A 143,228-nucleotide genomic window follows, 5' to 3' on the forward strand; every position below is an offset into this window, starting at 1 on the left:
CCCCACCTTCCAACTCTGAAATAAAAACTCCTGCTGCACTGACAGCCAGCTCCCTCCAGTCACATGTTGCCAGTGCCAGCTCCACCTACAGGCTGCCCTTGAGCTCCATCAGAGAAGGGAGACCCCTCCTCAGGAACACACGACCCTCTTGTCAATGATCCTTGTGTCTCATCCATATGCCTCCTCCTCATCCACACCTACTCTCCTATCCCCCATCCCAGTGCCCAGAGGGCAACAGAAGAGAATTCAGATTTGGAAGGACGGCCACCTGAGAAGCTCTGGGGTTCAGGGTGGCACTTGTCCATCCTAACAGAAATGGAGGAGGTTTACAAAGGTATGGCTCACTGAATGCAGTTCCTCCCCGAATCAGAACAGACAGAGGTGAGAAGCCTGAGAAAGTTTCAGGAGGGCTTCAGTATTCCCAGGCCCAGCTCGAGTTCCTGTCACAGCCCTGAGCACTAGGGCCCTGTGAAGCCTCTGGTGTCTTGACAGTACATCCTCCTTCAGCTCCAAGTGACCTTGAGGGAGCTCTTCCATCTTGGGCTGAGCCAGCCTCTCCCCACCTCCATTATTGCCATGTAGGTGTGTATATAAATATATTTATCTCGAAAGGAAAGTCATTGCAATAAAAAGTTTTGGATTCAGGGGTATTCTAATGTTTCAAAGGTTTCTTATAACCTATAGTTTATTGACTCAATTTTTCCTCCTATTTGTCAATAATCTCTGAATTTTATATCTGCGGATGTATTTGGGAAAGTTGCTAATTTTTAAAATATGCAGCTTAGGGAAGACTAGGCTGAAGGGGCGTGGTTTGCTGAACATTTGCGTGGTGAGTGAGTTTTGACTGTGGCAAAATGCATTTTGGATGGAAAAGCAACAGACATCATAGTTAAATACAGAACATACAAATAAGAGGGTTAACAGAGGTGCAGAATTCCATCATCCTCAGATCATCCTTAATGCTTAGGCATATTTCCTTTTGCTCGTTTTCTATTGGTTCATAAGATGTTGTTCTTTCAGTTCACTTGGGATGGTTGTACAGAACTCCTCATGCCGTCCTTTCCATTCCTCTTCTGTCCTCATACTGGTGAGAGGGTTGGGGTCATCTGCACATGTCTAGGATGGCCTGGCCCAGGGTTATCTGAGGCATGGTTCTCTGGACACTGGACAGAGAATACTTTGTGGGGAGTAATTATTAGGATGAGTAGCATCCGTATCTCTTTCGCTGCTCACCAGTCACCAGCATGTTTGGAGAGGAAGCCCCCCTTCCCACTCATGAGCACTCTGATTTGGGTGGAAGAGCCCCCATCTCAGCTTGAGGGACGCTCAGTGCCAATGGTCCCAGGGACGGTTTGTTTTGGCCCAGTGAGTATCGAGTCCAGGACTTTTGTTCAGAACTGTGGGATAAGAAAAGCTCCCTATGTTGTGAAATATTTACGTTTAAAGAGGCGATTCTAAACACTCCAAAAATGTGAGGCTAGAATGGTAACAAGATAGGCAATGGGATTGCTGTTTGGGGCACTTGGGTGTGTCCAGGGTACCTGCTCATAAGGCAAGTCCAGTCTCTGCCTTCCCACGTTGGCACCAAGCAGACCCCCTTTTCTTGGTCCTCACCATCTTTCTCTCTACCTGCAGATTCTAAGTCTACCTCTGCCTACTGTCAGCTTCTCAAGGGCAGGAACTGTCTCTCATATCCCTGGACCTTGCTATTGAGTAATTATTCACGATCATAAAAGAACCAACAGTGGGGAAATGGAGATGTTCTTGATTCAGTCACTGAGGTGCTCCTGGAGTCCAGCCCGTCCGCTGCTATATTATGGAAGAATCCTCGCAGTCTGTTAGATTAGTTACTAATGGGGTGTTGAGTACAAATTTAAATTATACATGATGGCCCATCAGTGGAATCCTGCCTCCCAAGTAATGAGTATTAAGCTAAAATGCCTTTGTTTACGATACAGGAAACATCCTGGCCAGGCCCACCAATGAAAGACTGCAGGACAGAAGAAACTGACACAGCCTCTCAGGAGGCTGACTGGAACCAAGGAATGTTTGATGCCACTCCCTCCTCTTTTATCATAGTATAACAGAAGCCTGAATTCGAACTCAAGGAAGACGGTTCCTTGGGACACAGGTCCACCATCTTCTCGGTCTGCTGGCTTTCCAAATAAAGTCACTATTCCTTGCCCAAACAACTCATCTCTGTGTTTATTGTCTTACTGTACAGCAATGAGCTTGGACTTGGTAACACTGACTGCGCCACAGCCTTCACTTTGTTGTTGTTCTTGCTCTGTGTCTCTGCAGTGGGAGTGCAAGTGTGGTGACTGTCGTTCTCACCTATCCCACAGCAGAGAACATGGACACACGTGGCATGCTGACACCTGGCAGAGGGGGTGCACAGCTCTGGGAGGTCTGTGGGGGCACTGAACCTCCCCTCCTTCCTTCCTCTATGCTTTGTGTCTGGAAGGAAGAAACCCCAGCACCTGTGACGTGGGCAGACCTTCTGGAAGATGCAGCCACTCCTGCTCTTGATGGCCTTTCCTTTGCTTCTTGGGCTGGAACAGGTGAGTGACTGCCCCCATTCCTGAGGGCAGAACACATCTCACTAAACCTCCTGCAGTCCTGACCCTCTGCTCAGCTCCAATTTCTGAACCAGTTGCCATTCCAACCAAGAATACAAGTTTGATGCCACATAGACACTCAGCAAGGAGTGATGGTGGGCTGGAAGAAAGGTTTTCACTAAGATCTTTCATGGGTCTCAGACTCTCTCTCACCACCAGGAAAGTGGGTTGTGCATTTGGTGGAGGATGTGAAGCTCCAAAACACGAGTAAGTCAAATCCCTCAGTCCAGCCAGGATAGGACAACTCAGACAAACCATCCACAGTACGGGAGTTTTGGTGACCCAGCTTAAGAACCAGAGAAAACTTCTCAGTGCTTCTCACCCTTCACTCTTGCTAGGAGAGAAGTCCAGGGTGTGATTGATCAGAAGTGGCTAGGTGACATTATCCAAAGCTCTCTAGGTGCCTTGACTCTTTCTCAGACCTGAAGAAGTCCATTTTCTGCCCCACCTCCCCGCCTCTCAGGCGCTCAGCTGTCCCAGGATCTTTAGCAGTGCCCACCCCCATTCCTGTAGTCTTGAATCCCACCAGTACTATCCCTATTAATCTTGGCCAAAAGCTAGCCATTCACTTGTACAGCCAAAAAAAAGAAGAAAAAAAAATTTACTGAGATCCTGGGATGCATTAGGCTCAAGGACATGAGGATTTTTACAAAATTCACCTCTATAAGCTCCTAGTGCAAGCTCACATTAATTTCACAATATTCCTGAGAAATCTCCCAGAAGCCCTGCACTCGTGTCATTGAAAAGCAGAAGACACAGTGTTACTCCCCCAGGGCTGTCTGTCACCTCAATTTCCCCTCAGCTGCAGCCCTTCCCTGAAGTCGCCGGCCTGTCACAGCTCCTGGGCTGTATCTCCTGGGACTCCACGCTCCTCATACCTCTACTCTGTTCTCTGCGCAGCTCAGTCAGCGTCACGCTGGGGGCCCAGAGCATCGAGAAGCAGGAGAGGGTGCAGCCGGGTCAAGTGCTTTTTCTTTCCAAGGAGAACGACGTGCCTTGTAAGACAGCAGAGTGACATTTATTGTCCTAGCACCACTTATTGAGGAGGGGAAAAAAGTAGTCTTTTCCTCATTCTCTGCCATGAAACCTCCATGATAAACCATGTTTGATATATACGTCGTTCTTTAATCACTAAGTCATGTCTGACCTTTGAGACCCCATGGGCTGTAGCCCACTGGGCTCCTCTCTTCACGGAATTTCCCAGGCAAGAATACTGAAGTGGGTGCCATTTCCTTCTCCGTGGGATCTTCCCAACCCAGGGACTGAACCTGGGTCTTCTGCATTATTTGGTGGATTCCTTACTGTTGAGGCACCTGGGTAGCCCTTGATGTGTGTGTATCATTGTGCCAACATGTGTGGGGCCTCTTTTTCTTGTCCATTAGTCCATATCCCTGTGCTCCATCAGTGCCACACCATCCTCAGTACTATGACTTCATTTGCTAAAGCAAGACCTGCCATCTCGTTCTCATTCTTTAGGACGACTTGGCTATTTTTGGTCATGGGTTTTTCCACATCTATTTTCCATGTCTATTTAGAACCAAGTAAGTTCTATGAAATACCTCTTGGGTGCAGTGAATCTATAGACCACTTTTTGGAGAAATGACATTTAAAAAATATTTTCTCTTCCAAACATGAACATGGAATATCTTTCTGTTTAAATCTTCTAAGTGTCTCTTAATAAAGTTTTATAATTTTCACCATATCTTTTCTTTAGGTTTATATTTACTTATCTGACAATTTTCATGCTTTAAAACTTTTTTTCAAATTTCAGTTTCTGACAGTACTATTGTGTATATAGAGTATGACTAATATTTAAATTAATTCTGTGCCTAGAAAATTTGTCAAACTCTCTTATTAATCATAGTAATTGATCAGCAGATTCTTGGGTATTCTTAATGTATACTATATCTCAAATATTCAGTTTTATTTCCTCTTTTCCTGTCCATATTTCTATAAATAGAAGCTTTCCTTCTATTTCCTGCTTAACTGTACTGGCTAAAATCTCTAGTATAATGTTGAAGAGAAATGATGTTAATGGCTATCTGTGTGAACTTGTTTTGCTCTCAAATGGAAAAACATTCAACACTTCATCATTAAGTATAATGATTGGTATGGGATTTTTGTAGAGACCTTTTATCAGAATAAAGAGTCTCTTTAGTGTTCTTATTTTGCTAAGAATCTTTTAAAATAACTAATGATGAATTTTAGCACATGCCTTTTCCCCCTTCAGTTGAATTATCATATGGTGTTTCTTCTTTCATCAATCAACATGTTGTTATAGCAATTGTGTGTGTGTGTGTGTTTAAAGACTTCATCTACAACTTTATTAATCAGACACACACCAAGATGATAATCAAGAAACAGCAACAGGTGTGGGAAGGGAGGAAACATATACAGTAATTGTGTATTGAATGAAAAGCAACTCATCCTCAGTTCAGTCAGTCAGTTCAGTCGCTCAGTCGTGTCCGACTCTTTGCAACCCCTGAATCGCAGCACCCCAGGCCTCCCTGTTCATCACCAGTTCCCAGAGTTCACTTAAACTCATGTCCATCGAGTTGGTGATGCCGTCCAGCGATCTCATCCTCTGCCGTCCCCTTTTCCTCCTGCCCCCAATCCCTCCCAGCATCAGTCTTTTCCAATGAGTCAGCTCTTTGCATGAGGTGGCCTAAGTATTGGAGTTTCAGCTTTAGCATTAGTCCTTCCAATGAACACCCAGGACTGCTCTCCTTTAGGATGGACTGGTTGGATCTCCTTGCAGTCCAAGGGACTCTCAAGAGTCTTCTCCAACACCACAGTTCAAAAGCATCAGTTCTTTGATGCTCAGCTTTCTTTACAGTCCAACTCTCGCATCCATACATGACCACTGGAAAAACCATAGCCTGAACTAGGCCAACATTTGTTGGCAAAGTAATGTCTCTGCTTTTGAATATAGTATCTAGGTTGGTCATAATTTTTCTTCCAAGGAGTAAGCGTCTTTTAATTTCATGGCTGCAATCACTCATCCTCAGAAACACCCAAATTAGAAATGATCTAATATTTTTGCTTATTGATCAATTTGACTTACATCAATACTGGAATAACATTAGCCCATAATGTTCCTCTCCTATATTGTCATCACTGGGTTTGGCATCTAGGTTTTGCTAGTCTCATAAAGGAGATGTTTAGTATCTCCTTGCCAGCAGAAATTGCTTATCATCCTTGGAACTTTTTTTTCACAGATTTCCAGTGAATCCCTGTGAGCCTGGGGCTGTCCTTGATGGACTATTTTTGAAAACTGAAGCAAATTTTTTAACATTTATGGGAAAATTCAAACTTCTTGAGTATGTTTCATGAAGTTACTAAGGATTTGTCAGTTTCATGTGTTGCTGTTCAGTTGATCAGCCGTGTCTGACTGGTAATCCTATGGACTGCCACCCACCAGGCTCCTCTGTCTATGGAATTTTCCATACAAGAATACTGGAGTGGTTTGCCATTTCTTTCTCCAGGGGATCTTCTTTACCCAGGGATTGAACCCATGTCTCTCTCTTTTTTATTTGAACCTATGTCTCTTGTGTTTCCTGCATTGGAAGGCAGATACTTTACCATTTATTTACAAAATTACTGGCTTCCCAGTGACCTAGAAGTTAATATATATATATATATATCTCCCAGATAAAAATTCTTTCTTAGTTCTCCCACCATGTGGCTGTACTTTTCACTATCTCAATAGTGTCTTTGGTAATCAGAATTTCATCTTTATTCATGTACACCCCCAAAATTTTTAATGTAGATCAACTCATCCATTATTTTTGATGGTTCAGTTCAGTTCAGTTCAGTCGCTCAGTCGTGTCCGACTCTTTGTGAGTTAGTGCTTCTTATATCTGTATAAAATTGTTTTTACAGTGATGAGTATATAAAGAAATTCTCCTATATTCAAAGGTTTAATTTTTTACCTTGCAATTAATTAATTTGAGGCATAGTCTTGAATGGTCAAGTTTCATCTTTATTCTGTATACCTAACAAATTTTACTATAAATTAATTTCATCATTATTAATCATTTTGATATTTTTTGTTTTCATTATGATTTTACTCATGGTTTCCAGTTGACCCTCAAACAGCATAGGAGATCAGGGGCACTGATGCTTCACCTGGTAGAAAATCCAGGTATAACTAACCTATAGTTGGCCCTCATGTTCTGTGGTTTTGCAACCAATCATGGATAGCTCAGTAGTCTATTATGTACTATTGAAAAAAATCAGTGTATAAGTAGACCTGTTCAGTTCAAACCCCTATTGTTCAAGGAACCACTGTATTTAGCAGTCTATTCCCTTACATTTTAAGATATAAGGATTTCCTGCTCATATTCCTGTTATGAAATTCTAGTTTAAACTCATTGTGGCATATTAAATATGATATATCATTTAAATCCTTTAAACACTTTTGAGACTTAATCTATGGCTTAATCTATGGTCAACATCTGTATGTACTTTTCAAGTGTGTAATCTGCTTTTGTTGGGTAAGATGTTTACTATGTATTCATTTTTTCATTAGCTATTCATAACTTCTATATCATTGAAGTGAAATGAAAGTGACAGTTGCTCAGTCGTGTCTGACTCTTTGTGACACCATGGACTATATAGTCCATGGAATTCTCCAGGCCAGAATACTGAAGTGGATAGCCTTTCCCTCCTCAAGGGGCTCCCAACCCAGAGAGTCAACCCAGCTCTCCCTCACTGCAAGCAGATCTTTTCCAGCTGAACCACAAGGGAAGCCCATTACTAACCTATATCATTACTAATCAAATTATAGGATAAGTTTTAAAATCTTTGCAAATGATATGAAGATGTTTCTTCCTGGGGAGCATCCACTCACTGCTGCTGTTGAAAATTCAGCCTTTGACCTGCCATTCATTTGAAAGTGTTTAATCTGTTTATCTTAATCTGCTGCTGCTGCTAAGTCACTTCAGCCGGGTCCAACTCTGTGCGACCCCATAGACGGCAGCCCACCAGGCTCCCCTATCCCTGGGATTCTCTAGGCAAGAATACTGGAGTGGGTTGTCATTTCCTTCTCCAATGCATGAAAGTGAAAAGTGAAAGTGAAGTTGCTCAGTCATGTCCGACTATTTGCGACCCCATGGACTGCAGCCTACCAGGCTCTTCTGTCCATGGGATTTTCCAGGCAAGAGTACTGGAGAGGGGTGCCATTGCCTTCTCCCTATCTTAATCTGCTGCTGCTGCTGTGTCACTTCCGTCATGCCCGACTCTGTGCGACCCCATAGACGGCAGCCCACCAGGCTCCTCCGTCCCTGGAATTCTCCAGCAAGAACACTGGAGTGGGTTGCCATTTCCTTCTCCAATGCATGAAAGTGAAAAGTGAAAGTGAAGTCGTTCAGTCCTGTCAGACTCTTCACGACCCCATGGACTGCAGCCTACCAGGCTCCTCCGTCCATGGCATTTTCCAGGCAAGGGTACTGGAGTGGGGTGCCATTTTCGTCTCCGTATCTTAATCTACTTGCCCTTAAATTTTCTGCCAATTCTTTATAATATTGATTTCTAAGTATCAATTTCTTTTTTTGTATTCTGGTTAAGATTTATTTATCTTTTTCTAACCTCTAACTGCATTTTTGTCATCAGCTTAAAAAATAATCTCAGCTAATATGTCATTATATATTATTTTTTTCCCTTTGCTTTCTTGATTTTCTCCTAATTCAACATATGTTCAACCTCCTAATTCTATTTTCTATATTTTTATCTTTATGCCTGTCTGTGCTCCATTCTGGACAATTCTTTCTGAGCTCTTTCAGGTTATTCTCTTCCCATCTTTGTCTAATATGTCATTAACTTTATTCACTGTGACTTTGACTTTGTCTTTTTCATATTTTTTGCTTTTAGAAGTTGTATTTAGCTCTTTTTCAGATGTTGTGTAATTTTTTAAGATTGATGTTCACTGGAGTGTGTTTAAAGCTAGCTTTTATTTCAGCCAATTGTTTTGCAATCTGTATTTTATTTTGCTAATAACATTATCCCAATAATTAAAGTTTTTTTCTCTATTATTCTCTATTGTTTCCTAGTCATGGTATCCTGTATTTGTTTGCTTGTTCATCTTTTCATATTTGACTATATACTTATTACATTTGAAAAACAATATTTAGGTGTAATTCAAACACTGAAATTAAGTGAATTTCCTCTACATTTGTATTTGATTTTGCCAGGTACTTTGGGAAACAGTCTGTAACCACATTAATGGAAGGAAGTTCAAGGTAGCAGAGGCTGTGAAAATCTAGATAATACCATCTTTCATGCTATTACATGCAAGGAATAGCCCATTAACTCTTTTTTTGTTACTTTGAGTGTGTAGACTTTTAATTCCCAGCTTATCATGGTGGGGGTCCTGATTAGACTGCTTGTGAGGGTCTTGGTCTTTAATTCTACATCCCTCACATTGTATGCTCATCAACACAGAAGTTTGAAAAACAAAAACAGAAGTTCAAATTTTGTGGGTTCAGAAAATTTACACAGAATGATAATAATTATCTAACTGGACGCTTGTTATTCCTTCAGTTGTGGCCTGAGTCACATCTGCATTGGCAGTTCTTCAAGGCTTTTCAGGTTTTTAGACATTTTAAACAGGTTTGTTTTGGTAGTTTTTGAAGGAAAGATTGGCATAAAACGCTAGTCATTGTGAATGAAATCCCCTATGTACATCCTCATTCAGATGCTTATATATATTTGACTCCCATTTCTTTTCATGCTATTCTTTATCTTTCCTTTTTAAAAAAAAAAAAAACAATTACATTAAAGTTTCTAAAATAAAATGAAGTGCTGAAAAAAATGTAAGTAACAATGATTTTCAATTACCCAAATGCTAAGGCACTAATAAAGCTGTTATTCTAACTTTTACTTTTTCCCTCCTGTTTTCTGCATATTCCTTTTTAGATGCATAAAGAAATTTCAAGAGGTTGCAAGCATAAACTAAGCATTAGAGAAAGGATTAAATTCTTTGCAGCTTTGAGAATAAGTGATAACCTACAGGTATTTATATATGCAGAGAAGAACTTTAACTTTCATAAGATTTTCAAGTGGTCTTAAAACAACCCACAAAAGGTTGAGAATTGTATTAGAATTCAATTCTGACATTTTTGCAAAACTTAACCATTCTGTAGTGCTTTCTGAGGCAATACAGTCTCCCAAGTATTTTAAGGGTGTCTGGCAGCCCCTGTTACTCTACAGAACTCGCCCATCCTTTTCTCTCAGTGATGAATGTCCACTTCTTCATGTGTCACAGGGAGCATAGCAGTGAGCTGCCTCCTTCTTAGGCGCCAGCACCCGTGGAGCAGAGATGGGTTTAGGTTGGTGGGTCTATCATGGATGAATAGGATCTGAGGTGCTTCTCCACAGGGTCTGATGGCTGTCAACAAAATCAAGTCACTGGGCTTTTTCTGCAGGCAGAGAAGCTTCTGGGACACAAAAACATTCACCTCAGTAGGAAGCAGGAAAACAGAAGCCGTCCCCAGTGTCGTGATGCGCTGAGAGTTTGTTGGGGGCTCAAGAGACCTGAGAGGGAAATGGTCAGTGCAGAGCCTCATTCTTCCCTTTCCTTTCCCTGGCAGGGCCCTCCACCCATCCAGAAACAGAGCTACTCAGTGTGCCTGACAACTTCTAGAAAGATGTGGGAGCAGCCAGGGTCTGGGTGGGGCTCAGGACCAGGGGGTGAAGACATGCAGGTTCCATTCCCTGAGGGAGAAGGAGGAAGTAGACAGGTCCCAGCCTTGATGCTTGTGAGGACATTATTGAATTTGGTGGGTTCGGGGTTCTGGCACACCCAGCCCCCACCCCTGGCGCCCTGGGTTCCCATTTCTGTGGCCGGCACTGACTCAGCAGCTGTGTGGGCTATTTCACTGAAGGCTTCGGTTACTGCCTTCCCCCAGGTCCCTGGCAGTTGGTGGGCAAGCCTCTTGGGCAGCTCTGAGTGATGAAACTTATCACGGCAGCAGGAGAATGGGACTGTGAATTCTCGAGCCCCCACCTCCCACCTTCACCTTTCCTTCCTCTCCCAGGGGCTCAAAGTCTGGCAGGAGGAAGTAGGGGCAGCAACTGACTGGGCATCCTCGCCTGAAAGATGTGGCTGCTCCTGCTCCTCATGGCCTTTCTCCTGTCCCCAAGGGCTCGGGCAGGTAAGTGACCATTCCCACCCTCAGGGGCCCAACTCCACCCGATAGACTCTGAAGGAAGACCGCCCAGACACTTGCTAGCCCTGTATCACTGGGCAGCTTGCATGAGTCCACAGTTTCCAGCTTCAGATTCTGAGGGCAGAAATTATATCAGGCCTACCTGGAGAGTCGTCATGAGAGTTAAGTGATGTGGTGTACATAAAGCTCTCAGAACCACCCTGGTTATATCACCTGCTATATAAATGTGCTCTCTGAACTCAGTTGCAGCCCCTGTGTCAGAGCCTAGGGGATCAAGATACAGCGATAACGGGCCCATCAGTTCATCTCTAGATCCTTAAATTCATGAGCCAGACTTCGTAGGGATCTGGAAAGTTCCCCGAGGAAGAAAGTGCCACAGAACTTCAGGGAGAGGTGGCACCAAAGGGCTCTGGGTGCGCCATCCCCACAGTAGAGAAACCCTCCTGTGAGAGAGGCCACAGCTGGCTCCACCTTCTGGGCAGGAGGGAGGGTGCTGAGGCTGGATAGAGAGCCAGCGGCACTTTCTGCAGGGTCCTGGCACCTTCCCCAGTTCTGTGCCCTGCAGACCCCATTCTCACCAACCACCAGCTCACCCTGCCCCTGCTCATCTCTCCTGCTCCCCAACTTCCAGTCTTTCTGGAGCCACCAAGCTGATGTCCACACACCTGCCAGTGCAGAGATAATCCTAGTGCCTCCTTCCAGGGCAGATCATCGGAGGCCGAGAGGCCAGGCCCCATTCCCGCCCCTACATGGCATTTCTTCAGATCCAAACTCCAGTAGGTCGGAAAGCTTGTGGGGGGTTCCTGGTGCGTGAAGACTTCGTGATGACAGCAGCTCACTGCTTGGGAAGGTGAGGACTTAAGGGACTTCTGGGCACCAGCAAAGCAGGTCCAGAAGAGTTCATGAGAGAAGTCACTGAAAGCAGGGTTCTAGATTGAACGGGTGAAAAAAAAAAGACCATGTAGAGCCTGGGGGACAAGAAGCAGGCCAGTGTGAATGGGGGAGGACCTGATCAAAAAGAATAAGACGGGGTGATGAAATGTATGCACTGGGGCTCAAATAATGACTTCAAGGTATCTTTGCAACCTCTTGTTGGGGAGGCAAAATTCAAAATCACTATGTCCTCCACCACCTCCAGCTCAAGGCTGGGGTGACCTAGGGCACAAAGTTCGGTCCCAGAGCCCTCCTGTATCTCAGTTCCCTTGATTGAGGTCTGGCAACCTTGGGTAGTCACTTGACTTGTATTGTGGACCACAGTTCCTATGGTTCAAACCTTACCTCTAGGCTCTCTTTCCTTTGCAGCCAAATAAATGTCATCCTGGGGGCTCATAACATCAGGACTTTGGAAAGCACCCAGCAGCACATCCCTGTGCTCAGATCCATCCCCCACCCCGGACACACTCAGCAGAACAAGAGGAATGACATCATGTTACTGCAGGTACCCACCCTCTGGTTCTTCAGCTGGGCAGCTTGTTCCCAGCCTGGGGGGCTTCCTGTGTCCTGGAATCAGGGAGGCGGGGAAGCTGGGCATACTCCCAGGGCAGTGGGGGGCACGGGGTGAGCATAGAATAGACAGTCCCTGAGTGCCTGCACACTTCTTGTCAGCTGGCGAACAGAGTCCAGCGTAATCGATTTGTGAGGCCGGTGCCTCTGCCTCAGACTCAAAACAGGCTGAGACCTGGGACCCAGTGCACCGTGGCCGGCTGGGGCCTGACTGGCCTGAACACGAGAACAGACACACTCCAGTATGTGCAGCTGAGGCTGCAGAGGGATAGGGTGTGCAGCAGACGCTTCATGTTATACGATGGCCGGACACAGATTTGTGTGGGGGACCCGAGACAGAGGAAGTCTGCCTTTCAGGTAAGATCACGGCATCTGCCAACACTGACGGGGGACCCTGGGCAGACTGGGCAGTGGGACGGACCCCATTCCCATGGCTACCGTCTGGGGCCTAGATCAGAGGGATGTGAGGGGGTGCTTTTCCCCATCCATCCAGTCTCTGGGGCACTAGGAGAAGTACCAGACACACAGAATGTTTACGTGCAGTGTTTTCCTGGGGCCGGTGAGGTACCGTGACCTGGGTTGGGCTGGAGAAGTAACCACAGTCAGGGCTGAAGCCCAGCAATGGGAAAATTCAGAAGCTTTTCTTCTGCACCCCACCACCCTCCCATCTCACACACAGCCAGCCCTGGAAGGAGCTCCCCTCAACCCCCGTCTTCTCTGAGGGTTGGGAGAGGGCAACAGGGGTGGGGAGGCCTGGAAAACAGTGTCCCTTCCCTCCTCTGCCTGTAGGGGGACTCCGGTGGCCCCCTCGTGTGTAGCAATGTGGCCCAGGGCGTTGTCTCCTACGGAGACAGGGTGGGGACCCCTCCAGCAGTCTTCACCAGAATTTCCAGCTTCCTGCCCTGGATAAGGAGAACAATGAGACGCTTCCAAGAGCGGAGACCAGAGTGACATCCCACGAGACTGACTCTCCTGCTCTGGGGCAGAGCCCAGCCCCAGGGCAGTTCCCAGAGCCTTAATAAACACCCTCGTCTAGAGTGGCAATAACTGATTTCTAATGTGTTCATTAAACATTATTTGTGTACAACAAAGTGTGCCAGGAGTGAGGGTGAGCTTTGTCGAGGAAGATGGGGTCTCTTTCCCAGGACAAGTGAATCCCTATTCCCACTGTCCTGGGGTCAGCAGGAGCCTCTTCCCTCCTCCAAGCCATCCATTTCTCTGTGTTCCCTCTACCCACAGCCGGGAGAGGGATGGAGGGACCTACCTCTTCCCAGCGTAAGGTTCCTTGCTCTCCACCCTACCAGAGATGGCCCCTTAGGTACCTGAGAACCACGTGCCATTGGCCTGGGTAGGACATAAAAAACAAAGGAACAACTGAAATTCCATAAGAGGCTCAATTTAAGAATAAATGTGGCAGTGTAAATCACTGGAAAATAATGAATTTTTAATAGATTGCAATGAAACAAATAGATAATCATTTGGGGAAAAAAGATAAAATCAGGTCCGCATCTCATCATAAACATAAATAACACTCAAATGGGATCAAAGATCTAAATGAAAATATCAACCATAGGAAAAATAGAAGAAAAAAAAATTGCTTTCTTAAAAATATCTAACAAGCACCCATATCAAAGCTGTGCTATTCACAATGGCCAAGAGATGGGAGCAACCCAAGTGTCTATGGACAGTCTTTCTCTGAAACCCTTTTCCACACCAACCCACTGTGCTGTGGGCTAATGTTCTCATTTTCCATGTGATGAGGGTCTCCTTCTGGGTTTTTACTCCACAATTATACAAAACTCTACATAATATGTTGGCTAAAATAACATGACTTTTACTGTAAAGATTAGCCTGTGATTAATACATCAATCATGGCATCCGGTCCCATCACTTCATGGAAAATAGATGGGGAAACAGTGGAAACAGTGTTAGACTTTATTTTTTGGGCTCCAAAATCTCTGCGGATGGTGACTGCAGCCATGAAATTAAAAGATGCTTACTCCTTGGAAGAAAAGTTATGCCCAACCTAGATAGCATATTCAAAAGCAGAGACATTACTTTGCCAACTAAGGTCCGTCTAGTCAAGGCTATGGTTTTTCCAGTAGTCGGGTATGGATGTGAGAGTTGGACTGTGAAGAAGGCTGAGCACCAAAGAATTGATGCTTTTGAACTGTGGTGTTGGAGAAGACTCTTGAGAGTCCCTGGGACTGCAAGGAGATCCAACCAGTCCATTCTGAAGGAGATCAGCCCTGGGATTTCTTTGGCAGGAATGATGCTAAAGCTGAAACTCCAGTACTTTGGCCACCTGATGCGGAGAGTTGACTCATTGGAAAAGACTCTGATGCTGGGAGGGATTGGGGGCAGGAGGAGAAGGGGATGACAGAGGATGAGATGCCTGGATGGCATCACTGACTGAATGGACGTGAGTCTGAGTGACCTCTGGGAGTTGGTGATGGACAGGGAGGCCTCGCGTGCTGTGATTAATGGGGTTGCAAAGAGTCGGACACGACTGAGCAACTGAACTGAACTGAATACATCAAAATTATATTCAAATAATAGATTTCTGAAGTCACATAGTTTAAAATCATGTTTTAACACTTTAGGGTAACTATAAAGAATCAGCTGGAGGTTCTTCTATATTCATCAAAATGTTAACTGGGTTTCCCTGATGCTCTAGTGGTTAAGAGTCTGCCTGCCAATGCAGGGAACAATGGTTCGATCCCTGGTCTGGGAAGATCCCACATGGTGCGGAGCAACTAAGTCTGTGCACCTCAGCTGCTGAAGCCGACATACTTAGAATCCATGCTCTACAAGAGAGGCCACCACAATGAGATGCCTGTGCACTGCAGCAAAGAGTAGCCCCCACTCGCCACAACTAGAGGAAGCCCGCGCATGACAACAGAGAGCCAGTGCAGCCAAAAATAAACAAATAAATCTTTAAAAAATGTTAATTACTCCTTACCATGTGACATTTCCCACCTTATTTTTGCACTTTCCATAATCTTGAGTAATCACTGAACACACATCAAATCCAGCTGATATATACAAAAATGCTTTGGTAAATTCGATCATCTTTTTATAGATATATCTTACCAGAAGGTCATTTGCCTAATATTCAGTGTGAGTCATTCATCAACAAAGTTTTAATCAGTGATACATCTTTGAAAGTAATCAGTCATTTTTTCCCTTTATTTGCTACCACCCACCCATAGGAATTATGTCTTGCTTGTATGTTCTAGAGGAAAACAATCTCATTATTAAATATTTGCATTGCCAGGTGGAAAGAATACTTGATGGCGGAAGTGGGAGGAGAGAGCGGTGGAAGAACCCCTATACGCCCTTCCTAAGCTCTGTGACATTTATTTTGAGCCCCAGAGCACCACCCAAGTCAAGACTCAGTTCCCAGGAAACTTCTAGTGCAGACTCATCTCCCTACCTAAGAATCTTCCAGCTATTGAGCCCCTTCAAGGCAGCTGCCTGCCTTTAGCAGCCCTGCTGGAAAGGTTTCTACAGACCTCACCATGCTCACCTCCAGAGGACAGTTCTCTTCCTGACCATCCCAAAAGTCAAATCCACTACCTCTCACAGCTTAGCACCCTCCTCCATTAAGTAAATCTCAGCAGCAGAGGTTTGGCAGGGGTCCAAAGTTTACTTCAGGAAAATATTCCTTGTTGCGTTCTCCACAGGCACTGGACTCTGATCTCCCAAGTACTAGCCAGCCCTCTCTCAATCAGAAGGTATTGTTCTTCTATTTTCTCCTGGTCCCGCTGGCCACAGGACCATTCAGCCTGCTGCTCTCAGACCTATCTGGATCCCGTGGCTTGGTCTAGGTCATCCCATCATTTTCTCTGAAATGAAGTCTCTCCCTGGGGCTTTCTAGTCCTCCATACATCTCAGTGATATATGTCAGTGTTTGATATAAGTCAGTGTTTGACTAACTTGAGTTTAGTTGGAATCTCTGTGTTACAGTGACTTATCAAGTTATTTAAACCCTGTGAGAGTTCCTTTTTCATCTCTGGATTAAGGGATTCCCAAAGAATTCTGAGGATAAAATGACACAGTATGTTACAAATTCCTTCCAAAGTACCTGGTGTGTAAAAAGATTTCAATAAATATTAAGCATCACTTCTCTCTCTCTCTTTTTTTTTTTTTTTTAATTTCTTATGTCCCAGCTCTGGAGCCACAGGAAGAACTTCACCTCAGGCAGCCTGGCAGTCCTTAATCTAGGGGAGCTGTCCTGTCTAGAGTCCTGTCAACGTAACTTTCTTCTCCTGAAAAAAATAACACCTCCAGCTCGTCATCTATTCTCCTAAAGATATTCTGGAGTCCATTAACCTCTGAGGATCCTCTCTTGTGGAAGTTCTTCTCCAGCTCCAAGACTGGTACCTCCTAGACCAAGTCAAAAATTGAGTTTTCTCAAACCTCAGGATCAGGACTAGGGCTGTGGTTTCTGGAAGCAATTCCACAAATATTTCCACTGTGCTGGCGATGGAATGAAACACCAACACTGCAGAGTGGTTTAAATCTTTATATTTTAACACTTGCTTCTTACAGCTACTTTATTTTATATCCCTCGCACAACAACCTACAGGGCAAGCTGCCAAGCACTGATTCAGAGACTCTACAGTGCGCAGGCGCAGGGCGGGATAACCTTTACCTTGACTTATTTACTGCAGCTAAGACTTTGTTTTGGGGAACTTCCTTATCAACCTAGAATCCGTTTTGTCCCAGGGTCTGTTCCTTTTGAGGAATCAGAGAAACATCCTTGTGTGCAAGAAATGTTCTTTTCCCACGGGAACAAACAGGATTCTTAGCTGAACATCTCGTTTGCAAGAACGTTCAGCTCAGGTTGAGAGTCTCGTTCGCAAGCACTTCTCAACCTTCCTTAAACCTAGTTCCCTACACTGGGCAGAACATCTCGTTTGCAAGAACGTTCAGCCCTGGTTGAGAGTCTCGTTTGCAAGCACTTCTCAACCTTCTTTATACCTTGTTCCCTACACCACTGCATCCCCCATTCTTCTCAATACGTGCTGCTGCTGCTAAGTCACTTCAGTCGTGTCTGACTCTGTGCGATCCCATAGATGGCAGCCCACCAGGCTCCTCCGTCTCTGGGATTCTCCAGGCAAGAACACTGGAGTGGGTTGCCATTTCCTTCTCCAATGCATGAAAGTGAAAAGTGAAAGTGAAGTCGCTCAGTAGTGTCCAACTCCTAGTGACCCCATGGACTGCAGCCTACCAGGCTCCTCTGTCCATGGGATTTGCCAGGCAAGAGTACTGGAGTGGGGTGCCATTGCCTTCTCCATCTCAATACGTGAAGTTTGTAGAAAGACTAGAGAAGGGGAATGCCCAGGTGGGAGCAGTCACTTTGAACTGGGGCTATTCGCTTGAAAACAAGAACAGATGCCCTCATCAGGCTTTGGGTATCTTTCAGTTGTCCCAGATGACCGAGGATATTTGCTTCTCACCTCTTTCTTTAGCTTACAAAATGGCCCAGAGTTTGGAGAGCGAGGCCTCTCTAGCCTACCTGTACACATGCAGGGAAAGACAGGAGGAACCTTGGCTTCAACCTGGCTGTCAGGGGCAGGATGGCGTCAGGCAGGCTTGTTTGTGATGACTTGTTCCCTCCCCAGCTCGCTCTTCCTCCCTTTTCTCTTACAGTCTGTTGGCCCAGGTTTTGCCTGCTACCTATTAAGGTACATGCCTGACAATGTGATCATGCTCAAGGCTCTTGCATTTATCTAACAATCTCTTGCAGATTCATGAGATACAAAGTAGAATGGTGATCCCCAGGGGCTGGGGGGAAGGGGTAATGGGGGATTACTACTTAATGGGTTAAGAGTTTCAATTTGGGAAGGTGAGAATTCTTTTAAGATGGATAATAGTGGAGGTTGCACAATGATGTTCATGTACTTAATGCCACTGAACTGCACACTTAAAACTGGTTAATAGGTGAATTTTCTATTATGTATATTTTACTACAATTTAAAAAGTAATTTAAAGAAATAATTTCTTGCAACTCTTCTTAAAAAGCTCTAATAGTAGAAGACGTTATTTGGAGAAAGTGGGCAGCTACCACTTCTGCACACAGATAGCATTGTTGGAGTTACTTTTCCCTTAAGAGAACTCTGGTTTCTAGATCAAGGAGAAGAGGCTGCGTGTCTGAATAATGTCATAGACCCCAGAAGTAGCTCCACCCCAGCATTTTTCATGTGTGAACAGAACACAGAAGGAGAAACTGTAGGAGAGAATGAGCCAGAGGTGCTATCTGAAGAGAGGGCTGGGCTGGAAATAAAATGATAAGATCTAGGATAGAAAGAAAGGAGGAGTGGGGGAAATCTCGCCCATTCTTCTATGATATTGATACTCTCTCCTACTTGAAGTTCACTGAGTTTCTTGGTTTTGAACGTTGATACTTCACAGTTTTTCATCAATATTGTGAGATTTTCAACCATTATTCAAAAATTTTCAACTTTTTCTTTTCTATTGAAGTGTGCATGCATGGGCACGCTTAGTTGTGTCTCTTTCGCAACCCCATGGACCCAGCTTGCCAGGCTCCTCTGTCCAGTTTTAAGGCAAGAATACTGGAATGGGTTGCATTTCCTCCTCCAGGGGATATTCCTAACCCAGGGATCGAACCTGCATCTCCTTCATTGGCAGGCAAGGACTCTTTACCACTGAGCCACCAGGGAAACCCTATATTGAGGTATAGCCAATTAATAATGTGATTTTTTCAGGTGCACAGCAGAGTGACTCAGCCATACCTATACATGTTTCCATTCTCTCTCAAACTCCCTCTTTAATTTTTTTTTTTCTGCTCCTTTCTCTGTCTTTTCTCCTTCTGGGACTCCCTACTTGTAAGTTGCATGAGGTGTTCCACACATCTGATATCCTATTCATTTTTATTCTTTTTTTTTTTTTTTTACTTCTGTTCACTGAAAAGTCCTAAAGCAATTCCAGATTTGTTAGTGAGAGACTTCACAGGGGCAGCCAGCTACTCTCCTGGAATAATAGCCAAGCTCGACACAGGTGCCTTCTGCCCTTGGTCCAAGCAGCAGAGCTAGATGTGGGTCAGGTGAGACAGGAGGAGGCAGGGAGAAGGAGAACAGAGAGACAATTGCTGATCAACATTATGTGGATCCACAGGGAGCCCTGGAGAAGGGAGGCTTGAGCCACATGTAGGGTACAAGTGTAGTCCAAGGTGGAGTCCAAATAGCTCAGAGGAAAGCTGTCTGTCAGAAAAATGTGATAGCGCTGCCAAATGCACAGGAAACCAGCTACAGAAATTGTGAAAATGCTCATGGTTCTATGTGACAAGATGCATTAAAATGATAAACACCTGCTTTGGCCTAATATTATAGTTTATCCTCTTTGATTTTCTATACTTCCCCAAACATCATAAATAATATTTTATAGGTACATTAAAGCCCAATGTGTCAACACAGTGGTTTAATAAATTACTATAACATTGCTGAGCATACTTGTGGTTTGCAAATTGGTGGTGGGGAGGAGCGGTAAACCGTCAAAGCTAAGAAGCCATGTATCCCCTTTAACAGCCACGTCTGGGGCAGAGAGTGAAAATGAGAAGATATATGTTCCTCCTTGTGGGTAAGGCCTGAGCCAATACATGCAAAGTATCTTAAACATTATGTCCAGTTTGAGATAAGAGTCCAGAAGTCTTCTCATATCTATATTAAATTATAAAAGAACAAATAAAAGTAATTTAAACTGTTTGTCTGACTGCATGTATTCTAAGTAGAATCATAGCTTGGAACTTGCCCTTAAGGCTGACAACGCTTAAATACCCATGTGCAGAGAATGGCATGAGCAAATATGCCTGGTTCCTCACCAGGAGCAAGGAGCCTCGGTGGGCAGAATCTTTGCCCACATCATGGTCTTTCCTGGAACCCACATTACCTGGGCCAGGAGGGACAGGAGTGACCCAGAAAACTTAGAATGAATGACAAAACTTTGTTTATCCTCTTGCTGTTACTACCTGCATGCTTCCCAACTACTTTAATATTGGGATCTTTTAAATCTTTGAAATATCAACAAGTTGAGAACAATACTGGCTTTAGATGGGCTACCTGGGACTGGACCATAAAATAAATTCAGGTGCATTTGTCTGTCAAACCCATCTTCTCAGACTCTTCTATCCTCTCACTACCTTATCTTCCTGGCACTCTCATTGACACCCCCACCTCCACTTCATCTGCAGTCACTGGTCCTCACCCCCATCCCCAACAGTTTGCAGTTACCTAAAACTACCAAGAAGCTGATGGACAGCTAGGCTCTTTCCTAATGTGTTCTAGGAAAGACTTTTGCTTGGTGATTTTGCATTTATAAAGATAACAACAATAAACATCTTCAGCTATCCAAAAAAAGTGAAGTTCTACAGAGTATAATTGGATAGTTGTATGCTTTTTGATACCTAATGACAAATTCAAGGCATGGTGGGGTCAGAGTTATGGTCTTAGAGGATCAAAATTAGAGGAAGGGGACACCATTTCTGATTAATGCCACCAGCCCCCCCCCCACCCCTTTCTCTGTTCAGAAAGTCCATCCAGGACTTTCTCTAGATGAATTTGGTTGTGCTATCAAGGGCCTAAGAATGCAGCTTCTGAAACACCCTTACCACACAGACTTTTCTGATGAAAGCTCATGTCTTGAGAATCAATAGAACCAGGAGTAAATTGGTGGTGCCTGAGCCTGCCCTTTCAAACTCAGGATTGAAAACACCTGGAAGGAGAACTTGCATGCTGCTTCAGACCTGCTTAGCTTTTCAGAGAAGACGCCGTTGCTCTTGTTCTTACTGGCTGAACCCCTGGGACTAAAGGAAGTGACTGTGCCTGTCTTCAGTGAAAGTCATGCAGTCATGTCCGACTCTTTGCAACCCCATGGATTATACAGCCCATGGAATTCTCCAGGCCAGAATACTGGAGTAGGTAGCTTTTCCCTTCTAAAGGGGACCTTCCCAACCCAGGGATCGAACCCAGGTCTCCCGAATTGTAGGCAGATTCTTTACCAGCCAAGCCACAAGGGAAGGCCCTCTGTCCTCAGAGGCCTGGCTTATTCCAGCAGCACCACTTCCCCAGTGCCTGCGACACTATCATTATGATGTTCCTCACCTTAGTCCATTCCAGAAATTTGCTAGATTCCAGATCAGCCACTGGACATGCAGATTACAGAAAACTACTCCCATGGAGACCTGGTCGGTCTTCTCCCTTTCATAGGTCACACCCTGGCATGTGGAAAGTTATTTATAATTAGGGTGGCACAGGATCCTGGTGGGGAGGGAAAGCTGAGAATGCGTGTTGTAACTTCCCATTCTCCAAAGCTAAGGGTGAGTTGCTTTGTCCCAGGAGCTATCGTCTAGAACAAGAATGAAGGAGCCATCTCACAGTTTCCTAGATGTCACCCTCTCGTTGACCCCGCTCTCCTGAGCCACTCTGCTCCACCAGAGTAGGTATCTAGAACCCAGGCGAGCCTCACAGTGTCAACTCACCACCGATTCCATGGCTCTCATGGGGGCTGGCTTCCACCCAGGCCCCCTCCTCCCATTTCCCCGCCTCACTCTGGTTTCTAATCCTTGCACATGTTCCTCTTTGGCTTGAAAGTTAAATTGCTTAAAAAGATAAATATGTGCTGAAATTCAGATCACATTAGGACCCAAAGCAGTTTTGGAGACTGTTCATTCACATATCCAACAGCATTTATGGGACATTTACAATGTGCCTGGCTCATGATGGGGGAGAAAGAAGCCAGGGTATTCTGCTCCACGAGCTCAAAAGTTTTGAGTTTTTGAAACCAGCCTCATCTGGAAGTAAGCAGGACACAGAGAGTCTGAGAAGCTCAGGGACAAAGAAAGAGCCAGAGTAGGTCAGAGAGAGCAGCTTCCAGGTGGTTTATCTGGAAGACAGATCCCCACCCCCTCACATGTATTTGAAGTGCTCCAGAACAAGGGCTGAGCCTCTCCTCTCTATGGGGAGATAAGAACTAACCAGGGAAACAGGTCATATTGCAAGCCTGCTGTGCTGTGCAGGGGAGCCTGGGCCCCCCCATCTCATTGAGCTGGGTCCCTAAAGACCATTGAGGACTATCATCCTCTGAACGTCTCATGGTTTTAGGCCACCTGGCAGTTCCTGTCCTGTTTCCTATGAAGACGGAACTCCAGGAAAATTTTCTCTTTCAGGGGAGATCAAATGGGGCAGAAAGTTCAGATGGTGCTCCCCACCATACATGGTACCTGTAGATTTTTATGACAACAAACAAGGCTGGAGCAGATGTTGGGGGTTCCTGGCATGAGAAAACTTCACATTAACTGTGGCTCGCTGGGACAGAAGGTAAGGAGCACAAAAGAGTCTTGTCTTTCTGGGAACCCCTAGTACCATCCTAGGCTTCGTAACTCAGGAAAGCCCCAGAGCATGCAGAGCTGATGCTAATCAATGGAACCACCTGATTCTCTTGGGCCAGGGCAAACCAAATGTGGGGTACTGGGGGGAAGTGTTTGGAGAGAGGCCTGTTAAATTTCTGGATGTGAAAATGGTTTCGTAATTTTTTGCACAACAAAACAGTGAATCATAATGTAGCCTGTGAAAATTATACTTCTGGAAATTCAGTGGAAACTTGAAAAAGCAACCTTTTCTTAAAATTGAAGTATAGTTGATTTACAATGCTGCGTTAGTTCCTTTCATACAGCAAAATGACTCAGTGACACATACATATATAATTCTTTTTTGAAACATTCTTTTCCATTATGATTAACTCTGAATATAGTTATCTGCACCACACAGCAGGACCTTATTGTTGATCCATTCTATACGTAATAGCTTACATCTGCAAACTCCAAGCTTCCCCTCACCCGCTCCCCAGGGGCAACCGTAAGTCTCTTCTCTATGTCCATGAGTCTGTTTCTATTTTGAATATAGGTTCACTTGTGCCGTATTTTAGATTTCACACTAAGTGATTTCATGTGGTATTTGTCTTTTACTTTCTGACTTCACTTAGTATGATCATCTCCAGTTGCATGTATGTTGTTGCAATGGCGCTATTTCATTATTTTTTATGGCTGAATGGTACTCCACTGTATGTGTGCACCACATCTTCTCTATGTATTCATCTGTTAATGAACATTTAGGTTGCTTCCATGTCTTAGCTATTGTGAATAGCGCTGCTATGAACATAGTTTGCATATATTTTTTTGGATTAGAGTTTTGTCTGTATATGTGTCCAGGAGTGGATTGCTGGTGATAAAGCAGTCTCGATAGGTATCAGTCTAGTGAAGTTTGTAGTTGTTCTGGGGGTCATGCCACCTAAAATCTTGAAATGATTCATGATGTATTAGGCAGATTTTGTATACTGTGAGTTTTTCTTTTTCTTGTTAACATTTCCACAAGAAATGAGCTATTGGGACTGGTCCGGGGCTGCCGTCTTATCTCCAACTCAAGGTTGATGGATGAGTTGGAGAAAGGTGGCTTGCTCCTGGGGTCCCCACTTTTCCTAGGCAAACTCAGACAACCATGATCAAGGTCACCAGCCCTCACTTCTGTGATGCTGCTAGTTCTGATGTATCACCAGTGTCTGGCTTCTCCTGACTCTGATGCCCTGCCCCAGGGCACAGGCACCAGGTTTCTATGGACCGGAAGTCTGCCTGAGCCGTCAGGTCAGGAGTGAAGTTCCTGGTGGGGTTTCCATCCTAGAGCTTGTCATGGTTTTGTGACTTTCCAGACATGTCAGTAGGTCTTCCAAAGCACAGAGGTTGAAAGCAGAGAAAGAGCGAGAGGAACAGTGTTCTTTTGCACTAGTTTTTGGTGTGCCAAATGTTTTCTTGCTGAAGCTCTGCTGCTGAGGTTTGCTTAATAAGGAAGTGTGCTGAGCTGTGAGGAGTGGTGGAACTGGCTTCTGAAATGGTCATGAAGGGAATTGTCCTATGGACATGGGCATGGTGAGGTCTGTAGAAATCGTTCCAGCAGGGCGGCTGGAGGCAGACAGCTGCCTTGGAGAGCTGACTGGCAGGGAGAGGCTTGGAGGAGAGACGGGTCTGTCCTGGGAGTTTCCTGGGCTTTCCTGACCTGGGTGGTGCTCTGGTTGTTGTTGTTTACTTGCTCAGTTGTGTCCAACTCTTTGTGATCCCATGGACTGTAGCACGCCACGCTTCCCTGTCCTTCACCACCTCCTGGAGCTTGCTCAAACTCATGTCCATTGAGTCGGTGATGCCATCCAACCTTCTCATCCTCTTTTGTTCCCTTCTCCCCAAGCCTTCTATCTTTCCCAGCATCAGGGTGTTTTCCAATGAGTCAACTCTCGCATCAGATGGCCAAAGTATTAGAGCTTCAGCTCTGGGGCTCAAAGTAAATGTCACAGAGAGGAAGGGCTTCACGAGGGCTCTTCCACTGCTCTCTCCTCTCCTCCTGCCCCTCACCATCAAGTATTCTTTCCATCTGGCAATGCAGACATTTAATAATGAGACTGTTATCCCTGAGAACATATAAGTAAGAGATAATTCCTATGGGTAGGTGATATCAAATTTAGAGGAAATGACTGAATGTTGTCAAAGATGTATTGTTAACATTTTGTGGAAAATTTTTGACAAGAAGTACCCATAAACATGGGTATCAAGATTGCGGGGGGAAATATCAATAACCTCAGATATGCAGATGACACACCCTTATGGCAGAAAGTGAAGAGGAACTAAAAAGCCTCTTGATGAAAGTGAAAGAGGAGAGTGAAAAAGTTGGCTTAAAGCTCAACATTCAGAAAACTAAGATCATGGCATCTGGTCCCATCACTTCATGGCAAATAGATGGGGAAACAGTGGAAATAGTGTCAGACTTTATTTTGGGGGGCTCCAAAATCACTGCAGATGATGATTGCAGCCATGAAATTAAAAGACGCTTACTCCTTGGAAGAAAAGTTATGACCAACCTAGATAGCATGTTCAAAAGCAGAGACATTATTGTGCCAACAAAGGTCGACCTAGTCAAGGCTATGGTTTTTCCAGTAGTCATGTATGGATGTGAGAGTTGGACTGTGAAGAAAGCTGAGAGCCAAAGAACTGATGCTTTTGAACTGTGGTGTTGGAGAAGACTCTTGAGAGTCCCTTGGACTGCAAGGAGATCCAACCAGTCCATCCTAAAGCAGATCAGTCCTGGGTGTTCATTGGAAGGACTGATGCTAAAGCTAAAACTCCAGTACTTTGGCCACCTCATGTGAAGAGTTGACTCATTGGAAAGGACTCTGATGCTGGGAGGGATTGAGGGCAGGAGGAGAAGGGGACGACAGAGGATGAGATGACTGGATGGCATCACCGACTCGATGGACAGGAGTTTGAGTAAACTCCGGGAGTTGGTGATGGACAGGGAGGCCTGGCGTGCTGTGATTCATGTGGTTGCAAAGAGTCGGACACCACTGGGTGACTGAACTGACCTGAACCCATAAACATAATGGACAAGTTTGCCAGGGCATATCTGTGTAGAGCCAGCTGGATTTGATATGTGCCTATGGATCATTCCATTTCAGATTATGGAAGCTGCAAGAATTCAGGTGGGAAATGTAACGCTGCAAGGAGTAGTTAACATTTTGATGGATGCAGAGCCTCCGAGCTGATTCTCTACAGTTACCTTAAGGTGCTAACAGCTTGGGTTTAAATTATGTCACTTCAGAAATCCTTTATTTCAATATAATATTGATGTATTAGTCATGGGTTAATCTTCAGGGTGAAAGGCATTTTATTTTAGTCAACATATTGTGTGGAGGTTTGTTTAATTTTAGAGTAACAAACCCAGAAGGAGATTCTCATCACAGTGAAAATGAGAACACCAGTCTAGACCACAGTGAGGGTTGGTGTGGGAAAGGGTTTAGGAGAAAGACTCTGGCTGTCCATAGACACGGGGGTTGCTCCCATCTCTTGGCCATCGTGTAAAGCGCAACTTTGATATGGGTGTTTGTTAGATATTTTAAAGAGAGTAAATCTTTTTTCCTTTCTTCTAGTACTTGCATGGCTTGATTTCTAAACATTTAGATCTTTGATCCCATTTGAGTCTTATCTTGGATTATGATAGGAAGTATGGACCCAACTGTATCTTTTTTTATCCAGTGATTCTGTTTTGTTTCAATGACACCTATTAAAAGTTTGTTTCCCAGTGGTTTGAGAATTGTTCACCATATATTAAATTGGGCCTCGTTTAGAATTACAGTTGTCCCTTTGGTTTGCCTGTCCAACTCATCTTTCTCACACCAATGGTACGTGGTTTGGGGGTACACTTTAATACCTAGTGTGGAGTCCTTTTTAATACTCTAGTGGGTAGAGAATAGAAAGCCGTACTCTGGGGAGAGGTAGGCCCCTCCATGCCTCCCCAGGCTGTGGGTAGAGGGGACACGGAAGAATGGGTGGCTTGGAGGAGGGAAGAAGCTCCTGCTGACCCCAGGATGGTAGGAATAGGGATTCACTTTTCCTGGGAAAGAGACCCCATCTTCCTCGACAAAGCTCACCCTCACTCCTGGCACACTTTGTTGTGCACAAATAATGTTTAATGAACACATTAGAAATCAGTTATTGCCACTCTAGACGAGGGTGTTTATTAAGGCTCTGGGAACTGCCCTGGAGCTGGGCTCTGCCCCAGAGCAGGAGAGTCAGTCTCATGGGATGTCACTCTGGTCTCCACTCTTGGAAGCGTCTCATTGTTCTCCTTATCCAGGGCAGGAAGCTGGAAGTTCTGGTGAAGACTGCTGGAGGGGTCCCCACCCTGTCTCCATAGGAGACAATGCCCTGGGCCACATTGCTACACACGAGGGGGCCACCGGAGTCCCCCTACAGGCAGAGGAGGGAAGGGACACTGTTTTCCAGGCCTCCCCACCCCTGTTGCCCTCTCCCAACCCTCAGAGAAGACGGGGGTTGAGGGGAGCTCCTTCCAGGGCTGGCTGTGTGTGAGATGGGAGGGTGGTGGGGTGCAGAAGAAAAGCTTCTGAATTTTCCCATTGCTGGGCTTCAGCCCTGACTGTGGTTACCTCTCCAGCCCAACCCAGGTCAAGATATCTCACCGGCCCCAGGAAAATACTGCATATGAACATCCTGCGTGTCTGGTACTTCTCCTATTCCCCCAGACACCAGATGGATGGGGAAAAGCACCCCCATGTCACGTTGGTGTGGACCCCAGGCTGCAGCCACGGAGATGGAATCTGTCCCCTCTGCCCATTGTGCCCAGGGCCTCCTGTCTTGGGCACTGTCAGCAGACCCTACATTGTCTTACCAGGAAAGTGGACTTCCTCTCTCTTGGGTCCCCTACACAGATCTGCTTTTGGCCAGTGTAGAAATCGAAGCGACTGTGACACTCTCCATCCCTCTGAATTGTCAGCTGCACCTCCTGGAGTGTGATTGCTCTCCTGTTCTGTCCGGTGAGGCCCCAGCCGGCCACGGTGCACTGGGTCCCAGGGCTCAGCATTCCCTCTGTCTGAGGCAGAGCTACCAGCCTCACGGCTTCATTCTGTCTGACTCTGTATGCCAGCTGGCAGGAAGTGTGCAGGCCCTCAGGGACTGTATGCTCACCCCATGCCCACCACCACCCTGGGAGTCAGCCCTGATTCCCCCTCCATGGTCCCAGGACACATGAAGCCCCCCAAGCTGGGAGAGAGCCACCCAGTTGAAGAACCAGAGGGTCAGTACCTGCAGTAACATGATGTCGTTCCGGTTGTTCCGCTGATTGTATCTGGGGTGGGGGATGGGCCTGAGACCAGGGATGCGCTGCTGCGTCCATTCAGAAGCGGTGACACTGTGGATCCCTAAGATGACATTTATTTGGCTGCAAAGGAAAGGGAGCCTAGAGGTAGGTTTGAGCTGCAGGAACTGCGGTCCCCGATACAGGTCAAGTGACTGCCCAGGGTTAGCGAGACCTCAGCCAAGGGAACCAAGAGACAGGAGGGCTCTGGGGCTGAACTCTGTGCCTTAGGCCTCCCCTTGAGATGGGGGAGACCGCTCAGCCTTGAGATTGGGGGTGGGGGGAAATTCAATGACCTTAAATTTTGCCTCCCCTACAAGAAGTTGAAAAAGAGCTTGAATTCACAATTTGAGTCCCATGGTGTGCCTTCCATCTCCCCCTCTTATTCTTTCTGACCAGACCCTCCTTTCTATCCATTCACACAGGCCTTCTCCTGGTCTCTTGGTCCCCTATTCATTGCTAGAAACCTGCCTTCGATGGCTCCTCTCATGAACTCTTCTGGACCTGCTTTGCAGGTGCCTAGAGGCTCTTTAATTTCTCACCTTCCCAAGCAGTGAGCTGCTGTCATCATGAAGTCTTCTCGCACCAGGAACCCCCCACATATGGTCAGACCCACTGGTGTCAGGGTCTGAATATATGCCATGTAGGGGCGGGAATGGGGCCTGGCCTCTCAGCCCCCGATGATCTGCCCTGGAAGGAAGCACTAGGATTATCTCTGCACTGGCAGGTGTGTGGACATCAGCTTGGTGGCTCCAGAAAGACTGGAAGTTGGGGAGCAGGAGAGATGAGCAGGGGCAGGGTGAGCTGGTGGTTGGTGAGAATGGGGTCTGCAGGGCACAGAACTGGGGGAGGTGCCAGGATCCTGAAGAAAGTGCTGCTGGCTCTCCATCTAGCCTCAGCACCCTCCCACCTGCCCGGAAGGTGGAGCCAGCTGTGGCCTCCCTCACAGGAGGGTTTCCCTACTGTGGGGATGGCGCACCCAGAGCCCTTTGGTGCCACCTCTCCCTGAAGTTCTGTGGCACTTTCTTCCTCGGGGAACTTTCCAGATCCCTATGAAGTCCAGCTCATGAATTTAAGGATCTAGAGATGAACTGATGGGCCCGTTATCGCTGTATCTTGATCCCCTAGGCTCTGACACAGGGGCTGCAACTGAGTTCAGAGAGCACATTTATATAGCAGGTGATATAACCAGGGTGGTTCTGAGAGCTTTATGTACACCACATCACTTAACTCTCATGACGACTCTCCAGGTAGGCCTGATATAATTTCTGCCCTCAGAATCTGAAGCTGGAAACTGTGGACTCATGCAAGCTGCCCAGTGATACAGGGCTAGCAAGTGTCTGGGCGGTCTTCCTTCAGAGTCTATCGGGTGGAGTTGGGCCCCTGAGGGTGGGAATGGTCACTTACCTGCCCGAGCCCTTGGGGACAGGAGAAAGGCCACGAGGAGCAGGAGTGGCCGCATCTATCCAGCAAGGCTGCCCAGTCAGTTGTTGCCCCTACTTCCTCCTGCCAGACTTTGAGCCCCTGGGAGAGGAAGGAAAGGTGAAGGTGGGAGGTGGGGGATGGAGGTGGGGGCTCAAGAATTCACAGTCCCATTCTCCTGCTGCCGTGATAAGTTTCATCACCCAGAGCTTCCCAAGAGGCTTGCCCACCAACTGCCAGGATCCTGGGGTAAGGTAGTAACTGAAGCCTTCAGTGAAATAGCCCACACAGCTGCTGAGTCAGTGCCGGCCGCAGAAATGGGAACCTAGGGCACCAGGTGGGGGCTGGGTGTCCCAGAACCCCAAACCCACCAAATTCAATAATGTCCTCACAAGCATCAAGGCTGGGACCTGTCTACTTCCTCCTTCTCCCTCAGGGAATGGAACCTGCATGTCTTCACCCCCTGGTCCTGAGCCCCACCCAGACCCTGGCTGCTCCCACATCTTTCTAGAAGTTGTCAGGCACATTGAGTAGCTCTGTTTCTGGGTGGGTGGAGGGCCCTGCCAGGGAAAGGAAAGGGAAGAATGAGGCTCTGCACTGACCATTTCTCTCTCAGGTCACTTGAGTCCCGAACAAACTCTCAGCGCATCACGACACTGGGGACGGCTTCTGTTTTTCTGCTTCCTACTGAGGTGAATGTTTTTGTGTCCCAGAAGCTTCTCTGCCTGCAGAAAAAGCCCAGTGACTTGATTTTGTTGACAGCCATCAGATCCTATTTATCCGTGATAGACCCATCAACCTAAACCCATCACTGCTCTGTGTCTGCTAGCTCCTAAGAAGGAGGCAGCTCACTGCTGTGCTACCTGTGACACATGAAGAAGTAGGCATTCATCACTGAGAGCAAAGGATGGGAGAGTTCTGTCGAGTAACACAGGGGGCTGCTGCTGCTAAGTTGCTTCAGTCGTGTCCAACTCTGTGCGACCCCATAGACAGCAGCCCACCAGGATCTGCCGTCCTTGGGATTCTCCAGGCAAGAACACTGGAGTGGGTTGCCATTTCCTTCTCCACAGGAGGCTGCTAGACACTCTTAAAAATACTTGGGAGACTCTGTGTTGGCACAGAAAGCCCTACAATACAGTAAACGTTTGCAAAAATGTCAGAATTGAAAACCAATACAATTCTCAACCTGTTATGGATTGTGATAAGGCCACTTGAAAAATCTTATGAAACTTAAGGATCCTTTCCCCATATACAAATATACACAGCTTGGTGCTTTTTCGTAAAGCTGCAAAGAACTTAATTCCTTCCCTATTACAATGTAAGTGATTGCAACCTCATGAAATTTCCTTATGCATCTTAAAAAGATATAGGCAGAAAACAGGAAAAAAAGCAAAATAGTATAACCACTTTACTTAGTGCCTTTGGGTAATTTTAATTTATTGTTATGTAAGCTTTTTAACTTTATTTTGTCTTTAAAATGTTACTCTAATTTAAACTAAGGAGAAAGCATAAAGAACAGAGAGTCCATGTGCAAAAAGGGAAGTAAAATATATGCTCCTAATGATCTGGGTAGAGAGATGTTTAGGGGATTTCATTAGCAGTGACTAGGGTTTCATGCCAATCTTCCCACCAAAACCAACCCCAAACACACTTGTTTAAAATGTATGGAAACCTTAAAAGCCTTGAAGAACTCCCAATGCAAGAGTTATTATTAGGTTAAAACAGAAGGAATAATGGGAATCAAGACAGGTAGCTCTATTTCTCTGAGAGAATTTGCTAAATCCACAGAATTTGAGCTTCTCTTTGAAGAGCACCTAAAATGATGGTGTAGAAATCAAAGATCATGAGGTCTAGTCTAGACAGACAAGTCTAGTCAAACCCTCCCCACAATAAGCTGTGAACTTAAAAGTCTACATGCTCAAATTAACAAAAAAGAGGTATTGAGTTAGTAACTGCAAATAATTTCTTGAAAGTTTATAATTACCTGGACTTCTTAATGGACTTTCAAGCCTTGAATTTGTTATTGTACTTATGGATTGTGTTCCAAAGTACCTGGCAGAATCTATGGCAAATCTAGAAGAAATTCACTTATCTTCAAAACTCAAATTACACCTAAAAAGTTATTTTTCAAGTATAGTGACAAGCATATAGCCAAATACAAACAGCTCAGCAAACACATAAGGATACAAGACATCATGACTAAGAAATAGTAAACAACAAAAGAGGAAAAAACCCTTTAGTTTTTAAGATAATACTATCAGTATAATAAAATATAGATGTCTCCTTTTACAGCTATTAGCATTTCCCTCATATATTGAGGTCCTCCTATGTTGGGTGGATATATATTTACAATTGTTATATTTTCTTCTTAGATTGATCTCTTGATCATTATGCAGTGTCCTTCTTTGTCTCTTGTAACAGTCTTTATTTTAAAGTTATTTTGTTTGATATGAGTATTGCTACTCCACCTTTCTTTTGATCTCCATTTGCATGAAACACCTTTTTCTATCCCCTCACTTTCAGTCTTTATGCGTGCCCATAGCTGATGTGGGTCTTCTGCAGCCAGCGTATATATGGGCCTTATTTTCGTATCCATTCAGCAAGTCTGTGTCTTTGTTGGAGCATTTAAAGCTTTTGTAGTTAAGGTAATTATTGATATGTACGTTATTGCCATCTTGTTAATTGTTTTGGATTTGTTTTGGTAGATCTTTTTCCTTCCCTCCCTCTCCGGCTCTCTCTTCCTGCGATTTGATGATTGTGTTTAGTATCATGTTTGGATTTGTGTGTGGATTTGGGTGTGTGTGTGGGTATCTACTGCAGGTTTGGTTCCCATGAGGTTTTGATGTACAATATTGTTTTAAGTTGCTGATCTCTTAATTTCAAATGCATTTCCAATACCCTGCATCTGTGTACTCTCCTCTTTCCGTCATTGCTGGTTTGGACGTCATATTGTTGTGTGGACGATTTCCTGTCTTTGCTGTATGTTTGTCTTAACCGGTGAGCTTTCCCATTCATAATTCTCTTGTCTCTAGTTGTGGCCTTTTATTCCACCGAGAGAAGTTCCTTTAGCATTTGTTGTAAAGAGGGTTAGGTGGCGTTGGATTCTCGCAGCTTTTCCTTGTCTGTAAAGCGTTTGATTTCTCCATCAAATCTGAATGAGAGCCTTGCTGAGTAGAGTATTCTTGGTTACAGGTTTCCCCCTTTCATCACTTTAAATATACTGCGCCACTCCCTTCTGGCCTGCAGAGTTTCTACTGAAAAATCAGCTGATCATGGTATGGGGTTTCTTTGTGTGTTATTTGTTGCTTTTAATATTTTCTCTTTGTCTTTAATTGTTGTCAATTTGATCAATATGTGTCTCTCTGTTCCTCCTTTGGCTTATCTTGCATGGAACTCTCTGTGCTTCCTGTAGTTGAGTGAGTGTTTCCCTTCCCATATTAGGGAATTTTTCAGCTCTTACCTCTTCAAATATTTTCTTAGGTCCTTCTCTCTCTCTCCTCCTCATAATGTGAATTTTGGTCTCTTAGGCTGTCCTCATCTCTTTTCATCCTTCTTTCTTTCTTCTGTTCTGCAACAGTGATTCCACCAATCTGTCTTTCAGTTCATGTATTCACTCTCCTGCCTCATTTATTCTATTGATTTCTTCTAGTGTGTTTTTCATTTCAGTCACTGTATTGTATTGTTCCATAATTATATTGCACTGTATTGTTCATCTCTGTTCTTTAAATCTTCTAGATCTTTGTTAAACGTTTCTTGTATCCTCTCAGTCTGTGCCTCCATTCATTTTCTGAGATTGTGGATCATCTTTACCATCATTGCCTTGAATTCTCTTCAAGGCTGATTACCTATATTTACTTTGCTTAGTTGTTCTTCTGGGGTTTTATCTTGTTCCTTCATCTGGAGCATATTTTCCTGCTGTCTCATTTTGTCTAACTTTCTATGTCCGTGGTCTCTGTTTCTCAGGTTGCAGAATTGTAATTTTTCTTGTTTCTGGTGTCTGTCCCCTGGTGGGTAAACTTGGTTCAGGGGCTTGTGCAGGCTTCCTGATGGGAAGGACTAGTACTTGCTACTAGTGGGTGGGGCTGTGTTTTGTCCTGCTGGTTGGCAGGGCCATGTCAAGGGATGTGTTTATAGGCAGTTGTTGACTCAGGATGACTTTAGGCAACATGTTTGCTGATGAGTGGGACTTTTTCCAATTATTTTCCAGTTTGTTTGTTGCTCACCTTGTGGGTATGGGGTTATTTGATTTTATTGTGAAACAGACATTCTAGTACTGGAGCCTACAGGCTGTTGAGTAAGACCAGGTCTTGGTGCCCAAATGGCAACCTCCAGGAGATCTCACACTGATGAGTATTCCCTGGGGTGTCTGCCACCGGTGTCCTTGCCCTCACAGTGAGCCACACCTTCCTAGGATAGGATATCCCACCTGCCTAGTAGACCCTCCAGGCCCCCCAGGTAGGTCTGGCCCAGGCTCTTATGGAGTCATTGCTTTGCTCTGTGTCCCAGTGCACATGAAGCTTTGAATATGCACCCTGAGAGTGGAGTCTCCATTTTCCCCAGTCCTGTGGAGCTCCTGCATTCAAGTCCTGCTGGCCTTCAAAAGAAAATGCTCCTGGGGCTCTTTCCCCCAGTGCCAGATGTCCAGGCTGGGAAGCCTGATGTGGGGCTAGGGAGTCTCACTCTTGTGAGAGAATTTCTGAGAAATAATTATTTTCCAGGCTGTTGGTTGCTCACTTGGTGGTATGGGGTTTGATTTTATTGTGAAAGAGCCTCTCTTGACATCTCATTGTAGCTTCTTTGTCTTTGTGTGTAAAATATCTTTTCTAGTATGTCAAAGTCTTTTTTCATAAATGGTTGTTTAGCAGTTAGTTGTAATTTTGGTGTTTTCATTAGTGGAGGTATGCTCAAGTCCTTCTACTCCACCATCTCATTTTTCATTCTATACACATTTTTTTTTCAGTTGTAAATGCTACCATACTACATTATCCATGGTTGATGATATAAGTGAATGTGAAACTGCATAATGGGAGGGCCAACTATAAGTTTTACTTAGATATTCCACTGGGTGGAGGGTCAATGCCCTTAACCCCTGCACTGTTCAAAGATCCACTGTAAATAAACAGTCAAAATTTTAGAAGAATGGAGACAAAAACTGAGTTTAAAATGATAAATAATGGCAAAAATAATATATAGTAAAATTTATTGAGTATGAATAAATATAAAACTTGATTATTTAAAATAAAGGAAACACTTTTAAAAGAACTTCTTTATAAACTTAACAAGGGGAAATTTTTTAAGATATAAAAAGTCCTAACCAATAATAATTACAAAGTAAAAATGGATAAATGATCTACATAAAAATTTATTGGGTATATATGAATAGAGGTGGGGCTCCCCTGATAGCTCAGCTGGTAAACAATCTACCTGTATTCCTGGGTCAGGAAGATCCCCTGGAGAAGGGATAGGCTACCCACTCCAGTATTCTTGGGCTTCCCTGGTGGCTCAGATGGTAAAGAATCCTCCTGCAATGTGGGAGACCTCGGTTCAATCCCTGGGTTAGGAAGATCCCCTGGAGAAAGGCATGGCAACCCACTCCAGTATTCTTGCCTGGGGAATCCCTATGGACAGAGGAGTCTGGCAGGCTACAGTCTATGGGGTCACAAAGAGTTGGGCATGAGTGAGTGACTAAGCACAGCATGAATAAAAGTGAAATTCTGATTATCCAAAATATGATTAAGACAGTGAAAAGTAAAGCCACAGGGTGGGAGAAGATACTTGCATTAACTGAGAAAGGGTTTGTATGTGGGAGGTGTGTGTGTTTGTGTGTGTATGTCATGTCTATGTTATCTTAAATGTCATTGGGAAGCCAATGATTTTGAAAATCTACATGAAATTGACAAATCATTTTCCTCTAAACATTAAATAAATTGATTCTGTTTTCAAAAACATTCTATCAAGGACATCCCCATGCTCATAAAGCTTCACTGAACATCTCAACAAAATATTCAAAGAACACTACATGATATCTTCTGGAGAGGAGATGCTACCTATCTCCTTTATGAGACTAGCAAAGCCTCAAAGCCAAACCCAATAAAGACAATATGGGAAAGGAATATTACAAGCTAATATCACTTGAATATTAAGGTATGTCGAATAATTCAACAAGGAAAAGTAATATATCAGGATGAATTTGGGTTTATCCTAGGAGTGGGTGACTTTTTATTCAAACCCAATTGCTGTAAAACAACACATTGATTGATAAAAGGAGAAATGCCATTTGATTATTCAGTTGAAATAAACAAATAAGCATTTGCTGAAGTTCATTAATTAAAATTCTAGCAAAGTATAAATAAAAAATAATGTTTTTAACCTGATAAAATGTCTCCATAAAAACCTCCAGCAATCATTATACTAATGTTGAAACACACAGTGTTTTTGCTTGAGAGCAAAACAATATAAGGACATGTGGATAGCCATAATCACCATTTCTCTTTAGTATTATACTAGAGATTTTACATAGTGCACGTAAGCAGGAAATAGAAGTGAAAGGCATAAGGTCATGAAAAGCAGAAATAAAACTGAATATTTGAAATGCTATTATGTATGTAGAAAATGCCCAAGAACTTGCAGCTTAACTATTACAGTTAATAAGGCAGTTTGACAAATTTGCTGGGCCATAAAACCAACTTAAACATTAATTATATTTTGATATATACTATAATACTGTTGGAAATTTTGAGGAAGTTAACATTTAAATCATGAAAATTATCAAATAACTAAATATAAATCTAAAAGAAGTTGTGCGAGACCTCTTTGGTGAATATATGTATAAAATTATAAGAAGAGACAATAGGACCTAAGCATAGGGATATTCCACAGTGGTGTTTGAAAGAGAAAAAAAAAATTTTTTTAAAGTCAATTCTCCAGAAAGTGTTCTATACAATTCATTGCACCTGAGAGGTATTTCATAGAACTTAATTGATTCTAAACAGATATGGAGACACCAATGGCCAACATTAGCCAAGACAGTCTTGAAGAATGAGAATAAGATGGGAGGTCTTATTCTAGCAAATGAAGTCACAGTAATGAAGGTAGTGTGGTACTGATAGCGGCATAGACACATAGACTAATGGACAAGAAATAGAGATTCCACACACATTTAGACACTGATACACACATATTGGGAGAAGGAAATGGCAACCCACTCCAGTACTCTTGCCTGGAAAATCCCATGGGCGGAGGAGCTTGGTAGGCTGCAGTCCATGGGGTTGCTAAGAGTCGGACACGACTGGTTGACTTCACTTTCACTTTTGGCTTCCATGCATTGGAGGAGGAAATGGCAACCCACTCCAGTGTTCTTGCCTGGAGAATCCCAGGGATGGGGGGAGCCTGGTGGGCTGCCGTCTATGGGGTTGTACAGAGTTGGACACGACTGAAGCAACTTAGCAGCAGCACACACACATTGAATACTTGGTTTATGATGGAGGATTTATGGCAGAGAGTGGGGAAAAGATTTTTTTTCTTTTTACTGCTCAGTAAGTGGTTCTAGGACAATAAATGCCTCCATGATGTCCTATAAGAACACATATTTCACACCATGTCCAATAATCTGTTTTATGTGGATTATGGATCCAATTGTGAATATGTATTTGGAAATCTAATAATAACTTTATGATAGGTGAATATTTTCAATGCTGTATACAGAAGTATTAATCATTAATAAATGGAATGATGACTTAGACATCAAAGTAGAGAGAAACAAAAGCCAGAGTTTAGGGATTAGAGAGACCATTTGGGTAAAGAGGGGATATATGATGGTAGAGAGAATTATGTATGCTTTTATTTTGTATTTTAATGAAATGTGACTGAACTGTACTGAAAGTGATATTTGAACAAATAGGATGGTGATATGTTTCACAATATCCATAGTTAGTTACATCTACTTCGGGCTGTTTTATTACATTTCCGTCAGTTACAATGTATTTTTCTTCTCTGGGATGTTGGGACACTAGCAGGGTGTTTCCCATCTCCTTCCTGGCTCCAAACGCCACCAACAGTCCAAGTCTTCGGGCAGGCAGTTGTCAGGTGGTGCTGGGTCACTTCCCCTTCCCTCTTTTTGCTGCTACTTTGGTCAGAAACCAACATAGTTAGTCTTGACTTTGTAGGAGACCAGTGTATTCCTGAAGCATTCTGGAAATCCTCAGGGCTGCCTTAAAATCAGTCTTGGAAAGATGTTTTGGAAGCTCCTTGGGGATACTTTTACTGATCAGCTTGTGTTGCCCCCATGACTGTCTTTCCACCACATGTGAAATGAAAGACAAATGAAATAGACACGCAACACTCCAAAAGCTATGAGATGCAGCAAAAGCAACTCTAAGAGGGGATTTTAGTGCAGCACAGGCTTTCCTCCAGAGACAAGAGACATCTCGAATAAGTAAAGCTACTTATCGTCAAAAGGCATTTGTAAAAGACGAGCAAAGTCCAAAGTCAGGAGAAGGAAGGAAGTAATAAAGACCGGAGAGGAAGTAAAGCAAACAATGGAAATAAAATCAATATAACCAAAAGCTGATTTTTTTGAAGGGACAATTAATAAACTTTCAGCCAGACTCACGAAGAATAAAAGAGAGAGGACCCAAGTAAACAAAATAAGAAATGAAAGAGGAGAAATAACAACTGACATCATGGAGATACAAAAAATCATAAGCAAATACTACAGACAGCTATATGCCAGCAAATTGGTCAACCTAGAAGAAACAGACAAATTTCTAGAAAGATACAACTTGCCAAGACTGAATCAAGAAGAGATGGATAATTGGAACTGACTGATTACTAGTAGTAACATCAAATTTCTAAATAAAAGCACTCCTAGCAATCAAAAGTCCAACACCAGACAATGTCACAAGAGTATTATACCAAACATATAAGAGTTAATACCTATCCTTCTCAAACTATACCAAAAGTTTAAAGAGGAAGATACACTCTTAAATTCACTGCATGAGGGCATCACTGAAAGTGAGGTGAAAGTGTTAGTTGCTCAGTCATGTCCAACTCTTTGTGACCACATAGACTGTAGCTCGCCAGGCTCCTTTGTCCATGGAATTCTCCAGGTAAGAATACTGGAGTGGGTTGCCCTTCCCTTTTCCAGAGGATCTTCCATACCCAGGGATCGAACCTGGGTCTGCTGCATTGCAGGCAGATTCTTTACTGTATGAGCCACAAGGGAAGCCTGAGAGCACTATTACTGTATTACCAAAACCAGACAAAGGTGCTACCAAAAAAAAAAAAAAATTATAGGCAGTAGCTTTGATGAAGGAGAAGGCAATGGCGACCCCAGTACTCTTGCCTGGAAAATACCATGGGCAGAGGAGCCTGGTAGGCTGCAGTCCATGGGGTTGCTAAGAGTCGGACACAACTGAGCGACTTCACTTTCACTTTCACTTTCATGCATTGGAGAAGGACATGGCAACCCACTCCAGTGTTCTTGCCTGGAGAATCCCAGGGACGAAGGAGCCTGGTGGGCTGCCGTCTATGGGGTCACAGAGAGTTGGACACGACTGAAGCGACTTAGCAGCAGCTTTGATGAATATAGATTTGAAAATCCTTAACAAAATATTAACAAGCCATATCCAACAACATATAAGAAGGATCATATAATGTGATCAAGTTGTTTTATTCCAGGGACAGAAGGACAATTCATCATTCACAAACCAATGGATGTGATACACTGTGTTATCAAAGTACATAAAAATCACATGATCATCTCAATAGATGAGGAAGAATCACTTGACAAAATTCAACATCCACTGATTAAAAACTCTTAGCAAAGTGGGTATACAGGGAAATATCTCAGCACAATAAAGGTCATTTATGACAAACTCAGTTGAGAATGTCCATTTCTATTTCACATAGTATTAGAAGTATCAGCCACAGCATAAGACAAGGGGAAAAAAAAGCATGTAAATTGGAAGTGAAGAAGTAAAACTGCAGATGACAAGATACTTCATATGGAAACCCTAAAGTCTCCATCCCTAAACTATCAGAATTAATAAACGAATTTGGCATAGTTGCATGATTCAAGATTAATACACAGAAATCTGTTGCTTTTCTACACACCAGCAATTAACCATCATAAAGAGAAAATAAAACAATCCTATTTAAAATAGGAAGCAATTTAAATCTATTTAGAATAGATGCAATTCTATTGCATCAAAAAGAATAAAATTAAGGAATAAACTTATCCAAGGAAGTAAAGAAAACTATAAAACATTGATGAAGGAAATTGGAGATGATAAAAAGAAATGGAAAAATATCTGGTGTCCTTAGAGCAGAAGAATTAATATTGTTAAAATAACCTTACTACCCAAAGCAATCTACAGACTTAATGCAATCCTTATCAAAACACTCATGAGATTTTCCACAGCACCAGAAAAAATAACCTTAAAATTTACATGGAACCACAAAAGACCCCAAATTGCCAAGGCAATCTTGAGGAAAAAATAGCAGAGTTTGGAGTTACCATCCTCCCTGACTTCAGAATGCTTTACAAAACTATAGTAATCCAAATAGCACGGTGTTGCGTGCTTAGTCACTCAGTCATGTCTGATTCTTTGTGACTCTATGGATGGTGGGCCACCAGGCTCCTCTGTCCATGGGATTTCCCAGGCAAGAATACTGGAGTGGGTTGCCATTTCCTTCTCCAATGCATGAAAGTGAAGAGTGAAAGTGAAGTTGCTCAGTCGTGTCCGACTCTTAGCGACCCCATGGACTGCGGCCCACCAGGCTCCTCTGTCCATGGGATTTTCCAGGCAAGAGTGCTGGAGTGGGGTGCCATTGCCTTCTCCGGGGAAGCATGCTACTGGCATAAAAACAGACATATATATCAATGAAACAGGACATAGAGCCCACACAACTATGGTCTGTTAAACTATGACAAGAGAGGCAAGACTCTATAATGGAGAAAGACAAACCTTTTCAACAAGTATTTCTGGGAAAACTAGACAGCTCCATGTAAAAAGGCGAGATGAGATACTTCCTCACATCATATGTAGAAATAAACCCCAAATGGTTTGCAGATCCAAATGCAAGAACTGAAACCATAAAACTTGTAGAAGAGAACATAGGCAAAACACTGCCTATTGTAACAGTATTTTTTTGGATTTATCTTCTAAAGCAAAAGAAATATAAGCAAAAATAAACAAATGGGACCTAATTAAACATGAAAACTTCTGCATAGCAAACAAAACAAACTAAACAAAAGAAAAGGCAACCTATGAAATGGGAAAAAATATTTGCCAATGATATAATTGACATGAGATTAATATCCAAAATATACCAACAACTCATATAGAAAAAACAACTAACCAAATCAAGAAATGGGCAGAAGATCTGAATAGACATTTTTTTCCCCCAAAGACGACATACAAATGAATAGTTATCACATGAAAAGATATACAACATGCAAATCAAAACAGCAATCAGTTCAGTTCAGTTCAGTCGCTCAATTGTGTCCGACTCTTTGCGACCCCATGAATCACAGCACGCCAAGCCTCCCTGTCCATCACCAACTCCCGGAGTTCACGCAAACTCACCTCCATTGAGTCAGTGATGCCATCCAAACATCTCATCCTCTGTTATCCCCTTCTCCTCCTGTCCCCAATCCCTCCCAGCATCAGTCTTTTCCAATGAGTCAACTCTTCGCATCAGGTGGCCAGAGTATTGGAGTTTCAGCTTCAGCATCATTCCTTCCAAAGAACATCCAGGACTGATCTTCAGAATGGACTGGTTGGATCTCCTTGCAGTCCAAGGGACTCTCAAGAGTCTTCTCCAACACCACAGTTCAAAAGCAACGAATTATTACAGAAATGAAAATTAAAACAGCAATTACATCACCTTAAACCTGCAAAAATGGCTATCATAGAAAAGTACACAAATAACAAATGTTGGAGAGGACATGGAGAAAAGGGAACCCTCTTACACTGTAAGTGGGGTGTAAGCTGGTACAACCACTATGGAAAGCAATATGAGAGTTCCTCAAAAAGATAAAAACAGAACTTCCATATGATCCAACAATTCTAATCTTGGGTATATATCCAGAAAAAACACTAATTGAAAAGGGACATGTACCCCTGCATAACTTACAATAGCCGATATTTGGAAGAACCCCAAGTGCTGATTAACAAATGAATGGATAAAGAAAATGTGGTATACCTATACAATGGAATATTACTTGGCCATAAAAAGAATGAAATTCCACCATTTGCAGCAAGGTGGATGAATCTAGAGAATATTAAGATTAGTGAAATAATTTAGAAGAAAAATTCTATATATCACTTATATGAGGAATCTAAAAAATATTACAAGTGCATGTATATGCAATGTTGAAACAGACTCACAGATATGAAAACCAAACTAGTGGTTACTGAAGGAGAGAGGGAAGGGGAGAGGCATTTAGGGGTATATGACAAAGAGCCACAAACCACTATGTACAAAATAGATATGCAACGAGGATATATTGTACAGCACAGGAAATTATAGCCATTATCTTATAATAACTTTAAATGGAGTATAATCTGCAAAATACTGAATCATTATGCTATACACCCAAAACAAATAATATAAATCAACTGTACTTCAATAAAAAGACATAAAAATCTAAAGGCAAAAACAAATAAATGAAAATTCATCTACTTAAATCTGATTTTTCTATAAAAATAAGCAGAAAAAAATTGAGGGCCATGATCCTTCTAAACAGCACACAGTATTAAGTGCTGTGGTAGAGAAGATCTGGCAGTTTAGCAGAACCAGATCGTATGTCCCTATGATCTGGGGAACATAGTGAACTGTACTGTCCGTCCCCCTTGAGCACAGGCGTGCCTCTGCACGGTCACAGTGAATGAAATGCCATGAGCCCCGTGCCGAGCTGAAGCAACTCCCACGCTTGACCACCCAGCTTCTTCCCTTCCCAGGGTCTGGCACAGATGAACATGGGGAACTTGAAAGCATCTTTAGGGGACTGAGTCTGGATCCCTTAGCTTCGGGCTGACCATGTAATTTATTGCCCAGACCAGGACACTTGAGAGTGAAAGTGAGTACTGCTCACCAGGAATATTCACTTGGGACTGTCCCTGAGCAAGAGAGAGAATTCTATTGTGCCAGCCATGAAATGCTAACATTGATCTGTTGGAATAGTCAGTTATCTTTAGTAACACATCTGCCAGCTTACTTAACCCTGCCTTTTTCTAACATGGAATTTTAAAAAATACAGTTATTTTATGAATGATACATTTTAAAATAGTGAATAAGTTAAAAGCAGAAAAAATGTCAGCCTTAATTGCACCATTTAACTGACTACTGTTAACACATCTATTCCCATCCAGGTTTTTTACATGTTTGTTTTTTATAGGTGTGGTTACAATACATTCAGTTTTGAATCCTATAGTTCATTCAACAAACATTTTCCTCATTTTATTAAAGAAATTGTTAGTGAAGATCATTTTAGAATCTCATTCATATTTTTAAAAAGACACTTAAGTTATCTAAGGACTTCCCTGGTGGCCCAGAGGTTAAAGCGTCTGTCTACAATGTGGGAGACCTGGGTTCGATTCCTGGGTTGGGAAGATCCCCTGGAGAAGGAAATGGCAATCCACTCCAGTACTATTGCCTGGAAAATCGCATGGACCGAGGAGCCTGGTAGGCTACAGTCCATGGGGTCGCAAAGAGTTAGACACGACTGAGCAACTTCACTTCACTTATCTAAGTCATACATAACTGTTGCAGAAAAATTAGGTAAATGGTTGTGTAGGAAAGAAAAAAGCCTAAATGGAAAATGTCTGTATAAGCAAAAATTGACTGTAGTATGTACAGCTTTTAATCTGCTTTTGACTTAAATCTAGTAACCATTCTTTCATGTAGCAATTGTAATTCTGTATCATGACTTTAAAATTTCCACTGTGTTCAAAGCGATGAAAAAATTTAAAAAGCAAATCCCCATTTAATTCTGGGTTAAGATTTGACTTGTGTAACTTTTGGGGGCATTACCTTCTGTACTTTTCCTGGTATAGTTGATGGCTACATCAGATTCTTCTTTTCTGTTCTTTTTCTTTAAGGATATTTGTGTACAAGGTGTTAACCTGCATTTTCTCAGTGTCTATTCTAATCTCACTAGTATTGTTTATGTCGATCTTTTCCAATCATAGAAGTAAAGATTATTAATATTTCAATTTGCATTAATTAGTGAGCTTTCACTTCCCCCAAATGTCTATTCAGTTTTAAAAAATGAATTTCCTATTAATATTCCTAGCCTAGTTTACTTTCTTTTGTTTTCTCTACGTAGTTTTTGTTCTTTTGTTTTCTTAGCCTGGTTTTCTAGATTAGTGGATAAAGCAGATAATAATGACACCATAATTTATAATGCAAGCGTGCCGTATTTTACCATCTTCCTATTTTGGACATTAATACTGATTCTAATTTGAGGTCTATTATTAAATAATGGTGTGATGAACATTTAGGTGAGTAACCCCCCTATACACACACACATTTTAGATCTTATGTAGGTTAAAGTTCTAGAAATAAAAATCACTAGATCAAAGAAAGAAATAATGTAAAAATATTCGGAAATCATTTTTAGGAAATATATAGCCTCAAGCAGTTCCGTGATCATGATGCTATAGCATCGTAAGGTAATAGTTTTTCTTCCTAATATATCTCATACTATGTTAAATGATTCCGTCAGGTGTAAGGGGGAAGACTAACTCATCAGGCACTGTCTCTTGAGGGCACACATCCTTTCCTGGGGTGGTGGATGTCCTTGACCACTCTGCCTTACTCCCTGGGCTTCTGTGGAGCTCTTCATGACTGGCTTTCTGGGCTCTCTACATTCCTTTTGTGTGAAGACATCTCCTAAGAGTGTCATCATGTACTGCGGGGACCCAAAGTTGTCCCCTGGCTTATGCACACCTTACCCCTTTCTTGTTCACCTTCATGCATACGTTCAGCTCTTTGCTCACCTGTGCCCTTGCTGGTACTGTGAGCTCCAGGATTAGACGTGGCAGATGGATGTAAGGATGGTCTTGTGCGAAAAATAAGTGTTCATTTGCTTTTCACCTTAGTTTTCAATATGCTGGATTTTACTTTTCATATTCATGTGATTTATTATTCTTTTTAGTGAAGTTCTTTCTGTTTGTTTCTTTTTGTTGTTGTGAAGTTTCTTCTCTTCCCAATGTTGATCTCACTCGATTCACTGTTTGCCCAGTTACCATGAATTTGATGTGTTCTATCATCCTCAATTCACTGGTGGTGCTGTTTAAAGGATTCAAGACGTCTGGGTCACAATGAACTGTCTTACCAATTAAATGTGGCATCTCGTAGATTTGCAAACTGAGGTTCATGCTTCCACATGTAAGATAACAAAAGAGGCTATTCCAGGAGTCTCTTCCCTCCCTCCGCTCCAGACGTGGACTGCATGGAGCACAGACTGGAAAACCCAGGACCTGTGGGTCTCCAAGCCTCTTCCAATTTCACATTGCCCTTCTGGAATCAAACAAGATTATGCATGTGAAACTCTAATGTACAATCCAGCTAAAATACAGAGAAAGTAATTATTTTCAAGACAAGATTTCTTCCAGATTCCAAATACAGGTCTATCTGTGCCAAACTGAACTTCCTTGTGGAAGGAGAGGAACCACGGAAATTTAAAGGAAATTTCTCACCACTAAACGTTTCCTGATGGCAGAGACAGAGCTTGTTATGTTCTGGCACAAAGAGAAAGATCAATATTTGATCTACTGATGGATGGCAATATCATACTTTCCCACCCAGCAGCCCTGGATCCCTGTGGCTCACAAAGCTGCCATAACCCGGTTGCCAGCAGGGGGAGTCAGAGGCCCAATGCCAGGTCAGGCTGAAAGGGCTGAGGCCTCTCAGTACCTCTCCAGGCCTTGGTGGTGGTTGAGCCCCTGGGGGATGTTGGGCTGGACCCAGGGCCTGAGGTGGCCCTTCCCAGGTGGGAGGTGGGTCCTGGCTCCTCTGATAAGCAGAAGGTACTGGATGGCAGGTTAGGTATGGAAGGGACAGTGGCTCAAAACCAGGTGAGCTGGAAGGGAAAGGAGCTGGTGGCTAGGGCACTCAGGTGGAAAACAGGGGCTGGTGTGGGACGGTACACAGGGAGCAAGGTTGACTGAGTCCTGTGTTGGGCCTGGGGCAGGGTGTGGAGATGGGACCTGGGTGAGACTGAGGACCATCATGGGAACATCTCAGCTTCCTAAGCTCTAGACAGTTCCAGTATGGGAGCAGCCGGCCCTCATAGGAGAGAGAGAGGCTCTGGAAACAGGAATCTGAGTGCCCATGGCATGGCCCCCTGACCTGCTCGGTCCCTGGAGTTATTCTCCGTCCTCTGACCTGTTCTTTGCTAAATTGTTGAGGGGTTGGTGACAGTGTTTGGCTTAGAAAGGTAAGAAATTTCTAACTTGAAGAGAGGACCATTCTGGGGAGAATTTGTCCTTTTTAAGGAATTGCCCTTTAGATTCATCCCTGGCGGAAGGCTAAGCACCAAAGAGATTTTCTTGCTTTGGCTAAGCACCAAAGAGATTTTCTTGCTTTGGCTAAGCACCAGATCATTTTCTCAATGATTTCTCATTGAGGAATCAATGAGATTCTATACAGACGGCATGGGATTTAGGGAGGAGTGAGGCCTAGGGTGGCTTAGTGGTAAAGAATTTGCCTGCCAAGCAGGAGATGCAAGAGACGCGGATTCGACCCCTGGGTCGGGAAGATCCCCTGGAGAAGGAAATGGCAACCCACTCCAGTGTTTGTGCCTGGAAAATCCCATGGACAGAGGAGCCTGGCAGGCCACAGTCCATGGGGTCGCAAAGAATGGGACACGACTTAGCGACTTAGCAAGCAGCAGAGGGCTAGGGAGGAAGGAGGAAGTAAAACCCAGAACTGACAGCAGAGGGCGCCCTGGAGCAGCGTGGTTATGTATTGAGGTGGTTCCACGAATAAAAAGGAATTCAGTCACCATTGCTTTAGAGATCCCTTTATTATGGCCCTGTGATCCCACTGCCAATCCCAATGGGATTCTTGCTGCTGCCCCAGGACAGTGGTCAGTGCAGAGAAAGGTCAGTCTCAAGCTGCTGTTAGAGCTGCTTCATTGTTCTCTTTATCCAGGGCAGGAAGTGTGAGACCTGGGTGAAGACTCCTGGAGGTATCCCATTCGCCTTTCCATAGGAGAAAATACCATGGACCACTTTTTTACACACGAGGGGTCCACCGGAGTCACCCTGTGGGCAGAGAGATAAGGGCTGAGCAGGCCTCCTTGCTCTGTCTTCTCTGCCGCCGGGGTTGGGTGGTCTCAGCCAGGGGCTGTGGGGAAGACCCAGGCCCAGGGAGGCCTGGTCACGTCCTGGTCCTGGGGCTCCAGCCTGACTCTGACTGTTCTTAGCAGCTGGACTCACATCTACCTTTCTGTCAATTTTCTCCTGGATACTCTGGTGATAAGAAAGCTGTGGGATGACTGATGCTTCCTGACCCACTCAAGAAAAAAAAGGCAAAACGCTGGATTCAAGGAGCAGGTTGCAAAACCTCTCAGCTGAGGACGAAGATACGGCCTCTGCCCTACCCATACCTCCCTGGTCTGTGTGCTTAGATGCAGGAAAACTGACCTTGAAGCCGGTCTTCACCTTCCTTGGGTCCCCGACACAAATCTGGGTGGCCTGGCTGTAGTGCCTGGGGTCGAGGGATTCGCACACGCGATCCTCCTGCACCGTCAGCTCTGCCTCCTGCAGGGTGGTGGCTGGAGTGCCCGGGGCCACCTGCCCCCAGCCGGCCAGACTGCACACCTGTCCTGGCTTCACCCGGGCCTTGGCCTTGGGCAGACTAAGGGGCTTCACAGCTGACGTCTGCTTGGCCTTTCTTTCCAGCTGATGGGAAGAGACAAGAGTCTGGCTCAGCTGGTGGTCCTCTGGCCTGGATGCCATGATGAGGCTGCATGGACCCCATCTCTCACCTCTCCCCCTGAGACTGGTCAGGCTGCCAGAATGGGAAGGAAGAAAGAGGCAGGAGATCCTGGGAGATCTATGATCTGATCCCAGGAGGGCAGGGCCAGTGGGGAGTTTTCCTTGCCTGCAGTAACATGATGTCGTTGGAGAAGTTCTTAGGATTATAGTCTGGGTGGTGGATGGCCCTCTTCACCCTGATGACCTGCTGGGTCCTCTCCTGCTGTTTGATGCTGTGGGCCCCCAGGGTGACGTTGACTGAGCTGCATGGAGAGCAGAGCAGAGGTGTGGGGATCATGGGGTCACCGGAGATACAGCCCAGGAGCTGTGACAGGCAGCTGACTCCAGGGCAGGGCAGCAGCTGAGGGGGAATTGTGGTGACAGACTGTCCTGGGCTGAGTGACTCTGGGCCCTGTGCTTCTCGGGGACATGAGGGCAGGGCTCCGGGAGCTTTCTCAGTGATATTGTGAAGTGACTCTGAGTCTGGGTTTTGGCTCTTACTGCACACTCTCATCCTTCTCTGATGCTTTATTTGGCCATTGTGGATCGACCCTTCTCAACCCTGCCTCTTGTTTTCACCTCCGACCCACTGGCCTCAAAACTTTACTTGTCCTGTTTCTCAGCTTTCCATCACCCTAGTCCTCCTCGTAAGATGGCTTATTTGATGAGCTCTTGTGGTCCTGATTTCCAGGATCCTGGGGTGAGGGAGGAGTACCCCTGGGCTCAGCTCCTGGGGAGAGGACAGGTCCCTGTCCAGGGCTCAGGTAGGGTAGGCTGGCTACTGCCCCTCACCTTCCTCTGCAGTGAGCAGCCGTCAGAACAAAGTCCTTTTGTATGAGAACACCGCCACACCTCTTCCAACCGTTCTCACCCAGATACTGAACAAAAGCCATGTAGGGGCGGGAGTGGGGCTTGGCCTCATGGCCCCCAATGATCTCCTCTGAAAGAAAAGGCTGAAAGATGGGGAGATAGGAGAGGCTATGGTTAGAAGGGAGATTTGGGAAGGTGGCAGTCAAGGTGGGTCGACAGTGCTCAACAGACACTAGGGGAGAGTCCTCCGGGTTCTCACTGCAGTGGGATAACATTTTCTGAACCCCAAACCTCAGTATTATTCTCCACGTCCTGATTCACACATACATATGGAGGGGCCAGAGATTGCCTTCCAGAGGGTGGAGCCCAGAAGATCATGGATGGGATCCCTGATGAGCCCTCATTCTCATGGAGTCTCCTGGACCCCTCTGAGCCTCTGCTAATGTCCGGATGGTACCATTTTCTAATAATCCACCTATGGGTTTATGGAGTTGGATTTTCTAAAATCCTCATGTCCTAGGGCATAATGCATTCCAGGATCTCAGTAAATATCTGTTGACTGGACACGTGAATGGCTTCCAATTAGCTTTTGGCTGGGATTTGGTGGGGATAGTACTGGTGGGATTTAAGACCACAGGGATAGGGGAGGACACTGCCCAAGACAGTGGGGGGCAGAAAATGAACAGCTTGGGGCCCGGGGAAGAGTAACGACACCCAGAGAGCTTTGGGTGCTGCCGTCTAGCCATTTCTGACCAGTCACACCCTGGGCTCCTCTCCTGGGCAGGAGTGAAGGGCGGGGAAACTGACAAGTTTCTCTGGTTCTTAAGCTGGGTCCACTGATACCTCCCACGCCTTGGATGGTTTGTCTGAGGTGCCCTTTCCTGGCTGGATGGAAGAAGTTTCTTACTTGTGTGTTGTAGCTTCACATCCTCCACCAAATGCACAGCCCGCTTTCCCGGTGCTGAGAGAGGCTAAGAGCTACAGAAGCTTTCAGTGAAGGCTTGCTTCCTACCATCCATCCTTGCTGAATGTCTATGCAGCATAGAACTTGTAGTCTCAGTTGGGATGGGAGCTGGTTCAGAATTTGGAGCTGAGCAGAAGGGCCAGGACTGCAGAGGTTTAGTGAGATGGGCTACCCTGTCGGGAATGGGGACGGTCACTCACGTGTCCCAGCCCGGGAGGCAGAAGAAAGGCCATCAGGAGCAGGGGGAACTGCATCTTCCAGAAGATTTGCCCAGGTCAGAGCTGCTGGGGTTTCTTCCTTCCAGACACAAAGCACAGGGGAAGGAAGCAGGGGAGGCTCAGTGCCCCCACAGACCCCCCAGAGCTGTGCTTCCCCCAGCCAGGTGTGAGCATGCCACGTGTGCTCATGTTCTCTGCTGTGGGATAGGTGAGAACGACACTGTCACCACACTTGCCCTCCCACTGCAGAGTCACAGAGCAAGAAGAACAACAAGAAAGTGGAGGCTGTGTTGCAGCCAGGGGAGGAGCTGTGTCCCCAGAGGCCCTCAGTGACTGAATCACGAGGGTCTGCATTTCTCCCCTCTCGGGTCTTCTTTGATCCTGGGGAAAGCATGAAAAACTACCCAATAGGCGCGGGTCAGGGATACAGCGACATGGCTCCTGTACTTGGGAAGCTCAGGGGCTGGAGGAGACCTAGAATCTGTTGGCAGAGGACACGTGCATGAGGACCACGGTGCGGGGCTCTGCTTGGGGCCAAGGGTGAGGCAGAGACCACACTTGCTCGAGGAGCAGCGAGACCTGGACTCACCCAGTGGCCCAAACAGCAGCCCCACTTCCTGTCTTGCAGGGTTCCAGCCTCACATTTTTGGAGCATTTAGAATCTCTTGTTTAAATATAAGGGTTCTGTAACAAAGAGAGCCTTTCTTATCTGAAAATTTTGAACGAAAGTCCTGAACTTGATATTCACTGAAACAGAACAAACCATCACTGGGTCCTTCGGCAATGAGGGACAGGATTGGGTTGTGCTGAGGTATCCAGCGCCCCTGAAGCTCACCTGGCGGCTGTCCCACTCGAATCAGGGTGTTTGTGAGTCAGGAGGGGCTTCCTCTCCAGCAATGCTGGTGACTGGTGAGTGGGAAGGGGAAACAGATGCCGGTCATCTAATCCTTACTCCCCACTAAGTATTCTCTGTCCAGAGTCCAGAGAGCCACGTCTCAGATGTCTCTGGGCCAGGCCATCCTAAACATGTGCAGATGACCCAACACTCTCACCAGTACGAGGACAGAAGAAAGAGGAATGGAAAGGACGGCATGAGGAGCTCTAAACAACCCAACCCCAAGGGAGTTGAAGCAAGAGCATCTTATGAATGAATAGAAAAACAGTGGAAGGAAATATGCTTCAGCATTACTGATGGTGATCTGGGGGTGGAGGGACTGCACTTCGTTTACTTTTCTTATCCATATGTGCTGTATTTAGTTGTCTTTCTGTGATGAATGGGCAGAGGAGCCTGGAGGGCGACAGTCCATAGGGTCACAAAGAATCTGATACAATTGCAGTATCTTCGCACACTTGCACGCACCATGTTGAGTATGTTCCATTTATGAGGAATATATTTTGATGAATATGTGTTACTTTCTGCCAGAACATGTTTTGCAATAGTTGGAGCTCACTCTCCATTCAAATGTTCAGCAAACCACTTCTCTTAAGCCCTCTCTAAGCTGCATGTCTTAAAACTGAGGTTGCTCTTCTGAACCTTGCATCAAAACTTCAGCAATTGATTAAAAAAGAAAATACAGGAAGAAATGAACCCAATAACTATAGGCTATAGATACTCTTTGAAACTTTAGGATACCTTGAAACCAATGATTTTCTTTAGAGTGAGTTTCCTTTGGAGATAAATATATTCATACATAAACACACGTGGGAATGATGAAGGTGGGGAGCGGCTGGCTCAGCCCAAGGTGGAAGAGCTCCCTCTAGGTCCCTTGGGGCTGAAGGAGGATGTGCCCTCAGGACACCAGAGGCTGCACAGGGCCCTGGGCCCAGGACTCCAAGACAGGGCTGTGACAGGTACTGAAGCTGGGCCTAGGAATACTGAAGGCCTCCTGAAACTTTCTCAGGCTTCTGAGCTCTGCCTGCTCTGATGCAGGGAGGGAACACTGCATGGGGTGAGCTATACCTTTGTAAACCTCCCCCATTTCTGTGAGGGTGGACAAGTGCCCCCCACCTCAACCCTCAGCCTCATGTGGCCCTCCTTCCAAATCTGGTTTCTCTTGTTTTCCCGCAGGGCACTGGGATGGTGGAGAGGGGAGTAGGTGTGGACGAGGGAGAAGACATATGGATGAGACACAAGGGTTGTCAAGAAGGGGGTTGTGTATTCCTGACAGGGGTCTCCCTTCTCTGATGGAGCTCATGGGCAGCCTGGAGGGGGAGCTGGCACTGGGGACGTGTGACTGGAGGGAGCTGGCTGTCAGTGCAGCAGTGAACAGATGTTTCCCTGACATAGCAGGTACCTAACGAATATGTGAATAAAGGAGGAATCAGTGATTTCTGCTCAAGAGATGAAAGTTTATTAAGTTCCAGACAGCCCTCCTCCACCCACTTTGACCAAGGTTTCCAATCCCAGGGAAGATGGAGGGGTCCATCCTGGGGCACCTCAGTCTGATCCCTGCCATTTGTCCTCTGTCATTGTTGTCTGGATCCAGGACAGAAAGCTGGAGATTCTGGTGTAGACATGTGGAGTCGTACCATCCTTTTTTCCAAAGGACACAATGCCCTGGGCCACACCATTACACACGAGTGGGCCGCCAGAGTCACCCTGTGGGCAGAGAGGGCAAGGGCTGGGCTCACCTTCTTCAGGTCTGATCTCCCTGCCACCCTGGGATGGGTGGTCCCTATTAGGGGCCCTGGCTGATAAAAGGGTTTTGTTGGTCCTGAGGTTTCAATCTGGCCCTGACAATCCGCCTCCTCCCACAGGAAACCTCTGCCCATATGTGACTTTGAGGCAATATCCATCCCCCAGGGACCTCAGACAGACACCAGATCGGAGGACAGGCTGGGGACACAGGACAGAACTCGCTCCCACTGCCCCAGATCCAGAGACCAAGGCTTTGCATGGATGACACTGGGGAGCTCACCTTAAAGGAACTCTTGCTCTCTCTCGGGTCCCCTGCACATATCTGGGTGGTGGTGCTGTAATATGGGTGGCGAGCGGTTCATTTCTCTGCCCTTTGGACCTCAAGCTCTACCTCCTGTAGTTTATCTGGGTGGGGCATATCCACACCAAGACGCCCCCAGCCAACTACACTGCATAGCATCCCTGGATTCACCGTATCCCAGTCCCTGGGCAGACTGATGGGGCTCACAGCAGTGGTCACATTTGCCTTCCTCATCAGCTGAAAGCAGAAGAAAGGCATTGTTACCTACTGATGGCCCACAGAGACTGAAGGACAGTTGAGGGGTTGCCCTCTTCACAGCCCTGGGACAGAAGGCAACCCCACGACTGTCCTGCAGTCTCCAGACCTGCAGGGTCTGGAATGAGGTCATGGGGGATGCAGAACCCCAGGAAGGAAGTGTCCCGGAGTCGGTGCAGCCACGTGTCCTACCTGCAGTAACATGATGTCGTTGGCCCCAGTCTCATCATTATACTCAGAGTGGGGGATGGCTCTTCTCACTTGGATGACCTGCTGGGTCCTCTCTCGGTCCATGATGTTATGTGCTCCTAGGGTGACGTTTATTGACCTGCAAAGACTGCAGAGAGGGAAAGGGAGTCACAGGAGACACAGGCCAGGATCCTGAAGGAATGCTTGGGATAGGGCAGGACTTAGGGAGGGGAGAATTCTAGGGGGTGGGCCTTGGAGCTGAGCATCTCTATGCTGTCTGCTTCCATGCAGCCTGGGCAGGGTAGTAGTTCCTGGAGTCCACGGAAGGTGTTCAATCCTGCACAAGTTTGACTATGTCTAGGAAAATGTGAATTTTTCATATGTGCACTCTGGGCTCCAGGGTGCAACATTGGTTTCCTTCCATATTATGTTAGATCAGACCCTCTCTCCATGCATCAGTGGCATTGACCTGTCCCTCTCTGGCCAAAGCTCACCTGTCCTCCGAAGAACGTCTTACCTTACCTGGTGGCCTAGGTCTGCAGCCCCTGAGAAGATTGTTCCCTGGGAGGAGTCAACAGAGGGATGGGGACCTGGGTACTGCTCCTCACCTTCCCTGGCAGCAAGCTGCGGTTAGTACAAAGTCCTCACACATGAGGAAATCCCCACAGATCAAAGTTTTATCTGCAGTCTGTATTTGAAGATACGCCATGTAGGGACTGGAGTGAGGCTTGGCCTCATGGCCCCCGATAATCTTCGCTGAAAGAAAGACACCAGCCTACCCACTGTGCTCATGCAGCCAAGGGTAGAGAGGGGAGATGGGTCCATATTTGCTTGTCTTTGACCTGAGTTAGAAAAGTTCCTGAAGATGGGCCAGAGCGAGGCTGTGTATGAGTGTAGCATCTGAGCAGGTCTGTGTATGTGGGGAGGGACTGGGCCTCTGAGGGTGGGACCGTTACTCACCTGCCTCCCCGGTGGGGGACAGAAGAAGGGCCAGCAGGAGCAGGACCAGGACCAGGACCATCTCTGCAGGAAAGCTGCCCAGATCTGAGCAGCTGCTACTTCCGTCTTTTAACCAGTGTCTCCTCCCATGTTGTGGCTTTTATCCCTTGAGATTTCTCTGAAGCCTCACACTTCTGTCTGATCAGGTCCTGGGGTCTGAGTGGAGAGTGTACTTAGTGATCACCACAGAAGCACCCATAAGCTCTTGGCTTAGTGGCATCACTCAGCAGAAAGCAAGAAAATCACTACAAGTAGAAGTAGTGAGACGCTGCATCAACAAATACCAGATGTTTGAGCCCCAGCATTCTGGGTCCCATGATGAGAGATTCATGACTTAGAATGTCTTCATTTCTGTTGTTCTTTGATCACCAGGGTGATTGTGTATTGAGGCCTCTTTGTATGAGAAATTTGGAGATCAGATCTCTCACTTCTGGTGGAGGAGACAAAACCCGCAGGGTCAAACAGGATGGTGAGAACCATGGTGTGATAAAAGAAGTGAGTGTTGTTTTTTTTTTTTTCTTCAAAACAGCAACATTGTTTTACCCATGAATCTGCATTTTGGTCAGGATACAGTGTGGATAGCACTCCTCTGCTCCTCTTGGTATCAGGGAGGTTTGAAGCCTGGATGCTGAATTACTGATGTCTCGCTCACTCATGCCCAGTGGATGGTGCTGGCTGTTCACTGGGCATGTTGGTTTCTCTCCATCAGGCACCTCAAGTCACCTCTGTCTCTGGGATTGTCAGTCTCCCTCGCACATGACATGTTGTTGGCTTTCTCCCGAATAAGCATCTGCTAAGAAACAAGCCAGGCACAAGCTGGGCTCTTCTAATTACCTCACTTTTGATGTCCTATGGCATCTGTTCTACCATGTCCCTCTGTTTGAGGCAATCAAGAGCTCCCAGCAGATTAAACAGGAAGGGCCCGAGATTTCATCTCCCAGCAGGAGTGTTGCAGTCAAGGAAGAAGAGCCTGTGGGATGGGAGTTCCCTGTGAAGTGAGAATGGGTGCCAGGGAGGCTAAGCAGAATTCCCCCACCACTACCCAGAGAATGGCATTCTGATGTCCCAGTACAATTTGCTAACCAAATTGTCCTGGTCGTGTCCCAATAATGGAAAAGGTGGAGAGAGTCATGGAACTGAAAACATCATGGGGCCTAAACACCTTGATCTCAAGTCTCTTCTAAAGCAATGAAACCTTTGATTAAGAAACAAAGCCCACTGTCAATACGGATTCTGGCAGGGGAGCCACAGTTAACCAGGGCGTGGTGTCCAAGCCAAGCCCATGTGGGGTGAGCATGTGTCCACGCCTGGCCTCTCTCCTGTGTGGACACACTTCTCACCCTGCACCCTGCATTGGGCATCCCGGATCAGGTAACAGAATACACGTGAGGCAGAGATTCAATGCCCACGTGGGATAAGGAGGGTGTTCACACAAGGGATGGGTGGTTTCTGAGCAAGGGTGTTTAGGGGCCTTCTTGAGGGTGGGGGCAACCAGGTGGGATTTATCAGAGCAGGACAAATAGGGTGAGGTGGGCATTGGTGGTAGGGGGCTCCCTAATGTGCATCACCAGATTCTGGGGCATGGGAATCAGGGGATGCCCTTGGGGATGATGGGTGAGAGATGGGTTATATACATCTCTGCAGATGCTGATCAGATTAAGTCAACTTATTAAGGCTGCTGAGCTAGGTTTTTCATTGAGGATTAGATGATGATTGTGGCATCAGTGTTAACTTCCTGGGTCTGAAGGTTGGATGGTGGCTACGTATGTCCTTGTTTGTAGGAATTACATTCTATAGTATTTGAGAAGCAATAGAATGCCGTTTCAGTAACTGATACTAGCAAACGGTTCTGGAAAGGAAAACTTTTTGCATCGTGATTGCAACATGCCTATGAGCTTGAGATTGTTTCCAATTTAAAAGGAAATCTGTACCTTTCACATATAGAATAATAACCTGTTTTCAGATATAATTTACAAGAAAATCTGTTACAGTAGTACCAAATATAGGTATGAGGCTAAGGAAAAACTTAAGCAGAATTGTGAAAAACCAATTCATGCAAAATGTTAACCTGCTTCTGAAAAACACAAGAAAAGTCTTTAGACACAGCAAGATATTCTTACTTCTCGAATACAAAGAGTGAAAGTGCAAGTGAAGTTGCTCAGTCGTGTCCGACTCTTTGCCGCCCCGTGGACTGTAGCCTACCAGGCTCCTCCATTCATGGGATTCTCCAGGCAAGAATACTGGAGTGGGTTGCCATTTCCTCCTCCAGAGGGTCTTCCCAACCCAGGGATAGAACCCGGGTCTCCCGCATTGTAGGCAGACGCTTTACTATGTGAGCCACCGGGGAAGTTGCATACAATAGATCTACACCAAAAATGTACTGATTCTTCCAAGTTAATATGTGAATATGGTTATACAAATAATATATATAATGGGATTGTTAAAAGAAACCTATTGAATTTTTTCTCCTAGTGCTCCACAAGTTCTAGACAATTTCTAACATTTATGTGGAAAATAAACATGGAAGAATCACTAGGGAAATTTTGTCCAAATGAAAAATGTATAATAAGGGAGAAGGTTAGCCTATCAGACTAAAAGCTATGGAAGGTCTTTCTGAACTCAGTGTGATTTATTCTCTATTCTTTTGCCCTGCTTTTCTGCTCTATTTTGTTATGTCTCACTTTGGCTTCTTTATTGGCTCTCCACTATATATCTATATATTATTTTAGTTGTTACACTGAAGGATATGCGTTCAGCTTCCCCTGTGGGTCAGATGGTAAAAAATCTGCCTGTAATGCCGGAGATCTGGGTTTGACCCCTGGCTTGGGAAGATCCTCTGGAGAAGGGAACGGCTACCCACTCCAGTATTCTTGCCTGGGAAATCCCATGGATGGAGGAGCCTGGCAGCTATAGTCTCAGTTCAGTTCAGTTCAGTCACTCAGTCGTGTCCAACTCTTTGCAACCCCATGAATCACAGCACGCCAGGCCTCCCTGTCCATCACCAACTCCCAGAGTTCACTCAGACTCATGTCCATTGAGTCAGTGATGCCATCCAGCCATCTCATCCTCTGTCGTCCCCTTCTCCTCCTGCCCCCAATCCCTCCCAGCATCAGAGTCTTTTCCAATGAGTCAACTCTTAGCATGAGGTGGCCAAAGTACTGGAGCTTCAGCTTTAACATCATTCCTTCCGAAGAAATTCCAGGGCTGATCTCCTTCAGAATGGACTGGTTGAATCTCCTTGCAGTCCAAGGGACTCTCAAGAGTCTTCTCCAACACCACAGTTCAAAAGCATCAATTCTTTGACACTCAGCCTTCACAGTCCAACTCTCACGTCCATATATGACCACAGGAAAAACCATAGCCTTGACTAGACGGAGCTTAGTTGGCAAAGTAATGTCTCTGCTTTGAATATGCTATCTAGGTTGGTCATAACTTTTCTTCCAAGGAGTAAGCGTCTTTTAATTTCATGGCTGCAGTCACCATTTGCAGTGATTTTGGAGCCCCCAAAAATAAAGTCTACCACTGTTTCCACTGTTTCCCCATCTATTGGGACTGGATGCCATGATCTTCATTTTCTGAATGTTGAGCTTTAAGCCAACTTTTTCACTCTCCTCCTTCACTTTCATCAAGAGGCTTTTTAGTTCCTCTTCACTTTCTGCCTTAAGGGTGGTGTCATCTGCATATCTGAGGTTATTGATATTTCTCCCGGCAATCTTGATTCCAGCTTGTGTTTCTTCCAGTCCAGCGTTTCTCATGATGTACTCTGCATAGAAGTTAAATAAGCAGGGTGACAATATACAGCCTTGACGTACTCCTTTTCCTATTTGGAACCAGTCTGTTGTTCCATGTCCAGTTCTAACTGTTGCTTCCTGACCTGCATATAGGTTTCTCAAGAGGCAGGTCAGGTGGTCTATGAGGCTGCAAAGAATCAGACAGGGCTGAGCAACTAATACTTTCACTTTTTTTTCCCCACTCATATGTGAACCTCGTAATGGTATATTTCACTTGTCTTCCTTCTCACCCTTTGAGTTATCTTTGTCATACATTTCTCCACTATATTCCTTAAATACTATTTTGCCTTAAATAGTCAATAATCGATGTAAGAAACTGATATAAATTCTCTTCCATTTAGTCACTTTTTAAAAATTAAAGTATAGTCATTCACAGTATTAGTTTCTGGTGTACAATGTAGTATCCCATATATTTATAGTTTACACTCCATATAAAGTTATTATATAGTATTGACTACATTCCCAGTGCTGTCCATTATATCCATGCATCTTAGTTATTTGATACCTACTGGTTTGTACCTCTTAATCCCCTTTGACTATCTTGTCTCTGTCACCACCCACTCCCCTGTGGTAACTACTAATTTGTTCTCTGTGTCTATGAGTCTGTTTCTATTTTGTTAAATTGGTTCAACTGTTTTATACTTTAGATTCCACATATAAGTGAAAATGTGTAGTAGTTATCCTTCTCTGTCTGAGTTCAGTAAACTTAATACTTTCCAGGTCCATGCATGTTGTTGCAAATGGAGAAATTTCACTGTTTCACGGCTGAGTATACACTGTTGTGTGTATATATATGCCACCCCTTCTCCATCCATTCCTCTGTTAATGGATGCTGAGCTTGATTTCATAGATTGGCTTTTATAAATAACGCTTCTTTGAACATTGGGGTGCATATATTAATGACATATTGAATTAGTGCTTTTCTTTACTTTGGATATATACCCAGGTGTGGAATTGCTGAATCCTATGGTAATTCTATTTGTAAGTTCTTGAGGAACTTTGATACTGTTTTCTCTAGAGGCTGGACTAATTTATATTCCTAACAACAGTATACTGGCTTTGTCTTTTCAACGCATCCTGTTAACACTTATCATTTGTTGTCTTTTTGACAGTAGTCATTCTAAGATGTGTGTGGTAATATTGTGATTTTGATGTGCATGTATTAGGTTAGTGCAAGAGGAATTGCAGTTTTTGCATTTTGCTGTTTGATATTGGAATACATTCTTAAATATGGTTATGTCATATGTCATTTTAATGCACATTTCTTGCTTTATGTTTTTTTGCTAATGACTTGTTACCTGCTATTTATTTATTTTTATTTCAGACTAGGAAAATGATGTTACACAAAAAGCACCTTGCTCGGTTTTCTTATTCCGGTTCAAAATGGATCGTAAAGCAGCAAAGACAACTTGCAATATGAACCACGCATTTGGCCCAGGGCTGCTAATGAACATACAGTGCAGTAGTGGTTCAAGAAGCTTTGCAAAGGAGATGAGAGCCTTGAAGATGAGGGGCACAGTGGATGGCCATTGGAAGTTGACAAGTACCAAGTGAGAGCATCATCAAAGCTGATCCTCTTACAACTGCACGAGAAGCTGCTGAAGAACTCAATGTCAACCATTCTTTGGTTGTTTGGCATTTGGAGCAAATCGGAAAGGTAAAGAAGCTCGATGAGTGGGTGCCTCATGAGCTGATCGCAAATCAAAAAAATCATCATTTTGAAGTGTCATCTTCTCTTAGTCTATGCAACAACAACGAACCATTTCTAGATAGGATTGTGACATGGGATGAAACGTGGGTTTTATATGACACTGGTGACCACCAGCTCAGTGGTGGAACCGAGAAGAAGCTCTAGAGCATGTCCCAAAGCCAAACGTGCACCAAAAGAGGGCTCAAAGTCACTGCTTGGTAGTCTGCTGCCCATCTAACCCACTATAGCTTTCTGAATCCAAGTGAAACCGTTATGTCTGAGAAGTATGCTCAGCAAATAGATGAGCTGCACCAAAAACTGATGCCTACAGCCAGCAGTGGTCAACAGAATGTGCTCAGTTCGTCTCCACAACAATGCCTGATCACACATCGTACAACCGACTGTTCAAAAGTTGTATGACTGGGGCTACAAAGTTTGGCCTCATCCAGTATTTTCACCTGACCTCTTGCTAACTGACTACCACTTCTTCAAGCATCTCGACAACTTTTTTCAGGGAAAGCACTTCCACAACCAGCAGGAGGTAGAAAATACTTTCTGAGAGTTGGTCAAATCCAGAATCATGGATTTTTACTTTACAGAAATAAATAAACTTATTTCTTGGTGGCAGAAATGTATTGATAGTAATGGTTCCTATTATGATTAATAAAGAAGTGTTTGAGCCTAATTATAATGATTTAAAATTCAGTTTGAAGTTGCAGTTATTTTTTTGCCAACCTAATACCTCATAATTAGTGATGTTGAAAATCTTTCCAAAGAATAGCAAGGAGAGATAAGAAAGCCTTCCTCAGTGATCAATGCAAAGAAACAGAGGAAAACAATAGAATGGGAAAGACTAGAGATCTCTTCCAGAAAATTAGAGATACCAAGGGAACATTTCATGCAAAGATGTGCTCAATAAAGGACAGAAATGGTAGGGATCTAACAGAAGCAGAAGATATTAAGAAGAGGTGGCAAGAATACACAGAAGAACTGTTCAGAAAATATCTTCATGAGCCAGATAATCACCATAGTGTGATCACTCACCTTAGAGCCAGATCCTGGAATGTGAAGTCAAGTGGGCCTTAGGAATCATCACTTCGAACAAAGCTAGTGGAGGTGATGGAATTCCAGTGGAGTTATTTCAAATCGTGAAAGATGATGCTGTGAACGTGCTGCAGTCAATATGCCAGCAAATTTGGAAAATTCGGCAGTGGCCACAGGACTGGAAAAGGTCAGTTCTATTCCAATCCCAAAGAAAGGCAATGCAAAGAATGCTCAAACTACCACACAATTGTACTCATCTCACACACTTGTAAAGTAATGCTCAAAATTCTCCAAGCCAGGCTTCAGCAATATGTGAACCGTGAACTTCCTGATGTTCAAGCTGGTTTTAGAAAAGGCAGAGGAACCAGAGGTCAAATTGCCAACATCCGCTGGATTATGGAAAATGCAAGAGAGTTCCAGAAAAACATCTATTTCTGCTTTATTGACTATGCCAAAGCCTTTGACTGTGTGGATCACAATCAACTGCGAAAAATTCTTCAAGAGATGGGAATACCAGATCATGGCATCCGGTCCCATCACTTCATGGGAAATAGGTGGGGAAACAGTGGAAACAGTGGTAGACTTTATTTTGGGGGGCTCCAAAATCACTGCAGATGGTGACTGCAGCCATGAAATTAAGAGACGCTTACTCCTTGGAAGAAAAGTTATGACCAACCTAGATAGCACATTCAAAAGCAGAGACATCACTTTGATGACTAAGGTCCGTCTAGTCAAGGCTATGGTTTTTCCTGTGTTCATATATGGATGTGAGAGTTGGACTGTGAAGAAAGCTGAGCGCTGAAGAATTGATGCTTTTGAACTGTAGCATTGGAGAAGACTCTTGAGAGTCCCTGGGACTGCTAGGAAATCCAACCTGTCAATTCTGAAGGAGATCAGCCCTGGGATTTCCTTGGAAGGAATGATGCTAAAGCTGAAACTCCAGTACTTTGGCCACCTCATGTGAAGAGTTGACTCACTGGAAAAAACTCTGATGCTGGGAGGGATTGGGGTCAGGAGGCGAAGGGGACGACAGAGGATGAGATGGCTGGATGGCATCACTGACTCGATGGAAGTGAGTCTGAGTGACCTCTGGGAGTTGGTGAGGGACAGGGAGGCCTGGCGTGCTGCGATTCATGGGGTCGCAAAGAGTTGGACAAGATTGAGCCACTGAACTGAACTGAACTGATCATCCTCAAGTCACTGGTGGTGCTTTTTAAAGAATTCAAGACATCTGGGTCACAATGAACTGTCTTTCAGATTAAATATGGGATCTCGTCGGTTTGCAAACTGAGGTTCATGCTTCCACATGTAAGATAACAAAAGAGGCGGTTCCAGGGGTCTCTTCCCTCCTTCCCTTCCAGACATGGACTCCATGGAGCACAGACTAGAAACCCCAGGACCTGTGGGTCTCCAAGCCTCTTCCAATTTCACATTGCCCTTCTGGAATCAAACAAGATAATGCATGTGAAACTATAATGTACAATCCAGCTAAAATACAGAGAAAGTAATTATTTTCAAGACAAGATTTCCTCCAGATAGACAAGATTTCTTCCAGATTCCAAATACAGGTCTATCTGTGCCAAAGTGAACTTCCCTGTGGAAAGGGAGGCACCACGGAAATTTAAAGGAACTTTCTCATCGCTAAGACCATGCAGATCTCCTGCACGGCTGAGACGGTAAAGCGTCTGTCTGCTTGTAAGGTGGGAGACCCAGATTTGATCCGTGGGTCAGGAAGATCTCTTGGAGAAGGAAATGGCAAACCACTCCAATATTCTTGCCTGGAAAACTCCATGGATGGAGGAGCCTGGAAGGCTGTACTGTCCATGGGGTTGCAAAGGGTCGGACACGACTGAGCTACTTCACTTCACTTCTCACCACTAAACTTTTCCTGATGGCAGAGACAGAGCTTGTTATGTTCTGGCACAAAGAGAAAGATCAATATTTGATCTACTGATGGATGGCAATATCATACTTTGGCGCCCAGTGGCCCTGGATCCTTGTGGCTCACAAGGCTGCCATAACCCGGTTGCCAGCAGGGGGAGTCAGAGGCCCAATGCCAGGCCAGGCTGAAAGGGCTGAGGCCTCTCAGTACCTCTACAGGCCTTGGTGGTGGTTGAGCCCCTGGGGATGTTGGGCTGGACCCAGGGCCTGAGGTGGCCCTTCCCAGGTGGGAGGTGGGTCCTGGCTCCTCTGATAAGCAGAAGGTACTGGATGGGAGGTTAGGTATGGCAGGGAGAGTGGCTCAAAACCAGGTGAGCTGGAAGGGAAAGGAGCTGGTGGCTAGGGCACTCAGGTGGAAAACAGGGGCTGGTGTGGGACGGTACACAGGGAGCAAGGTTGACTGAGTCCTGTGTTGGGCCTGGGGCAGGGTGTGGAGATGGGACCTGAGTGAGGCTGAGGACCATCATGGGAACATCTCTGCCGCCTAAGCTCCAGACAGTTCCAGTATGGGAGCAGCCTGCCCTCACAGGAGAGAGAGAGGCTCTGGAAACAGGAATCTGAGTGCCCATGGCATGGCCCCCTGACCTGCTCGGTCCCTGGAGTTATTCTCCGTCCTCTGACCTGTTCTTTGCTAAATTGTTGAGGGGTTGGTGACAGTGTTTGGCTTAGAAAGGTAAGAAATTTCTAACTTGAAGAGAGGACCATTCTGGGGAGAATTTGTCCTTTTTAAGGAATTGCCCTTTAGATTCATCCCTGGCGGAAGGCTAAGCACCAAAGAGATTTTCTTGCTTTGGCTAAGCACCAGATCATTTTCTCAATGATTTCTCATTGAGGAATCAATGAGATTCTATACAGACAGCAGGGATTTAGGGAGGAGTGAGGCCTAGGGTGGCTTAGTGGTAAAGAATTTGCCTGCCAAGCAGGAGATGCAAGAGATGCGGATTCGACCCCTGGGTCGGGAAGATCCCCTGGAGAAGGAAATGGCAACCCACTCCAGTGTTTGTGCCTGGAAAATCCCATGGACAGAGGAGCCTGGCAGGCCACAGTCCATGGGGTCGCAAAGAATGGGACACGACTTAGCGACTTAGCAAGCAGCAGAGGGCTAGGGAGGAAGGAGAAGTAAAACCCAGAACTGACAGCAGAGGGCGCCCTGGAGCAGCGTGGTTATGTATTGAGGTGGTTCCACGAATAAATAGGAATTCAGTCACCATTGCTTTAGAGATCCCATTTATTGTGGCCCTGTGATCCCACTGCCAATCCCTATGGGATTCTTGCTGCTGCCCCAGGACAGTGGTCAGTGCAGAGAAAGGTCAGTCTCAAGCTGCTGTTAGAGCTGCTTCATTGTTCTCTTTATCCAGGGCAGGAAGTGTGAGACCTGGGTGAAGACTCCTGGAGGTATCCCATTCACCTTTCCATAGGAGAAAGTACCATGGACCACTTTTTTACACACGAGGGGTCCACCGGAGTCACCCTGTGGGCAGAGAGATAAGGGCTGAGCAGGCCTCCTTGCTCTGTCTTCTCTGCCGCCGGGGTTGGGTGGTCTCAGCCAGGGGCTGTGGGGAAGACCCAGGCCCAGGGAGGCCTGGTCACGTCCTGGTCCTGGGGCTCCAGCCTGACTCTGACTGTTCTTAGCAGCTGGACTCACGTCTACCTTTCTGTCAATTTTCTCCTGGATACTCTGGTGATAAGAAAGCTGTGGGATGACTGATGCTTCCTGACCAACTCAGGAAAAAAAGGCAAAATATTGGATTCAAGGAGCAGGCTGCCAAAGCTCTCAGCTGAGGATGAAGATACGGCCTCTGCCCTACCCATACCTCCTGGGTCTGTGTGCTCAGATGCAGGAAAACTGACCTTGAAGCCGGTCTTCACCTTCCTTGGGTCCCCGACACAAATCTGGGTGGCCCGGCTGTAGTGCCTGGGGTCGAGGGATTCGCACACGCGATCCTCCTGCACCGTCAGCTCTGCCTCCTGCAGGGTGGTGGCTGGAGTGCCTGGGGCCACCTGCCCCTAGCCGGCCAGACTGCACACCTGTCCTGGCTTCACCCGGGCCTTGGCCTTGGGCAGACTAAGGGGCTTCACAGCTGATGTCTGCTTGGCCTTTCTTTCCAGCTGATGGGAAGAGACAAGAGTCTGGCTCAGCTGGTGGTCCTCTGGCCTGGATGCCATGATGAGGCTGCATGGACCCCATCTCTCACCTCTCCCCCTGAGACTGGTCAGGCTGCCAGAATGGGAAGGAAGAAAGAGGCAGGAGATCCTGGGAGATCTATGATCTGATCCCAGGAGGGCAGGGCCAGTGGGGAATTTCCCTTGCCTGCAGTAACATGATGTCGTTGGAGAAGTTCTTAGGATTATAGTCTGGGTGGCAGATGGCTCTTCTCACCCTGATGACCTGCTGGGTCCTCTCCTGCTGTTTGATGCTGTGGCCCCCAGGGTGACGTTGACTGAGCTGCATGGAGTGCAGAGCAGGGGTGTGGGGATCATGGGGTCACCGGAGATACAGCCCAGGAGCTGTGACAGGCAGCTGACACCAGGGCAGGGCAGCAGCTGAGGGGGAATTGAGGTGACAGACGGTCCTGGGCTGAGTGACTCTGGGCCCTGTGCTTCTCGGGGACATGAGGGCAGGGCTCCGGGAGCTTTCTCAGCGATATTGTGAAGTGACTCTGAGTCTGGGTTTTGGCTCTCACTGCACACTCTCATCCTTCTCTGATGCTTTATTTGGCCATTGTGGATCGACCCTTCTCAACCCTGCCTCTTGTTTTCACCTCCGACCCACTGACCTCAAAACTTTACTTGTCCTGTTTCTCAGCTTTTCATCACCCTAGTCCTGCTCGTAAGATGGCTTATTTGATGAGCTCTTGTGGTCCTGATTTCCAGGATCCTGGGGTGAAGGCGGGGTACCCCTGGGCTCAGCTCTTGGGGAGAGGACGGGTCCCTGTCCAGGCCTCAGGTAGGGTAGGCTGGCTACTGCCCCTCACCTTCCTCTGCAGTGAGCAGCCGTCAGAACAAAGTCCTTTTGTATGAGAACACCGCCACACCTCTTCCAACCGTTCTCACCCAGATACTGAACAAAAGCCATGTAGGGGCGGGAGTGGGGCTTGGCCTCATGGCCCCAAGTAATTTTCTCTGAAAGAAAAGGCTGAAAGATGGTGAGATGGGAGAGGCTATGGTTAGAAGGGAGATTTGGGAAGGTTGCAGTCGAGGTGGGTCGACAGTGCCCAACAGACACTAGGGGAGAGTCCCCCGGGTTCTCACTGCAGTGGGATAAACTTTTCTGAACCCCAAATGTCAGTATTGTTCCCCATGTCCTGATTCACACACGCATATGGAGGGCCCCGAGACTGCCTTCCAGAGGGTGGAGCCCAGAAGGTCATGGATGGGACCCCCAGCCCTCATTCTCATGGAGTCTCCTGGACCCCTCTGAGCCTCTGCTAACGTCCTGATGGTGCCATATTCTAATAATCCACCTATGGGTTTATGGAGTTGGATTTTCTAAAATCCTCATGTCCTAGGGCATAATGCATCCCAGGATCTCAGTAAACATCTGTTGACGCGTGAATGGCCTCCAATTAGCTTTTGGCTGAGCTTTGGTGGGGATAGTACTGGTGGGATTTAAGACCACAGGGATAGGGGAGGACACTGCCCAAGACAGTGGGGCAGAAAATGAACCGCTTGGGGCCTGGGGAAGAGTAACGACACCCAGAGAGCTTTGGGTGCTGCCATCTAGCCATTTCTGACCAGTCATACCCTGGGCTCCTCTCCTGGGCAGGAGTGAAGGGCGGGGAAACTGGCAAGTTTCTCTGGTTCTTAAGCTGGGTCCACTGTCAACTCCTGTGTTGTGGATGGTTTGTCTGAGGTGTCCTTTCCTGGCTGGAGTGAGGAATTTTCCTCATTTGTGTGTTATAGCTTCACATCCTCCACCAAATGCACAGCCCACTTTACCAGTGGTGAGAGAGAGGCTAAGAGCTACAAAAGCTTTTAGTGAGGCTTGCTTCCTACCATCCATCCTTGCTGAATGTCTATGCAGCATAGAACTTGTAGTCTCAGTTGGGATGGGAGCTGGTTCAGAATTTGGAGCTGAGCAGAAGGGCCAGGACTGCAGAGGTTTAGTGAGATGGGCTACCCTGTCGGGAATGGGGATGGTCACTCATGTGTCCCAGCCCGGGAGGCAGAAGAAAGGCCATCAGGAGCAGGGGTAGCTGCATCTTCCAGAAGATTTGCCCAGGTCAGAGCTGCTGGGGTGTCTTCCTTCCAGACACAAAGCACAGGGGAAGGAAGCAGAGGGGGCTCAGTGCCCCCACAGACCCCCCAGAGCTGTGCTTCCCCCAGCCGGGCGTGAGCATGCCACGTGTGACCATGTTCTCTGCCGTGGGATAGGTGAGAACGACACTGTCACCACACTTGCCCTCCCACTGCAGAGTCACAGAGCAAGAAGAACAACAAGAAAGTGGAGGCTGTGTTGCAGCCAGGGGAGGAGCTGTGTCCCCAGAGGCCCTCAGTGACTGAATCACGAGGGTCTGCATTTCTCCCCTCTCGGGTCTTCTTTGATCCTGGGGAAAGCATGAAAAACTAGCCAATAGGCGCGGTTCAGGGATACAGCGACATGGCTCCTGTACTTGGGAAGCTCAGGGGCTGGACGAGACCTAGAGTCTGCGGGCAGAGGACACGAGTGCGAGGACCACGGTGCGGGGCTCTGCTTGGGGCCAAGGTTGAGGCAGAGACCACACTTGCTCGAGGAGCAGCGAGACCTGGACTCACCCAGTGGCCCAAACAGCAGCCCCACTTCCTGTCTTGCAGGGTTCCAGCCTCACGTTTTTGGAGGATTTAGAATCTCTTGTTTAAATATAAGGGTTTTGTAACAAAGAGAGCCTTTCTTACCTGAAAATTTTGAACGAAAGTCCTGGACTTGATATTCATTGAAACAGAGCAAACCATCACTGGGTCCTTCGGCAATGAGGGACAGGATTGGGTTGTGCTGAGGTATCCACCACCCCTCAAGCTCACCTGGGGGCTGTCCCACCCGAATCAGGGTGTTTGTGAGTCAGGAGGGGCTTCCTCTCCAGCAATGCTGGTGACTGGTGAGTGGGAAGGGGAAACAGATGCCGGTCATCTAATCCTTACTCCCCACTAAGTATTCTCTGTCCAGAGTCCAGGGAGCCACGTCTCAGATGTTCTGGGCCAGGCCATCCTAAACATGTGCAGATGACCCAACACTCTCACCAGTACGAGGACAGAAGAAAGAGGAATGGAAAGGACGGCATGAGGAGCTCTAAACAACCCAACCCCAAGGGAGTTGAAGCAAGAGCATCTTACGAATAAATAGAAAAACAGTGGAAGGAAATATGCTTCAGCATTACTGATGGTGATCTGGGGGTGGAGGGACTGCACTTCGTTTACTTTTCTTATCCATATGTGCTGTATTTAGTTGTCTTTCTATGATGAATGGGCAGAGGAGCCTGGAGGGCAACAGTCCATAGGGTCACAAAGAATCTGACACAACTGCAGTAACTTCGCACCCTTGCATGCACCATGTTGAATATATTCCATTTATGAGGAATATATTTTGATGAATATGTGTTACTTTCTGCCAGAACACGTTTTGCAATAGTTGGAGCTCACTCTCCATTCAGATGTTCAGCAAACCACTCCTCTTAAGCCCTCTCTAAGCTGCATGTCTTAAAACTGAGGTTGCTCTTCTGAACCTTGCATCAAAACTTCAGCAATTGATTAAAAAAAAAAAAATACAGGAAGAAATGTACCCAATAACTATAGGCTATAGATACTCTTTGAAACTTTAGGATACCTTGAAACCAATGATTTTCTTTAGAGTGAGTTTCCTTTGGAGATAAATATATTCATACACAAACACACGTGGGAATGATGAAGGTGGGGAGTGGTTGGCTCAGCCCAAGGTGGAAGAGCTCCTTCAAGGTCCCTTGGGGCTGAAGGAGGATGTACCCTCAGGACACCAGAGGCTGCACAGCGCCCTGGGCCCAGGACTCCAAGAGGTTGTGACAGGCACTCAAGCTGGGCCTAGGAATACTGAAGTCCTCCTGAAACTTTCTCAGGCTTCTGAGCTCTGCCTGCACTGACGCAGGGAAGGAACAGTCATGGGGTGAGTCACACCTTTGTAAACCTCCCCCATATCTGTTAGGGTGGGAAAGTGCCCCCCTCAACCCCAGTTTCTCAGGTGGTCCCCGTTCCAAATCTGGATTCTCTTCTGCTGCCCCCTGGACACTGGGATGTGGGGGAGGGGAGTAGGTGTGGATAAGGCGGAGGGTATATAGATAACACATGCAGGTGGGAATCAAGTGGGACCTATACTCCTGAGGAGGGGGTCTCCCTTCTCTGATGGAGCTCACGGGCAGCCTGCAGGGGGAGCTGGCACTGGGGACCTGTGACTGGAGGGAGCTGGCTACTGGTACAGTAGAAGTTTTATTCCAGAGATGGAAGGTGGGGATGAGAGGGGCGGTGTATGTGCTGGAGGCGGAAGCTGGTGACAGATCAGAAATGTGAACAGATGTTCCCCTGGCAGAGTAGGTGCCTAACAAGTATGTGAATAAAGGAGGAATCAGTGATTTCTGCTCAAAAGATAAAACTTTATTAAGTTCCAGGCAGCCCTCCTCCACCCACTTTGCCCAACACCTCTACCCCGGGGACGATGGACAGACCAATCCTGGGGGACCTCAGTCTGGTCCCTGCAGTTTGTACATTTTCATTGTTTCTTTGATCCATTGCTGAAACCTTGAGATTCTGGTGTAGACATCTGGAGGTGTATCTTTTCCATAGGACACAATGCCCTGGGCCACACCATTACACACGAGGGGGCCCCCGGAGTCACCCTGTGGGCAGAGAGAGCAAGGGCTGAGCTCACCTTCTTCAGGTCTGGTTTCCCTGCTACCCTGGGGTGGGTAGGCTCAGTTAGGGGTCCTGGCTGATATCAGGGCCTTGTTGGTCCTGAGGTTTCAGACTGGCCCTGACAATCCCCCTCCTCCTGCAGGAAGCCTCCACCCATATGTGACTGTGGGGCAGTGTTCACCCCCCAGGGACATGGGACAGAGACCAGATAGGAGGACAGGCCGGGGACACAGGGACAGGGCTCATTCCCACTGCTCCCTGTCCCCACAGCTTGGCTGTGCCCAGGGCTTTGCATGCATAAAGGTGTGTCACTCACCCTCATAGCATTATTCTTCATCCTTGGGTTCCCCACACACATCTGGGTGCTGGTGTTGTAAACTGCATAGCGAGATTTGCATTCCTCATCCCTTTGGACTTCAAGCTCTACCTCTTGCAGTTTCTTTGCGGTGGAGCCTTTCACATGAAGGCGTCCCCAGCCGGCCACACTGCACAGCATCCCTGGGTTCACCGTATCTGAGCTGCTGGGCAGGCCGATGGTGCTCACAGCAGCGGTCATTTTGGCCTTTCTCTCCAGCTGAAGGCAGAGGAAAGGCATTCTCACCTACTGATGGCCCACAGAAACTGCAGGACATTTGTGGAGTTGCCTTCCAGCGGCCCTGGGACCATGGAAGGGGACGTACAGGAGGAGCGTCGGGAATGAGTCATGGGGGATGCAGAACCCTGGGAGGAAAGTGTTCCAGAACCGGTGCAGCCGCGTGTCCCACCTGCAGTAACATGAGGTCGTTGGCACACGTCTCACTATTATAGCCTGGGTGGGGGATGGCACGTCTTGACAGGATGACCTGCTGGGTCCTCTCCTTCTTCTTGATGTTGTGGGCCCCCAGTGTGACTTTCATTGATCTGCACACATAGCAGAAGGGAGGGGGAGTCACAGGAGATACGGACCAGGAGCCTGAAAGACAGAGCACTGCCGGGAACAGGGCAGGACTGGGGAGCGAATTCTAGATGATTGGCCCTGGGTCTGGGCTTCTCTGTGCTGCCTGCCTCTGGCAGCCTGGGCAGGGTGGTAGTTCCTGGAGTCCACAGAGGGTGTTCAGTCCTGCAGAGGCTTGGCTGTCTCTGAGGAAAACGTGAACTTCTCACATTTGCACTCTGGACTCCAGGGTACAACCTTGGCTTCCTTCCGTCTCAGGTTTGATCAGTCCCTTCTCTCCATGCATCACTGGCATTGACCTGTCCATCTCTCCCCAAGGCTCACCTTTCCTCTGAAGAACTTCCTGTGTTGCTGGTAGCCCAGATTGGCAGGCCCTGAGAAGAGGGTTCCCTGGGAGGGCTCAGCAGAGGGATGGGGGCCCGGGCACTGCTCCTCACCTTCCCCGGCAGTGAGCTGCTGTCAGCACGAAGTCCTCACGCACGAGGAAACCCCCACATACGTAAGGTTCCCCTGAAATCTTGAACTGAAGAAACGCCATGTAGGGACGGGAGTGAGGCTTAGCCTCTTGGCCTGCGATGATTTTCCCTGAAAGAAAGATTCCAGCCTGCCAGCTGTGCTCATGGAGCCAAGGCTGGAGAGGGGAGATGGGCCCAGATTTGTTGGTCTTTAAGGGAATTTGACCTGAATTCAGAAATTTCCTTACATGGACCAGGCCCAGGCTGTGCATGAGTGTAGCATCTGAGCAGGTCTGTCCATGTGGGGTGGGTCTGGGCCTCTGAGGGTGGGACCATCACTCACCTGCCTCCCCAGTGGGGAACAGAGGAAGGGCCGCCAGGAGCAGGAACAGGACCATCTCTCCAGGAAGGCTGATCAGATTCTGAATAGCTGCTGCTTCTGTCTGGTCTTTTAACCCTAAGTGTCTGCTCTGGTGTGGTTTTTACCATCTGAGACTTTTCTGAAAGCCTCACACCTCTGTCTGATCAGGTCTTGGGGTCTGAGTGGAGTATGTACTTAGTGGTCACCACAGAGGCACCCATAAGCTCTTGGCTTGGTGCCATTACTCAGCAGAAAACAAGAAAATCGCTACAGATAGGAGTAGTGAGAAGCTGTATTGGCAAATACCAGATCTCTGAGCCCCAGCATCCTGGGGCTCATGATGAGAGATTCAAGAATGTCTTCATTTCTGTAGTTCTCTTTAGATCACTGGGGTCATTATTTATTTATTTAACAATTTTGTTTCATTTTTAAGTGGAGGGAAATTACTTTACAATATTGTGATGGCTTCTGCCATACATCATAATGAATCAGCCATAGGTATAAATGTCCCCTCCCCCTTAAACTGCCTTCCCACCTCCCTCTCCATCCCACCTCCATAGGTTGTCATACAGCACTGGCTTTGGGTTACCTGCATCGTGCAGTGAATTCCCACTGGCTATCTATCTTATCTTTACATAAGGTAATGTATATGTTTCAACACTACACCTTCAAGTCATCCCGCATTCTCCCTCCCTCACTGTGACCATAAGTCTGCTCTTTATGTCTGTATCTCCTTTGCTGCCCTGCAAATAGGATCATCAGCACCATCTTTCTATTACATAGAAAGAGTCTATACATATGCATTAATATACTATATTTGTCTTTCTCTTTCTGACTTACTTCACTCCGTACAATAGGTTCTAGGTTCATCCACCTCATTTGAATGGATTCAAATGCATTCCTTTTTACAGCTGCATAACATTCCATTGTGTATATGTACCACAATTTCTTTATCCATTTATCTGTTGATGGACATCTAGGTTGCTTCCAAGTCCCATCAATTGCAAGTAGTGCTGCACTGAACACTGGGGTATATATACCTTTTCCAATTATGGTTTTCTTAGGATATATGCCCAGTACTGAGGCGCTGCGTCATATGATAATTTTGTTCCTAGTTCCTTAAGGAGTCTGCATCCTGTTCTCCATAGTGACTGTATCAATTTGCATTCCTACCCACAGTTCAGGAGGGTTCTCTCTTCTCCACAGCCTCTCCAGCATTTATTGTTTGTGGACTTTTTGATGATGGCCGTTCTGACTGGGATGAGATGGTACCTCATTGCAGTTTTGATTTGCATTTCTCTAATAATGAGCAGTGCTGAGCATCTTTTCATGTGTTTAATAGCCATCTGTATGTCTTCTTTGGGGAAACGTCTGTTTAGTTCTTCTACCCTCTTTTTGATTGGATTGTTTATTTTTCTGATATTGAGCTGCATGAGCTGCTTGTATATATTGGAGATTAATCCTCTGTCAGTTGTTTCATTTGCTATTATTTTCTTCCATTCTGAGGGCTATCTTTTCACCTTGCTTGTAGTTTCCTTCATTGTGCAAAAGAATTTACACCAAGGTCATTGTAGATTGAGGTCCCTTTCGGTGTGAGACTGTGGGAAGCATTGGAAATAAGATTTCTTGCTTATGGCTAAGGAGACAAACCATCACGATCAGACAAGGATGGTGAGATTCATGGTGTGGGATGGACAGAATGGTGTGAGAGTGATGCTGAAGAGGGCTTATTCCCATTACTAAAGAACTGAGTAGTTTAAAAAAGAACAGCAATGTTACTTTTACCCAGGAATCTGCATTTGGTCAGGGTGCAGTGTGGATAGCACCCCTCTGCTCCCTTGGTATCAGGGAGGCTTGAAGCCTGGAGGCTGAATCTCTTGAAGGCTCTCTCACGTATGCTGAGTGGATGGTGCTGGCTGCTCACTGGGCATGCTGGCTTCTCTCCATGAAGGTCCCTCAAGCAGTCTTCATTTGTGGGATTGTTAGTCTCCCTCACAACATGGGGTTGCTTTGCCCCCAGATGAGGATCTGCTAAGAAATGAGCCAGACACAAGCTGGGTTCTTTTCATTACCTATACTTTGATGTCATAAGGCATCTGTTCTACCATATTCCACTCCTTGAAGCAATCAAGAGCTCCTACCAGTTAAAAATAGAAGGGCCCTAGACCTCACCCAATCCCAAAGAAAGGCAATGCCAAAGAATGCTCAAACTACTGCACAATTGCACTCATCTCACACGCTAGTAAAGTAATGCTCATAATTCTCCAAGCCAGGCTTCAGCAATACATGAACCGTGAAATTCCTGATGTTCAAGCTGGTTTTAGAAAAGGCAGAGGAACCAGAGATCAAATTGCCAACATCCACCGGATCATGGAAAAAACAAGAGAGTTCCAGAAAAACATCTATTTCTGCTTTATTGACTATGCCAAAGCCTTTGACTGCGAGGATCACAAGAAACTGCGGAAAATTCTGAAAGAGATGGGAATACCAGACCACCTGACCTGCCTCTTGAGAAATCTGTATGCAGGTCAGGAAGCAACAGTTAGAACTGGACATGGAACAACAGACTGGTTCCAAATAGGAAAAGGAGTATGTCAAGGCTATATATTGTCACCCTGATTAGGTAACTTCTATGCAGAGTACATCATGAGAAATGCTGGACTGGAAGAAGCACAAGCTGGAATCAAGATTGCTGGGAGAAATATCAATAACCTCAGATATGCAGATGACACCACCCTTAAGGCAGAAAGTGAAGAGGAACTAAAAAGCCTCTTGATGAAAGTGAAAGAGGAGAGTGAAAAAGTTGGCTTAAAGCTCAACATTCAGAAAACGAAGATCATGGCATCTGGTCCCATCACTTCATGGGAAATAGATGGGGAAACAGTGGAAACAGTGTCAGACTTTATTTTTGGGGGGCTCCAAAATCACTGCAGATGGTGACTGCAGCCATGAAATTAAGAGACGCTTACTCCTTGGAAGAAAAGTTATGATCAACCTAGATAGCATATTCAAAAGCAGAGACATTACTTTGCCGACTAAGGTCCATCTAGTCAAGGCTATGGTTTTTCCTGTGGTCATGTATGGATGTGAGAGTTGGACTGTGAAGAAGGCTGAGCGCCAAAGAATTGATGCTTTTGAACTGTGGTGTTGGAGAAGGCTCTTGAGAGTCCCTTGGACTGCAAGGAGATCCAACCAGTCCATTCTGAAGGAGATCAGCCCTAGGATTTCTTTGGAAGGAATGATGCTAAAGCTGAAACTCCAGTACTTTGGCCACCTCACATGAAGAGTTGACTCACTGGGAGAGACTCTGATGCTGGGAGGGATTGGGGGCAGGAGGAGAAGGGGACGACCGAGGATGAGATGGCTGGATGGCATCACTGACTCGATGGATGTGAGTCTGAGTGAACTCCAGGAGTTGGTGATGGACAGGGAGGCCTGGCATGCTGCGATTTTTGGGGTCGCAAAGGGTCAGACACGACTGCGCGACTGAACTGAGCTGAAGACCTTACCCCTGTCAGGAATGTTGCAGTCAGGGAAGAAGAGCCTGTGGGAAGGGAATCCCACATGAAGGGAGAAAGGAGGCCAGGGAGGCAAAGCAGAATTCCCCCACCGCTACCCTGAGAATGGCTTTCTGATGTTCCTGTACCATTTGCAAACCAAATCATCCTGGTCATGTCTTCATAACAGAAAAGGTGAAGAGAGTCATGGAGTTGAAAATATTGTAGGTCCTAAACATCTTGATTCACACCCCCTGCGCCCCCTCAAAAGCAACAACATGTTAAAGAAACAAAGCCCACTGCCAACAGGGATTCTGGCAGGAGAGCCCCAGCAAACCAGGGTAGGGTGTCCATGCCAAGCCTGTGCAGGGTGAGAATGTGCTCATGCCAGGCCTCTCTCCTGAGTGGACACACCTCTCACCCTACTTTGCAGTGGGCAGCCTGGATCAGGTAACCAGAATACATGTATGGTGCAGAGTGAATGCCCCAGTGAGGAGAAGAGAGTGTTCACACAAGCGACGGGCTACAAGCTGGTTTCTGATCAAGGGGAATTTATAGGCCTTCATGGGTTTGGGGGCAGTCTGGTAGGATATGTCAGAGCAGGACAAATATGGTGAAATGGCTGTTGGTACCAAGCGGCTGGCTGGTGTGGATCACCAGAGCCTAGGTGGGGGCAGCAGGGTCTTGTACTTGTGGAAGAGGGGTGAGAGATATGTTATATGAATCTCTTTGTAGACTAATCAGATAAGTCAACATATTAAAGGTGATGAGCCAGATTTCTCTGTGTCTGAGGATTAGATGATGACATCGATGTTAATTTCCTGGGTTTGATGGTTTGAATGTGGTTCCGTAAGAGTGTCCTTGTTTTAGGAATTACACTCTAAAGTATTTGAAAAGCAATGAAGCACCATGCCTGTAACTTTACTTGCAAATGGTTCTGGAAAACAAAAGGTTTTGTATCGCAATTGTAGCTTTTCTATAAGCTTGAGAGTGGTTCAGAGCTGAAATCTGTACAGAGACTACCCTGGTGGTCCAATGGATAAGAATCCACCTGCCAGTCTCCCTGGTCCAGGAAGAGTCTGCATGCTGCAGAGCCGCCTAAGCTGCGCACCCTGTGCTCTGCAGGGAGAAGCCACCTCAGTGGGAAGGCCACGCACCAGCTAGAGTAGCGCCCCCTCTCGGCAAGTCGCGGGAGCCCATACGCAGAGACAAAACCCATCACAGCCAAAAATCAAAAAATCGAAAAACTGGAAACGTGTACCTTTCGCCTAAACAAATGATAACCAGCTTGGAGATCACTGAAAAGAAACTCCGTACAGTAGCAACAGAGGAAGACACGACGCTTAGGAAAAATTTAACCAGAATTGTAAAAAACATATTTGTGCAAGATGTTAAAGCACTTCTGAAAAACAAAACAAAAGTTAAAGTACTTCTGAAAAAAACAGACTTAGAAACATTAAGGTGTTCTTAGTTCTTGGATTGGATGAAACTACACCAAAAAAGGTACTGATTCTCCCAAAGATAATACATAAGCATGATATAAAATAACATAATGTGGTTTAAAAAATCAATCCATTTTTTACTCTTGATGTTATACAAGTCCTAGACAATCTGTGAAATTTCTGAGAAAAATCAGTATGAAGGAATCACGAGGGAAATTATGCCACAAAGAAAAAGGAACAGTATGGGAGACAGCCTATTGGAGTTTAAAAACTACTAAAGTTCTTTCTGGAAGACAGTGTGGAGCTGAGCGATGAACAGACAGAGAGACTAGTGAAACAGAACGGAAGAACGCAGAAACATGCACAAGTATATATGGAAAGGTAGTTTCTAATAAGGTAGCATTTCGAATCATGAGGGAAAAAATGGACTTTTAACAAAGATTTTTGAACAAGTCATTTGTTAAGAGATTAAGTTAGAGAAACACTTCATAGAAACCACCAGAATAAAGTTTGAATAGATATTTGTATATTCAAATGTACAGCATAAAACCAAACATGCACTGGAAATAAGCCCAAGGAAATTCCTTTATAGATTGAGAGTGGGGAAAGCCTTTCTTGTAATGACTGGAAACCCAGAAACATTCTAAGAAAGGCTAATAAATAAATTATGATTTGAAAAAATAATTTTTAGTGTTTCTATATCAAAAAGGAGTACAAGCATATTTGATTTACAGGCAGCAAACTTGTGAAAAACATATGTCACAATTAAGTTAATCCATCTATTATAATGTACAGAGATCTGTAATCCAGAAGAAATAGACCAAAAACCTGATAGAATGGGCAAAAAATCTGAAAGTTCACAGTAAAACATATATAAAAACTAATGAAGAGTCTCAACTTCACTGTTGCTAAGCTAAATAGAAATAAGGAAAAAAGAAAACAATTATTCCACTCTATGTTATCTCACAGATGGCCAAAAATTCTATAGTTAAACAGCATATACCATGGATAATGTTTTTTTTTTTTTAAATTGGGGTTACAGGATACATCTTTTTTGTTTCCCCATAAGTTTATCTTCTATCCATGTCTTTATATTCAAGATGTTTCTCCTGTAAATCACACAAAATTGGATCTTACATTTTTGATGTAGACTGACAGTCTCTGCTATTTGGAGTATTTAATCTACTAAAATTTAATGCCTCTGCTGCTAAGATGAGATTGAAGAACATTGCATTATTATTTGATTTCTATTAATGTGATTTACTTGCATTAATAATTAATTAAAAATTATAATCATTATCTAGAAAACTGATAATAAAAACAAGAGAAGCAAACGGCAAAGGATAAAATGAAAGATATACTCATCTAAATGAAGAGTTCCAAAGAATAGAAAGGAGGGGAAAAAAAGAAAGCCTTTTATAATGCACAATGCAAAAAAATAGAGGAAAACAATAGAATGGGAAAGACTAGAGATCTTTTCAAGAAAATTAGAAATACCAAGGGAACATTTCAGGCAAAGATGAACACAATAAAGGGCAGAAATGGTATCAACCTAACAGAAGCAGAAGATATTAAGAAGAGGTGGCAAGAATACACAGAAGAACTATACAAAAAAGATCTTCATAACCCAGATAACCATGATGGTGTGATCAATCACCTAGAGCCAGATATCCTGGAGTGTGAAGTCAAGTGGGCCTTAGGAAGCATCATTACAAACAAAGCATGTAGGGGCGGGAGTGGGGCTTGGCTTCACGGCCCCCGATGATCTCCCCTGAAGGAAAAGGGCTGTTCTGCTTGTGTGCCACCACTGAGTGTACCTTGTTGGCATTGGCTTCATGCTCAGAATTGCTGGGCACTGGGGAGTCCAGCCTGGCCTGGAGTTGGTGGGGCGGGAGGAGGCTGGGAAGGGGCTCAACTTCCTCCTCTAGAACAGAGCAGCTGTCTGGATCTGCAAATAAGTCTCCCACACATAATTAGAGGTGAGCATAGAATCTGCCTGCAATGCAGGAGACTCAGGTTCGATATCTGGGCTGGGAAGATCCCCTGGAGAAGAGAATGACAACCCACTCCAGTATTCTTGCCTGGAGAATTCCATGGACAGAGGAGACTGGTGGGCTACAGTCCTTGGGGTCGCAAAGAGTCAGACAGGACTGAGCAACTATCACTTTCACTTTTCATTCCTGTCCTAGGGATAGCAAAGTCCTAGAGGCTTTGGAAAATTCCTCCCCAACCTGTGCTTCATTCCAGGTGAATTTCTAAGGGCCCCATTACCCTATTTTATTCAGGATGGCTCTGTTTTCCAGGGCACAGGAATTCAGAGTAGGGACCTAGATGTCGCCATAGCCTCTTTCCCAGGGCCTGACTGGTAGTAAGTGCCCGGTGAGTGTCTGTTGGCTGCATGAAGGAGTCACCATGCCCCCTCCTGCACCCTCCCTGCTCACAGTGGGCCTCTGGATGGGGGCTGTTGGTATGGCCGGTGCTAGTGTGCTTCTGGGAAGCAGAGCAGTTCAGGTCTACCAAACACTGGCTTCATCCTTGAAAGAGAGGAGCCCCTGATGGCCTGGGCAGGGAAGTCGAGTTGGGTAAAGGGCCTTGGGTCTTAGTGGTTGAGCAAACACGGAGGCACCAACTCCAGGGTCTGCCAAGCAGATGCTGAGGTAACTAGAAGCAGAGGCCAGACCCACTCTGCCCTCTTCAGGGGCAATTTAGTATTTTCTTTTCTCCAGGTTGCGACCATCTGCCATCACTTCTGGGAAAGTTCTACTTTCCAGAGGGCAAAGGGAGGGCTGGAGGAGGGGCTGGTACCCACTGGCTCCTCTTGAGAGCAGGCTTTGCTCTGTCGCTCCTGCTGGCAGTTTATCCAGCATCATATTCCCTGGTATGAGGTGGGATGGGAGCCAGTGTTCTGAATGTTCCTTCCTGGTGGATAGCTGGATCAGGGACATGCAGAATGGGCGGGACCTCTGTGCCACCTGGAGGATGGGGTTGGGCCCCTGGGATGGGGATGGTCACTCACCTGCCTTTGCCCTGGGGGTCAGGAGAAAGGCCACCAGGAGCAGGAGTGGCTGCATCTTCTGAGAAAGACTGCCCAGGATGGAGATGCTGGTGCTTCCTCCTGGCTCTCTTTCAGATCCCCCAGCCTCCTGGAGAGAAACGCAGTGTCAGTGGACTCAGTGATCTCGTGTCCCCTCCGGGTTTGCGATGCTTCATCCTAAAGGGTTTCTATGAAAGCTTGCCCCACCCCCACTCCATCTGCCTGATGACGTTCTCTGGGTGGTTGTGTGAGAAACATACTGTGACCACACCAGTACCCACAGATGATGACTCAGAGCAGACCACTTGTTCCAGCCCAGAGCAGGAACCCAAGAGGACAAGGTGGGGACTGTAGGGCGTGGTATTGACCAATAGAGGTAGTAGAGCCCAGAAACCAGAGTCCCCAGTGGTAGAACCATCAGGGCCTCATTTCCATGCTGCTAAGTCCACAGGATAATTTCTTGAGCAGATGTGGGTTTAAGCTCTTTTCTATGTTATGACCGAACACACTGGAGATGCATCTCCTTCCCTTAGAGAGCTGACCATCTGCTGGAGGAGAAAGAGACATCCATGACCTGAGTGCAGCATGGGAAGGGCTGTGGTCCAGGGATGCACAGAGCTTGACTGCCCCCTACTAAGTCCATATAGCCATTCTCTCATCATCTTAACTTCCTTTCTAACACATGTACACCCGTGGCTGATTCATGTCAATGTATGGAAAACCACTACAATGTTGTAATTAGCCTCCAATTAAAATAAATAAATTAAAAAAACAAAGAACCCCACCATTTAAAACACTTACAAATACTCTGAGTGTTAGAGTCCATTTCTCTTGTCCATGTTTTGCAAACAAACATACTGCACTTGACATTTATTGGTCTAATTTAATGAATCACTATGACTCTAGAAACTGAATCTACAGACTGATGTAAGCCTAGGTCATTCCTCCTTTGAGCAGGCTGGGGCGGGTTCCACCTAAACCGCCTGAACTAAGACCGGGAAAGGGCTGGTTCGCCAGAGGACGTTTGGGTGACTAAGTGGCCCATGCCATGTGAAGTGGGAGAGCATGCTGGGTGAGCGAAGACCAGTAATTGTCCTTTGAGTACTGTCTGTGCTGTGTCCAGAGGGCCGCACTTCAGACTCAGCAGGCCAGGCGCATTAGAGACTCACACTGGCTGAGCAAACTCTGCTGAAGACCTTGCTGTATGGAAATAAAGGACAGTTCTTTCTAAATAGTCCAAACCCAGCCCTGTTCAAGAACAACAATGTCTGAGTGGTTCGAGTCTGGGGATTTAAGTGTCTATCTTGACGTATTCTTGACGTACTTTACAGCTTTCTGAGGAGTATTATGCATCAAAAGACGGAATTCCAGGGTGAATATCCTCCTTATCAGACCAAATACATTTATCGAACCTTTACTTTTCTGAACTTAGTTTGCCCACCAGTAGAATTATTTAAAATAAAATTAGCTTTGTTATTTGTGTGTAGTATATGTTCATTAAGAAAATTTGGAAAGTGGAAAGGAAAAATATTACTCATTTGCTTATGTCTCACAGACAGATTATTATCATAGGCAGTGCATTTAAAATACTTGGGATGATAGTAGGAAGTATTAGGAAGTGTTCCCCTTTCTTTAATTTTTTGGAACAAGTCTGGGTAAGACTAGTGTTAATTCTTCTTTAAATGTTTTATAGAATTCACCAGGGTAGCCTAGGGTTTTCTTTGTTAGAAGGTTTCTGATTTTTGATTCAATCTCTTTATTGTCATAAGTCTGATTAGATTTCCTATTTATTTTTGAATCAGCTTTGGTTATTTCTGTATTTCCAGGGAACTGTTCATTTCATCTTGATTTTATCTAATTTGTTGGTGTGCAAACATTGATAGTATTCTCTAACAATTCTTTTTATTTCTCTGAGGTTGGTAGTAGTGTCCCCTTTTTTAAATTTCTGATTTCAGTAATGTGAATCTTCGCTCTCTTTTTTATTGTTGGTCTAGCTAAAAGTGTATCAGTTCTATTGATCTTTTCAACGAACCAGGTTTTGGTTTGTTGATTCTTTTTATTTTGATTGTTTGGCTCTAATCTTTAGTATTTCCTTATATCTGCTGGCTTGAGTGGTTTGATCTGTTTTTATTTGTTAGGCTTACAGTTGTGTTGCTGGTTAGGAATGTTTCTTCTTCTTTAATGTCCTCACGTATAGTTATGTGTTTTCCTCTGAACATGACTTTCACAGCATCCTATACGTTTCGTATGTTGCATTTTCATTTTCACTTGTCTCACAGTACTTTCTAACTTGTCTCACAGTACTTTCTAACTTGTCTCATAATTTCTTCTTAGGCCCACTGGTTACTTAAGAATGTGTTGTTTAATTTCCATATATTTCCCTGTTTGTGAATTTTCCAGTTTTCCTTTTGTTATTCATTTCTAGCTTCCTTCCACTGTGCTTAAAAAAGATAATTTGTATTCAGTTCAGTTCAGTTGCTCAGTCGTGTCCAACTCTTTGCGACCCCATGAATTGCAGCCTCCCTGTCCATCACCACCTCCCAGAGTTCACCCAAACTCACGTCCATCGAGTCAGTGATGCCATCCAGCCATCTCATCCTCGGTTGTCCCCTTCTCCTGCCCCCAATCCCTCCCAGCATCAGTCTTTTCCAATGAGTCCACTCTTCGCATGAGGTGGCCAAAATACTGGAGCTTCAGCTTCAGCATCATTCCTTCCAAAGAAATCCCAGGGCTGATCTCCTTCAGAATGGACTGGTTGGATCTCCTTGCAGTCCAAGGGAGTCTCAAGAGTCTTTTCCAACACCACAGTTCAATAGCATCAATTCTTTGGCACTCAGCCTTCTTCACAGTCCAACTCTCACATCCATACATGACCACAGGAAAAACCAGAGCCTTGACTAGACGGACTTTTGTTGGCAAAGTAATGTCTCTGCTTTTGAATATGCTATCTAGGTTGGTCATAACTTTCCTTCCAAGGAGTAAGCGTCTCTTAATTTCATGGCTGCAGTCACCATCTGCAGTGATTTTGGAGCCCCCCCAAATGAAGTCCGACACTGTTTCCACTGTTTCCCCATCTATTTCCCATGAAGTGATGGGACCGGATGCCATGATCTTCGTTTTCTGAATCTTGAGCTTTAAGCCAACTTTTTCACTCTCCACTTTCACTTTCATCAAGAGGCTTTTTAGTTCCTCTTCACTTTCTGCCTTAAGGGTGGTGTCATCTGCATATCTGAGGTTATTGATATTTCTCCCAGCAATCTTGATTCCAGCTTGTGCTTCTTCCAGTCCAGCATTTCTCATGATGTACTCTGCATAGAAGTTACATAATCAGGGTGACAATATATAGCCTTGACATACTCCTTTTCCTATTTGGAACCAGTCTGTTGTTCCAGGTCCAGTTCGAACTGTTGCTTCTTGACCTGCTATATAGGTTTCTCAAGAGGCAGGTCAGGTGGTCTGGTATTCCCATCTCTTTCAGAATTTTCCTCAGTTTCTTGTGATCCACACAGTCAAAGGCTTTTGCATAGTTAATAAAGGAGCAATAGATGTTTTTCTGGAACTCTCTTGCTTTTTCCATGATCCAGCCAATATTGGCAATTTGATCTCTGGTTCCTCTGCCTTTTCTAAAACCAGCTTGAATATCTGGAAGTTCATGGTTCACGTATTGCTGAAGTATTATTTCAGTCTTTTAAAATGTATTGAGAAATGTTTTATCGCCTAACCTATGGTCTATCCTAGCGAATTCTTCATATGCCCTTGAGGAGTATGTGTAATCTAATTGGTTTATAGAGGTACTATTTACTACTGAAAGTAAGGTCTCCAACTATTTGTATAAAACTATTTCTCTCCTCAATTCTCTCAATGTTGCTTCATGTATTTTAGAGTTCTGATGTTTGGTGTGTTATGTCTTCTTAATTGATCTCTTATCAATATATAATGTCCTTTGTCTCTTTTAACAATTTTTCACTTAAAATCCATTTTATCTAGTATTGGTATAACCATTCCAATTTCCTCTTGATTATTATTTACATAGCGTATCTTCTTCCATTGTTTCATTTTCAACCATTTTTATCTTTGGGTCTAAAGGGAGTTCCTTGCAAGCTACATGGAGTTAGATCATATTTTTAAATTCATTCTTCCAATCTGTCTTTTACTTGGTTAGTTTAATCCACTTACAATTGAAGTGATTGCTGATAATGAGGGACTTACTTTTGCCATTTTGCTATTTGGTTTTTATATGTTTTATGTATTTTCTGTTTCTTCAAAATTGTCTTCTATTGCATTTGATCACTTTTTCCCCTAGTGTGCTATTTTGAATCCCTCTTTATTTCCTGTTCTGTATATTTTAAAGTTAATTTCTTAATGGTTACCATGGTTAATGCCCTAACTATATAACAATATACTTTGAGTACATATCAATGTAGCCTCAGTATTATACTTTAATCTGCACGTATCTAGTTCCATTGCCTACCTTGTTATTGTCATGAATTACACCTTTATCCATGTGTGTCCTTTGACATAGCTTATAATTATTGTTTTATGCATTTGTCTTTTAAATCATATGAGAAACAAAAAGAAATTACAAGCCAAAAGTACAAATACTACTAGATTTCATAATTATCTATGTGGTTATTTTGACCAGAGATTTTGTTTTCTTCATTTGACTACAAGTTGCCATCTGGTGTCTTTGTGTTTCAGCTTAAAGGATGCTCCTTCGCTATTCTAGTAGGGCGGGGCTGGGTGCTGGGCTTTGCCCAGTCACTTCAGTTGTGTCTGACTCTGTGACACTGTGGATTGTAGCCCCCAGGCTCCTCTGTCCATGGGAATTTCCAGGCAAGAAATACTGGAGTGGGTTGCCATGCCCTCTGCCAGGGGGTCTTCCCAATGCAGGGATCAAACATTCAAGTCCGTGTCTTCCACATTTCAGGTGAATTCTCTACTGCTGAGCCACCAGGGAAGCCCAGGGCAGGTCTACAGGGCAGTAACAATGATTAATTCCCCTAGCTTTTGTTTATCTGGGAGCATCTTTATTTCTTCATGTTTGGAGGACGCTTTCACCAGATATATAATCTGTGGTTCCCAGATCTTTTTCTTTCAGCAATTTACATATCATGCCACTGCCTCTGTGGTTGCTGATGAGAAATTGGGCATTAGTCTCATTGAAAAATCACTTGTCCATAAGTCGTCACTTCTGTCTTGCTGCTTTCTAGATTTTGTCTTTGGCTCTTGACAGTTTGGTTGTAGTGTGTCTCAGTGTGGATCTCTTTGAGACTATTTGGGAGTTTGTTGGTCTTCTTTGTTATTTACATTCCTATGGTCATCAAATTTGGGATCTTTCTAGCCATTATTTCTTCAAGTATTTTTTTCTGACCCTTCTTTCTTCTCCTTTTGTGACTCCCTGAACGCATATGTTAGTACATTTGATAGTATCCCATAGGTCCCTTAAATTCTGTTCATTTTTCTTCATTCTTTTTTCCTTTCCACTCTTCAGACTGAATTATTTTATTTTCCCCCCAAGTTCACTGAGTCTTTCCTCTGCCTAGTCATATCTACTGTTGAAATTCTCTATTGACATTTTTGTGTCTCTTATTGTTCTTTTCAGTTCCAGATTTTTAATTGGCATCTCTTTATAGACAGCTCTTGAACTGTGGTGTTGGAGAAGACCCTTGAGAGTCCCTTGGACTGCAAGGAGATCCAACCAGTCCATTCTGAAGGAGATCAGCCCTGGGATTTCTTTGGAGGGGAATGATGCTAAAGCTGAAACTCCAGTACTTTGGCCACCTCATGCGAAGAGTTGACTCAGTGGAGAAGACTCTGGTGCTGGGAGGGATTGGGGGCAGGAGGAGGAGGGGACAACAGAGGATGAGATGGCTGGATGGCATCACTGACTCGATGGATGTGAGTCTGAGTGAACTCTGGGAGGTGGTGATGGACAGGGAGGCCTGGCGTACTGTGTTTCATGGGGTCACAACGAGTCGGACACAACTGAGCGACTGAACTGAACTGAACAGATAGACATTCTCTACATTTTCATATATTGTTCTGATTTGCTTTAGTTCCTTTGATGGTCCCTTCAGCTCTTTGAGTATTTTATTTTCTTCTTTGAGAATTTTTAAGACAGTTAATTTAAAATCTTTGTCTGGTATAAACAGTGTTTGTGTGTTCAGTTGCCAAGTTGTGTCCAAATGTTTGTGATCCCACAGGCTATGGCACGCCAGGCCTCCCTCTCCCTCACCATCTCCCGGAGCTTGCCCAAGTTCATGTCCATTGAATCCAATGCTATTCCACCCTCTCATCCTCTGTCACCCTCTTCTCTTTCCGCTTTCAATCTTTCCCAGCATCAGGGTCTTTTCATCAGGCTGTTTGCATCAGGTGGCCAAAGTATTGGAGCTTCAGCTTTAGCATCAGTTCTTCCAATGAATATTCAGGGTTGATTTCCTTCAGTATTGACTAGTTTGATTTCCTTGCTGTCCAAGGGACTCAACGGAGTCTTCTCTAGCACCTCAGTTTGGAAGCATCAATTCTTCGGCTCTCTGCCTTTTTAATGGTCCAACTTTCACATCTGTACATGACTACTGGAGAAACCATCACTTTAACTATACAGGCCTTTTTCAGCAGGGTGACGGCTTTGCTTTTTAATATACTGTCTAGGTTTGTCATAGTTTTCCTGCCAAGAAGCAATCATCTTCTAATTTCATGGCCGCAGTCCACAGTGATTTTAGAACCCAAGAAGGGAAAATCTGTCACTACTTCCATCTATTCCCCTTCTATTTTCCATGAAGTAATGGGGCCAGATGTCATGGATCTTAGTTTTTTTAATATTGAGTTTTAAGCTGCCTTTTTCACTCGCTTCTTCACCCTCTTCAGGAGGCTCTCAAGTTCCTAATCACTTTCTACCATTAGGGTGGTATCATCTCCTTATCTGAGGTTGTTGATATTTCTCCCAGCAATCTTGATTCCAGCTTGTGATTCATCCAGTCCAGCATTTCACATGATGTACTCTGCATATAAGTTAAATAAGCAAGGTAACAATAAGCAGCCTTGTCATATTCTTTTTCCAATTTTGAACGGGTCAGTTGTTCCATGTAAGGTTCTAACTCTTGCTTCTTGACCCTCACACAGGTTTCTCAGAAGTCAGGTAAGATGGTCTGGTATTCCCATCTCTTGAAGAATTTTCCTCACAGTCAAAGTCTTTAGCATGTTCAGTGAAACAAAAGTAGATGTTTTTCTGGAATTCCCTTGCTTTCTCTATGACAGAGCAAATGTTGGCAATTTGATCTCTGGTTCCTCTGCCTTTTCTAATTATCCTCAAAGTTGTTTTCTATCAAGTTCCCTTTTTTCCCTCTATGAATAGACCTTACTTTCTTATTTCTTTGTATTTGCATTTTTTTTTGAAAACTGGATATTTTGAAATTGGAAGATAATTGCTTTACAATGTTGTTCTGGTTTCTGCCATACAACAATGCAAACCAGTTATAAGTGGTTCGCCTTGAGCCTCCCTCTCACCACCCCTCATCCCAACCCTCTAAAACTGGAGATTTTGAATACAGTACTGTACTCTGGGAATTACACTGTCTCCATCCCCCAAGCACTGTATTGTTTGTTGAGAGGTGCCTTCATCCATCTGTCTAGTGACTTTTCCAAACTATTTTTGCAAGTACTATATCCCTAGCTTTGCTGTCTCTGAAATCTCTGTTACCTTATCTCTGTTTAGTTGTGCTGTGAAGCCTGCTCAATGTCTGTAAGTACAGAACCATTTGAGAATATTTTTCACGTGGAAAAAAACCATGAGTCAGGAACTTTTCTAAGAAACACCCCCTACCTGGGAAAAGCCTCAGTGGAGAGGCTACATTTCTTCCTAGATGTGACCAAATGGAGCCTCAATAAGAGATGTTAAAAACCATCTATGGTTTGAAACTGTAAGATTCTGTGTCTAAGTAAAATAAGTAATAATAAAAAAATATTCTCTGGAAAAGGCATGCTTCAGTCCACTGAACCAATGAACGAAATTATATCTGACGCTATAATGCTGGCTACAGTTTTTGATCACTGATCATGGGTCCTCACTCCAACCCTCTGCATTAGCACGGCTATGTCTTTCGTGTCACACATCAGAAAGCTAAGGCACTGAGAAGTAAAGCAGCTTTTCTGACTTCACTCAGCTTGAAAGAGTGGAGAGATCTGATTGTAAAGTCTGTGAACTTATCTGTAGCTCTACAAACTTGACCACTTCCTCTATTGATTTTCCCTATATTGTTCCCTCTATATTCTGGGGAAATGTTAAGGGGGTGCTGAATAAAAAAAGTATCTGTCCATATCTGTAATGCATGACTCTGGTTTTCTTAGAAGTTAAAGGTACCTCTGTGGCTACCATATTATGATGGAAGAATTCATTTGGATCATACATTCTCTTTGAGTTTATCCTTTGAACCCAGATATTTTGCCCCAACACGCAAAATAATGTCATGCCTGGTTCATGATGGGTAATCCCCTTGGACTTTAACCTCTCATAATTAGCGCCTACTGGAAGTCGGTTTGGCCGTTTCTTGCAGGCAGTGACAATATATGATATTGTCACATTATCACCTTCTTACATTCATGCATGACATTTGAATCTGTGGCTATAAATCAATTTCCCTGAGCCTGATCATTGTCTTGTTATACCTAAAACAGGAACCTATAGGCATAAGGGTTCAGAACTTGGCCTCAGCCGATCGACCATGAGTCTCATTCATGTTGTTGAGAAGGGATTCATGCCTCAGTTAGGAGTTATCTCTGCATTTCTATTAGGAGTGTAGGAATATAGTCAGAATGTCTGGGGTGCTAGTATAAGATCAAAGACTGTTTTAAGGAAAGATCTGTCAGTGAAGGAGAATCTAAGTTATGTGATAGAGTAGGGAAGGGGTACTTCTGTTTTGTCTCTGTAGTAATGATGAATTGAGAGGGCAGGGATGTGGAGAGAAAATGTATGGAGGGCGGATATACTTCTATGGGATTTCCAGAGTTTGGGTAAACACTAGAACACTCTTTAATTTTTCCTTGTTGCCTACTCTAATCGTTGTTTAGCCAACAAAGAGTAAGGTCTGGATTTTGCATTGAAGATAATTCAGTAAAATTCATGAGTGGTGAGATATCTGGAGTGATGAGTAAGGAGAAGATTATAGAGGAAAGGAGAGAAGAAATGGTCTTGAGTGAGGACAGTGTGCCTACCCCCAGCAAACTGGGGGGCAAATATGAAAATAGAGAACCTGAAAAACCAGTTTTTGTGTTTCTGAATGGGAATGAGACAGAATTTTGTGTTGTGATGGTGCCTTTGATGTGACCTTGAAACACACTTTAGATGCCCCCACCCTCTACTCACCACTTGAATCTTTATCTCCCCGGTATCTTTGTCCACCAGACCATTTCCTTTTCCCCAGGGCATTTTGTTCTCACAAGACCTAAAGGTCTCACCTTAAGTTTGTGGAGTGAATGGTCTCTTTCTCCTCCCATCTCACTCGGGGTCTACGGTTATGCGTTTTCTTAACTTGTCTGGATGGGATGTGGCAAATGGTTTGGTTTGGGGGTAGGTAAGAGGGGGGCTGCTGAATCATTTCGCAGAACCTCCAGCATATGGCTGCAAAATTGTTCAGTCTTTCTATCTCACAGTTCAGGGCACATGCAGCTACGTGTTGTAATTGGAAAATCTAATTCACACCTAAGAATTTTTGAGTCGCATCTTCTGTCCTTCAGTCCTGGTATGTCATCTCCTAGTTGTAGATAACCCCCTACTTTTATGTTTCTCTCTTTATGACCAAGTACCAGGGAGCAACCGTGGGACTGAGCAAGATGCGGAATATTCTACTCAGCCCTTCAAAGTCTGCCCTCGAGAAATTAGGCACTGCAGAGCTGCGGCACTGCTGAGAACACATTTTGCCAGCAGAAGTGTGGCAGGATGATTTCCTGTGATACCACCCTGCTGGGCTGTGTGCTGTGCTTAGTTGCTCAGCCGTGCCTGACTCTTTGCAGCTCTATGGACTGTAACCTGCCAGGCTCCTCTGTCGATGGGGTTCTCCAGGCAAGAATACTGGAGTGGGTTATCATGCCCTCCTCCAGGGGAAGGTATCCAGGTCTCCCACATTGCGGGAGACCTGCAGGCGGATTCTTTACTAGCTGAGCTAACAGGGAAGCCCAATGACCATATTAGACTCTCTGTATTTTCTATTATCATTCATTCATCAGAACTTCCAGGACATGACGACAAAACTCTAGATCTATTTGATGTGCCCATGCTTCAGGCTTCTACAGCTGAAGACGGAGGATTGTTTGTTCCTGGACCATGCTTAATACATCAAGGCATTGAACTCTACCTTTGAGGTGTTCCAGTCCCATTTGGCATCACATGCTAAGATTTTGGCTGGGCAGCTATGAGCACCTTAAATACCTACACATAAGTATTCACAAGTGATACTTGATAACTTCTGAGAATATATTGGGAACCAGAATCAGTGAATTTAGCATTGGCCTGTGTCCTGTGGCTTGACCCCTTTCTCTCAGAAACCTCATCTTTGCTACTGTCTTGCACGGGCAGGGAAGTCAGGCTCTGCTCTTGACTCTATAGAGGATAAAAGAGAAAAGAGGAGGAAAATCATATCCCAAAAGGGTATCCACCCTGGGTTCTGCTCAGGGTCCAGAAGAGAGGGTTTTCACTGAGAAGATAACTCCCAGCTGACTCATGTCGGAAGAAGTGGGTGGGATATGGGTGCATATCATAGAGATCTTCAAATATTCTGAGGCTATTTGGTGTTTCTTTAAAAGTAGTGTATGCATGTTTGCATGTAGTCCGGCTGTGCTAGGCCTTTGCTGCGCACAGGCTTCGCTTTCCTTGCCCTGAGTGGGGGCCGCTTTCTGGCTGCAGTGCCCCGGCTTCTGGCTGCGAGGGCTCCTCTTGTTGCAGAGCATGGGCTCTAGGAGTCTGGGCTTCAGTAGTTGTGGCTCCTGAGTTCTAGAGTAGGGCTCAGTAGTTAGGGCACATGGGCTTAGTTGCTGCGCGGCATGTGGAATCTTCCTGGATCAGGGACTGAACCCATGTCCCCTGCACTGGCAGGTGCATTGTTTACCAGTGAGCCACCAGGAAAGCCCTGGTGTTTTTGTTTTATTTAAGATTAGTAGAGTGTAGGGGAAATCAGGGGAGAGGGAAAGCAAACAGCATTAATAACAATCCACACCTTAGTATGTTCCAAAGCACATGTAATTTGTATGTTATCCCATTGAATTCTCTACCTTCTGCCTGGGCATTATTGTTAATCACATTTTATGAAACTGACTCAGAGATATTAAATGATGTGCCTAGGGTTACATGGTTGCAGAAAGTGTGTGTGTACACACACACATACACACGCACATAGAGGATGTGTGTCTGGCAAGCTGCAAACTTACTCCGTATCAGTCTTAGAAGCGGTGGGAGTCACAGCTGGCAGATTTCAGCTCAGCGAGGGAGAGTGTTCTGACAGAGTCCTCTTGGACTGGCCTCTCAGGCGCTTTGTCTGCAGGGGATTGTTGCAGCAGAGGCTGGAAGAGACCTCAGTCAGGAGGACTGGGAGGCTCACGTGGACGCGGGCATGCAACAATTTTTAAGACATTTTAAGACGTCTCTTAGTCAGAGGAGACCTGACTTGGGGTTCGGAGCCTTGGTCCCCTGTTCAGTTATGTAGCTCAACTGCCAGTCTCTGGGCCTTATGTCGTCATCTCACAAAAGTGGATAGAGCTATGGTAGAGGCTTCTGAAACACTGTTAACCATAGCAACCATTCCTTGGGTGGATTAAATATGTATCATGGTGGCTCATTGAAGTCAAATATCTATATCTATACTTATATCTATACTTATACCTATGTATATAGCCACATGTATACATTTTGTTTTATATGCATCACTTTTCAAAATTTTATGTTATTCTTTCAAAGGTATTTATTGATTTGTCTATGCTGGGTCTTAGTCGCGGCATGCTTTTAGTTGCGGTATGCTTTTAGTTATGGCATGTGGGATCTTTCGGTTTTAGTTCAGTCGCTCAGTCACGTCCGACTCTTTGCGACCCCATGGACTGCAGCACGCCAGCCTTCCCTGTCCATCTCCAACTCCTGGAATAGGCTCAAACTTGTGTCCATTGTGTCAGTGACGCCATCCAATCATCTCATCCCATGCAACCTGAGAAGCCATTCCAAAAGAACCCTGTCAGACGCTCTGCTGAGCTGTGGGATCTTTGGTTGTGGCCTATGGGATCTAGTTCCCTGAAAGAAAGTGATGTCGCTTAGTCATTCCAACTCTTTGTGACCCAGTGGACTGTAGCCTGCCAGGTTCCTCTGTCCATGGGATTTTCCAGGCAAGAATAGTGGAGCGGTTTGCCATTTCCTTCTTCAGGGCATCTTACTGACCCAGGGATTGAACCTGGGACTCGTGAACAGCAGGCAGACTCTTTACGGTCTGACCCACCAGGGAAGCCTCTGACCAGGGACCAAATTGGGTCCCCTGAATTTGAAGCATGGAGTCATATCCACCAGACCACAAGGTCCCTAAACACATTTTGATGAGGTTGCATATACACGTGTATAAATATGGACATGTATATTTGTGTGTGCATGTTTGTATAGTTGTATTTTTGTTTGCTTTCTTCTTTTTCCTTTCTGAGTATGATCTCAGTACATTTTAGAAAATTTATCAATACAGTACAATTTACAATATAGAGAAATTAGTAAATTTTCATAAACTGAACATATGCGTGTAGCCAGAATCCAGATAAATAAACCAAATATTACTAGCCCCGTAAAGTCCCACCAGTTGGCTCTCCATTTGATGAGAGCAGGGCTCTGTGGGACTCCTGGGCACAGAGGCCTTTTCATCCCCCATTCCTTGTAGCCAAGGCTCCAGCCTCCATGACCTTCTCTGAATTCCAAGGGGCAGAGCAGTTGCTAATCAAGGGAGGAGCTGCCAAGAAAACACCTGAGGCAGAGGCTCATCCACATTAGGAGATGGACCAGCTAGGACCCTGCTGGTGGCTCAGATGGTAAACATAAGAATCTGCCTGCAATGCAGGATACCCAGATTTGATACCTGGGTCAGGAAGATCCCCTGGAGAAGGGAATGGCAACCCACTCCAGTATCCTTTCCTGGGAAATCCTACAGACAGATGAGCCTGGGGTCACAGTGCAGCTAAACTTGCTCTTAGGACCCTGCACACACCCTGATCTGGTCAGCAATTCCCCCTTTTTTAAAAGTGCAGAAGAAAGAAAGTACGAGGCTGCTGCTGGGTTGATCCGTACCACATACTCCCATCCAACTATATAACCTTTCCCTACCCACCAGGAAGGGGGCGCAGCTCTTGAGGTGCTAGCCTACCGTGTTCCCACTTCGCCTGGCAAAGTAATAAAGCCACTTTTTCCTTCTCCTCCATAACTCTGTCTCTGTATTTCTGTTTGTCATTGGTGCACAGAGAGCCAAGATTTTGGCAGCACAATCCAATCCACTGTCACTCAACCCAAACATTAACTTGTCTTCGAGAAAGATAGATCCGTTGTACCTATTTTTGTCCTTTATATAAATGGAAACACTCAGTATGTATTCCTCTGGGTCTGGTTTATTTCACTTACATGTTTGAAATGTATCCATATTGCTGCTTCCCTGATATCAGGAGCTTCCCTGATATCTCAGTTGGTAAAGAATCTGCCTGCAATGCAGGAGATCCCAGTTTGATTCCTGGGTCAGGAAGATACGCTGGAGACAGGATAGGCTACCCACTCCAGTATACTTGGGCTTCCTTTGTGCCTCAGCTGGTGAAGAATCTGCCTGCAGTGAGGGAGACCTAGGTTTGGAAAGGTCCCTTGGAGAAGAGAAAGGCTACGCACTATAGTATTTCGGCTTAGAGAGTTCCATGTACTATAATGTAGTCCATAGGGTCACAAAGAGTCGGATACAGATGAGCGACAAATTCAGCAACTAAAGTTAAATGAAGTCATAAGCATGGAGCCCTGATCCAATGGGATTAGTATCCTTAGGAGAAGAGGCACCGGAAAACATGCTCTCTTTCTCTCCGTACACATCCCCCAAGGAAAGGCCATGTGAAGACAGCAGCTGTCCATAAGCCAGGTAGATACCTCACCAGAAACAAAATCAGCTGGAACAGATATTTATTTTCTCAGTCCTGTAGGCTACAGGACCAACGTGACTGTGCCAGAAGATTTATTCCTTCAAATGTCTCTCTCCTTGGCTTGGAGATGGCCGTCTTCTCCCTGTGCCTTCAGAGTCTTTTTTCTATTTAGAGCTGTACCCAAGTTTTCTCGTCTATAAGGACACCAGTGATGGATCAGGACCCACCCTAACGATCTCTTTTTAACTCAGTCATCTCTCTAAAGACTCCGTCTCCATACAAAGCCACATTCTGAGCTACTGGGGATAAAAGCTTTTTACCACGGGAATGCTGGGGCCGGGTAGGGTAAGGGAGGTTACGCATCTGCACAATGCAGCCCGAAACAGATGGAAAAGAGCCAAAGGTAAAAATTACTTATCTGACCATTAATTGATCCGGTTCCTTATCCTAATTCTTCAAGTCTTTTAGAAACGAAATTTAGGAGGTGTTGTTCTGACCTCAGATTAATGAAGACTATCTTAAACATGTATTGACAGCCTAATGATAACAGCTCTAATAAATGGACCAACTAAGGTATATGGTTTCTCAAACACTATAGGAGTTTATTTTTCACTCCTGTAACAGTTTCAGGATGGTATACATGACCTGCAGGGTGGCTTTCCTCCAAGCAGTCAATCTGTTGGCAGCAGATCCCCTCGGGGTTTTCTAACCTAGTCAACTGGAATAGAGAAAAGAGCTTGGAAATGTGAGAGGCCTTTCGGGGCCAAGCCAGGAAATGGCAGTCATCATGTTTATTCCCATTTCTTTGTAGAACTCAGCCACCCAGCCCCATTTAACAACACAAGCTGTGAAATATAGCCTAGCTGTATGCCCAGGAAGAAGAAAAAACACAGTTTTGATAAATTGGTAGCTATCTGCAATGAGACTCAAAATGCAGTGATGATAAAAGATTGGTAAATGTAACTATAGCAAGATTCGGTTCAGTCCATTTGGTCAATAGTGTCCGACTCTTTGTGATGCCATGAATCACAGCACGCCAGGCCTCCCTGTCCATCACCAACGCCCAGAGTTCACCCAAACTCATGTCCATCGAGCTGGTGATGCCATCCAGCCATCTCATCCTCTGTTGTCCCCTTGTCTTCCTGCCCCTAATCCCTCCCAGCATCAGAGTCTTTTCTAATGAGTCAACTCTTCACATGAGGTGGCCAAAGTATTGGAGTTTCAGCATCAGGCCTTCCAAAGAATACCCAGGACTGATCTCCTATAGGAAAAGACCAAAAAAAAAAAAAAAAAAAAAATAGGAAGGAAGGAGTTCCCTGGTAATCTAGTGGTTAGAATTCTAATGACTGTTCCTCCTGTGGCCTCGGTTCTGTCCCCGGTGGGGGAACTGAGATCCCGCAAGTTGCATGGTGTGGTCAAAATTTAAAACAACAACAACAAAAAAAGGAACTCCCTGGCAGTCCAGTGGTTAGGCTTGGCTCTTTCACTGCCATGGAGCAGGTTCAAAGCCGTGAAACAACACTGGAAAAGAGAAACAAACAGCAAGAACATAGGAAACCCAGTGCAGGAAGATGAAACCATAGTAGCTTGCATTAATAATAAGAGAAGTGAAAACTAAGCCACAGTTAGATACATTTCACATCTTACAGGTAATCAGATCTTTCCAAACATGTCAGTGTCAAGCACTGACAAAGATGTAGAATGGCAGGAATTCTTCACCTATTGCTGCTGAGTGTGTAAAAAGCCGCTCGGCCTTGCTTTTTAAAGTTAAAAATATATGTATCTTATTGCTAGGCCCTTTTACAGGGAACTAAGACGCAAGGTTGTAGGCAAACTATAATTTTTCCTTGATGATCTTATGTCCCTTCAACTAAAACCTTTAGCAAGCGGCTGCTGTCTTCTTGTGGGGAGGTTTGAGTAAGAGGTTAAAGCAGCAAATTGTCCACCTTCTGCAACAAAGTAGAACATTTAGAGAGCTTTATCTTTTCCAGATCTGTCTTTGAGGTTTGTGAGAAATTAGAAGGACCCTCAGTAAAACCCTGAGGCATTACTGTCCAGGTGAACTGATTTTTCTTCCCAAATGAAGGTAAAATTATTGGCTAAGCTTCATCAACTGGAATTCTAAAGAAGGCACTGCATAAATCACTTACAGCAAAGGCTTTGCTTCTTCTAGTGAGAATGGGTGTTAGGAGCTTATGAGGATTGGGAGTGACCAGGTGTCACGGGAGAACAATGTTGTTTATTGCTTGGAGGTCCTGGACCTCCACACTCAGCCCTTTTTATTCTCACCTGTAAAATGGGAGAGTTATAGGAACTAGTACAAGGATGATGAGGCCTTGAACCTTGTAATCTTCTATTATGAGCTCTAATCCTTGAAGGGCTTCCTTACTCATGGGGTATTGATTAATTCTGGGAGGAGGTTTTGAGGAGTCTATTTGAATCATCATGGCGGCTGTGCTATGAATTTTGCCAACATTAGTTAGAAATTTGGCCCCTGAAGAAGGGTAGTAGCTGATTCCCCAGGGACAACTGATAAGGCATTTCCAGAATCAGCTCTAGTATCATCATAGATGGAGCAAATAAAGGCCATTGTCAAGGGCCATTTAATTCAACTAGTGGTGAATTGTCACATTCTAACGTGACATTCTAGAATTATTTCCCCTTTTCTGGAGAAAGAAATTCTGGCATGATACTTCTCAAAGAAATCTTAGTCTGATAAACGGATGCGGGTGGATAAATTAAGCCGAAAGGGGTGTGTATCTCTCAAAGGGCCTAAATAAAATAGAACAGGTTCAGAGACAGGAATATTTTGAGGCTCATTAGGGATTCCTACTACCTGAATTGTTTTGTACTCTGATGCAAGGGCTATTGTTTAGTTGTGGGGTCAAGCACCAAGAGAGTGGCTCTGATATCTGTTAGGACTAGAAGAGACTCGTCCTCAAACTAGGGAAATATTTCTCTAAAGTGAGGAAGAGGGAGGTTGGGAAGAGCTCCCGTAGTCCTTCAGAGCCTTGTCGTTGAGCACTGGGAGAACATTTGAAAGGCTGCTTAGAGGGCTGCAGGTGTCTGAAGCACTTACAGAGTGAATTCCTAACAATGTCTTTTCCAATATCCTGGCTTTTTACAATAATAGCAGAAACTAGGAAGGTTTGGTTTCATTTCTGGGCCTCTGTTTGCTGGGGTTGAAGATTAAGAATTTCAGTTCTCTTCCTTTTAGGTGATTCGTCTAGGGTACAAGAGAACTGCTTTGCCAGATTAACTGAATCTGGAGTGGACATAGTTTTCTGTTCCATCCTGGTCCTTTTTACTTGAAAGGAAAGGCCCTCAGTGAGCCCACGATTCAATATAGACTTAAAGGTTACCTAGGTGGAATCAATATTTGAAGGAAAATCAGAATTAAAAAAAGAAAATAATCTGAAGCCAACAGTAATTAGTCATTGAGAGATTCATCAGATTTTTGTGTGGAAGACTGAATGGTGTTCTAGTCAACAGGCTTTGGGAAAGTCCCAAGAATTGCCTGACAAAACTACCTAACAATTTCCTTAGCTTGATCCTATAATAAATTGTTGGGCTATTATATATAGTTACTAATACAATTTCAGAGGCCTTCCAGGAGTTTTCAAGTACCAGCTTTCATCCAATGCTGGGCTTGGCCTTGTCTGCAAACATATGAAGTAGCTGATAGAAGTCAGAGAAACCAGGTTGATAAGTTTGAAGGTCTATATTAAATTTCTCAGCAAATCTGTAAAGATCTTCGGTTGATTTGGGAAAATCTTTTGGTCTCACAGTTCAGCTTTAGTCCAGGGAAGATAAGAAATTCAGTGTTTAGCCTCTGGCTCCTCAGAAGGCTTAATTTTTAAGGGGCAGGTTTTGATAAGTTCAGAGGAAAAGGGAGTGGGGACAATTTCAGGGGAAAGGGAGGTTTGGTGAGAGAATTAGTGGGGGGGGAATTGAGGGTATGGAGGAGGTGTAGGTGGTACAGGAGGGAAGGGGCATGATGGTCCCAGAGGGGAAGGCTGACACAAAGAAGTCAAGGGAGAAGAGGATGAGGTCAGAAGCCGTGTTGTCTTTCTTTACCTGTGGCTTTCCTTAGCGAATCTTAAAATCTTAACTGGCAGGGAGGAAATTTCAGGTTTTAGGAAGCCTTGAAACACCAATCAAGGTAGGAACTCCATTCAGTTTTGGAAATTTTAGAGCTATGGTTTTCCAAGTCAGTTTTTAAAAAACTGAAGTCTGGGATATCTAAAGGTATTTGTCTTCTAAGCAATTTGGCCTTTGATTTTGGTGCTGTCTTGGGGCAAGACAGATAAAAGTCAAGGCCCGGGGTCCAACCCATGTGGAGAGTGAAGAGTCCTTGTTCATCTGGGGCCCTGTGGGTTGCCCCTGAGCATAACATGAAGCAGCCTGAAAGCCTTGGTACTGAGCAAAGCAGGAAAAAAACAAGAAAGAAAGAGAGAGAGAGAGAGGGAAAAATAACCAGGCTCTCAGGGCCCGCTTTCTTGATGATCTATAGCCCAGGGTCTCACTGGGTTTCAAGCAGCAGTCTTGATTTTCAGGTGGTTCACAGGGGAAATGCCTCCAGGTGCCAGGCAGATATATTAGTACTCCTCTGTGAAGAAGATACTTTTAGTCTAAGCCTTGGGAGTCCTGCCATCTCCTACACTGCCTCCCACCACCCCCACCAAACAGGCACGTGCTTTTAAAATGTAATAAGCTGTACATAATCAAGATGCCAAAGAACTCAGAAAGCGTGACACTGTGAACGAGAGCCAGGAGAAATGACTCTGAGAAGGGTCTTGGGGATTGGAATTGTCTGGCACATATTTTAGCACAAACTTCAAAATAACTGAGGGAGCAGGGAAATATGGAGTGTCCTTACAGGTCTGATGAAGGACTAAGCATCACTTCCAGAAAATGAAACAGCAACATACAAAACCACACGGACGATTTGCTTACAGACTGAAGACAGCAGCATTGTTAACCAGAGGAAATATCAGAAGAAATTATTACAGTACAACAGAGGAAAAATAGAACTAATCTTGCTTTGACCAGAAGAAATATCAGAAGAAATTATTACAGTACAACGTAGGAAATACAGAACTAGTCTTGTAACTAGAAACTATTAAAGGAGCATGAACATTATTTAGATAATGATAACCACACTTTCTAATGGCACTAAAAAACAGGGTAGAATTAAAATGCAAAAATGTTGGGAGAAGATAAATGAGATGAAAAGTCCTGTGTTACTTGTATTTTCAGGGAGGAGGGTAAATGTCTTAATTAAACTTAATCATCGATAAGGAAACATGCTGTACTTTTATGTAACCACTGAAATAATGTAAAAGTGAGTAACTTACAAATTAGCAGAAGGGACAAAAGGAAAGGTAAAGAGTAATTTATCCAAGAAAAGATAAAGAAGAGGGAAAACAAAACTGTAAAATAGTTGGTACAAATACTACTCATAAAGTAAGAGTATATTTAAAAGTAAGTATATCAGTAATTATTTTAACTATAAAAATACTGACCCAGTTAAAAATCAAAGAATATCAGATTAGCTATGAAAATATAGGATAAACACATGTTCTATGCACTCAACAGGTTTAAAAAATTGAAAGTAAAAGCCAAGAACTGGATACAGTGTATTTACAGTAACCACAAAAAACTATCACAGGTAAAAAGAAAAGAGGTGCAAATATTTACCTCAGAAACTTAAAAGGTTGTGTGTAAATATATATATGCAGATGACACCACCCTTATGGCAGAAAGTGAAGAGGAATTAAAAAGCATCTTGATGAATGTAAGAGAGGAGAGTGAAAAAGTTGGCTTAAAGCTCAACATTCAGAAAACGAGGATCATGGCATCCGGTCCTATCACATCATGGGAAATAGATGGGGAAACAGTAGAAACAGTGTCACACTTTATTTTTTTGGACTCCAAAATCACTGCAGATGGTGACTGCAGCCATGAAATTAAGAGACGCTTACTCCTTGGGAGAAAAGTTATGACCAACCTAGACAGCATATTAAAAAGCAGAGACATTACTTTGCCGACTAAGGTCCCTCTAATCAAGGCTATGGTTATTCCAGTGGTCATGTATGGATGTGAGAGTTGAACTATGAAGAAGGCTGAGCACTGAAGAATTGATGCTTTTGAACTGTGGTGTTGGAGAAGACTCTTGAGAGTCCCTTGGACTGCAAGGAGATCCAACCAGTCCATTCTGAAGGAGATCAGCCCTGGGATTTCTTTGGAAGGAATGATGCTAAAGCTGAAACTCCAGTACTTTGGCTACCTCATGCGAAGAGCTGACTCATTGGAAAAGACTCTGATGCTGGGAGGGATTGGGGGCAGGAGGAGAAGGGGACGACAGAGGATGAGATGGCTGGATGGCATCACTGACTCGAAGGGCGTGAGTCTGAGTGAACTCTGGGAGTTGGTGATGGACAGGGAGGCCTGGCGTGCTGCTATTCAAGGGGTCGCAAAGAGTTGGACACGACTGAGCGACTGAACTGAACTGATATATATACATATATATACTTTTTTATTTTATTTTTTTTTCCACCAGTGCTGCAGACCATTGAAAAATAAGCCAACAGCGTAATGAAAAACAGGCCAACCGTAATGAAAAACTTTCTGTTAACAAATTTGAAATTTTAGACAAGGTAGAAATATCACTGCCTAACACCTACTCAATAGGAAATTGCAGACTTTCCAGGTAATACTGGATCTATCAAAGAAAATTACATCAGCAATCAAAATTTTTCCAAGTGACTTTGAAGTCCTTACTGTATATTTCTTTTGGAATTCAAGGAAGCAAAACTTTTAACCTATAAATTTTTCCAGAAAAGAGAAAAAGAAGAAAAACTACCCATCTCACTTGAAAAGACTGCCATAGTCTTGGTACAAATAACAGAGAAAGAAAGGAAATTTACAGGTTAATTTCATTTGTGATTCATAGACACAAAACTCCTGCACAAAGTACCAACTCTTGAAAGTAGTCTAACAATATCTGAAAAGGTTAATACATTATGAGCACTGTTAGGTTTACACTGATACAGATCTCATTGAACCTTGCTGCTGCTGCTGCTGCGTCGCTTCAGTTGTGTCCGACTCTGTGCGACCCCATAGATGGCAGCCCACCAGGCTCCCCCGTCCCTGGGATTCTCCAGGCAAGAACACTGGAGTGGGTTGCCATTTCCTTCTCCAATGCATGAAAGTGAAAAGTGAAAGTGAAGTCGCTTAGTTGTGTCCGACTCATGGTGACACCATGGACTGCAAGCCTACCAGGCTCCTCTGTCCATGGGATTTTCCAGGCAAGAGTACTGGAGTGGGGTGCCATTTCCTTCTCCAGTAGATCAATTAATTTGCCATACATCTAAGAGGAAAATCATACGATTATCTTAACAAACAGAAAAGCATTTGATAAAATTCAATGTCCACTGTTGATAACAAAGATAACCTGTTAACAAACCAAAGTGTAGAGAAGTTTCTTTAAACTAATCAACACCATCTTTAAAACCTATAGAAGCTGTTTAGTCAACCGTTTTTCAAGTAAGGAAATTGGGGTTTCTATCTTTCCCACAAGAATGCAAGAAAGCCCTTCTCTCCAGGCTGCTTTGCACACAAAGCGTGTAATGCTGATATTCTCCTGGCTCTTTTCCTTGGGAAGCTTGAGTTTGGAAAGTATCTTAAGTGAGGTCCTTTCAGGAAAGTCTGTAGATTAAAAAAAGCAGGGGTGGGATGGGGGAGGGCATTGTAAACAGTAGATCCAAGGGAGAAACAAGGCTGAAAAAGAGCAGAGGAGGGTTTGCAGCCCCGTAGGCGCATTTTCTGCATTTAATCCCGGGTCGCGGGACTGGTACTCCGACTGTGAATGTGTGCTCCTGAATCTTTGGCCCTGGGATTCTCTCGTTCAGGGGAGAGCATCAGGGCACAGAAGCCAAGCTCCGTTCCTGTCCTTTTAGGGCACACCTGCAAATGACCGTGGGTTAGTGAGAATCCCTTGGACTGCAAGGAGGTCCAACCAGTCCATCCTAAAGGAGATCAGTCCTGGGTGTTCATTGGAAGGACTGATGCTGAAGCAGAAACTCCAATACTGTGGCCACCTCATGCGAAGAGTTGACTCATTGGAAAAGACCCTGATGCTGGGAGGGATTAGGGGCAGGAGGAGAAGGGGACGACAGAGGATGAGATGGCTGGATGGCATCACCGACTCGATGGACGTCAATTTGGGCAAACTCCGGGAGTTGGTGATGGACAGGGAGGCCTGGCGTGCTGCAGTTCATGGGGCTGCAAAGAGTTGGACACGACTGAGCGACTGAACTGAACTGAACTGATTTCTGACAAGAAAGTTGTGATTGCTGTTTCCCCTGAAATATTTTCTTTTCTTCTCTGCCTGTGTTCAGCTTCTTCTCTTTCTCTTTGACTTTCATTAATTTGACCGTTACACGCTTAGGTGTGATTTTCCTTCCTACCTGAGTAACACAGGTGGACTGAGCCTCCCGACTGAAGAAGGAGTGTAGTCTAGCAATATGCCTCTGGGAAAAGAGAAACAGTCGCTGAACTGTTTTCATGGAGCAAGGTGTTTGTTGACGAAAAGCAGTGTTGGCTGGGATATGAAGATAGGAAATAGGAAATAAACTCTTGATGTTCTGCAAATCTAGAACTTGGGTGGTACTGGCAGTAGCATGGTCATGGGCTGGAAGGGCGGAGCCATCCCTATTCCAGTGCACAGGCCCAAAACAAACCAGCGCAGATTTGAATCCCTTTAGGCCCATCACCCCCAGAGCTGGCTGGTCAATTCCCTACCAGAGTCAGGCTGGTACCTGACTCTTCTTGTGAGTCTGGACAGAAGGAAAATTGATGGGAGAGGCCTTGGTGAGTAGAGAAATTTCCTTAGGGGTATCTATAGGGATGTTTTACTCTTCAGTTCAGTTCAGTTGCTCAGTCGTGTCTGACTCTTTGCAACCCCACGAATCGCAGCCCGCCAGGCCTCCCTGTCCATCACCAACTCCCAGAGTTCACTCCACTTACGTCTATTGAGTCGGTGATGCCATCCAGCCATCTCATCCTCTGTCGTCCTGTTCTCCTCCTGCCTCCAATCCCTCCCAGCATCAAGGTCTTTTCCAATGAATCAATTCTTCGCATGAGGTGGAGTTTCAGCTATAGCATCACTCCTTCCAGAGAGCACCCAGGACTGATCCCCTTTAGGATGGATGGACTGGTTGGATCTCCTTGCAGTCCAAGGGACTCTCAAGAGTCTTCTCCAACACCACAGTTCAAAAGCATCAATTCTTCCGCACTCAGGTTTCTTCACAGTCAAACACTCACATCCATACATGACCACTGGAAAAACCATAGCTTTGGCTAGACGGATCTTTGTTGGCAAAGTAATGTCTCTGCTTTTGAATATGCTATCTAGGTTGGTCATAACTTTCCTTCCAAGGAGTAAGTGTCTTTTAATTTCATGGCTGTATGTCATGTTTTATTTCCATTACAGAGATATTTAAGCAAGGGAAAATTTGTTTCCTTAAAGATGGGACCTGGGGGATAATTCTATGGAGAAAGTTTGAAGAAATCAGTATGTTTTAGGTGCTTACCCACCTCTTTCTGCATGTGCCCATGAGCAGACAGACCAGCTCACCAAGAAGCTGTTTGAGTACTTGCCAGACAATGGCTACAATGGGAGCCCAGAGGGTAACTGTGCACGGACGGAGGTATCTGAGCAGAGGCTCCTGTCTTGTCCAGGGATGGCAGGAAGTCATCAGTGGGCACAGCTAAGAAAACTTGGAAGTCATCTTGCTGGCCTAGCTCTCAGGGGCCTGGCTGAGCCCAGGCTCCATCCTAACTCTGTGGGGCCTCCAGGGTCTCACTGTCCCTCCTGGGACTGTCTCCCTCATCTCTCAAAGGAGGACAAGTCTGCAACAAATATTCTTAAACTTTTTCAAACCACAGAACCATTTCCTCAAAGGAAATGTTATACTTGAGCTGAATATGTATGTGGCTAGGCTCATTTTTTAAACGGTACCTTTTTGTTTCTTTGTTTTCCTTTTGTGTGATTTTCAATCAAGGAGCTGGGTCCCTAGTGAATCTTGGGATTTTTTTCAGGTCCAAATCAGAAGCTGTGTCATCACCGCTCTTCCTTTGTAAAGGTGCCCCAGGTCACTAGGAGATTGTGTTGCTGCGTGATTTGTGCACAGCCAGAGGGGAAAGGGCCTGCGTTTAGGGGAACCGTATCCCAGAGTGTTGACACATCCCCCAGAGAAGCACAGTGCTGTGTGTAGGGGTAGGGTGGCACCAGCCAAGGGCTGGAACTCAGGCTCAGCTCCCAGGCAGCTCAGCACCACAGAGAAGACACTGGAGGGATGGCAGACGGAAGCGTCTGGCGAGGGGAGACCAGGACAGGGAGATCTTGCCCAACAAAAATCACATGCTCTCCAAACCAAGACCTTCCCAAGGATGAAAAGTCTAGGTTGTCTCAGACCCTATGGAGCAGCAGCCACCGTGACGGCCTAAGAGCAGAGGCGCTTCTCCATTTGTCCACACCACGTGGGGCTCCCTGACTGCAGTTTGGTTAACACAGGCAGGAGCTTGCAGCCTGACAGGGAGCCTCTTTCTGGCCCATCCAATGGATGAGTGTTTAGAGTCAGATTCTAATTGTCTTTCAAATGGGTATTCCTACCATCTGAGTGTGAGCAAGGACATTCCTGCCTGCTATCTTTAGAGTAAAACACATAAAGCTGCGCGTGTTCCTTCTCTTCCCTCCCTGCTGCCCCCTCCCCGAGGGGACGAGGATGCTCCAGTGAGCAGAGCAGTGTCTTCTTGTCTAGAAACCAAACGACTGGTGTTCGAGAGTCACACATAACAACATCCTGTGAGTGTAACCAGCAATAAAAATAAACATGGATCTTTGTCCCTGTGGATTACCCACAGAGATGTAGGCCCCTCAAGTGGACTCATGAGAGGGAGGGAATATAGACAATTTGGATGATATTGACACTGTCAGTTACAGTTGAACTGATATGATAGAACCTGTATTGTGTCCATTATACAACCATAGTGTCCGGCACTTAGTAGGTGTTGCATCAGCATTTGTGTTGATGGATGAAAACCAATGCACTTTTCTGCCCTACTAAAGACAGGATCCCTTTCTAACTCAAAAGGTCCCAGGTGACCGGCAGGGAATCTTGGCCCAGAGGACCAGAGGCCGTCAGTACCTAAACGGAGAGGCTGACAGGGACTCAGGCTACTGAGCCATCAGGAGCCAGAAGACCCTGAGCACATGGGGGACACTGGGCTGCGTGTGAGGGGTTGAGCTGGACCTGCCCAGGTGAGAGATGGGGCCCAGCGATCTGGACTTGCCCAGTACAGCACAGGCCTGGTCCCTCTGATCCCTGTCTGCCAAGGCATGAGCTGGGCTGGCACGTCAGTGGTGAGGCCCTGTGGAACCCCATGGGACTCGGGTATGCAGGGTGGGAGGGATATGAGGAAGGGGTCAGCAGAGATCAGTGTGGTCTGGAGGGGACAGGAGATGGTGGCCCTGCTGAGGACGTGCAGTGATGGGCAGGGATGGAGAAGAAGGGGTGGCAGAGGAGGCTGGAGGCAGAGCTGGGGCCCTGGGCTCTTTGGAGGGCAATGCAGGACACTCAGCCTGAGTGAGATGGAGGGGCTTCTCAGGAGACCAGCCCAGCTCTGGGCCAGCTCCCCTGGCTGTAGGGGTTAAAGGTCAGCTCAGGTAGCCCTCCTCCACAGTAGGAGGGTCTCTGTCCTGGAGCTGCAGCCCCAGGCTGTGCTCTTGGTGTCGGGGACCCAAGGTGTGACACACTCCTCCCTGCTATGTACCCAGAGCAAGGAGCTAAGGAGTTCACCCTGAGCCCCAGGACCAGATAGGTTCATGTCTTCCCCTGATGGTGCTCAGCTTCAGCCCTGGCGGGAGGGCCGGCCCTGGGAGACAGGTGTGGGGAAGCAGATCTGGGTGACAGCTTTGCATGGGGTTCAGGGGAAGAGATGGTGGGAGTGGGGAGAGGAGGAACAGAAAACAGCAGAATCCTGTCATTGCCTTTCTAAACACACAGTGAGCGTTTGTGAATAGGAGTCAGTGAATAAATAAGCAACCAGCCCTTCGAGCTCTGCTGAGAGACATTTATTGAGCTATGGGCACCTCCAACCCCACAGTGTGATTCTGAATTAGCCCCAGGGCAGATGGTCTGGTTCCTGCAGTCAGAGGCTTTTCATGGTTTTCTTTATCCAGGGCAGGAAACTTGAGACTTTGGTGAAGGCCTGTGGAGTTGATCCATCATTTTTTCCATAAGAGACAATGCCCTGGGCCACATTGTCACACACGAGAGGGCCTCCGGAGTCCCCCTGAGGACAGAGAAGGGGAAGGACTGAGTCTGCTCTCCTCCTGGTCCTGCCCTCTCTCCCACCCTGCCATTTCAAGACCCCTCTCTGAGAAGGCCACTTTGCAAGGCGTCCCTGTGCAAGACAAGTGGGCAAGGCAGGTCTATGGGCCCCTGGCTGCCAAGTCCTCACGTGGACATTGTCCCTGCTTCACTTCCCCCAGGGGGCAGCTCCTTTTCTGCCCCCAGGTCTCCGTCCCCTCTCTGTCTAGATGCTGAGGGCTGGCTATTGGCTCCAGGCTGCTGTTAGGACAGGGAAGCAGCTGGGAGGGCTGACACTCATCAGGGAGGGGGAGCTCAGTAAGCAGGTGGGTTCCAGCTCTGAGCAGGCACCTGGACCGGTCCACCTCCCACTCAGGAAGCCTGGTTTTCTAACACCTGAGCCTCGGTGCGTGGCAGATTCTCCCTTCCGGAGGAGCGCCAGGTTGGCATTCACTGCAGGTCTTACGTGGCTTGCAGAGGCTCTAGGTCCTCCCAGCTCCAGCTGTTCCCCCTTTTATTCCTGAGAGAGGTCCCAAGCCTAGAGGATGAGGTGGTCCCCAGGTCCCAGATCTTCTGCCAACACCCTTCTCCCCAGATCCAAGCAAGGTAGGCTGTGATTCTCACCTGAAAGGAAGCTTTCTTTGTGTTTGGGTCCCCCACACACAGCTGGTTGGCGTGGTTATATTTGCGTAAGTAGGCCTCACACCTTCGGTCCTCCTGCACGGTCAGCTTTACCTCCTGCAGCGTGTCAGCGCAGGTGCCCGTGGAGTCTCTCCCCCAGCCGGCCACGCTGCACACCTGTCCTGGCTTCACCCGGGCCTTGGCCCTGGGCAGCCTAAGGGGCTTCACAGCTGATGTCTGCTTGGCCTTTCTCTCCAGCTGATGGGAAGAGACAAGAGTCTGGCTCAGCTTGTGGTCCCCAAGCCTGGACATGGCAATGATGCTAATGTGTCTCCCCTCTCTCCTGAGCCACAGGGACTGGTCAGGTGGCCAGGATGGGAGGGGAGAAAGGGGTAGGAGGTCCTGGGAGGGGAAACGAGCTGATCCCAGGAGGGCACGAGAAGCAGGGCGGTTTACCTTTAATAACATGATGTCATTGGAGTAGTTTTCAGGATTATAGTCTGGGTGGCAGATGGCTCTTCTCACCCCGATGACCTGCTGGGTCCTCTCCTGCTGTTTGATGTTGTGGGCCCCCAGGGTGACGTTCATTGAGCTTCACAGAGAGCAGAGCAGGAGATGGGGGTCACAACCTCAGGGTTTACAGCCCTGGAGCCATGAAGGGCAGGTGACTCCAGGGCAAGGCTGCCACTGAGGGGAAATGCAGCCACCAGGAGGGCCCTGGGGGCTAAGCTGTCTGTACTGTCTGTTTCTTGGCAGCCAAGGTCAGATTCTGGAGCCACTGTGAAGAGCATCACTGTTCTCCATGGGCAGTTAGCCCTAGGACACATGTGAAGTTGCATTGGTTTACATTCTGATATCCAGGCGCACCCTATGTCTAGTCTCTCTCACTTCAGCAACACCTCCGGCAGTGACCTTCCCTCTTTCTCACCCTCTCACTCTTCTGGCCCCCTCTTTCTTGCCCTCAGAGGCACCCTCCTGACTCAATGTTCCTAATAGCCTGGTTGTTCCTAGAGGAAAAAAGACAGGGCTCCCCTGTCAAGGGTGTTCAGAAAGGTACCGGCTACTTGCTGCTCCTCACCTTCCGTGGCAGTGAGTGGCTGTCACCACGAAGTCCTGTCTAACCAGGAACCCACCGCAAATAAACTGGACATCCATATTCCAGTACTGAAGATAGGCCATGTAGGGGCGGGAGTGGGGCTTGGCTTCACGGCCCCCGATGATCTCCCCTGAAGGAAAAGGGCTGTTCTGCTTGTGTGCTCCCACTGAGTGTACCTTGTTGGCATTGGCTTCATGCTCAGAACTGCTGGGCACTGGGGAGCCCAGCCTGGCATGGAGTTGGTGGGGCGGGAGGAGGCTGGGAAGGGGCTCAACTTCCTCCTCTAGAACAGAGCAGCTGTCTGGGTCTGCAAATCTGTCTCCCACACATAATTAGAGGTGAGCATAGAATCTGCCTGCAATGCAGGAGACTCAGGTGCGATATCTGGGCTGGGAAGATCCCTGCAGAAGACAATGGCAACCCACTCCAGTATTCTTGCCTGGAGAGTTCCATGGACAGAGGAGACTGGTGGGCTACAGTCCTTGGGGTCGCAAAGAGTCAGACAGGACTGAGCAACTATCACTTTCACTTTTCATTCCTGTCCTAGGGATAGCAAAGTCCTAGAGGCTTCTGAAAATTCCTCCCCAACCTGTGCTTCATTCCAGGTGAATTTCTAAGGGTCCCATTACCCTATTTTATTCAGGATAGCCCTGTTTTCCAGGGCACAGGAATTCAGAGTAGGGACCTAGATGTCGCCATAGCCTCTTTCCCAGGGCCTGACTGGTAGTAAGTGCCCGGTGAATGTCTGTTGGCTGCATGAAGGAGTCACCATGCCCCCTCCTGCACCCTCCCTGCTCACAGTGGGCCTCTGGATGGGGGCTGTTGGTATGGCCGGTGCTGGTGTGCTTCTGGGAAGCAGAGCAGTTCAGGTCTACCAAACACTGGCTTCATCCTTGAAAGAGAGGAGCCCCTGAGGGCCTGGGAAGGGAAGTCGAGTTGCGTAAAGGGCCTTGGGTCTTAGGGATTGAGCAAACACAGAGGTACCAACTCCAGGGTCTGCCAAGCAGATGCTGAGGTAACTAGAGGCAGAGGCCAGACCCACTCTGCCCTCTTCAGGGGCAATTTAGTATTTTCTTTTCTCCAGGTTGCGACCATCTGCCATCACTTCTGGGAAAGTTCTACTTTCCAGAGGGCAAAGGGAGGGCTGGAGGAGGGGCTGGTACCCACTGGCTCCTCTTGAGAGCAGGCTTTGCTCTGTCGCTCAGGCTGGTGGTTTATCCAGCATCATACTCCCTGGTATGAGGTGGGATGGGAGCTGGTGTTCTGAATGTTCCTTCCTGGTGGATAGCTGGATCAGGGACATGCAGAATGGGCGGGACCTCTGTGCCACCTGGAGGATGGGGTTGGGCCCCTGGGATGGGGATGGTCACTCACCTGCCTTTGCCCTGGGGATCAGGAGAAAGGCCACCAGGAGCAGGAGTGGCTGCATCTTCTGAGAAAGACTGCCCAGGATGGAGATGCTGGTGCTTCCTCCTGGCTCTCTTTCAGATCCCCCAGCCTCCTGGAGAGAAACGCAGTGTCAGTGGACTCAGAGATCTCGTGTTCCCCTCCGGGTTTGCGATGCTTCATCCTAAAGGCTTTCTATGAAAGCTTGCCCCACCCCCACTCCATCTGCCTGATGACGTTCTCTGGGTGGTTGTGTGAGAAACATACAGTGACCACACCAGTACCCACAGATGATGACTCAGAGCAGACCACTTGTTCCAGCCCAGAGCAGGAACCCAAGAGGACAAGGTGGGGACGATAGGGCGTGGTATCGACCAGAAACCAGAGTCCCCAGTGGTAGAACCATCAGGGCCTCATTTCCATGCTGCTAAGTCCACAGGATAATTTCTTGAGCAGATGTGGGTTTAAGCTCTTCTCTATGTTATTATGACCAAACACACTGGAGATGCATCTCCTTCCCTTAGAGAGCTGACCATCTGCTGGAGGAGAAAGAGACATCCATGACCTGAGTGCAGCATGGGAAGGGCTGTGGTCCAGGGATGCACAGAGCTTGACTGCCACCTACTAAGTCCATATAGCCATCCACTCATCATCTTAACTTCCTTTCTAACACATGTACACCTGTGGCTGATTCATGTCAATGTATGGAAGACCATTACAATGTTGTAATTAGCCTCCAATTAAAATAAATAAATTAAAAAAACAAAGAACCCCACCATTTAAAACACTTACAAATACTCAGAGTGATAGAGTCCATTTCTCTTGTCCATGTTTTGCAAACAAACGTACTGCACTTGACATTTATTGGTCTAATTTAACGAATCACTATGACTCTAGAAACTGAATCTACAGATTGATGTAAGCCTAGGTCATTCCTCCTTTGAGTAGGCTGGGGTGGGTTCCACCTAAACCACCTGAACTAAGACTGGGAAAGGGCTGGTTCGCCAAAGGACATTTGGATGACTAAGTAGCCCATATGCCATGTGAAGTGGGAGAGCATGCTGGGTGAGCGAAGACCGATAAGTCCTTTGAGTACTGTCTGTGCTGTGTCCAGAGGGCCACACTTCAGACTCAGCAGGCCAGGCACATTAGAGGCTCACACTGGCTGAACAAACTCTGCTGAAGACCTTGCTGTATGGAAATAAAGGACAGTTCTTTCTAAATAGTCCAAACCCAGCCCTGTTCAAGAACAACAGAGAATCTCTGAGTGGTTCGAGTCTGAGGATTTAAGTGTCTATCTTGACGTATTCTTGACGTACTTTACAGCTTTCTGAGGAGTATTATGCATCAAAAGACGGAATTTCAGGGTAAATATCCTCCTTATCAAATGAAATCCATTTATCGAACCTTTATTTTTTGAACTTAGTTTACCCACCAGTAGAAATTTTAAAAATAAAATTAGCTTTGTTATTTGTGTGTAGTATATGTTCATTAAGAAAATTTGGAAAGTGGAAAGGAAAAATATTACTCATTTGCTTATGTCTCACAGATAGATTATTATCATGGCAGTGCGTTTAAAATACTTGGGATGATAGTAGGAAGTATTAGGAAGTATTTCCCCTTCTTTAATTTTTTGGAACAAGTCTGGGTGAGACTAGTGTTAATTCTTCTTTAAATGTTTTATAGAATTCACCAGGGTAGCCTAGGGTTTTCTTTGTTAGAAGGTTTCTGATTTTTGATTCAATCTCTTTATTGTCATAAGTCTGACTAGATTTCCTATTTATTTTCGAATCAGCTTTGGTTATTTCTGTATTTCCAGGGAACTGTTCATTTCATCTTGATTTTATCTAATTGGTTGGTGTGCAAACATTGATAGTATTCTCTAGCAATTCTTTTCATTTCTCTGAGGTTGGTAGTAGTGTCCCCTTTTTTAAATTTCTGATTTTAATAATGTGAATCTTCTCTCTCTCTCTTTTTGTTGGTCTAGCTAAGAGTGTATCAGTTCTATTGATCTTTTCAAAGAACCAGCTTTTGGTTTGTTGATTCTTTTTATTTTGATTGTTTGGCTCTAATCGTTAGTGTTTCCTTATATCTGCTGACTTGAGTGCTTTGATCTGTTCTTACTTTGTTAGGCTTACAGTTGTGTTGCTGGTTAGGAATGTTTCTTCTTTAATGTCCTCATGTATAGTTATGTGTTTTCCTCTGAACATGACTTTCACAGCATCCTATACGTTTGGTATGTTGCATTTTCATTTTCACTTGTCTCAAAGTACTTTCCAACTTGTCTTATAATTTCTTCTTAGGCCCACTGGTTACTTAAGTGTGTGTTGTTTAATTTCCATATATTTCCCTGTTTGTGAATTTTCCAGTTTTCCTTTTGTTATTCATTTCTAGCTTCCTTCCACTGTGGTTAAAAAAGATTATTTGTATTCAGTTCAGTTCAGTCGCTCAGTCATGTCCAACTCTTTGTGAGCCCATGAATTGCAGCCTCCCTGTCCATCACCACCTCCCAGAGTTCACCCAAACTCACGTGCATCGACTCAGTGATGCCATCCAGCCATCTCATCCTCAGTCGTCCCCTTCTCCTCCTGCCCCCAATCCCTCCCAGCAACAGTCTTTTCAATGAGTCAACTCTTCACATGAGGTAGCCAAAGTACTGGAGCTTCAGCTTCAGCATCATTCCTTCCAAAGAAATCCCAGGGCTGATCTCCTTCAGAATGGACTGGTAGGATCTCCTTGCAGTCCAAGGGACACTCAAGAGTCTTCTCCAACACCACAGTTCAATAGCATCAATTCTTTGGCGCTCAGCCTTCTTCACAGTCCAACTCTTACATCCATACATGACCACTGGAAAAACCATAGCCTTGACTAGACGGACCTTTGTTGGCAAAGTAATGTCTCTGCTTTTGAATACGCTATCCAGGTTGGTCATAACTTTTCTTCCAAGGAGTAAGCGTCTTTTAATTTCATGGCTGCAGTCACCAACTGCAGTGATTTTGGAGCCCCTCAAAATGAAGTCCGACACTCTTTCCACTGTTTCCCCATCTATTTCCCATGAAGTGATGGGACCGGATGCCATGATCTTTGTTTTCTGAATGTTGAGCTTTAAGTCAACTTTTTCACTCTCCTCTTTCACTTTCATCAAGAGGCTTTTTAGTTCCTCTTCACTTTCTGCCTTAAGGGTGGTGTCGTCTGCATATCTGAGATTATTGATATTTCTCCCAGCAATCTTGATTCCAGCTTGTGCTTCTTCCAGCCCAGTGTTTCTCATAATGTACTCTGCATAGAAGTTACATATTCAGGGTGACAATATATAGCCTTGACATACTCCTTTTCCTATTATGAACCAGTCTGTTGTTCCATGTCCAGTTCGAACTGTTGCTTCTTGACCTGCATATAGGTTTCTCAAGAGGCAGGTCAGGTGGTCTGGTATTCCCATCTCTTCCAGAATTTTCCGCAGTTTATTGTGATCCACACAGTCAAAGGCGTTGGCATAGTTAATAAAGCAGAAATAGATGTTTTTCCTGAACTCTCTTGCTTTTTCGATGATCCAGCCAATATTGGCAATTTGATCTCTGGTTCCTCTGCCTTTTCTAAAACCAGCTTGAATATCTGGAAGTTCACGCCTCACGTATTGCTGAAGTATTATTTCAGTCTTTTAAAATGTATTGAGAAATGTTTTATCGCCTAACCTATGGTCTATCCTAGGGAATTCTTCATATGCCCTTGAGGAGTATGCATAATCTAATTGGTTTATAGAGGTACTATTTACTACTGAAAATAAGGTCTCCAACTATTTTTATAAAACTATTTCTCTCCTCAATTCTCTCAGTGTTGCTTCATGTATTTTAAAGTTCTGATGTTTGGTGTGTTATGTCTTCTTAATTGATCTCTTATCAATATATAATGTCCTTTGTCTCTTTTAACAATTTTTCACTTAAAATCCATTTTATCTAGTATTGGTATACCATTCCAATTTCCTCTTGATTACTATTTACATAGCATATCTTCTTCCATTGTTTCATTTTCAACCATTTTTTATCTTTGGATCTAAAGGGAGTCTCTTGCAAGCTACATGGAGTTAGATTATATTTTTAAATTCATTCTTCCAATCTGTCTTTTATTTGGTTAGTTTAATACACTTACAATTGAAATGATTGCTGACAATGAGGGACTTACTTTTGCCATTTTGCTATTTGGTTTTTATATGTTTTATGTATTTTCTGTTTCTTCAAAATTGTCTTCTATTGCATTTGATCACTTTTTCCCCTAGTGTGCTATTTTGAATCCCTCTTCATTTCCTGTTCTGTATATTTTAAAGTTACTTTCTTAGTGGTTACCATGGTTAATGCCCTAAATTTATAACAATATACTTTGAATACATATCAATGCAGTCTCAGCATTATACATTGACTCTGCTCCTATCCAGCTCCATTGCCTACCTTGTTATTGTCACAAGTTACCCCTTTATCCATGTGTGTCCTTTGACATAGCTTACAATTATTTTTTTATGCATTTGTCTTTTAAATCATATGAGAAACAAAAAGAAATTACAAGCCAAAAATACAAATGCTACTAGATTTTATAATTATCTATGTGATTATTTTGACTAGAGATTTTGTTTTCTTCATTTGGCTTCAAGTTGCCATCTGGTGTCTTTGTGTTTCAGCTTAAAGGATGCTCCTTCACATTTCTAGTAGGGCGGGGCTGGGTGCTGGGCTTTGCCCAGTCACTTCAGTTGTGTCTGACTCTGTGACACTGTGGATTGTAGCCCCTAGGCTCCTCTGTCCATGGAAATTTCCAGGCAAGAAATACTGGAGTGGGTTGCCATGCCCTCGTTCAGGGGATCTTCCCAACGCAGAGATCAAACCTTCAAGTCCCGTGTCTTCCACATTTCAGGTGAATTCTCTACTGCTGAGCCACCAGGAAAGCCCAGGGCAGGTCTACAGGGCAGTAACAATGATTAATTCCCCTAGCTTTTGTTTATCTGGGAGCATCTTTATTTCTTCATGTTTGGAGGACGCTTTCACCAGATATATAATCTGTGGTTCCCAGATCTTTTTTTTTTTAGCACGTTACATATGTCATGCCACTGCCTCTGTGGTTGCTGATGAGAAATTGGGCATTACTCTCATTGAAAAACCACTTGTCCATAAGTCATCACTTGTGTCTTGCTGCTTTCTAGATTTTGTCTTTGGCTCTGACAGTTTGGTTGTAGTGTGTCTCAGTGTGGATCTCTTTGAGACTATTTGGGAGTTTGTTGGGCTTCTTTGTTATTTACATTCCTATATTTCATCAAATTTGGGATCTTTTTAGCCATTATTTCTTCAAGTATTCTTTTCTGACCCTTCTTTCTTCTCCTTTTGTGACTCCCTGAACGCATATGTTAGTACATTTGATAGTATCTCATAGGTCCCTTAAATTCTGTTCATTTTTCTTCATTCTTTTTTCCTTTCCACTCTTCAGACTGAATTATTTTATTTTCCCTCCAAGTTCACTGAGTCTTTCCTCTGCCTAGTCATATCTACTGTTGAAATTCTCTATTGAAATTTTTGTGTCTCTTATTGTTCTTTTCAGTTCCAGATTTTTAATTTGTATCTCTTTATAGACAGCTTTTGAACTGTGGTGTTGGAGAAGACCCTTGAGAGTCCCTTGAACTGCAAGGAGATCCAACCAATCCATTCTGAAGGAGATCAGCCTGGGATTTCTTTGGAGGGGAATGATGCTAAAGCTGAAACTCCAGTACTTTGGCCACCTCATGCGAAGAGTTGACTCAGTGGAGAAGACTCTGATGCTGGGAGGGATTGGGGGCAGGAGGAGGAGGGGACAACAGAGGATGAGATGGCTGTATGGCATCACTGAGTCAATGGATGTGAGTCTGAGTGAACTCTGGGAGTTGGTGACGGACAGGGAGGCCTGGCGTACTGTGTTTCATGGGGTCACAACGAGTCGGACACGACTGAGCAACTGAACTGAACTGAACAGATAGACATTCTCTACATTTTCATATATTGTTCTGATTTGCTTTAGTTCCTTTCATGGTTCCTTCAGCTCTTTGAGTATTTTTTTTTTCTTCTTTGAGAATTTTTAAGACAGTCAATTTAAAATCTTTGTCTGGTATAAACAGTGTTTGTGTGTTCAGTTGCCAAGTTGTGTCCAAATGTTTGTGATCCCACAGGCTATGGCACGCCAGGCCTCCCTCTCCCTCATCATCTCCCAGAGCTTGCCCAAGTTCATGTCCATTGAGTCCAATGCTATTCCACCCTCTCATCCTCTGTCACCCTCTTCTCTTTCTGCTTTCAATCTTTCCCAGTATCAGGGTCTTTTCATCAGGCTGTTTGCATCAGGTGGCCAAAGTATTGGAGCTTCAGCTTTAGCATCAGTTCTTCCAATGAATATTCAGGGTTGATTTCCTTCAGTATTGACTGGTTTGATTTCCTTGCTGTCCAAGGGACACAAAAGAGTCTTCTCTAGCACCTCAGTTTGGAAGCATCAATTCTTCGGCTCTCTGCCTTTTTAATGGTCCGACTTTCACATCTGTACATGACTACTGGAGAAACCATCGCTTTGACTATACAGGCCTTTGTCAGCAGGGTGATGGCTTTGCTTTTTAATATACTGTCTAGGTTTGTCATAGTTTTCCTGCCAAGAAGCAATCATCTTCTTATTTCATGGCCGCAGTCCACAGTGATTTTAGAACCCAAGAAGGGGAAATCTGTCAGTACTTCCACCTATTCCCCTTCTATTTTCCATGAAGTAACGGGACCAGATGTCATGGATCTTAGTTTTTTTTAATATTGAGTTTTAAGCTGCCTTTTTCACTTGCTTCTTCACCCTCTTCAGGAGGCTCTCAAGTTCCTAATCACTTTCTACCATTAGGGTGGTATCATCTCCTTATCTGAGGTTGTTGATATTTCTCCCAGCAATCTTGATTCCAGCTTGTGATTCATCCAATCCAGCATTTCACATGATGTACTCTGCATATAAGTTAAATAAGCAAGGTAACAAGAAACCGCCTTGTCATATTCTTTTTCCAATTTTGAACGGGTCAGTTGTTCCATGTAAGGTTCTAACTCTTGCTTCTTGACCCTCACACAGGTTTCTCAGAAGTCAGGTAAGATGGTCTGGTATTCCCATCTCTTGAAGAATTTTCCTCACAGTCAAAGGCTTTAGCATAGTCAGTGAAACAGAAGTAGATGTTTTTCTGGAATTCCCTTGCTTTCTCTATGACAGAGCAAATGTTGGCAATTTGATCACTGGAGTGATGAGTAGGTAGAAGATTATAGAGGAAAGGAGAGAAGAGGTGGTCTTGAGTGAGGACAGTGTGCCTACCCCCAGCAAACTGGGGGCAAATATGAATATAGAGAACCTGAAAAACCAGTTTTTGTGTTTCTGAATGGGAATGAGACAGAAGAATTTTGTGTTGTGATGGTGCCTTTGATGTGACCTTGAAACACACTTAAGACGCCCCCACCCTCTACTCCCCACTGGAATCTTTATCTCCCCGGTATCTTTGTCCACCAGACCATTTCCTTTCCCCCAGAGCATTTTGTTCTCACAAGACCTAAAGGTCTCACCTTAAGTTTGTGAGGTCTCTTTCTCCTCCCATCTCACTCGGGGTCTAGGGTTATGCATTTTCTTAACTTGTCTGGATGGGATGTTGCAAATGGTTTGGTTTGGGGGTAGGTAAGAGGGGTGCTGCTGAATCATTTTCAGAACCTCCAGTATATGGCTGCAAAATTGTTCAATCTTTCTGTCTCACAGTTCAGGGCACATGCAGCTAAGTGTTGTAATTGGAAAATCTAATTCACACCTAAGAATTTTTGAGTCGCATCTTTTGTCTTTCAGTCCTGGTATGTCATCTGCTAGTTGTAGATAACCCCCTACTTTTATGTTTCTCTCTTTATGACCAAGTACCAGGGAGCAACCGTGGAACCGAGCAAGATGCAGAATATTCTACTCAGCCCTTCAAAGTCTGCCCTCAAGAAATTAGGCACTGCAGGACTGCGCACAGAACAAAGGACCGAATGGAAATAGCTGGCTGCAGACCATCCCCCTCCGGGGACAGGCAGCCAGAGCTGTAAGGGCTGGAAAGGGGCAATTGCAGCCCTGAAGAGACTTTACCTACCAAATGTAAGCAGGCATCTTTGCTAAGACTTCTGGGGGTGCTGGACATTCACCATGTGCCTCACAAGCGGCGCCAGCGGTACACCCAGAAAACTGCAGCAGAGACAGAAAAGGCGACAAGTCACATCCACCGCGCTCGCCAAACACCTGGGAAAGGCACAAAACACAGTCGCAACCGAATCTGTGCCTCTGAGGGCTACCCGAGCGCCGAACTTGAGCGGCTTAGTCCATGGAGGTGCACACAGCCTAGCGCCGGCCTCAGACGGTTCCTGGCTGAGCCTCGTAGGGCCGGAGCAGTTTGTGCGCCACGAGAGGGGACAGGTCCAGCGGGGCTGAGACACTGTGTGCACACGACAGTGCTATTTTTTGCATCATCCCCCCCTCCCCACAGCACGACTGAACTAGTGAGCCTAAAAAACCAGCAAACAGAAGAAGTTAAACAGAGGGAACCGCCTTGGAAGTGACCCCACACTGCCCACAACATCAGAGAAGGGCCAGGTATATCTTTACCATTTTTACAATCATTCCTTTATTTTTTTCTTTTTTTTTTCTAACTTTTTAAAAAAAATCGTTGTCTTCTATTTCTCTTCTAATTTTTATTTCTATAACCTACTATTACTTTTCAAAAAAAAAGACTTTATTTTTTTTTAATGCAAACACCATATGTAGTCTTGTGTGGTTGTTGTTGGTGTTTTTTAATAATTCTTGTGGGGTTTTTTCTTCTTTTTTCTTTTTTCCTTCTGCTTCTTTTCTTTAATACTGTATTTTTGAAAATCCAACCTCTACTCTAGATTTTTAATCTTTGCTTTTTGGTTTTTGTTGTCAATTCTATACATTTAAAAACCCAAACTTCACTACCCAATTTTACCTGAGAGCGAGATTACTGGCTTGACCACTCTCTCCTCCTTTGGACTCTCCTTTTTCTCCACCAGGTGGCCTCTGTCTCTTTCCTCCCCCATCTCTTCTTTATCCAACTCTGTGAATCTCTGTGTGTTCCAGACGGTGGAGAACACCTAAGGAACTGGTTACTGGCAGGATTTGTCTCTCTCCTTCTCATTCCTCTCTCTTATCCTCCTGGCCACCTCTGTCTACTTCCTCCCTCTCCTCTTCCCTGTATAACTCCGTAAATACCTCTGAGCGGTCCAGACTATGGAGCGCACATAGGAAGTGACTACTGGCTAGCTTGCTCTCTCCTCTTTTGATCTCACCACATCTCATTCCAGTCACCTCTAACTACCCCCTCCCTCTTCTCTTCTCCATGTAACTCAGTGAACCTCTCTGGGTGTCCCTCAATGTGGAGAAACTTTTCATCTTTAACCTAGATGTTTTATCATCGGTGCTGTATAGATGGAGAAGTCTAGAGGCTACTGTAAAAATAAAACTGAAAACAAGAAGCAGGAGGCTTAAGTCCAAAGCCTGAGAACATCAGAGAACTCCTGAATCCAGGGAACATTAAGCAGTAGGAGCTCATCAAACGCCTCCATACCTACACTGAAACCAAGCTCCACCCAAGGGCCAACAAGTTCCAGAGCAAGACATACCATGCAAATTCTCCAGCAACACAGGAACACACCCCTGAGCTTCAATATATAGGCAGCTCAAAGCTACTCCAAAACCTTTGACGTCTCATAACCCATTACTGGTCACTCCACTGCACTCCAGAGAGAAGAAACCCAGCTCCACCAACCAGAATTCCAACACAAGCCTCCCTAACCAAGAAACCTTGACAAGCCACTGATACAACCCCACCCACAGTGAGGAAGCTCCATAATAAAGAGAATTCCACAAATTACCAGAATAAAAAAAGGCCACCCCAAACGCAGCAATATAACCAAGATGAAGAGACAGAGGAATACTCAGCAGGTTAAGGAACAGGAGAAATGCCCACCAAACCAAACAAAAGAGGAAGAGATAGGGAATCTACCTGAGAAAGATTTCTGAATATTGATAGTGAAAATGATCCAAAATCTTGAAATCAAAATGGAATCACAGATAAATAGCCTAGAGACAAGGATTGAGAAGATGCAAGAAAGGTTTAACAAGGACTTAGAAGAAATAAAAGAGTCAATATATAATGAATAACGCAATAAATGAGATCAGAAACACTCTGGAGGCAACAAATAGAATAACGGAGGCAGAAGATAGGATTAGTGAAATAGAATATAGAATGGTAGAAATAAATGAATCAGAGAGGAAAAAAGAAAAACGAATTAAAAGAAATGAGGACAATCTCAGAGACTTCCAGGACAATATGAAACGCTCCAACATTCGAATTATAGGAGTCCCAGAAGAAGAAGACAAAAAGAAAGACCATGAGAAAATCCTTGAGGAGATAATAGTTGAAAACTTCCCTAAAATGGGGAAGGAAATAATCACCCAAGTCCAAGAAACACAGAGAGTTCCAAATAGGATAAACCCTAGGCGAAACACCCCGACACATACTAATCAAATTAACAAAGATCAAACACAAAGAACAAATATTAAAAGCAGCAAGGGAAAAACAACAAATAACACACAAGGGGATTCCCATAAGGATAACAGCTGATCTTTCAATAGAAACTCTTCAGGCCAGGAGGGAATGGCAAGACATACTTAAAGTGATGAAAGAAAATAACCTACAGCCCAGACTACTGTACCCAGCAAGGATCTCATTCAAATACGAAGGAGAAATCAAAAGCTTTACTGACAAGCAAAAGCTGAGAGAATTCAGCGCCACCAAACCAGCTCTCCAACAAATTCTAAAGGATATTCTCTAGACAGGAAACACAAAAAGGGTGTATAAACCCAAACCCACAACAATAAAGTAAATGGTAACAGGATCATACTTATCAATAATTACCTTAAACGTAAATGGGTTGAATGCCCCAACCAAAAGGCAAAGATTGGCCAAATGGATACAAAAACAAGACCCCTCTATATGCTGCTTACAAGAGACCCACCTCAAAACAAGGGAGACATACAGACTTAAAGTGAAGGGCTGGAAAAAGATATTCTAAGCAAATAGAGACCAAAAGAAAGCAGGAGTGGCAATACTCATATCGGATAAAATAGACTTTAAAACAAAGGCTGTGAAAAGAGACAAAGAAGGCCACTACATAATGATCAAAGGATCAATCCAAGAAGAAGATATAACAATTATAAATATATATGCACCCAACATAGGAGCACCGCAATATGTAAGACAAATGCTAACAACTATGAAAGGGGAAATTAACAATAACACAATAATAGCGGGAGACTTTAATACCCCACTCACACCTGTGGACAGATCAACTAAACAGAAAATTAACAAAGAAACACAAACTTTAAATGATACATTAGACCAGTTAGACCTAATTGATATCTATAGGACATTTCACCCCAAAACAATGGATTTCACCTTTTTTTCAAGTGCTCATGGAACCTTCTCCAGGATAGATCACATCCTGGGCCATAAATCTAACTTTGATAAATTAAAAAAAATCGAAATCATTCCAAGCATCTTTTCTGACCATAATGCATTAAGATTAGATCTCAATTACAGGAGAAAAACTATTAAAAATCCCAACATATGGAGGTTGAACAACACACTTCTTCATAACCAACAAATCACAGAAGAAATCAAAAAAGAAATCAAAATATGCATAGAAATGAATGAAAATGAAAACACAACAACCCCAAACCTGTGGGACACTATAAAAACAGTGCTAAGAGGAAAGTTCATAGCAATACAGGCATAACTAAAGAAACAAGAAAAAAGTCAAATAAATAACCTAACTCTACACCTAAAGCAACTAGAAAAGGAAGAAATGGAGAACCCCAGAGTTAGCAGAAGGAAAGAAATCTTAAAAATTAGGGCAGAAATAGCTGCAAAAGAAACAAAAGAGACCATAGCAAAAATCAACACAGCCAAAAGCTAGTTCTTTGAAAGGATAAATAAAATTGACAAACCATTAGCCAGACTCATCAAGAAGCAAAGAGAGAAAAATCAAATCAATAAAATTAGAAATGAAAATGGAGAGATCACAACAGACAACACAGAAATACAAAGGATCAGAAGAGACTACTATCAGCAATGATATGCCAATGAAATGGACAACGTGGAAGAAATGGACAAATTCTTAGAAAAGTACAATTTTCCAAAACTGAACCAGGAAGAAATAGAAAATCTTAACAGACCCATCACAAGCACGGAAATTGAAACTGTAATCAGAAACCTTCCAGCAAACAAAAGCCCAGGTCCAGACGGCTTCACAGCTGAATTCTACCAAAAATTTCGAGAAGAGCTAACACCTATCCTACTCAAACTCTTCCAGAAAATTGCAGAGGAAGGTAAACTTCCAAACTCATTCTATGAGGTCACCATCACCCTAATACCAAAACCTGACAAAGATACTACAAAAAAAGAAAACTACAGGCCAATATCACTGATGAACATAGATGCAAAAATCCTCCACAAAATTCTAGCAATCAGAATCCAACAACACATTAAAAAGATCATACACCATGACCAAGTGGGCTTTATCCCAGAGATGCAAGGATTCTTCAACATCTGCAAATCAATCAATGTAATTCACCACAGTAACAAATTGAAAAATAAAAGCCATATGATTATCTCAATAGATGCAGAGAAGGCCTTTGACAAAATTCAACATCGATTTATGATAAAAACTCTCCAGAAAGCAGGAATAGAAGGAACATACCTCAACATAATAAAAGCTATATATGACAAACCCACAGCAAACATTATCCTCAATGGTGAAAAATGGAGAGCATTTCCCCTAAAGTCAGGAACAAGACAAGGGTGCCCACTTTCACCGCTACTGTTCAACATAGTTCTGGAAGTTTTGGCCACAGCAATCAGAGCAGAAAAAGAAATAAAAGGAATCCAAATTGGAAAAGAAGAAGTAAACCTCTCACTGTTTGCAGATGACATGATCCTCTACGTAGAAAACCCTAAAGACTCCCCCAGTAAATTACTAGAGCTAATCAATGAATATAGTAAAGTTGCAGGATATAAAATCAACACTCAGAAATCCCTTGCATTCCTATACACTAATAATGAGAAAGTAGAAAAAGAAATTAAGGAAACAATTCCATTCACCATTGCAACGAAAAGAATAAAATACTTAGGAATATATCTACCTAAAGAAACTAAAGACCTATATATAGAAAACTATAAAACACTGATGAAAGAAATCAAAGAGGACACTAATAGATGGAGAAACATACCATGTTCATGGATCAGAAGAATCAATATAGTGAAAATGAGTATACTACCCAAAGCAATTTACAAATTCAATGCAATCCCCATCAAGCTACCAGACATATTTTTCACAGAACTAGAACAAATAATTTCAAGATTTGTATAGAAATACAAAAAACCTTGAATAGCCAAAGCAATCTTGAGAAAGAAGAATGAAACTGGAGGAATCAACTTGCCTGACTTCAGGCTCTACTACAAAGCCACAGTCATCAAGACACTATGGTACTGGCACAAAGATGGAAATATAGATCAATGGAACAAAATAGAAAGCCCAGAGATAAATCCACACACATATGGACACCTTATCTTTGACAAAGGAGGCATGAATATTCAATGGAGTAAAGACAATCTCTTTAACAAGTGGTGCTGGGAAAACTGGTCAACTACTTGTAAAAGAATGAAACTAGATCATTTTCTAACACTGCACACAAAAATAAACTCAAAATGGATTAAAGATCTAAATGTAAGACCAGAAACTATAAAATTCCTAGAGGAGAACATAGGCAAAACACTCTCTGACATAAATCACGGCAGGATCCTCTATGATCCACCTCCCAGAATTCTGGAAATAAAAGCAAAAATAAACAAGTGGGACCTAATTAAAATTAAAAGCTTCTGCACAACAAAGGAAAATATAAGCAAGGTGAAAAGACAGCCTTCTGAAAAAAAAAAAAAAAGAAAAGACAGCCTTCTGAATGGGAGAAAATAATAGCAAATGAAACAACTGACAAACAACTAATCTCAAAAATATACAAGCAACTTATGCAGCTCAATTCCAGAAAAATAAAAGACCCAATCAAAAAATGGGCCAAAGAACTAAATAGACATTTCTGCAAAGAAGACATACGGATGGCTAACAAACACATGAAATGATGCTCAACATCACTCATTGTTAGAGAAATGCAAATCAAAACCACAATGAGGTACCATTTCACACCAGTCAGAATGTCTGCGATCCAAAAATCTGCAAGCAATAAATGCTGGAGTGGGTGTGGAGAAAAGGGAACCCTCCTACACTGTTGGTGGGTTGCAAACTAGTTCAGCCACTATGGAGAACAGTGTGGAGATTCCTTAAAAAATTGCAAATAGAACTGCCTTATGACCCAGCAATACCACTGCTGGGCATACATACCGAGGAAACCAGGATTGAATGAGACACGTGTACCCCAATGTTCATCGCAGCACTGTTTATAATAGCCAGGACATGGAGACAACCTAGATGTCCATCAGCAGATGAATGGATAAGAAAGCTGTGGTACATATACACAATGGAGTATAACTCAGCTGTTAAAAAGAATACATTTGAGTCAGTTCTGATGAGATGGATGAAACTGGAGCCGATCATACAGAGTGAAGTAAGCCAGAAAGAAAAACACCAATACAGTATACTAACACATATATATGGAATTTAGAAAGATGGCAATTATGACCCTGTATGCAAGACAGCAAAAAAGACACAGATGTGTATAGCAGACTTTTGGACTCAGAGGGAGAGGGCGAGGGTGGGATGATTTGGGAGAATGGCATTGAAACATGTATACTGTCATATAAGAATCGAATCGCCAGTCTATGTCCGATGCAGGATGCAGCATGGTTGGGGCTGGTGCACCCAGAGAGATGTTATGGGGAGGGAGGTGGGAGAGGGGTTCATGTTTGGGAACGCATGTACACCCGTGGTGGATTCATGTCAATGTATGGCAAAACCAATACAGTATTGTAAAGTAAAATAAAGTAAAAATAAAAATTAAAAAAATAATAATAAAATAAAATAAGGGAGAGACAGTCTGGCTATAAACGCTTACATTTATAAATGATGGAATTGTCTAGCCAAGTTTTTATTAAAAGTTCATATTGGAAATAAAATAAAATAAAATGTATTGAGAAATGTTTTATCGCCTAACCTATGGTCTATCCTAGGGAATTCTTCATATGCCCTCGAGAAGTATGTGTAGTCTAATTGGTTTATAGATGTACTATTCACTACTGAAAATAAGGTCTCCAACTATTTTTATAAAACTTCCTCTCCTCAATTCTTTCAATGTTGCTTCATATATTTTGGAGTTCTGATGTTTTGTGTGTCATGTCTTCTTAATTGATTTCTTATCAATATATAATGTCCTTTGTCTCTTTTAACAATTTTTCACTTAGAATCCATTTTATCTAGTATTGGTATAACCATTCCAATTTCCTCTTGATTACTATTTACATAGCATATCTTCTTCTATTGTTTCATTTTCTGCCATTTTGTCTTTGGATCTAAAGGGAGTCTCTTGCAAGCTACATGGAGTTAGATTATATTTTTAAATTCATTCTTCCAATCTGTCTTTTAACTGGTTAGTTTAATCCACTTACAAATGAAGTGATTGCTGATAATGAGGAACTTACTTTTGCCATTTTGCTAATTGGTTTTTATGTTTTATGTATTTTCTGCTTCTTCAAAATTGTCTTCTATTGCATTTGATCACTTTTTTCCCTAGTGTGCTATTTTGAATCCCTCTTCATTTCCTGTTCTGTATATTTTAAACTTACTTTCTTAATGGTTACCATGGTTAATGCCCTAAATTTATAACAATATACTTTGAATACATATCAGTGCAGCCTCAACATTATACATTGACTCTGCTCCTATCCAGCTCCATTGCCTACCTTGTTATTGTCACAAGTTACTCCTTTATCCATGTGTGTCCTTTGACATAGCTTATAATTATTGTTTTATGCATTTGTCTTTTAAATCATATGAGGAGCAAAAAGAAATTACAAGCCAAAAATACAAATACTACTAGATTTTATAATTATCTACGTGGTTATTTTGACTAGAGATTTTGTTTTCTTCATTTGGCTTCAAGTTGCCATCTGGTGTCTTTGTGTTTCAGCTTAAAGGATGCTCCTTCGCGTTTCTAGTAGGGCGGGGCTGGGTGCTGGGCTTTGCCCAGTCACTTCAGTTGTGTCTGACTCTGTGACACTGTGGATTGTAGCCCCCAGGCTCCTCTGTCCATGGGATTTTCCAGGCAAGAAATACTGGAGTGGGTTGCCATGCCCTCCTCCAGGAAGTCTTCCCAATGCAGAGATCAAACATTCAAGTCCGTGTCTTCCGCATTTCAGGTGAATTCTCTACTGCTGAGCCACCAGGGAAGCCCAGGGCAGGTCTACAGGGCAGTAACAATGATTAATTCCCCTAGCTTTTGTTTATCGGGGAGGATCTTTATTTCTTCATGTTTGGAGGGCACTTTCACCAGATATATAATCTGTGGTTCCCAGACCTTTTTTTTTTCAGCACTTTACATATGTCATGCCACTGCCTCTGTGGTTGCTGATGAGAAATTGGGCATTACTCTCATTGAAAAATCACTTGTCCATAAGTCGTCACTTCTGTCTTGCTGCTTTCTAGATTTTGTCTTTGGCTCTTGACAGTTTGATTGTAGTGAGTCTCAGTATGGATCTCTCTGAGACTATTTGGGAGTTTGTTGGGCTTCTTTGTTATTTACATTCCTATGGTCATCAAATTTGGGATCTTTCTAGCCATTATTTCTTCAAGTATTTTTTCTGACCCTTCTTTCTTCTCCTTTTGTGACTCCCTGAATGCATATGTTAGTACATTTGATAATATCTCATAGGTCCCGTAAATTCTGTTCATTTTTCTTCATTCTTTTTTCCTTTCCACTCTTCAGACTGAATTATTTTATTTTCCCTCCAAGTTCACTGAGTCTTTCCTCTGCTTAGTCATATCTACTGTTGAAATTCTCTATTGAAATTTTTATGTCTCTTATTGTTCTTTTCAGTTCCAGATTTTTAATTTGTATCTCTTTATAGACAGCTCTTGAACTGTGGTGTTGGAGAAGACTCTTGAGAGTCCCTTGGACTGCAAGGAGATCCAACCAGTCCATTCTGAAGGAGATCAGCCCTGGGATTTCTTTGGAAGGAATGATGCTAAAGCTGAAACTCCAGTACTTTGGTCACCTCATGCAAAGAGTTGACTCATTGGAAAAGACTCTGATGCTGGGATGGACTGGGGACAGGAGGAGAAGGGGACGACCGAGGATGAGATGGCTGGATGGCATCACTGAGGCGATGGACGTGAGTCTGAGTGAACTCTGGGAGTTGGTGATGGACAGGGAGGCCTGGCGTGCTGCAATTTATGGGGTCTCAAAGAGTCAGACATGACTGAGCGACTGAACTGAACTGAGCTGATAGACATTTTCTACAGTTTCATATATTGTTCTGATTTGCTTTAGTTCCTTTCATGGTTCCTTCAGCTCTTTGAGTATTTTTTTTCTTCTTTGAGAATTTTTAAGACAGTCAATTTAAAATCTTTGTCTGGTATAAACAGTGTTTGTGTGTTCAATTGCCAAGTTGTGTCCAAATGTTTGTGATCCCACAGGCTGCGGCATGCCAGGCCTCCCTCTCCACTACCATCTCCCGGAGCTAGCCCAAGTTCATGTCCATTGAATCCAATGCTATTCCACCATCTCATCCTCTGTCACCCTCTTCTCTTTCTGCTTTCAATCTTTCCCAGTATCAGGGTCTTTTCATCAGGCTGTTTGCATCAGGTGGCCAAAGTATTGGAGCTTCAGCTTTAGCATCAGTTCTTCCAATGAATATTCAGGGTTGATTTCCTTCAGTATTGACTGGTTTGATTTCCTTGCTGTCCAAGGGACTCAAAAGAGTCTTCTCTAGCACCTCAGTTTGGAAGCATCAATTCTTCCACTCTCTGCCTTTTTAATGGTCCGACTTTCACACCTGTACATGACTACTGGAAAAACCATCGCTTTGACTACACAGGCCTTTGTCAGCAAAGTGATGGCTTTGGTTTTTAATATAATCTCTAGGTTTGTCATAGTTTTCCTGCCAAGAAGCAATCATCTTCTAATTTCATGGCCGCAGTCCACAGTGATTTTAGAACCCAAGGAGAGGAAATCTGTCACTAATTCCACCTTTTCCCCTTCTATTTTCCATGAAGTAATGGGGCCAGATGTCATGGATCTTAGTTTTTTTAATATTGAGTTTTAAGCTGCCTTTTTCACTCTCTTCTTTCACCCTTTTCAAGAGGCCCTTAAGTTCCTAATCACCTTCTACCATTAGGGTGGTATCATCTCCTTATCTGAGGTTGTTGATATTTCTCCCAGCAATCTTGATTCCAGCTTGTGATTCATCCAGTCCAGCATTTCACATGATGTACTCTGCATATAAGTTAAATTAGCAAGGTAACAATAAACAGCCTTGTCATATTCTTTTTCCAATTTTGAACCAGTCAGTTGTTCCATGTAAGGTTCTAACTCTTGCTTCTTGACCCTCACACAGGTTTCTCAGAAGACAGGTAAGATGGTCTGGTATTCCCATCTCTTGAAGAATTTTCCACACAGTCAAAGTCTTTAGCATGTTCAGTGAAACAAAAGTAGATGTTTTTCTGGAATTCCCTTGCTTTCTCTATGACAGAGCAAATGTTGGCAATTTGATCTCTGGTTCCTCTGCCTTTTCTAATTATCCTCAAAGTTGTTTTCTATCAAGTTCCCTTTTTCTTCCCTCTATGAATAGACCTTACTTTCTTATTTCTTTGTACTTGCATATTTACATTGAAAACTGGATTTTTTAAAATTGGAAGATAATTGCTTTACAATGTTGTGGTGGTTTCTGCCATACAACAATGCAAACCAGTTATAAGTATGTATGTGTATATATATATATATATATATATATTTTTTTTTTCCCCCCTTCCCCTTGAGCCTCCCTCCCACCACCCCTCATTCCAACCCTCTAAAACTGGAGATTTTGAATACAGTACTGTACTCTGGGAATTACACTGTATCCATCCCCCAAGCACTGTATTGTTTGTTGAGTGGTGCCATCAACCTTCTGTCTAGTGACTTTTCCAAACTTTTTTTGCAAGTACTATATCCCTAGCTTGTGCTGTCTCTGAAATCTATGTTACCTTATCTCAGTTTAGTTGTGCTGTGAAGACTCCTCAATCTCTGTAACCATTTGAGAATATTTTTCACATGGAAAAGAGCATGACTCAGGAACTTTCCTAACAAAGACCTCCTACCTGGAAAAAGCCTCATTGGAGAGGCTACATTTCTTCCTAGATGTGACCAAAGGGAGCCTCAATAAGAGATAGTAAAAACCATCTATGGCTTGAAACTGTAAGATTCTGTGTCTAAGTAAAATAAGTAATAATAAAAAAATATTCTCTGGAAAAGGCGTGCTTCAGTCCACTGAACCAATGAAAGAAATTATATCTGACACTATAATGCTGGCTACAGTTTTTGATCACTGATCATGGGTCCTCACGCCAACCCTCTGCATTAGCACTGCTATGTCTTTCGTGTCACACATCAGAAAGCTAAGGCACTGAGAAGAAAAGCAGCTTTTCTGACTTCACTCAGCTTGAAAGAGTGGAGAGATCTGATTGTAAAGTCTGTGAACTTATCTGTAGCTCTACAAACTTGACCACTTCCTCTATTGTTTTTCCTATATTGTTCCCTTTGTATTCTGGGGAAATGTTAAGGGGGTACTGAATAAAAGAGTATCTGTCCATATCTGTAATGCATGACTCTGGTTTTCTTAGAAGTTAAAGGTACCTCCATGGCGGCCATATTATGATGGAAGAGTTCATTTGGATCATACATTCTCTTTGAGTTTATCCTTTGAACCCAGATATTTCCCCCCAAAATGCAAAATAATGACATGCTTGGCTCATGATGGGTAATCCCCTTGGACTTTAACCTCTCATAATTAGTGCCTACTGGAAGTCGGCCTGGCCATTTCTTGCAGGCAGTGACAATGATATGATATTGCCACATTATCACCTTCTTACGTTCATGCATGACATTTGAATCTGTGGCTATAAATCAATTTTCCTGAGCCTGATCATTGTCTTGTTATATCTAAAACAAGAACCTATAGGCATAAGGGTTCAGAACTTGGCCTCAGCTGATCGACCATGAATCTCATTCACGTTGTTGAGAAGGGATTCATGCCTCAGGAGTTATCCCTGCATTTCTATTAGGAGTGTAGGAAGATAGTCAGAATGTCTGGGGTGCTAGTAAAAGATCAAAGACTGTTTTAAGGAAAGATCTGTCAGTGAAGGAGAATCTAAGTTATGTGATAGAGTAGGGAAGGGGTACTTCTGTTTTGTCTCTGTAGTAATGATGAATTGAGAGGGCAGGGATATGGACAGAAAATGTGTGCAGGGCAGATATACTTCTATGGGATTTCCAGAGTTTGGGTAAACACTAGAACACTCTTTAATTTTTCCTTGTTGCCTACTCTAATCGTTGTTTAGCCAACAAAGAGTAAGGTCTGGAGTTTGCATTGAAGATAATTCAGTAAAATTCTTGAGTGGTGAGATAACTGGAGTGATGAGTAAGGAGAAGATTACAGAGGGAAGGAGAGAAGAGGTGGTCTTGAGTGAGAACAGTGTGCCTACCCCCAGCAAACTGGGGGGCAAATATGAAAATACAGAACCTGAAAACCAGTTTTTGTGTTTCTGAATGGGAATGAGACAGAATAATTTTGTGTTATGATGGTGCCTTTGATGTGACCTTGAAACACACTTAAGACGCCCCCACCCTCTACTCCCCACTAGAATGTTTATCTCCCCGGTATCTTTGTCCACCAGACCATTTCCTTTCCCCCAGAGCATTTTGTTCTCACAAGACCTAAAGGTCTCACCTTAAGTTTGTGGAGTGAATGGTCTCTTTCTCCTTCCATCTCACTCGGGGTCTAGGGTTATGCATTTTCTTAACTTGTCTGGACGGGATGTGGCAAATGGTTTGGTTTGGGGGTAGGTAAGAGGGGTGCTGCTGAATCATTTCGCAGAACCTCCAGTATATGGCTGCAAAATTGTTCAGTCTTTCTATCTCACAGTTCAGGGCACATGCAGCTAAGTGTTGTAATTGGAAAATCTAATTCACACCTAAGAATTTTTGAGTCGCATCTTCTGTCCTTCAGTCCTGGTATGTCATCTGCTAGTTGTAGATAACCCCCTACTTTTATGTTTCTCTCTTTATGACCAAGTACCAGGGAGCAACCGTGGAACCGAGCAAGATGCAGAATATTCTACTCAGCCCTTCAAAGTCTGCCCTCGAGAAATTAGGCACTGCAGAGCTGCGGCACTGCTGAGAACACATTTTGCCAGTAGAAGTGTGGCAGGATGATTTCCTGTGATACCACCCTGCTGGGCTGTGTGCTGTGCTTAGTTGCTCAGCCGTGCCTGACTCTTTGCAGCTCTATGGACTGTAACCTGCCAGGCTCCTCTGTCGATGGGGTTCTCCAGGCAAGAATACTGGAGTGGGTTATCATGCCCTCCTCCAGGGGAAGGTACCCAGGTCTCCCACATTGCGGGAGACCTGCAGGCGGATTCTTTACTAGCTGAGCTAACAGGGAAGCCCAATGACCATATTAGATTCTCTGTATTTTCTATTATCATTCATTCATCAGAACTTCCAGGACATGACGACAAAACTCTAGATCTATTTTATGTTCCCATATTTCAGGCTTCTACTACTGAAGACGGAGGATTGTTTGTTCCTGGACCATGCTTAATATATCAAGGCATTGAATTCCACCTTTGAAGTGTTTCAGTCCCATTTGGCATCACACGGTAAGATTTTGGCTGGGCAGCTATGAGCACCTTAAATACCTACACATAAGTATTCACAAGTGATACTTGATAACTTCTGAGAATATAATGGGATCCAGAATCAGTGAATTTAGCATTGGCCTGTGTCCTGTGGCTTGACCCCCTTCTCTCAGAAACCTCATTTTTGCTACTGTCTTACAGGCGCAGGGAAGTCAGGCTCTGCTCTTGACTCTATAGAGGATAAAAGAGAAAAGAGGAGGAAAATCATATCCCAAAAGGGTATCCACCCTGGGTTCTGCTCAGTGTCCAGAAGAGAGGGTTTTCACTGAGAAGATAACTCCCAGCTGACTCATGTCGGAAGAAGTGGGTGGGACATGGGTGCATATCATAGAGATCTTCAAATAATCTGAGGCTATTTGGTGTTTCTTTAAAGGTAATGTATGCATGTTTGTATGTAGTCTGGCTGTGCTAGGTCTTTGCTGCGCACAGGCTTCGCTTTCCTTGCCCTGAGCGGGGGCCGCTTTCTGGCTGCAGTGCACGGACATCTGGCTGTAAGGGCTCCTCTTGTTGCAGAGCACGGGCTCTAGGAGTCTAGGCTTCAATAGTCACAGCTCCTGAGTTCTGGAGCACGGGCTCAGTAGTTGCAGCAACGGGCTTAGTTGCTGCGCGGCATGTGGAATCTTCTGGATCAGGGACTGACCCCATGGCTCCTGCATTGGCAGGTGGCTTCTTTACCACTGAGCCACCAGAGAGCCCTGGTGTTTTTGTTTTATTTAAGATTAGTAGAGTGTAGGGGAAATCAGGGGAGAGGGAAAGGAAACAGCATTAATAACAATCCACACCTTAGTATGTTCCAAAGCACATGTAATTTGTATGTTATCCCATTGAATTCTCTACCTTCTTCTTGGGCATTATTGTTAATCACATTTTATGAAACTGACTCAGAGATATTAAATGATGTGCCTAAGGTTACATGGTTACAGAAAGTGTGTGTGTACACACACACATACACACGCACATAGAGGATGTGTGTGTGGCAAGCTGCAAACTTTCCTCCGTATCAGTCTTAGAAGCGGTGGGAGTCACAGCCGGCAGATTTCAGCTCAGCGAGGGAGAGTGTTCTGATAGAGTCCTCTTGGACTGGCCTCTCAGGCGCTTTGTCTGCAGGGGATTGTTGCAGCAGAGGCTGGAAGAGACCTCAGTCAGGAGGACTGGGAGGCTCACGTGGACGCGGGCATGTGACAATTTTTAAGACATTTTGCTGCCCTGAGACTTCGTCTCTTAGTCGGAAGAGACCTGACTTGGGGTTTGGAGCCTTGGTCCCCTGTTCAGTTATGTAACTCAACTGCCAGTCTCTGGGCTTTATGTCGTCATCGCACAAAAGTGGATAGAGCTATGGTAGAGGCTTCTGAAACACTGTTAACCATAGCAACCATTCCTTGGGTGGATTAAATATGTATCATAGTGGCTCTTTGAACTCAAATATCTATATCTATACTTATATCTATACTTATACCTATGTATATAGCCACATGTATACATTTTGTTTTATATACATCGCCTTTCAAGATTTTATGTTATTCTTTCAAAAGTATTTATTGATTTGTCTATGGTGGATCTTAGTCGTAGCATGTGGATCTTTTAGTTGTGATATGCTTTTAGTTATGGCACATGGGATCTTTCAGTTTTAGTTCAGTCGCTCAGTCACGTCCGACTCTTTGCGAGCCCATGGACTGCAGCATGCCAGGCACTCCTGGAACAGGCTCAAACTTGTGTCCATTGTGTCGATGATGCCATCCAATCATCTCATCCCATGCAACCTGAGAAGCCATTCCAAAAGAACCCTGTCAGACGCTCTCCTCTGCTGAGCTGTGGGATCTTTGGTTGTGGCCTATGGGATCTAGTTCCCTGAAAGAAAGTGATGTCGCTTAGTCATTCCAACTCTTTGTGACCCAGTGGACTGTAGCCTGCCAGGTTCCTCCGTCCATGGGATTTTCCAGGCAAGAATAGTGGAGCGGTTTGCCATTTCCTTCTTCAGGGCATCTTACTGACCCAGGGATTGAACCTGGGACTCGTGAACAGCAGGCAGACTCTTTACGGTCTGACCCACCAGGGAAGCCTCTGACCTGGGACCAAATTGGGTCCCCTGAATTTGAAGCATGGAGTCATATCCACCAGACCACCAGGTCCCTATACACATTTATGAGGTTACATATACATGTGTATGAATATGTACATGTATATTTGTGTGCATGTTTGTATAGTTGTATTTTTGTTTGCTTTCTTCTTTTTCCTTTCTGAGCATGATCTCAGTACATTTTAGAAAATTTATCAACACAGTACAATTTACAGTATAAAGAAATTAGTAAATTTTCATAAACTGAACATACGCATGTAACCAGAATCCAGATCAATAAACCAAATATTACTAGCCCTGTAAAGTCCCACCAGTTGGCTCTCCATTTGATGAGAGCAGGGCTCTGTGGGACTCCTGGGCACAGAGGCCTTTTCGTCCCCCATTCCTTGTAGCCAAGGCTCCAGCCTCCATGACCTTCTCTGAATTCCAAGGGGCAGAGCAGTTGCTAATCAAGGGAGGAGCTGCCAAGAAAACACCCGAGACAGAGGCTCATCCACATTAGGAGATGGACCAGCTAGGACCCTGCTGGTGGCTCAGATGGTAAAGATAAGAATCTGCCTGCAATGCAGGATACCCAGATTTGTACCTGTGTCTGAAGATCCCCTGGAGAAGGGAATGGCAACCCACTCCAGTATCCTTCCTGGAAAATCTTACAGACAGATGAGCCTGGGGTCACAGTGCAGCTAACACTTGCTCTTAGGACCCTGCATACACCCTGATCTGGTCAGCAATTCCCACTTTTTTAAAACTGCAGAGGAAAGAAAGTACGAGGCTGCTGCTGGGTTAATCTGTACCATATACTCCCATCCAACTATATAACCTTTCCCTACCCACCAGGAAGGGGGCTCAGCACTTGAGGCGCTAGCCTACCGTGTTCCCACTTTGCCTGGCAAAGTAATAAAGCCACTCTTTCCTTCTCCTCCATAACTGTCTCTGTATTTCTGTTTGTCATTGGTGCACAGAGAGCCAAGATTTTGGCAGCACATTCCAATCCACTGTCACTCAACCAAAACATTAACTTGTTTTCAAGAAAGATAGATCTGTTGTACCTATTTTTGTCCTTTGTATAAATGGAAACACTCAGTATGTATTCCTCTGGGTCTGGTTTATTTCACTTACATGTTTGAAATGTATCCATATTGCTGCTTCCCTGATATCAGGGGCTTCCCTGATATCTCAGTTGGTAAAGAATCCACCTGCAATGCAGGAGATCCCGGTTTGATTCCTGGGTCAGGAAGATCTGCTGGAGACAGGATAGGCTACCCACTCCAGTATACTTGGGCTTCCTCTGTGGCTCAGCTGGTGAAGAATCTGCCCACAGTGAGGGAGACCTGGGTTTGGAAAGGTCCCTTGGAGAAAGAAAGGCTACGCAGTATAGTATTTCGGCTTAGAGAGTTCCATGTACTATAATGTAGTCCATGGGGTCGCAAAGAGTCAGGTACAGACAAGCGATAAATTCAGCAACTAAAGGTAAATGAAGTCATAATGATGGGGCCCTAATCCAATTGGATTAGTATCCTTAGGAGAAGAGGCACCAGAAAGCTTGTTCTCTCTTTCTCTCCATACACATCCCCCAAGGAAAGGCCATGTGAAGACAGCAGCTGTCCATAACCCAGGTAGATACCTCACCAGAAACAAAATCAGCTGGAACAGAAATTTATTTTCTCAGTCCTGTAGGCTACAGGACCAACGTGACTGTGCCAGAGGATTTATTCTTTCAAATGTCTCTCTCCTTGGCTTGGAGATGGCCGTCTTCTCCCTGTGCCTTCAGAGTCTTTTTTCTATTTAGAGCTGTACCCAAGTTTTCTCTTCTATAAGGACACCAGTGATGGATCAGGGCCTACTCTAACGATCTCTTTTTAACTCAGTCGTCTCTCTAAAGACTCCGTCTCCATACAAAGCCACATTCTGAGCTACTGGGGATAAAGGCTTTTTACCACGGGAATGCTGGGGCCGGGTGGGGTAAGGGAGGTTACGCAGCTGCACAATGCAGCCAGAAACAGATGGAAAAGAGCCAAAGGTCAAAATTACTCATTTGACCATTAATTGATCTGGTTCCTTATCCAAATTCTTCAAGTCTTTTAGAAACAGAATTTAGGAGGTGTTGTTCTGACCTCAGATTAATGAAGACTATCTTAAACATGTATTGACAGCCTAATGATAACAGCTCTAATAAATGGACCAACTAAGGTATATGGTTTCTCATACACTATAGGAGTTTATTTTTCACTCCTGTAACAGTTTCAGGACGGTATACATGACTGGCAGGGTGGCTTTCCTCCAAGCAGTCAATCCATTGGCAGCCCTGCCATCTTTACAATGTAGCTTCCAAGAGCCCCTGGGGGTTTTCTAACCTAGCCAACTGGAAGAGAGAAAAGAGCATGGAAATGTGAGAGGGCTTTGGGGGCCAAGCCGGGAAATGGCAGTCATCATGTTTATTCACATTTCATTGTAGAACTCAGCCACCCAGCCCCATTTAACAACACAAGCTGTGAAATATAGCCTAGCTGTATGCCCAGGAAGAAGAAAAAACACAGTTTTGATAAAATGGTAGCTATCTGCAATGAGACTCAAAATGCAGTGATGATAAAAGATTGGTAAATGTAACTATATTATGATTCAGTTCAGTTCAGTCGCTCAGTAGTGTCCGACTCTGTGACGCCATGAATCGCAGCACACCAGGCCTCCCTCTCCATCACCAACTCCCGGAACTTACTCAAACTCATGTCCATCGAGTCGGTGATGCCATCCAGCCATCTCATCTTCTGTCATCCCCTTCTCCTCCTGCCCCCAATCCCTCCCAGCATCAGAGTCTTTTCCAATGAGTCAACCCTTGCATGAGGTTGCCAAAGTATTGCCTTCCAAAGAATACCCAGGACTGATCTCCTTTAGGAAAAGACCAAAAAAAAAAAAAAAAAAAAAAAAAAAACAATAAGAAGGAGTTCCCCGGTAATCTAGTGGTTAGAATTCTAACCACTGTCCATACTGTGGCCTGGGTTCTGTCCTGGTGGGGGAACTGAGATCCTGTAAGCTGCGTGTCATGGTCAAAATTTAAAACAACAACAACAAAAAAAGGAATTCTCAGGCAGTCCAGTGGTTAGGCTTGGCTCTTTCACTGCCATGGACCAGGTTCAAAGCCATGAAGTGTGGCAGTAAAGGAGAAACAACAGCAAGGAAATAGGAAACCCAGTGCAGGAAGATGAAACCATAGTAGCTTGCATTAATAATAAGAGAAGTGAAAACTAAGCCACAGTTAGATACATTTCACATCTTACAGGTAATCAGATCTTTCCAAACATGTCAGTGTCAAGCACTGACAAAGATGTAGAATGGCAGGAATTCTTCACCTATTGCTGCTGAGTGTGTAAAAAGCCGCTCGGCCTTGCTTTTTAAAGTTAAAAATATATGTATCTTATTGCTAGGCCCTTTTACAGGGAACTAAGACGCAAGGTTGTAGGCAAACTATAATTTTTCCTTGATGATCTTATGTCCCTTCAAGACTGAAACCTTTAGCAAGTGGCTGCTGTCTTCTTGTGGGGAGGTTTGAGTAAGAGGTTAAAGCAGCAAATTGTCCACCTTCTGCAACAAAGTAGAACATTTAGAGAGCTTTGTCTTTTCCAGATCTGTCTTTGAGGTTTGTGAGAAATTAGAAGGACCCTCAGTAAAACCCTGAGGCATTACTGTCCAGGTGAACTGATTTTTCTTCCCAAATGAAGGTAAAATTATTGGCTAAGCTTCATCAACTGGAATTCTAAAGAAGGCACTGCATAAATCACTTACAGCAAAGGCTTTGCTTCTTCTAGTGAGAATGGGTGTTAGGAGCTTATGAGGGTTGGGAGTAACCGGGTGTCACGGGAGAACAATGTTGTTTATTGCTTGGAGGTCCTGGACCTCCACACTCAGCCCTTTTTATTCTCACCTGTAAAATGGGAGAGTTATAGGAACTAGTACAAGGATGATGAGGCCTTGAACCTTGTAATCTTTTATTAGCTCTCTTCCTTGAAGGGTCTCATTACTCATGGGGTATTGATTAATTCTGGGAGGAGGTTTTGAGGAGTCTATTTGAATCATGATGGGGCTGTGCTATGCATTTTGCCAACATTAGTTAGAAATTTGGCCCCTTAAGAAGGGTAGTAGCTGATTCCCCAGGGACAACTGACAAGGCATTTCCAGAATCAGCTCTAGTATCATCAGAGATGGAGCAAATAAAGATGTCAAGGGCCATTTAATTCAACTAGTGGTGAATTGTCACATTCTAACATGACATTCTAGAATTATTTCCCCTTTTCTGGAGAAAGAAATTCTGGCATGATACTTCTCTAAGAAATCTTAGTCTGACAAATGGACGCGGGTGGATAAATTAAGGAGAAAGGGGTGTATATCTCTCAAAGGGCCTAAATAAAATAGAACAGGCTCAGAGACAGGAATATTTTGAGGCTCATTAGGGATTCCTACTACCTGAATTGTTTTGTACTCTGATGCAAGGGCTATTGTTTAGTAGTGGGGTCAAGCACCAAGGGGGTGGCTCTGATATCTGTTAGGACTAAAAGAGACTCATCCTCAAACTAGGGAAATATTTCTCTAAAGTGAGGAAGAGGGAGGTTGGGAAGAGCTCCCGTGGTCCTTCAAAGACTTGTCGTTGAGCACTGGGAGAACATTTGAAATGCTGCTTAGAGGGCTGCAGGCATCTGAAGCACTTACAGAGTGAATTCGTAACAATGTCTTTTCCAATATCCTGGCTTTTTACAGTAATACCGGAAACTAGGAGGGTTTGGTTTCATTTCGGGGCCTTTATTTGCTGGGGTTGAAGATTAAGAATTTCAGTTCTCTTCCTTTTAGGTGATTCGTCTAGGGTACAAGAGAACTGCTTTGCCAGATTAACTGAATCTGGAGTGGACATAGTTTTCTGTTCCATCCTGGTCCTTTTTACTTGAAAGGAAAGACCCTCAGTGAGCCCATGAATCATTATAGACTTAAAGGTTACCTAGGTGGAATCAATATTTGAAAGAAAATCAGAATTAAAAAAAGAAAATAATCTGAAGCCAATAGTAATTAGTCATTGAGAGATTCATCAGATTTTTGTGTGGAAGCCTGAATGGTGTTCTAGTCAACAGGCTTTGGGAAAGTCCCAAGAATTGCCTGACAAAATTACCTAAGAATTTCCTTAGCTTGATCCTATAATAAATTGTTGGGCTATTATATATAGTTACTAATACAATTTCAGAGACCTTCCAGGAGTTTTCCAAGTACCAGCTTTCATCCAATGCTGGGCTTGGCCTTGTCTCACAAACATATGAAGTAGCTGATAGAAGTCAGAGAAACCAGGTTGATAAGTTTGAAGGTCTATATTAAATTTCTCAGCAAATCTGTAAAGATCTTCGGTTGATTTGGGAAAATCTTTTGGTCTCACAGTTCAGCTTTAGTCCAGGGAAGATAAGAAATTCCGTGTTTAGCCTCTGGCTCCTCAGAAGGCTTAATTTTTAAGGGGCAGGTTTTGATAAGTTCAGAGGAAAAGGGAGTGGGGACAATTTCAGGGGAAAGGGAGGTTTGGTGAGAGAATTATTGGGTGAATTGAGGGTATGGAGGAGGCGTAGGTGGTACAGGAGGGAAGGGGCATGATGGTCCCAGAGGGGAAGCCAGAGACAAGTCAAGGAAGCAGAGCATGAGGTCAGAAGCCATGTTGTCTTTCTTTACCTGTGGCTTTCCTCAGCGAATCTTAGAATCTTAACTGGCAGGGAGGCAATTTCAGGCTTCAGGAAGCCTTGAAACACCAATCAAGGTAGGAACTCCATTCAGTTTTGGAAATTTTAGAGCTATGGTTTTCCAATTCAGTTTTTAAAAAAGTGAAGTCTGGTATATCTAAAGGTATTTGTCTTCTAAGCAATTTGGCCTTTGATTTTGGTGCTGTCTTGGGGCAAGAGGGATAAAAGTCAAGGCCTGGGGTCCAACCAATGTGGAGAGTGAAGAGTCCTTGTTCATCTGGGGCCCTGTGGGCTGTCCCTGAGCATAAACATGAATCAGCCTGAAAGCCTTGCTTGCCTACTAAGTCTGTTCAGTCGTGTCCGACTCTGTGCGACCCCATAGACGGCAGCCCACCAGGCTCCCCATCCCTGGGATTCTCCAGGCAAGAACACTGGAGAGGGTTTCCATTTCCTTCTCCAGTGCATGAGAAAGAAAAGTGAAAGTGAAGTCACTCAGTCATGTGTTACTCTTCGTGACCCCATGGACTGCAGCCTACCAGACTCCCCTATCCATGGGATTTTCCAGGCAAGAGTACTGGAGTGGGGTGCCATTGACTTCTCCATGAAAGCCTTGGTACTGAGCAAAGCAGGAAAAACAAACAAACACACAAATGAACAAAACAAGAAAGAAAGAGAGAGAGAGAGAGGGAAAAATAACCAGGGTCTCAGGGCCCGCTTTCCTGATGATATAGCCCAGGGTCTTACTGGGTTTCAAGCAGCAGTCTTGATTTTCAGGTGGTTCACAGGGGAAATGCCTCCAGGTGCCAGGCAGATGTATTAGTACTCCTCTGTGAAGAAGATACTTTTAGTCTAAGTCTTGGGAGTCCTGCCATCTCCTACACTGCCTCCCACCACCCCCACCAAACACACACGTCCTTTTATAATGTAATAAGCTGGACATAGTCAAGATGCCAAAGAACTCGGAAAGCGTGACACTGTGAACGAGAGCCAGGAGAAATGACTCTGAGAAGGGTCTTGGGGATTGGAATTGTCTGGCACATATTTTAGCACAAACTTCAAAATAGCTGAGGGAGCAGGGAAATATGGAGTGTCCTTACAGGCCTGATGAAGGACTAAGCAGCGCTTCCAGGAAATGAAAAAGCAACACACAGAACCACACGGACGATTTGCTTACAGACTGAAGACAGCAGCATTGTTATCCAGAGGAAATATCAGAAGAAATTATTACAGTACAACAGGAAAAATAGAACTAGTCTTGCAGCTAGAAACTATTAAAGGAGCATGAACATTATTTAGATAATGATAACCATGCTTCCTAATGGCACTTAAAAAACAGGGTAGAATTAAAATTCAAAAATGTTGGGAGAAGATAAATGAGATGAACAGTCCTGTGTTACTTGTATTTTCAGGGAGGAGGGTAAATCTATTAATTAAACTTAATCATCGATAAGGAAACGTGCGGTATTTTTATGTAACCACTGAAATAGTATAAAAGTGAATAACTTACAAATTAGCAGAAAGGAAAAAAGGAAAGGTAAAGAGTAATCTATCCAAGAAAAGACAAAGAAGAGGGAAAACAAAACTGTAAAATAGTTGGTACACATACTACTCATAAAGTAAGAATAGATTTAAAAGGTAGTATATCAGCAATTATTTTAACTATAAAAATACTGACCCAGTTAAAAGCAAAGAATATCAGATTAGCTATGAAAATATAGGATAAACACGTGTTCTGTGCAATCGACAAGTTTAAAAAATTGAAAGTAAAAGCAAAGAAATGGATACAGTGTATTTACAGTAACCACAGAAAATCATCACAGGAAAAAAGAAAAGAGGCGCAAATATTTACTATCAGAAACTGAAAAGGGTGTGTGTGTATATATATATGCAGGTGATACCACCCTTATGGCAGAAAGTGAAGAGGAACTAAAAAGCCTCTTGATGAAAGTAAGAGAGGAGAGTGAAAAAGTTGGCTTAAAGCTCAACATTCAGAAAACGAAGATCATGGCATCCGGTCCCATCACTTCATGGGAAATAGATGGGGAAACAGTGGAAACAGTGTCAGACTTTATTTTTCTGGGCTCCAAAATCACTGCAGATGGTGATTGCAGCCATGAAATTAAAAGACGCTTACTCCTTGGAAGGAAAGTTATGACCAACCTAGATAGCATATTCAAAAGCAGAGACATTACTTTGCCGACTAAGGTCCGTCTAGTCAAGGGTATGGTTTTTCCTGTGGTCATGTACCGATGTGAGAGTTGAACTATGAAGAAGGCTGAGTGCCGAAGAATTGATGCGTTTGAACTGTGGTGTTGGAGAAGACTCTTGAGAGTCCCTTGGACTGCAAGGAGATCCAACCAGTCCATTCTGAAGGAGATCAACACTGGGATTTCTTTGGAAGGAATGGTGCTAAAGCTGAAACTGCAGTACTTTGGCCACCTCATGCGAAGAGTTGACTCATTGGAAAAGACTCTGTTGCTGGGAGGGATTTGGGGCAGGAGGAGAAGGGGATGACAGAGGATGAGATGGCTGGATGGCATCACTGACTCAATGGACGTGAGTCTGAGTGAACTCTAGGAGTTGTTGATGGACAGGGAGGCCTGGCATGCTGCGATTCATGGGGTCGCAAAGAGTTGGACATGACTGAGCGGCTGAACTTAACTGAACTGAACTGATATATATATATATTTTAACCAGTGCTGCAGACCATTGAAAGATAATCCAATACTGTAATGAAAAACAAGCCAAGACTGTAATGAAAAGCTTTCTGTTAATAAATTAGAAATTTTAGACAAAGTAGAAATATCACTGCCTAACACCTACTCAATAGGAAATTGCAGACTTTCCAGGTAATACTGGATCTATCAAAGAAAATTACATCAGCAATCAAAAATTTTCCAAGTGACTTTGAAATATTTACTGTATATTTCTTTTGGAATTCAAGGAAGGAAAACTTTTAACCTGTAAATTTTTCAGAAAAACTACCCATCTCACTTGAAAAGACTGCCATAGTCTTGATACAAATAACACAGAAAGAAAGGAAATTTGCAGGTTAATTTCATTTGTGATTCATAGACACAAAAATCCTGCACAAAGTACCAACTCTTGAAAGTAGTCTAACAATATCTGAAAAGGTTAATGCATTATGAGCACTGTTAGGTTTAGACTGATACAGATCTCATTTAACCTTGCTGCTGCAACTGCGTTGCTTCAGTCATGTCCGACTCTGTGCGACCCCATAGACGGCAGCCCACCAGGCTCCCCATCCCTGGGATTCTCCAGGCAAGAACACTGGAGAGGGTTTCCATTTCCTTCTCCAATGCATGAGAAAGAAAAGTGAATGTGAAGTCACTTAGTCATGTCTGATTCATAGTGACCCCATGGACTGCAAGCCTACCAGGCTCCTCTGTCCATGGGATTTTCCAGGCAAGAGTACTGGAGTGGGGTGCCATTTCCTTCTCCAGTAGATCAATTAATTTGCTGCACATCTAAGAGGAAAATCATATGATTATCTTAACAAACAGAAAAGTATTTGTTAAAATACAATATCCACTGTTGATAACAAAGATAACCTGTTAACAAACCAAAGTGTAGAGAAATTTCTTTAAACTAATCAACACCATCTTTAAAACCTATAGAAACTGTTTAGTCAACTGTTTATCAAGTAAGGAAATTGGGGTTTCTATCTTTCCGACAAGAATGCAAGAAAGCCCTTCTCTCCAGGCTGCTTTTTTGCACACAAAGCGTGTAATGCTGATATTCTCCTGGCTCTTTTCCTTGGGAAGCTTGAGTTTGGAAAGTATGTTAAGTGAGGTCCTTTCAGGAAAGTCTATAGATTAAAAAAAGTGGGGGTTGGGGGGGAAGGGGTTGTAAACAGTAGATCCAAGTGAGAAACTGTTGGGACCTAACAAACGCCATGATAGGCTTCATAGACTAAGGTAGGACTCTCGGGAAAAGTTGAGTCATTGCCCAGTGAGGTCATCCCCACCGATGCCAAGACTTGTCTAATCAGCATACTCCCCGTAACCTGGTTTGAGTTTATCAGGACGTAAAAGACACCCCCTTGCAGCCAATAGCCAATTAGTAAATACCAGGAAACCTCTGTAGCCACTCAGCCCTTGCCAACTCTCTGTCTTTGTTCTAAACCTATAAATACTGCTGTAAATCTGGGCTCGGGGCTCTTGCTCCACTCCACTGTGTTGGATGTGGCGGGAGTCCTTGCTCGAGCTAGAAATAAAACCCCTTCATGCTTTTGCATTGCTGTGGACATCTTATTCTCTCTGTTTTGGGGACTCGGACTCTGGGCATAACATTTGGGGGCTCATCTGGGATCCCTTTAACTGGGAAGAATAACACTCTCCCGGTAGAAGGGGTTTCCTCACTAGAAGGAAAGACATCTGAACACCGGTGTTAAGTCTGGTTAAGTCCAGCATAAGGCCGAGGCCCAGCATACACACTGGAAGGCAGCTGGCTCTTGTTAGGCCTAATCAGAGGTGAATTAGTCATCCTAGCCATTGTAAGACTGAGGCCCAGTGAGCGGGCTGGAAGGCAACTGGCAGCCAGCATAAGACCGGGGCCCAGCATTCACGCTGGAAGGCAGCTGGTTCTGTGAGGGATTGGGAAGGAACGTCTTTCCTGACTCCGAATCTGGTGGGCAGTGGACGCCCTTCGGTGAGATAACATTGGGAAGCAAGACAACAGTAGCCCGGGATAGACCTAGTTCTGTGTTTTCGGCCGATATTTGTTTGTCTTCTGTCTGTCGCCTTTCTCTGTGTGCCGGCACCATTTTTGTTTTTTTTGTGTTGTTTGTGAGCTCCGTCATTATGGGTCAAAGCTCTTCCACCCCTTTGTCTGTAATGACTGACCATGAAGATTGGGAGAGTCAGAAGAAGCAGCCGATACTCCAGGAATCCTCTTTATATCCTAGCCTGATTGACTTAGACACTGGAATCTCACCTCCCCCATACATGCAGCCACCCTTGCCCCTGCAGGTACCTCAGGTGTCGTCC

General features: G+C 44.4%; 4 protein-coding genes and 3 pseudogenes across 4 annotated transcripts; 1 reads left to right on the plus strand and 6 right to left on the minus strand.

Annotated features, from left to right (window-relative positions):
* The first annotated feature begins 10,716 nt into the window (after positions 1–10,716).
* On the plus strand, positions 10,717–13,240 carry LOC128066749 (cathepsin G-like). Its single transcript, XM_052659849.1, has 5 exons — positions 10,717–10,771; positions 11,489–11,636; positions 12,089–12,224; positions 12,392–12,646; positions 13,079–13,240. The coding sequence occupies exons 1-5, from the start codon at positions 10,717–10,719 to the stop codon at positions 13,238–13,240; spliced, it is 756 nt and encodes a 251-aa protein (XP_052515809.1).
* Positions 13,241–26,933: 13,693 nt separating this feature from the next.
* Positions 26,934–29,461, minus strand: LOC128066712 (cathepsin G-like; annotated as a pseudogene).
* Positions 29,462–46,553: 17,092 nt separating this feature from the next.
* LOC128066912 (granzyme H-like) lies at positions 46,554–49,487 on the minus strand. The gene is made up of 5 exons (XM_052660033.1): positions 49,386–49,487; positions 48,204–48,364; positions 47,539–47,674; positions 47,079–47,336; positions 46,554–46,697 (listed from the first exon to the last, which is right to left on the minus strand). The coding sequence occupies exons 1-5, from the start codon at positions 49,437–49,439 to the stop codon at positions 46,554–46,556; spliced, it is 753 nt and encodes a 250-aa protein (XP_052515993.1). The 5' UTR covers positions 49,440–49,487.
* Positions 49,488–51,840: 2,353 nt separating this feature from the next.
* Positions 51,841–53,807, minus strand: LOC128066913 (mast cell protease 3-like; annotated as a pseudogene).
* A 9,771-nt stretch (positions 53,808–63,578) lies between these two features.
* LOC128066914 (granzyme H-like) lies at positions 63,579–66,453 on the minus strand (annotated as a pseudogene).
* Positions 66,454–68,934: 2,481 nt separating this feature from the next.
* LOC128066549 (mast cell protease 3-like) lies at positions 68,935–70,893 on the minus strand. Its single transcript, XM_052659581.1, has 5 exons — positions 70,839–70,893; positions 70,478–70,625; positions 69,871–70,006; positions 69,423–69,680; positions 68,935–69,090 (listed from the first exon to the last, which is right to left on the minus strand). Exons 1-5 carry the CDS (start codon positions 70,891–70,893, stop codon positions 68,935–68,937), a joined length of 753 nt encoding a protein of 250 aa, XP_052515541.1.
* A 34,273-nt stretch (positions 70,894–105,166) lies between these two features.
* Positions 105,167–108,488, minus strand: LOC128067008 (granzyme B-like). Its single transcript, XM_052660136.1, has 5 exons — positions 108,419–108,488; positions 107,027–107,174; positions 106,405–106,540; positions 105,952–106,206; positions 105,167–105,310 (listed from the first exon to the last, which is right to left on the minus strand). The coding sequence occupies exons 1-5, from the start codon at positions 108,471–108,473 to the stop codon at positions 105,167–105,169; spliced, it is 738 nt and encodes a 245-aa protein (XP_052516096.1). The 5' UTR covers positions 108,474–108,488.
* Between the last annotated feature and the right edge of the window lie 34,740 nt (positions 108,489–143,228).

Source organism: Budorcas taxicolor, chromosome 21, assembly GCF_023091745.1.
Source record: "Budorcas taxicolor isolate Tak-1 chromosome 21, Takin1.1, whole genome shotgun sequence".
NCBI lineage: Eukaryota > Metazoa > Chordata > Mammalia > Artiodactyla > Bovidae > Budorcas > Budorcas taxicolor.

What these genes read in the sequence shown, in the direction of transcription:
- LOC128067008 (XM_052660136.1), bottom strand. Translation starts at nt 108,473, where the DNA reads ATGCAGCCACTCCTGCTCCTGGTGGCCTTTCTCCTGATCCCCAGGGCA. An exon ending in ATGACATCATGTTATTAAAG is followed by an intron (nt 106,207 to 106,404) that starts GTAAACCGCCCT and finishes TCTTCCCATCAG; the next exon opens with CTGGAGAGAAAGGCCAAGCA. An exon ending in CAAAGAAAGCTTCCTTTCAG is followed by an intron (nt 105,311 to 105,951) that starts GTGAGAATCACA and finishes CTCTGTCCTCAG; the next exon opens with GGGGACTCCGGAGGCCCTCT.
- LOC128066912 (XM_052660033.1), bottom strand. Translation starts at nt 49,439, where the DNA reads ATGCAGTTCCCCCTGCTCCTGATGGCCTTTCTTCTGCCTCCCGGGCTG. An exon ending in GCTGCTCACTGCAGAGGAAG is followed by an intron (nt 47,675 to 48,203) that starts GTGAGGGGCAGT and finishes CTCTCCATGCAG; the next exon opens with CTCAGTCAACGTCACCCTGG. An exon ending in ACGACATCATGTTACTGCAG is followed by an intron (nt 47,337 to 47,538) that starts GCAAGGAAAACT and finishes TCTTCCCATCAG; the next exon opens with CTGGAAAGAAAGGCCAAGCA.
- LOC128066749 (XM_052659849.1), top strand. Translation starts at nt 10,717, where the DNA reads ATGTGGCTGCTCCTGCTCCTCATGGCCTTTCTCCTGTCCCCAAGGGCT. An exon ending in GTCCCCAAGGGCTCGGGCAG is followed by an intron (nt 10,772 to 11,488) that starts GTAAGTGACCAT and finishes GCCTCCTTCCAG; the next exon opens with GGCAGATCATCGGAGGCCGA. An exon ending in ATGACATCATGTTACTGCAG is followed by an intron (nt 12,225 to 12,391) that starts GTACCCACCCTC and finishes ACTTCTTGTCAG; the next exon opens with CTGGCGAACAGAGTCCAGCG.
- LOC128066549 (XM_052659581.1), bottom strand. Translation starts at nt 70,893, where the DNA reads ATGGTCCTGTTCCTGCTCCTGGCGGCCCTTCCTCTGTTCCCCACTGGG. An exon ending in GTTCCCCACTGGGGAGGCAG is followed by an intron (nt 70,626 to 70,838) that starts GTGAGTGATGGT and finishes TCTTTCTTTCAG; the next exon opens with GGAAAATCATCGCAGGCCAA. An exon ending in ACGACCTCATGTTACTGCAG is followed by an intron (nt 69,681 to 69,870) that starts GTGGGACACGCG and finishes CTCTGCCTTCAG; the next exon opens with CTGGAGAGAAAGGCCAAAAT.